This window comes from Thunnus maccoyii, chromosome 14 (assembly GCF_910596095.1).
Source record: "Thunnus maccoyii chromosome 14, fThuMac1.1, whole genome shotgun sequence".
NCBI lineage: Eukaryota > Metazoa > Chordata > Actinopteri > Scombriformes > Scombridae > Thunnus > Thunnus maccoyii.
This window is the reverse complement of record NC_056546.1, coordinates 30,491,904-30,620,924: the sequence shown is the minus strand read 5'-3', so window position 1 is coordinate 30,620,924 and position 129,021 is coordinate 30,491,904. Positions and strand designations below refer to the sequence as shown.

The following is a 129,021-nucleotide window of genomic DNA, read 5'->3' as shown; positions in this document are numbered from 1 at the left end:
AGAAGGCTGTAAAGTGTGTAGGCCTCCAGTGCACATACACTGAGAATAGACTTTTCAGTGAAGTAAGAGACACCTTGTGTCCAGCAGTTAAACATTTGAAATGAAAAATATTTGCATATTCATAGATTCTGGATTGTTCCATGAGGGAGAAGGAGATTTAATTGTAATAATTAATAACATCATAATCATACTTTTTTGTGGAAAAAAACATGCTAAACACAAATTATTATTCAAGACAGAGTATTTGTATATGTCTCATAACATGTCTGGACGGGAGATTTAAGGGGCAATTTAAGGCAGTTCCAGGGGCTAAATCTTATCCTTGTGTTTTGTAGCTGCAGTCAGGGAACCATGCATCGAGGCAGGCCTTGTAAAGGTGCTGGTACCTCATCTAAACAGCAGTAACCAGGAGATGCTGCTGAACACCGGCAGGGCCATTGGACGCATCTGCTTTGACAACTGTGAGTTGGTGTGACAATGCTGGTTCAGTCAGCAGGGCTTACTGATGATGAACAGTGTGCTGATGAGGCAGAGACTGTGTTCTTTTGAAGAGTACAGAGAGTGACAGACGGCAGGTCAGTGTTCAGTTTTAATTAACAAATACTGTATTTATGATTCTCAGATGTAAAATGATCATTTGTGGTATAAATGATCATTTTACAATTGAATATTATTAATTATACAATATTACCATTGTATTACAGTAAACCAATGAGACCATGGTGAAGATGACTGGTCCTCTAGCCTCTTTCTTATGCCAGAGGTTTAGTGCCACAGCTGCGTCCCATGTGTGATTCACCCCCTTGGATGGGTACAGCCTATGAGGGTTTGTCCCTCTGAGGACTGAGTAGCTGAACCTGCTGTTCCTCCCCAAATCTGCAGTTTCTGCCCCTAGCGCCACAAAGCCCATTGATGCATTTCAATAGTGGTTCAAAAAACCCTTTTTCACTTCCTCTCAGAGAATCCCCATCACCATCATGAGATCAACCCTCAAAGGGCCATGGGAGTGAGTGAACATGTAGACTCACTACATAGCATACACTGTTGCATTTTTTTTTTGTTTTAAACCACTTCAAATTCAGAACTACAGAAACATGTAATGTAAATGCACTTTATTTTATATTATTATTGAAGACACTGATGACCTCACCTGATTTTCACATATTACATTCACTGAAAACGATTCCTCCTCTCACTTTAGGTTAATGGATATGTGAGACACAGTGACTGCAATTAACAGACAGTTAGGCAAATGACTGTTTGACAAATCATCATTGAATAGATTTTGCAAATTGTGCAATTGAGGGCAAGTGTTCCATTATAAATCTTCCACTCCCCTCAGACTCCACCCACCCACTTGTTAGGTGGCTCTCGCATGGTGTACAGGTATGGTGCTACGTAATATCAAGGGTTGAGCGGTAGTGAAGGAAGGAGTGGCACAATTATTGAAACACACCTAGTGACAGAGAAACGGTTCTCCACAGATTCAGATTTTGCCTTATTTGTGCTTCCAAACAGTTATAGTTCAATTGATATAATAACTTGATATTCTTTGGTGTCACAGTTCCCAGATATTTGACTCTATCCTCGTACCATCTCCATAGATATTCCTTTTTCAATTCTTTGCTGACAGGTGCTCCTAAAACCATTGCTTCACACTTCTGCATGTTTAACTTGTACCCTGATACTAAACCATAGTTATTAATGATTTTCATAAGTGTTGGTAATGATTTTTCTAAGTTTGTGATATATAGAACCACATCATCTGCATATAAAGCCAGTTTGTGATATTCCTCTGCTATTTTCACACCTTCACTTTCATTGGTTGCTCTGATGTATGCTGCCAGGGGTTCAGTAAAAATCTCAAAAATTAAAGGTGAGAGTGGATCCCCTTCTCTCTTTCCCCTATCTAATTCAAAGCTATCTGACAGGGTCCTGTTAGCCCTGACCTGTGCTCTTGATGTATTATACATTGCTTGAATCCATTTGATAAAAGTGTCATGGAAACCGAACTTAACACAGGTTTCTAATATAAAAGACCATGACACCCTGTCAAAGGCTTTTTCAGCGTCCAAAGTGAGGATCAATGTTTGAGTATTTGTTTAGTAGTCTATTATATTCAGGGTTTGACTTACATTATCAGATAAATGTCTATTTGGGATAAAGCCTGTTTGGTCTGGGTTTATAATATGCGGAATCATTTTTGACAATCTATCCGCTAGGATACTGCTTAACAATTTTTGATCTACATTCAATAAAGTTATAGGTCTATAGGATCCACAGTCAGTAGGATCCTTGCTTTCTTTGTGTATGACTGTAATTATGGAGCTGCAGTATTTGCCCATTGGCTATGGTCTAACGCTCAGTTAAATGTTCTCTCTAAAATCAGCAGTAATTCTTTATCAAATTCCTTATAAAATTCGCCTGTAAACCCATCGCTCCATGGGCATTTACCCTTTTTTGATTTCTTTATTGCTGCTTTGATCTCCTCTGACGTAACCGGCAAAATTAGGTTTGCATTTTGTTTATCTGTCATCTGTGGTAGTTTTATTCCGGATAGATATTCTTTAATTTTATTTTGAGGGAGCAGATTATTGTCAGAGCTATATAATTGTTTATAGTATTTTGCAAATTCTTGTGCTATTTCTTGTTTACCTTTTACACTTATATTCCTGGTTTGGTCTTTGATAGAAATGATATTTGATTTTTTTTCTGTTGTTTTTTCAATTTATAGGCCAGGTTTTTCATTGCTTTTGTTCCACTATCAAAGTATTGCTGTTTAGTAAATATCAATGATTTCTCTACCTTTTCAGTTAGCAATCAGTCAAATTCTTTCCTTAGCTTATTTAAAGGATGCAAGTCAACACGGTTTCCTTTTGCCTTATGCTCCAGTTCCAATATCCTTATTGATTGTTCTATTTCCTTGACTCTTTTGTTCCTCTCTTTCTTCTTATATGAAGCCAATGATATAATTTCCCCTCTCAATACTGCTTTTGCTCCCTCCCACAGCATAACTGCTTCGACATCCTCTGTATCATTTATTTCTCGGTAATTTTTAATAGTTGATCTTATTTTAATCTTGAAGTCTTCCATTTGTAACAAGGGGTTATTTAGTCTCCAAAGAGTATGACCCACTTCCAGATCAAAGTTCAATTTCATAGTTATCAAAGCACGGTCAGACAAAGTGATTTGATTTATATTGCATTCTATTACCCTTGATTCGTGATTCTTAAACATAAAGAAATAGTCTAGTCTCGAATATCTACAGTAAGATTTTGAAAAGAAGGTATAATCTCTTTCTTTCGGGTGGAGAGTTCTCCTCACATCTGTCAGCCCTTTTTCCTTGGCTGCTCCTCTCATTATTTTAGCAGCTTGATCTGAGCTATGTTGTCTATCACTTTGTGTATCCATCTTTGGGTCTATGATTAGATTTAGGTCACCTGAAATAATTGCTATCCCTTGGCTTTCTGAAACTATTACTTCAACTATCTTTTCGATTAGGTCTGGACCCTCTTCAGTGGGGTTGTAGATATTCATAAATGAAACCATTACATATCTAGTCCTTGTCTGATATCAGCTTTTCCAGCGTAAAAGCTATTTGTGGCATTATTAAAATAGCAACTCCTCTTTTTGAGGACTTATAGGATGAGTAATATACCTGAGCATTTGTAAGTTTTTCATGTTCTAGTTTCACTAAATGCATTTCCTGCAAAAAGATTATATCTCCTGTTTCTTTTTTGAGCTGTTGCAGTAACTTCTTACTCTTAATTGGATTATTAATACCATTCACATTATATGAGATTATTTTAAGTGTTTTCATTTCATGGAGGGGGTTAAAATATGAAATAGTTTACCCTTCAGATCATTATGGCTGACAGCCGTGAAGATAGTGAACAACATAAAAACAACATATCAACAAAACAATGACTTCCAAAGGTAGCAGTCACTATAAGACCACCAAGTGGATAAGGATTCCTTAATAATAGGTAGGAATCTGGGGCTTCTGTCCCAAACTGCCTCATTTGGAAAAAAAAACCCAAAAACAAGCTGCATCATACATCGCTGTGAGCTATACCCCCCCCCCCCCCATTCAGATTTATTTATTACAACCAAACACTGAACAAGACTTTTAGGCGGCCAAAATGTTACAATTAACTTCAGTGAACTGAAAACACACTGTGAAATAGCACCAGCCTATATGCAATGGTTACGTTACATGAGCAATGTTATCGTCATGGTAGTGACTTGTCAATCACAACGTAGCCACACCCTAAAGAGTACCCTGCTTTGTCGTCAAATTTAAATTAAATGGGACCATAATTTACAAAATGAAAACCATGCTGTATTGAAGAAGACTTGAAACTAGCGATTGAGACCATAAACTCATTAGGAAACAGTTTACTGAGGTAATAATTCAAGAGAAAAGTAGGGTCATTTTCTCATAGACTTCCACACAATCGGACTTCTTTTTGCAGCCAGTGGAGTTGCCCCCTGCTGACCATTAGAGGGAATGCAGGTTTTTAGCACTTCCTTATTGGCTTCATTTTTCAGCCCTGGAGGTTGCCGCTTGTCTGGTATGTATGTATTTATGTATGTATGTCCTTTGCGTATCTCAAGAACTGTTCATCCGATCTACTTCACACTTGGTGAGTGCATTGCTGGGGACCCAACAAAGTGCAGTGTCAAATGTGGTGCAATATGGACATGTGATATGTTCAATATTAATAAGCTTTGAGTAAACAAGAGAACGGCGAGCTGCCACTCTGCAGCAGTGGGGTGGTATGTATAACTCTGCCATGAGAGAGACGAGGGGAGGACATCTGTCTTCGTTTGATAACATTAAAAGTTAGGCTTTGTTGTCGGCTTCCCAATTCATTTTAAAAAGACAAGAGAAACAGAGAGAGAGAGGGCAAGCGAGCTGAGAGCACGAGCGAGTGGCAGAGACAATACTGGTGAGGAGAGACAGGCTGGAAAGCTTTCTCTGCATTTCAGAATTCAAGATCTAAAAAGAGAAAAGTAGACAGCAAAGTCAGATCAGGAATGGATGGATTCTTAGGCTACTTCCCGCGGGCAGTTCAAAACCAGTATGTCTCATAAAGCACAAATCTTTTGAGCATATATACCCAACGAACTGAAGCCACAGAAAATGAATGATCTAAGAGCCTAATACGATATATCCACTTTACTTAAGGATGCACATTTTTTCAAAAGCTCTCTGAGTCACTATTACAGTACTTAACATCTGTGTTTAATAGAATGCTAGTTTATTTCATGTTGTTGGTACTCTTTCACACCTCACATCAACAGCATTCATTTTTATATGCATTGAAGCAGCAATACCAGAGGCCAATCAGGCCAGCAGTTCCAAACAGGCACATTTTTAATGGGCACTGCACTAGTTCAGACAAAAGATGGACACATTGCACATGCACACCTAGCTGTATGGAGGCAGCTTTGGAATGAACATACAGTGCTTTGAAAGAGGCAGCCTCAAGATGGGAATGCCTCCCTCTCACTGAGAGGACAGAGTTTAACCATAGACTGTAAAAAATATGGACGTAGTCACCGTGACATCACCCATTGGCTTGTGAACTGCCGTTTTGAAGGCTCGAGCATAGCGATTTGATCATCGCCATCTTGGATTTGACCGTAATCGTGTTTGATTTTTGGAGCCAGAAGTGACTATATTTGGATGAGAGGGTTGAGCTGACCATAGCGTTAGCTGCTAGCATGGTTAGCATGGTGCATTTACAATCTATGATTAACAATGATAATGCTAATACTAACGCTAATTTCCGCAAGCGAAAAACAGGCCTTAAACCCTTACAACAAAATGTACTCATCGGAAAAACTGAACATCCGCCTCCTTAGAGGGTTTTTTATCACAACTAAACGCTGAACAAGACTTTTTTAGGTGATGAGAATGTTACAATTAACTTTCATGAACTGAAAACACACTGTGAAATAGCAGCTACGCCTATACTCTGGGGTTATGGTTACGTTACGTGATCAACGTTGTCGCTGTGGTAGCGACTTGTCAATCACACGCCCTAAAGCATACTCTGCTTTGTCATCTATTTTACTCTGAATGAGACCATAATTTACAAAATGAACATCATGCTGTATTGAAGAAGACTTGAAACTAGCGATTTAGACGATAAACTCTTTAGGAAAGTGTTTACTGAGGTAATAAATCAAGTGAGAAGTAGGGTGATTTTCTCATAGACTTCCATATAATCGGATTTCTTTCTGCAGCCAGTGGAGTTGCCCCCTGCTGGCCATTAGAAAGAATGCAGGTTTAAGGCACTTCCGCATTGGTTTCACTTTTGAGGCTGGGAGCTACCCGCTTGAGTTTAACCTTTAACAAATGTGCTTTCATGTATCTCTGGTCAGTCTGTATCTGTTACTGTATATTTGATCACCATACTTTCTCACTGCCCTCCACCCAGCATACCAACAGGACCAGTTGGTCCAGAGTGGTGTAATACCCAGACTGGTGTCCATCATGAGGGAGTATCCAGAGAATGACCCCCTGGTCAACGTCTGCCTGCTGGCCCTCTGTAACCTGGCTGACATAGGTAATTATTGGGTAATCATAATTATTAGAGTGATAATTATTATTCAATTATGATTTCCCCAGGGCATCACGTTGTCTCAGTATTTAGACATGTCACCAATGACATTCTTGGTCATTTCTGTGTTGTGTTTGCATGTTTTCCATGTGTTCTCCTTGATTTCCCTCTTCAGTCATATAAAGCATAAACTCTACATTGCTCAAAGGTATGAAGGTACAGTAAATGTTGACACACACCTGGCATCACTCACTAGTGTGATACCCCCACATTTTAAAACAGTTTATATGGAAAGCTAAGAAGAAGCAGTGGGAAGAACAAACAAGCAAACAAAATACAGATCTGACTTTAGTCATTGTTCAGTGGTTCCCTAACAAATTTCATCATCAAGAATGTGAAACAATCATTGAGAGTTAGAGCTTACACAGAAATGTCACAATAATGGAGAAGAACCAAACCAAAGATTTTAATTTGAAGCAGTAAAGCAGGAAATGTTGTGTTTTTATCGGCAGTAAGATTACACAACTCTGATATGTAAAGCTGGCCAAACAGAACAGAGTGACTCTCACTGGGGAGGGGGCCTTAAAGAGACAGGACTGTAAACGGACTGTAAAGAGACAAAGGCTATACTGAGGGGCTGCATAAAGGGCCAGCAAATATAAAGAACTATGAACTTTGAACTGTGAATCATGCAAAGCTACTCTAGTGGAACCCAAAAATGAAAATTTAGAGCTGGAAAAGAGCATAATAGGTCCTCTTTAGACCCTTATCAAGAAGACTGTAAAATTCACCATTTCAAAAAGCTGCTGTCTTAAATAAGCTGTAGATGTCAGCTGTATGATCACTTAAACTGGTAGTCAGGATAATTAGTTACCTCCTACACTGTCTATAGTTATAGACCCCTATTTTTGCAGACTCTGCGAGGGAGGCCCTGGCAGAGCTGGACGTGGCAGATGTACTGACCTTTCAGCTGAAACGGGCTCCTGATGCTGAACGCCGACATGTCATCCTGGAAATACTGGGCTCACTGGGCGAGAGTGGTAAGACCTGCTCCAGGAAAGAGGCTGAGAAAGGGAAGATGTATTAATGGAAGTCTGGCTTCATCAAGCATGACTTGATATTTCAGCTGAGATCAGCTTTCAAACCTCTCAAGTCAGGATGAATGAAGTCAGGCTTGTGCTAAGAGATGGACAAATAGAGTTAGGGTTTGGCAACATTGATATACATTTGTCAACTATCAGAAATTTTTCCATAGTGTTTATTGACTACCTGGTTTTATGACCTGGCTCAGGGGGAAGTAACATGCATGTATCCACCCATTTTATATCTCTGGTTGTATTAGGCCATTGTTTGTAATATTGTAAATCAATGAGCAGGGGTCTCATATATAGAACAGTGCGTAGGATCCATATTACAAGTGTACTTGTGCACAAAAGCCCAAAACAACCATACACAACTTCAGTAAACATTGCAGTGGATCGTAAAGTCAGACATCTCTGGTTAAATTCTTGCCGGATATGCTGCAGCGGGCCAGTTGCTAGTTAACCAGTTTTAAGTAGTTTTTACATCACACACTCAATATATAAAATTTGTGTGGCATACGCCTCTTTCAGGCCCCGATTTGTGCGTACGCAATAGTTATAAACAGACCCCAGGACTGTTTTGTCACAAAATTGTCACAGTATTATGATTTTTGCATGTGTGTTATTTTGTGACCAATTATTTATTACATTTTTGAAGAAGAACATACAGGTCAAGAAATCATGTACAGTTATTTTAAAACATCCCAAAATAAACAATCTCAATCTTATGGAGGTGAATAAGACATACCTCAGTACTGATACAAATCCTCCCTAAAACAAGGATAACGCCCCTCAGTACAAAAAAGACAAGCACACAAGAAAGCAAAAAAGGTGAAGAAGAGGAGAAGGACGAAACAAGATACAGTACAGGAATTCTAAACCTGTTTGGGAGAGATTTGTTAAGATTTTGAACAATTAATAAAATATCATCAGCATAGGGTGACATGTAATGCATATTGTTAAAGGAAAATGGGATATTGATTGAGTAGATCAATAGGTGCCTTGAGCTAAGGCCTCTCTGGACAAAAGAACTGGAGACAGGGAGCAGTCATTGTTGAAGGAAAATATTGAGAAATTGTTTATTTTTTACACCAATTAAATGATTATGTACTTGTCAGATATTTCATTTGCTGGATTAGCCAAAGTTATTTCTTTTTGGTTATTTTATCTATAAACTGTTTCTCAATTGAATTTTCTGTATCATAACATAAATCAATATCAAGATTTTCATTCATATTGTTGATGCCTAAATAGAAGTATGTACAGCTCAAATAATTAAGGATCAAAGATGCACATTATTGTCTTAAAGGACAACTGTCCTGTTGCTTCATTCACAAAGAAAATGATTCAGTCCACTGCAGACTGCAGCCTGCATTTGAAGTTTGATTGATTATATATTTTTTCTGGGCAACTCCATCTGCTGATGAGCACAAGTTAAGACTGAAAGCTCCAGAACAACTCTAAGATGAACTTTGAATCTAAAATTTAAAAATCCTTTAGCATTACGATTCTCATTTGAAAGAATTTGTTTCTCATCAGTTGACAGACAGCACTAATCCTTTTCATTTATACATAATACAATAGACTAGAACCACATTCACTGCTGGTGTAATGTCAGATGTTCCAACATGGAATAATGTTCAATACCATGTATTACATAAAAATCAAAACCTTAGTTCTTCCATTTTGCTTTCTAATGATGTTGTACATTTATTGAAAGAAAGTGTTGGTTATTAATAATGGTAAAAAAAAAAAAAAAAAAGCTAATGAAGTTTGCCTGGTTCTGTTGTACCACCAGATACATTGAAGCTGCAGTTTGCAGAGTCAGGAGTACCAGAGGCATTATCAGAGATGATTCGGGGTCTGCAAGGAGGTTCTGACCCCCACGACCTCTGCAGCATCAAGATTGCCTCCAACCTCATAGTATCATTGCTTTTAGGAGGTGAGTGATGCAAGTGGGACTTTGTTTGACATCTCTGAATGTGCATACAGCAACAACTCTGCCTTAGTTTGGATATTAACTTCCTCATTTGCCTTTCCTTAAACAATGCCACCTATGCACTATCTACTTAATGGATCTGTACTGCATGGTTGTGAGAGTGATGAAGGCTGGCAGAAAATGTTGTGTCTTCTTGTCCTTCTGTTCTTTTCACTGAGTGCGGCCCTCTCCTGTCATCATCAGTCAACATAATCAGGACAACAGACCAATCTTTCTGAGTGTGGTTGAAACTGTACATTTAAATATCTAACATTACTCAACATGATAAGATTGGCATTGTGTTCAGGTATCTTTGCTGGAAACAGAGGCATCCCAGTCTCCATGTAGTTTGATGTAGGTGCTTTCCATTCTGCAGGCTCATGAAAAAATTAGGGGAGTATCACCAGCTGGTTCAGAAGTTGCAGCTATCGACTGCTGATCCTGCATGTATATTTGCAGAGAAATTAAACATTTTCAACTGACACTCCATTTTTCCCTCTTTGGATCTCTTCTAGGATGATAATAACTGCTGGCCTCTCATCATCGTGTCCATATTTCTGAATGCACCATAAACATGGTGGTGTTGCCTTATTAACATGTGTGCATGTGTGTGTGTCAGATGAGTCTATGCAGAAGTGTTTTGGTGAGGGGTCAGGCCTGGTGTACCAAGATGTTCTGTCCTGGCTGCAGAGCTCCAACACTCAGCTGCAGCTGTCTGGAGCCCTGGCCATTGCCAACTTTGCCAGGAATGGTGAGATATTTGTCAGAAAGGACCACAGACTGTGAAAAGACTTCTGTGACAGCAGGTATGCTGTCTATGTGGAGCTTATGTGAGAAAAACAAGCAGCCATCACTAGAGCTGAATGACAGTATTTCTCTTTGAGATTCAATATCTCCTCAGTGAAGTACTTCTCACAATCACCAGTGAGACAAACATCATATCACATTCATATCCCCCTGTTAATTTTAATATAGTTTTCTTGGAGGTAAGGCTGGATCAACTGGGCAAAGCAGGCAACTGCTCCAGGGGCCCCAAAAGTGGCTGTTCATCGTTTGGTTTCCTCATTGAATTGATGTTACTTGATCATGAGTCTTATAGAGGACCAAGTTGCAAAAGACCATTGTGCTTATATTGCTTATTCCTTAATTAATCTGTGTAGATCAAATGAACACTGGGACCAGGTCATATTACAGTGTGTACACACTACACAGAGAGTGGGAAGAAAAGGAGTGAACAGGGGCCCTTATTTTTGTGCAGGGGACCCCTGACAGTTTAATCTGGTCATGCCAGCATCTTGTGGCCACCAGAGGAACTGCAATTTACCACATTTCAAAACTAAAATGTTGTCTTCAACACTCAGCTGTAGTTGGCTGTAACTGGGGGCATGAATGATAAAAATGATAAATAAAAGTTTCCTAAGGTTAACAGATATACTGTAGACTATACAGTCTTTGCAGACAGTGTTGGCAGACAAATTTCAAGGGGAAAAAGACAAGAAAAAGACGGTTGAGTGCAAGTATGGATACAAATATCACTTCTCTAACTGTTATGATAATATTGTTTGTAAACGGTAAGCATTGGGTTTGTCTTAAGTGATGAAATATTGCAGCTACAGTTTTAAGAAGCATAGGGTTTTGAAAGTGACTTTGCCAGCCTGTAATAGCACTGTCCTGCTGTATTTCTGTCAGACAGCAACTGTGTGAAGATGCTGGACCTCGGTGTGGTTCCTCACATCCTGACCTTGTTGGAGCAGCATGTGGATGAAGGAGACGTGTCTGTGCAACATGCTGGACTGAGCGCACTCAGAAACCTGGCAATTCCTGGTACTGATCAAAGCACACAGTAGAGATATGATTCCATTAACCAAAGTAATTATGCCACATGAAACTTACCTTGTGAAGGACAGCTGCATAAAAATGATCACACCAAGACACAGATACACAACATCTACAGAAACCTACAGTAAAGAAACAGAAACTCATAAAAAAAAGAGTTGTACAGTTAAGTCTTAAAAACAGCAAAAATAAATAAATAAATAAAATTTTATTATTTAAAATTTACTTAAAATTATGTGGATGCTAAATGCAAATTATGTCTTTGTCTTCTAGCCTCCAACAAGGTACGGATGCTGGAGGATGGGGTGACTGAGAGGATAAAGACCCTGCTGCGCTCTGACATGCCGCCAGTTCAATTCAAACTGCTGGGTACACTGCGCATGATGGTGGATGGACAAGGTGAGCATGTGTTGTTGTGTTGTGTTGTGTTGTTGTCGAATGTTGGTGCAGTTGAAACTCTAAACCTATGGCATGATATATTAATAAATTGCAGTGAGTTTACCCACCAGTATCCTGATTGTACTCTCTCAGACTTTAGCTACTTACACCATTTTATTTAAATACATTTAATTCCTATGCTTTTTTAAATCTTATGTTTGTTCTTTGAACTTGAATCTCTCACAGTTTAGTGAAGGCAAAATGCTGCTTGCAGATGCATTATGGTTATAGTACTATAATCTGCTGAATAATATTTAATTAAATGAATAATACTTTGTTGAAGATGGGATTTGGTTTGGATTTCCACATGAGTTTCAAGTGTTAGAATAGTGTAAGATCATTGAAGACATTGCTGCTATGTGATGTGTGTGCAGAGAGGAAGATTCTTCTGTAACAGTAGATAAAGATCAGGCAAAATCTCTCATTTGTATACAAGACATATCAAAATCTAATGAGGAGATTGTTGTAATTGTCATGCTTCCCAGAGGATGAACCCTTTCATTTTAAAACAGTCCATGACTCTCCTTGTCCAAGCACCACCCTAAGTCAAAATGTAAACCTTTGTCTTTTCAGTATGATGTTCATTCCTGTGAGGAAGCCTGACTAGAGTAGCAAGGAAGGTGGTAGGAGGCAGTCAGACTCTTGTTGAATGAGTGAAAAAAAGAGATTTATTCTGTCCAGTGTAACAAAAAACAACTGTCTCAAAAATAGAAATGAAAACAAACAAATCAAACTAAGGCATGATCATGTGCACACAACCACACTGTCATCCTCTAATTTCTGCTCTTGTCTAAATCCACATCTCTCCCTCTAAATAGGCCCTTCAATCTACTAGGCAGAACCACATTTCTTGCAGGGGTGTCCTTTCTCTTATACCAACTGGCATATAACAATGCTACTTGTATCAGTCAACAATGTTTACAACAAAACACATCACCCACAACATAACCCTCATTACTAGCCAAAATAAGTACACATCATATAGATACTAAACCAAACATTTAACCAAGTAAAATAAATCTCCCCATACTTGGTCTAACCAATGACATCACTGGTGATGTAAGTGAGAGTTTAAAAGCAGGAAGTCAATGGGTGACTCCCCCTTTGTCTCCTAGAAAGCATCGTGAGTATGGTAAGAAACACAAGATAATCTACAGCTCAAGAAACTCAGGACTTAAATTAATAAACAATAAGTGAACTTAAACATGTGTCTGTCTTGATCAAACTGTAAATGCAGGTGTAAATGTAACAATGCTAAACACAAACAAAACCCGGAATAATATGTGAAAGCAATTCTACATATACTGGCTAAACAAGCAAATGACAAGTATGGAAAGAAACTAGGGATGGGTATCAGTACTCAATACCTTTAAGGAATCGAATGAAATAACCCAGTACCAAGTAGTGTCGAAACTTCTCCAGTCAAACAATACCTGCAATAGATCTTTTTTTTACCCAGATCTAGAAAAAAATGAGAAAAATGAGAACCCTCCCCCAGAACTTTTATAAGTGCATTTCCCACAATTCCATGATATTTATATATGAAAATTTGTACATTTAGAGCATAGTTTTGAGGACAACAATGACCATTTGAATTCACATTTAAAGGAATAGTCTATGATTTCTCTGGTAGTGGCTGCCCCTCTACTTCGTTTTGTTTTGGTCAGTTGTTTACTGTTTACTGACTTCAAACACAACAACAAATTAGAATTATGCCTTTTTCAGTAGTAGTGAATAGGATAGCTTCCAATGGGGAAAAAATACATATCCAAAGCATGTTTGTGTAAATATTGTGATTAGAACGACATCTAATGCTGTACTTGAACAAAAGACAGATTATCCCTTTAACAAAAAATATGCTATGGACTTTAAAGGTTCTGTATGTCGGTATCAGAAATTCCTTCTCATTAGCGACACCGCAGGCCGTTAGGTGAGCTGCAGTCAACATCCTGTTGCTCGCACGCTCGCGACACAAGACTATTGCAGGTGATGTCTTTTTCCTGGCTTATACTTCTCATAATTACAAGATTTCTAACATTGTGTTTGTGTTTTTCACCGTCTTTCAGCAAAGCATTTCTCACTCCCACTCAGTCAGCAGAAGTTAATTGGAATTAATTTGTATTACTTACTGTCCGACAAAAAACTTAACATGTCCATCTGCCAGTCTTGATTTCTCAGCTTTTTAGGTAACATTACTTCCTCCATTTCTTCACCTCCACTTACTGACCAAAACACCTTTCAGACTACCATCACAGCACAGAACGCTGTGAGGTTGATTAGAACATTAGGAGATCTGATTCTGAGTTTCTTTAGTGAACATTAATAGCAACAACAACATGCTAAATCAGACAACCAAGTTGTGTGTTCTAGCTAACCGTCAGCGCAACTAAGTGTAAGTGTCCTCATAAAATAAGGACATGTTTAACATATTTTCTACTGTTATTACTGTATTTTCTCAGTATTGGGGGGGACATAACCCTCCCAAAAAAACGTGTGATTATGCCCATGCTCAGCTATTCTCTGTGTGTCAGAGGAGGCAGCCCTGGTGCTGGGGAGAGATGCCATGCTGCTGGCTCGGGTCATGGAATGGTGTGAAGCCAAAGATCACGCAGGAGTCCGGGGAGAAGCCAGTCGCCTATTGGCTGCACTCATCCGACACAGCCGGAGCACTGTGAGTCACTTCATTCTGTTCTGAAAGTTAACATTAGACTTTAAATGTACTGAATGTACACAAACAAACACACACACACTGAACATATGTAATGGGTTTACTTTCTCTCTCTGACAGGAAGTTGTCCACGCTGTAGCAAAAGCAGATGGGATTCGGCACCTTATTTCCATGGCAACAAGTGAGCATGTCATCATGCAGAATGAGGCTCTGGTTGCCCTGGCGATAGCATCTGCCATTGACATTGGTACAGCAGTTTCAGATACTATCTTAAGTCGAATGTTCTGGGCACTTATTTATCAAGCATGTCAGAATCACTCTCAACCTTGACAAGGACTAAAATGACTCCTGCCTCAGAGTAAGACCTGAGAATGTTTTTATGACGCTTTATACTCCGAAACTCAACAAGGGGAAGTATGCTCATTTGCCTTTCAATGTCTTCCTACTAGGAAGTCTGAACAGGTCTCTCTGCAGCTCTTCTAAATCCTGGACGGCATAAGTTAAGAAAGTGGAAAAATATTTTCACTCCAAAGCCTAAAAGTGGGACCAAATATATGTTCTCAAGTTAGGACTGATTTTCTGCTCTTAGACACTTGATAAATACGAGCCCTGAAGTCACTGAAGTCTGTCTGTCAGTCTAACCATTAATGTGTTAACAAAGCATCTAATGGGCCAGATTTGTTTTCTCTTGCAATACTACTGGTCCATCAGCTGTTATAAATGTCACCAATAACTGTTACTTTACTTAGATTATGTATGTATATATACATATATATACACACACACACACACACACACACACACACACACACACACATATATATATATATATATACATACATACACATAAACATATACATATATACATGTGTGTGTGTGTCTGTGTGTATGTATGTATACATATCAGCCAATGGGGCACTCACAAGTAGATGGGCTGGGTATATGGTTGTGTAGTTTCAGGCCAATCCCACACTGGCAGAGAGGAAAGGGGTGTGCTCAATAACGGACATGGGAGACATCATATTACGTCCAAAATACAGGAGCATCTATGAGGAGATACCCAAGCTTGTATAGAGGGGTTCTTTACCCAAAAGGTGCCTATTTAGTTTTGGCATAAAAAACTTTTCTTTTCAATGTAAAAGCTAAGACAAAATACAATTAAAAGAGAAAGAGCGATGACATACATTACAAAAACATGAAAAATGGATTTGGAACATTTTTAAGAACTCTAAAACACAATAAAAACTCATTCATGAAATAAAGAAATAAATAAAAAGTTGTTCTTGGAGCTGGAATTTCGACCCCTTCTGGTCATTAAGTTCTGAGCAAACATATAGTTTATGTTTGTGGTAAATTTGAAAATATATTGTGTTTTAGCCAGAAAAAGAATTCAGAGTTGGATGTAAGTCGTTTGTTTGCAGTTCACTGTTGTAATTGATGATGTGAAGAGAGAGAAACACCCTACACAAAGCAACAGAAGCAAAGTATTTGCTTGTATAGTATAAACACAAAAACATTGCAAGGGAACATTTCTTGGGCATATGACAACTTCAAATGTATGAAAATGTAAATTTAGAAAATGTATTTACATGTGTGTTTACCTGTGTGTTTGTGTGTGTGTTTGTGGGTGTGTGTGAACACTGCAGAGTCGATGAAGGATCCATTTAGGGAGGCAGAGCTGTTGCCCATGCTGAAGAAGATGTTGGAGGATCCTACAGGCGCGGTTGAAGTCAAGTTCAGTGCTTTAGGTCTTACCTGCAGCCTGGCTAACTCCAGTATGTGTTTTGATTTTACATTACACAGTTGGAGGCATTCTGAATTGATTGGGTCACTGAACAGGGAAATTTGATCCAGACCCAAAAGATCAGCAGCACATGTGCAAAGAAATCCAACTGAAAGTTTTGTAGTGGCACATTAAGTTGTTGTATTTTTCAGCTTCCATAAAAAAAATCATGAATAAGCAAAGTGTATGTGTATCATATTCCCCAGAACAATGTCAGGAAATATATGTGTGGTCATACAGCAGGTAGGGGACATAAATTATCAAGAAAAGTGACCTAACCAGGATGAGGCTTTACAGACCTATAATACATGTCAAAAGCTTGGACAAGTAGTCTCTGTTGCCTTGACTATTAGTCTTTATTTTAGAAACAATGGTAAGAACATTTGAGTATTCTTATCCTAAACCTCTGAAACCTTTTCTCATCAGGTTCCAAGTCAGATTCAGTAAACCCTCTTAACTGTACAAGCGTTTTGTAAATTGCTTGTTTGGACGTGCTGAATGTCATTTGCCTCACAGAGTATGCTTTCACGAGCTTTGATTATTAGGGACACTCTTTTCCATTTTCCAAAATGACCACTAGTGACTGGAAATCTGTGTAAAAGCAATGAGTTTTCTGCAAAATAAATCCACAGAAGCTCAATTCCAAAGGTTAACTATGAAAAAGTGAAAAGTTACAGGTAAACAAGATCCACACTGTCTTATCTCGACACAGTCAGACACTGTTTTACTCCAAAGACTAATTAAAGCAAATCTCTAATTTTGACGTGTACAAAAGTTGTTTTCTCATAAAAACAAAAGTTAGATTTCTAAACAAAGAAAAATCTACCACACCCACCCTAACCTCTGAAAGTACCGTAAAATTGGTGTCCTGAAGAACAAAATTTCTTCTTGGTGCTTCCACAGATAGTGTCTCCTTGCTGAGCTGCAGTGGAGGGACAATAAAACAAAGACGAAATTTTGCACCAAAAAGACTTGATGTGTCTATCTTAGACTGCTAAGTGTTAGCTTCAGCTAAGCATTAGAGTGTCTCCTATCACTTACATTTTTTAATGGCCAGTATGGACAGGAGGAACAACTACAATGACCAAAACTCTTTCAAAGTACATGCAAGCAAGTGAATATTGTTGAAAGAATGTGGACATATCCTTAAATATCGTGGAAATGAAGCTATGATGTTTAAAATGGTCACAAAGACACCTTTAGAAGAAAGATTAAGAATTGAGATCCTAACATCTCTCTTCTTGTACATCTCTCTTACTTGGTAGAATAGAAGGTTTTTTGAGGCCAGCATCTAGTGGCCATTAAAAGGACTGCAGTTTAAGACATTTGAACAGTGACAGCTGTCAGCTGTGATGTTGCCACTTTAGGTCCAGTGGATATAGACGTGCTACTATGGTTTTGAGACACTGCTTCTATCTATATCATGTTGAACTAATGCACTGCATAATGATCTTCACTCCTGACTGATGTGTGTGTCTGTTTCTTCTCTTGTGCTCTTAAGGAAAAATATTATTCATATGCACACAGATGTTCAGAGAATTCTCTAGGACAGGATACATTTTATCTGCTTCCACCACTGATTACAATCCATCTCACACTTCTTTCTCTTCCTCTTCCCATTCCTGTCTGCTCTAGGTGTGATGAAGCAGGAGTTGGACTCTGTGAATATGAAGGAAAGCCTTGCTAAACTGACAGATCATACCAGCAGTAAACTTGCATCACAGGCCAGCTCCATACTGGCCATTCTTGGTGAAACCAGCTAAACCAGCATACTGCAGCAACATCACAGGCTGAGCAAAGGATCTCATCTGCTGTATGAATTTATCCATCTTATTCAATTACGTACTTTAACTCAAATGATCTTACTGCACAGATACTGCTAAGTAATTGGGTTCAATTTTAAAATGTTACTTGTTTTGTTGCAATAATTATTCATTACATTAAACAAAGATGATTTCCATACTGGTAGCTCCTAGAAGCTGCAACATACACAAAAAGCACAAACGATATAATGACAATTTTCAGTTCTTAAAGCTTTTCAGTAGTGTGGCTGAAAATGTAAATTGTGGGCTTAGAGGAGAGGCCATGGGGTCATTAAAATCAGACGGGTTCATTCAATTTGGAGCACTAAATGTACTGAACAATTTTCATGGCAATAATCTATGAGATATGTACAAAGTTAACATTCTGGATTGAGGGTGATGCGAGTGAAGGTTTGTGGGGTCTTGAAAATGGAAAGCGTTCATCCTCTGAGGAGCACTAATGTACTCAGTAAATCTACTGACAACCAGCCCATTAGATGTTGACATTTCTTTGTACAAATGGAAATGTTGAGTTGATGGTGAGAGTAAGGATTCAAGGATTTAAATGTTTATTATTCAAATACACAAACAGAATGTGTAGTGAAATGCAATCTAGTGTATGTTCTTAGGCTATGATAAAAACTAGTGTGAAAAAGAAGAATTAGAAAAAACAAAATATAAAGGCTAAAAATTCAAGATAAAAAATTATAAATATATGTAAAATGTATAAATGTCACAATGTTAAAGAGTGACTTAACATCTGTCTGAGCAGCAGTATTTCACTGTCCTCTCAAGCCTGTTTCACTTCTGACCACAACCAGCATGACTGATGGGTTTTATTGGATGGGGTCAAAAGTGTGCTCTGTTACACCTGTAACCACACATGATGTCACAGCATCCTGGAGTACACCCATCACTGCAGCAAGGTGAGAAGTTAAACTACTGGAGGTCATAAAAACAAGATTTTCAGGGATTTCAGGTTAATCTATGAGACAAACTATAAAAAAATAAAAATAAAATTTTGTGCAGAATTTTTGCAAAGGATTCACAGAGGTCAACGTGGTAGCCAATGACATACAGAAGACACCATCCACCATCCAGATGGCCAAGTAAAGTAGGGGAGACACCTGATGGATGATGATGTAGATGATGGAGTGGATGATGTAGCCTTGCTAAAGTGTCTACTTGTATTGTAGAAGAAGGGAAACTGAAGAGAAAAGAGAAAAGAAAATATTGAATGGCAATGGCACTAAAAGGCAAGGTCCAGCAGGCCACCAAAATAATTAGGAATCATTTGGAGACCGTAAAATATCCGCACAACATTTGATGGAAATCTGGCCAGTAGTTGTGTTCTTATCTTGCTCTGGACCAAAGTGTTGGGTGGATGGACAGATCACCAACCATGGGCCCTGCTAGCGAAGGGGCAAAAATGTTGGGGCAGTTGGTAGAGAATGAGGTTTTGATATGCACTTGTTTTATATGTCAAATCTACTGTCAATGCTGATATCTAATTCAATATTGTATAAAGTTCAGGAGTCACAGAAAATTCTGAAATTTACTGAAATGCACCCAGAATATCAAAAAATACACTGACAGCAAAGACATTTTCTTTTTCCAAACCAAATAAGTGAAAAATAATTGACCAAAAAAATCTTCTAAAGATGATGACTGTAACACTTTAAAAACTCTTTATAGATTCTGATGGTGTAGAAAACTGAATGTACAGTGCTTCGGGCATGCTTTCTCAGCATCCCTCCATAAAGTCTGTTATCTCTATTGCAAATCAATGGGGTGAGCAGTACTTTAAGGTATATTTGACAGGCTGAAACCTGGTCTAGATGACCAAAGACTTCATCATCCGGATCTTAACTACATAACCAGCTCATTGACCGCTATCAAAGCACTTTAGTCCAGACTGTCCAGTCTCTAAATCACCATTGTCATTCCGAATTTCAGAATCAAACAAAACTAATAGTGGGGCCACATTAGTGAGCAATAAATCAGCATGGCCACTGCATAACCTACAACCTTTATGGTGTATTGGATGTTGTCTCTCTGGAATTCCTCCAGTAAGACATGTATTGTACACACAGTGTGTAGGTTGGGAGTGTCTACACAAATATTTGTTTAATCTCAGTGTACTGGCAGAAATAAAATTTTATACATAACTTAAGGCAGGTGTAACAATCATCTTAATTGGTAGCCCTATCCAAAGGTGCATCTGCACAAGCTTTAATGTAATGATCACCTCATAAGGGATAGATAGTAGACATTAAAGAGATTCTTATGTTTAAGATTTGTTAGTGTTCTCATCACAGGACAACTCAAGAGGGTTGTATGATCACAGAGTTGGTCATGTGAGGATTAAAGGTGAAAGGTTCAAGCTTACAGGGCATCAACAATATAACACCATATCCGTTGAATATGGGTTTAGTTACCTTGAATGATGAACTGGCTGATGTAAGACATTCATAGTGGTTTGGGTTTTTTTGGGGTCAGTATTATTAAGTAAGAAGTCGGCTATATAAGACTAGAAGGCGAAGTTGCAGGATAAAAGCTTTATCACACCATAATGTATGGCCAAATTTAATTTGTTTGCATAGAGGCATTGCAATTAGTGGATATACTCACCTGGCCATCCCATAATTTTCCCTTTGATATAACCTACTGTGTAAAACTGATTTAATGTGTAAATCTGAAAGGGGTACAATGAATGAGTTATCCTAAGACCATTAATATTTAAAGAACTCAAAAGTCCTTCAAGAGACCTTCATGCCAGCCAGTCTAACAAGTCCTCCAAACTTTACAACAATATAAGCATTTTCTGATCTGGTCTGTAGCACAAAATTGTCAGTGTCTTCCAAAAGCGTTGCAAATTAGTCAGAAAACATTTATAATAGCGTTTTCTTATCTTGGTTTGGTTTAGGAACAGAAAAAGCACTTGGTTAGTGGTGTGACATTATGATTTGGGTTTTTTTTAAAAAAAACAAAACATTGTCATCACGTGGTTAAAGAAACAACTACTCAAACCTGCAACCTGCATATTAATGAAAATCTTAACTACATCAAAGATGATTGACAGATGCCTCGACTTCCTCACTGCAACTGTGCTTCCATCAATGGTTAAAGAGTACACTGTAAGTACTTATGAAATGATGAAGGTGGAAAATCAAAAATAGAAAACATTTTTTAAAAACTCACCTTGCTCTAATTATTTTGTTACTTTATAGTCTACCCAACTGACCATTTGGCAAATGTTTTGCACCTGTGACTACCACCTAATAGCAATACCCTTGGGTAACACTCTTCTCTAAAGGAAGCATAATGTGAAAAAGCCACATGTTCAATGTGTTGAACTGCTAACATTTGTATATACAGTACCTACAGTATATAATCATTCTAGTACAGTAAGTGTACTACAGTGCTCTGAGCAATTCAGTGTGTATTTTAGTTGGATAAAGGGTAGTTTGGGAAAGCATGTGTGTACAACATAAAGTGAATAATCTGTCAATGAACATCAAGCAACAGTTTTGCTGTAATGTTTATGTCATATCTGTATTGAAATATATTCTGTATACATAACTAGATATCACTTAACATTTGTGAACAAATTGTATATATTTCATGGAGGGCATTTTTGACATTCTCAAAATTTAGTTCTAGAGAGAGCATAATAAAGTTACGTGATGTCTTCCCCCAAATGTTGTCTGCAATGCATTTTCTTCATTTCTTAAATCTTAGGTTAGGATTAAAAAATATTTTTGTATTTCTTAGCTGATCGAACTTGAAAATGTCTCAGTCAGCTGCTTTTAAATATGGACAATCACCAAGTCCTACATCAGTGAGATCATTATTCAGAATATCACAGTGATTGATGGCTTGGTGGTTGTCAATAAACAGCTAACTGTATTATTATAAAAATGTCTCCAAGTGCAGGCAGTATTTACTGGGACCACTGATTTAATTCAAAACGTGAGGGACACAGACAACATACCAATAAACAAACAAACAAATCAATTGTTAACACAAAAGCCAGTACAATGATGTCTTGGTTAGTCCCCAGGAGAAACAACCCACTAGGGGTACATGTTTTTATAAACTGATCCCAGTTGTTGTTGTTGTTTTTTCTATTAGGATGAGCCTCTGTAAGGCTCTTGCCTTACAGAGTGGATGAGAGATGATTGTTGAAGTAATCAATTTACTCGTTTTTGTCAAAACGGCATCATTAAGCAAAAATTAAAAGAAACAGTTAATGAATAAACTAGGTGTGTAACAAAACCTACGCTTGCATTCCTCTGATTTCATGTGTTTTTTAAGCACCATCTTAAATCCTTGTTAATGTAGTGTTTCTTTGTAAATTTAGGCATACCAGCACACCCAATATGCCTGGCTGAACACCCACGTGCCAGTCCACAGGATGTACATGGATGTGAAACGAGGCATGAGGAATGACTTTGGGGTGTCAAGGCAGGCTCTCAATGGTCTTCTAAATATTTTGAACCAGGAGACGGATCATGGCTGGGGACATCATTTAGAGATCCTTATTTCTGTTTTTTGGCTGGCCCATGGGTTGTCTTATGGGGTGATGGCACAGGCTTTTGATGTGCCAAACTACAAACAGTTTCACTCCATTCAACTTAAAGGAATCTATGACTCCTCTGGGAGATTTTTCACCAACATTTTTGTTGGTTATGGAGGTTCAGTACATGACACACAGATTTTGAGAAACAGCCCTGTTTATTTCAATTTCCTGTACCCAGTGCCACTGCCACATACACGCACATCACACACTGTGCATAGAGCACCGAATGTTGGAGGGGGCACCAAACAGCACCTCATTAAAGTTGGAAATATATTCACAGATTCAAACTCGGATCAATAACTCATAAGCGAAATGTTGTTAAAACACAAACAACGCCTCTTTCCTTCTGTAGTAAGGTAGACAACGAACTATCTCATTTTTACCCAAACAAGCCATCCTCTGAGCTGCACAAGTAACATTGGTCTCTACACACAGCCGGCTATGAGATGAGTGTGCAGGGACCATCTAAAAAGCACAACACTGAAAAGAGATACTACAAAAATATTCAGTTACATTGATGATGAAAATATATTTCTTTGGTTTATTTTGTTGGAGACGATTGCTTTTTCAAATACGTGTGTGTGGGGGGTTTTTTTTGTTTGTTTTTTTGCCTGTTCTTTTTGTTATATAGTGTAATATATACTGGGGGGGCACCACAAAGCAATTTTGCTTAGGGGCACCCAATGGTCAGCAGCGGTTTCTTTCCTGCTGGTTGTACTACGACTGAAGGCTTGTTAAGGCTTGTTAATAAGGTAAATACAACAACTAACCATGTAGTCATATTTAAAAAGTCACACATCTTAACATACTATATTTCTAAAAAATACAACTAACATAATTGTCATCATTATTGAAATTAAACATAACTATCACAGCCAAATCATCTATCTTTAGTTCATACAGTCTATGCTTTAGCTAGGTTAGCACATGCATTCAATATGTTAGCAACTGGTAGTTAGCAATGCAACACACCTCTGCTTTTCTCATGTAGAGTCAATATATTGAATGGATAGTTAGTCATTGTTTTATTTTTGTTATCCTCATGTAAGACAAAACAAGGCTGCCATCAACCAGTTTGACATCCTCCACAGAGGCCAAGAGCAAGTATAAATATCATGGAAATATCTGGAAATCAGACATGGAAATCAAATCTTCCTATGTCTCTCCTATTGTGATTTCAGCGTAACGTAATTTTTAATTTTAGAATGATATAAACTAACTTAAGTTTTTAACATTAAGTTACATCCATTATACACTCATAGAGCACACTATAGCCTGGTAAAATATGAAATAATAAAATAACAATTAAAATTAACCACCGCACAATAAAAACTTTACTGTGATTAAGTCACAGTAAAGTAATTTCAGTGTGCGGTGGTTAATTTTAATTTTCACCTAAGATGTTCCTGCAACCAACCAGCGCCTGATTGAAAATACTGGATGTGCATGAGGAGTTCTGTCCAGTGAAATAAAATAACAATATTAAATGAAATACATTAAATTTAATAACACACCAGTACAAGGTTTCATAGAAAGGTATTGTTTTCTTTTCATTTTACAATCAACAGGACCCAAAATCTACCGACAGATACATTCACCATGGGGAAAAATGAGCGAGGGTGACAATCGGGACCAACCGTGGTCATGGTTTGGAGAAACCACCTCCCTTTCTTTCATTGGTGCCTTGGAGGAAGAGCTGTGCTAGATGTCCTGTTGATCCACTGTGGCAGAAATGATCTCAGGAACATCCAGAGGAAGCTTGAAGCTTGTCACAGGGATCAAGCAGGACTTGCAAGATCTCCACTGACAATTCCCTCAGATGAAACTCATATTCTCTGCCATCACCCAGGTTTGCCCACCCCAAGCAGATGGACAAAGCCTGGCACTTTATTAACAGTGTGATGGCTACCTTTGTTTTGTCTATTGGTGGAAGCATTGTACCCACCAAAGTTTTAGCAGCAAAAAAGAGGCCTTGATTTTTGTACATTATGTGATGTTTGATGTACACTTTTTTTTTTTTTTTACATATAAGGGTAGCCATCACACATCAGCTGATGGCTGTCACTTCTGTCACAGCTCTTCCTCTCCCTTCCTCTTCCACATTCTCCAAACCCTTTGATTAACCCCAGTCTTTCCATCTGATGGACCTCAATTTTTTCCCCGCATTGAATGTAGCCAGGGGTTTGTAGGGCCAGCCAAAAGTCCTATTTTCTTGTTCCTGTTTTTGTGCAAATAAATATTTTTTATTTAACTCTGGTATGCATGCCTTTGATTAACTGATGTAACTTACCTTACATCACCTTAAGTTTCATTTAACGCTGTCAAAGAAAACCTACATTACATAACAAAACAAATGCATTTCTGATATACTCCTGGGACAGTTGACAACAGTCAGTGTTGAAAACAGAAGCTGTGCTTCACTGAGAACAACTGCTTTTGAAGTTATTGTTAAACACCAAACTGAGTGACAGTTTATGCCAGTAAGGGCAGAATGTAAAGAAAGGTGAGAGGACTAGTAGGATAAGGATACATAATATAAGCCAATTACATTTTCATTTTTATTGAATCATTACTGACTTGTCCATCTCCAAGTGTAACTTATTACTTTCTCACTAAAACAATTGTCGGTTTCAATGACAATACATTGTGCAGCATTTTAGACTCATTACTTTTTACATCAGTCATTCATTTACAAATTACTTCAGAAATATACTCCAATATTAAGACAAAGCATCAGTCTTAATCACAAGTACAATATGTCCAAATATTTGGACAGTACACAATAACAGTAAATTGAGCTTTAACACAACGTTAAGATTGATATATATTAATTATGTATATATACAGTATATCCTATGCATGTATTTGTGTGTGTGTGCTGATGAAGAGTTTATGTTTAGGGAAGGATATATTGATATATTGAAATGAATCCCCAGATCCCAGTTAACTGTTATGTTAAGGATCATATGTAGGAGTTCAAGCAACTCAAAGTTCACTCATCTTTCTCTTACGTGTCTCTGGCTGCAGTCCAAAAGTACGCCCTATCGTCTTTTCCTAACCACTGTTCCTTGACCTCGATGGAAAACGTCATGAGGTCAAGGAAACATGTGAAGTAGAATTTTTGGTTTCATTTCTATGCCAATTGCCGATTTGAAGACGGAAACGGGAAAAGCACGTGAATTTCTGTTTTTTTAATTCACATGAAAAAACAAAATAATGAATTGTATATTTGTTTATCCTGTTATCAAGCAAGTTGAACTCAGCTTTGGACAAAGGGTTCACGGACCCACAGCCTATATCAACCATAACAACTTCAGAGCACAATCAAGTCAACATTTCAAGGCGTTTACTGAGTTGTGTGGTGGTTCTTATATGCAAAGGCTGATAACAGATTTTAAAACATAACACAGAAGAACACAGTCTTTCAAGAAAAAAGGATATGAGACGTTTTTAGTCAGACGATGTTTTTATTTCAACTTGTTTGACACTTAAGATTGATGATACAGTAGTAGATTTGTAGACCTAACATGTTATGCCTATCTTGCATATATTTAACATTTATTTTCGTACAATGATTGGGATTCAGGAGAGTGAGCGTGAGCAAGCATTATCAGTGTGACAATTTCGTTTCAGTTTTGTGACTGGTAGCCTATATACCTTTTTTAAATTCAATTTCGACCTTGGTAATGAAGTAATATTTTTCAACGTGTTGTCCACGTTTATATAACCTGCATGAAACAACATGGTAAGGGGTCCGGGTATCATCGGATAGACGATATCCAATGATAGTCCTTATGAATTCTCCTTCACATCTTTCCTTGACTTCATGACGTTTTCCATAGAAATCAAGAGACAGTGGTTAGGAAAAGACGACAGGAGATACTTTTCGACTACAGCCTTGGTTCTGCTTGTAGTTTGTCCAAATGGTGTTGCCGTACTTTGCTATCCAAGATGGTGTACGCGCTGGCTTGCGCAACCTGTACTCTTGTCAGGCAGCAACTCAGATCGGGCAGCGACAGTGTATATCCATGGTGTAAACATTGTCGAGGTGCACAGTCTTCTGACTTGATAAAGTGTTGTGAGGTGAGACAGTGGGCTAAAATGAACCACAGTGTTTTTAGCTATTGATGCAGCTAGCTAAAGCGTTGTCATAGTAGTTTATTGCAATACTGTAACAGTTAAATGTTAAAACATGTTTTAGACTTTTCTTTTACTCTTCCTGCTAGGATATTTTAGTATAATGTTAGTGGACGTGCCTGTAAATATACTGTAAATACCCAGACATATCAGTCTATAAGTTAAAAGGTACGTTAAGTTCTAGTATGAATGTATACAAGTTGGGATCAGAATAACCAATAACCCTGTTGGCTGCAGATGGAAGATTTGCTGAAGGATGTGATTGATTTGAGTGAGACCAACATTTAACTATGATATGAAGGTGATGTCCTGTCTTATACCGCCCTGTCTTGTTGGCTACAGGGTTCAAGATGACTCAGGTAAGCCATCAGCAGTGGGGAGAGGTGTCTAGCCTGGGCAGTGTGGACCTTTGGATCCTCCAGTCTTCCCAGGTGCGGGTGGAGGTCCTCACCCTGGGTGCAATTATCAGGTCTGTGTGCAGCAGAGGGAAGCACGGGCAGATGGAAGATGTGGTCTTGGGCTATGATGACCTGGAAGGTAAGAGGTAACATAATGAGTGATTTTCGATATGCAGTATTCTTAAATATTTGCGTATAAATATTAAAATAGTAACCTCGGAATGAGATTATTACAGAAAATTGTGTTTGCTGTTGAGTTTGAGCTGTGCCTATTACAGATACTAGAGTATATCTCAGGCCAGGCAAATCATAACAATACTTTATTTAAGGTTTTATGGTATTTAAGCTATTGCTCTGTTAAAATGAAATCAGATGTTTGGCATACAATAGGCCTGTTTTTTTGGTAGAAGAGTTTCAGAATTGACCTGCTACATATCATGCCAGATAACAGTTTGGATTTGTTTTGAATTTCAATCCCAACAAAATAGGCAGCCCTTAAACAGGCTAAGGAACACCTTGGACCACATAAATCCTGGTCCATATAGTCTTTATAGTACTACTATATGAACTTGAATTTGACAGAACAATAGTAGAAGATGCGCCAAAAAGAGCTGAGAGAGAGTAAGTAAAGTGAATGTAAGCCAGGCACTACTCTAGTGAAGCTGAATAAGATGGAATTGCTTGTGTTGTGTGTGTATTTTCAGGTTATGTGTCAGATAAGAGGTATCTTGGAGCTGTGGTGGGCCGTGTGGCCAACAGGATCGCACGTGGACACTTTGTAGTGGAGGGAAAAGACTACCAACTAGATATCAACAATGGACCTAATGCACTGCATGGAGGGCTCCGAGGCTTCAATAAGGTAAGACTAACTGAGTATCAGGACTGTGCGATATGACGAAATATATTATGTGAGGAGAGAAAAACGTCTATCATTTCATATTATGCTCTATCATTGATTTTGTTTCGTTTCGTCAAATGGGCTGTTGTAATGTCAGATACAGGTAGGTACTGCGGTTCTCTTTCAGACCAGTTATTAGTGGATATTTGTTTACATTTTGCAAATTATCTCCATTAAAAGTCTGCTGAATCAGCTGTTAGCAGCTCCCATTTGCAGTGTAGCCATGGATGTACAGACAACTGTCACTGGATTACTTTGATACTGAAGAAAATTTAAAAATGTGATGATTCTCAGGCAAGTTCTGCAGCCTCTTTTTTCTCTGGTTTTTAAGTGGATTTATGGAGGTTTTTGAGATAATGATATCCTCGGGAAGTGTAAGGCACAGTGAATGATATCAATATATATATTTCATGTCTGTGTGTCCTTCTTGGAGTTATGACACCAAGAGGGACAACGATTTTTGACTCTTCTTCACCTCACGCAGCATCTTTACCTCACTTTCAACTCTCCAGAAAAGGCCGTATCATCTGCTTGTCATTGGCGTGCAGGATATAAGATAGGAGATAAAACACTGCCCTGAGGAGCTCCTGTGCCAACATGGTTCTTATATCCCTGGTATAAAAACTAGTGGACCAACAGGCAAAAATCTAAAACATTTCAAATCGTTGAATTCAATTGCCAGTTACTGCCATCGTACATGAATTCTACATACATCATAATGAAATATTCAGCAGGTGTCTGATATCTGTTTGCAGCAGACAGGTTAAATGGTTAAAATAAATTACACCAATGAGCCTGAGTGTGTATTGGTTTGTTTTTCAAAGCAACAGTGTGTTCATTGGGCCTGAGGGCTAAACTATACTCAGCATTGCTAATTACTAATAATTCAGTTAGCTGTGCCACTGACTACTGCACACACACACACACACACACACACACACAAAGACACAAAGACACTACACTGAGATTATGAGGACTGTGTGTGTGCCAGTGTGTCTAGTTGTGCATGTTTGTTCGAGTGGTAGAAGTCCAGTGGCTTCTATTTATTGATCTAATTTAGATCAAGCTGTCTCATGAGGCTAAAACACATATACTTTTATTACTGCACTGCCTGAGGTGATGTCGAGGACATCAAATATGATGTTTTAATTAGATGTTGTAAGAAGGAAAAGAGACAGATTGTGCCAGCGTCCCCATCAGAAACTGACAGCAGGTATCAAGTTGTTTCCATGCTGCTGGTGGGTTGGTTTTGATTTTATTTGTTTTTTATCATGGAAATTGCAGCAGTTGATGCTGTTTGACAAGACCACCAACACAATTAACACACATTAAGTTACAAATTCACAACTTTTAGTCTCATGTTCTTTTAAAGTTAGCCAGCATCCAGTTTCCCCTTTTATTTCTTCTTAAGTAGCTTTTAAGTTGCTAAAGTTTTCTTATATTATTATTATTCATGTTATTCCACTCAAACATTATGAATCATTCATAATTTTAGACACATTTCCCCAAAATTAAGTCTGACAGATTCAGTATCTTTGAAAATGTTGGGACCTCCACCACTATTTTAAATAAAGCCCTAAGGGTTTAAATAACGTTAGGTTAGTTAGCACAGCACAGTGAACACACTGGTGGTTCAGTGGGTCAGTGTTACAGATGAGTGCACATGCAGCTCTTATGTTGTAAGTTCTCAGTATTGTTAAAAAATTGTAAAATGGGATCATAAATAGGACATTTATAGAACACATTTATTTAATTAGAAAAAAAAAAAAGTTGTACATCCCCTGAATGATGCTGGCTGTTTCCAAAATGGCGGCCACATCACAAACTTTATCGAATTACAAATTACAGCTAAACAGCCCACTAAAATATGTTTATGAAAACATCTGAGGTGAGAAATACACTAACAGAATCTTGATCCATATTTGATCAGTACTGCCTAGTTTGACAGTTTGATCTGAGTTTCGTGAGTTGTCAGCTTTCCTTTTTTTTCCCCCCAACTTCATTGAGTAGACAATACGTTTGTTATGGTTTGAGATGTTGGTGTATTAGTGCAACACCTAGTAGTGAATGTCATGTGTTGCAACTTTAAAGTGAAACTATGTAACTTTGAAATGTACAGAAAGTACATTCTTTCTCATAAAAACAAAAGTTTGATTTCTAAGCAGTAAAAATAATGCACCAGTGACTCTTACGTTCGGTAAATCCTACTTTTTGTAAATTGGTTGGTCAATCACTTTCTGGATGTGCTGGCTGAGAAAACAAACAAAACAAACAAAAAAATCTATGTTCCCAAGCAACAAGGTGTAAACAAAGGTTCTGATGTAAAAACAAAGACACTAATGACAAATCTCTCCTTTTTGTGGTTTACTGCACTCGACAGGAGAATCAGCACCAATACACTCAACCATTTATATTCACAAAACAGGAGTGGATTGAAACACACATTCATTGGTATCTTTTTAATCTATTTTCTGAAATTATTTTGTCAAAATTTGTGCTATATTTGGATGGAAAACTTACTTCTGAGATGCCACCTGCTTTACTCATCAGTAACCTAACTTTCAACATCGGCTTCTGCTTTGCATTTGTTACCATGTTGTAGTGTCAGTTTGGTGTGTGGTTACATTTTTCTGTTATCACTGTTTGCTGTGATTTAGTATCCTAACGCTAATGTAGGGTGACTGCTACAAAGTTACACAAACTACCTCATTACAGGGTTTATTTTTTTTTAACACTAATAGCCTCTGCACTTATTGCCAGATGCATCCTGTATTTATCAGCCCTTCTGGGGATTGCTATCAGTCATTATCTCGTTATCTCGCCAATATGTACTATACCATGTATACTTACACTGTTACCAACAGAACTAAGATACACACTGGCTGCCATCAGACTGTAGTGTGGGAAGATGATGTGGGACAATATGTCCCACTAATGTTACGATCCACATGTTGGTAACTCACTGTTGCCATGGCTTGAGTTGTAACCCCTGCTGAGGTGAGACCCTTTCCTTATTCACTCAGTCAGAGTAGCGCTAACTGTTTGCAATTACTGTACATGTTAGCACACAGCTGCTGTAGGTTCAGATGATGATGGTCTCAGTAATGACATCAGCCATAACACACAGCGAGGGATGTCACAAACATGCAAACAAAAGTAAGGCCATTTCACCTCATCTGAAGACATTTTTTATTTCCTCTCTGTCACACTCTCGTGTCAAAGTCTGTTCTCCTTCAGATAGTATTTCCTTCCAATTAGACAGTGCAGTACCCTCGCTGCCACAGAATTGAATGGACCAGCATCCTGTAATTACCACTTTTGGCAGCAGAGGCTGCTGTTGCTGCTGCTCAGCAAAAGTTAAATAGTCTTGCTTTAAATTGACTGCACCATCAAAAGTGAAGCCAAAAAATCTCGATTGCCCCCTGGTGGTTGGCTGCAGTATAGGCCATAAATCCCGCCCCCTCCGTGTTAGCAGATTAGACATGAGCCAAACTAAAAAATCAAAGTACATGTCAAATACATATTTCTCAAAGATGGTTTCTGTCATATTAGGTAGTTAGTTAGGTAGATATTTGATGATATAAAAAGGGGCTGTGACATCACGCTGTGACCGCCGCTCTCAAACCTCCATCAGGCAGCGGAACGGGAGAGGGGGTGTGTCCCATAAGCCGACATCCCACTACCCGACTCCATTGTGCAGACTCAGGCTCCAAATTACGTCACACAAGGAAAATGGCAGCTCCTGGAAAGGAGATATTTTGGCGGTAGGAAGTGGAGACGCGTCGACCATATTTACATACAATCAATGCTTTAAAGCTACTGAGAGCTGCAGCCATCTTTGGTAAGGCCAAGGGTGCCATGGGTTGCTGTGGCACAGGTGAATGAATTATAGACCAGGCAGTGTTGACAGTAACCATTAGCTGCAGACACATCAGATGGTTTGACTGTTGATGGGCTGTAATAGGCAGGAGTCTGCTTTCCTTTACTTCCTGTGGGCCCATTAACATCTTGTCAGAGGCTTTCTCAAACAAGTTGGCGCTTGTTTTCACATTCTCTGCTCAGTTTCAAGCATAGTATGTGGCCGTAATCACAAAGGACAATTTACTTTATTGATCTGCCAGATATTCAGACTGTCAGCTGACAGCTGCAGGTGTTTCTGTAAGAATCCTCTATTTGTAGGCTACTGAATGTATTCATCCTCTCTGCCTGATAAAAGCTGCCATCAACCCCACAACATTCAAGTGGTCAAGTCGGACCCAAATCTGACCGGCTGCATTGTGCGGTGATCAATTCTGCGCAGGCCTGGCTTATCTCGAACAAGCCTAGTGAATAAGATCATTCATGAGCTATGAGGTCATCCATAGCAACAGGGTCAACCCCGCCCCATCTCTTAGCTTAGAAGTTCTCTCAGTTCATTACTAAGAGTTACTCTCAGCAGCTTTGTGAATTGGTCTCAATAGGAAACTCTTAGCTAGGAACTTTTAATGGTATTTAGGACGACTCCTAGTGGGTAAGACAAAATACTTTGTGAATACGGCCCAGATTTTGGAACATGGCTGTCGGGAGGCAGAACCTACAATGTAGCTAAGATGTCATCATCAATGAAAAAAGAAGTGGATTATAATTCAGGGACTGCGTAACACAATTTTTCAAATTTTATTTATTTTTAATGTATATAAAGGATTAACATTTCTATTTAAAGAATCATGTTATATATATCAGCTGAACATAGGTGGACATTCTCCCTACACCATTGCACAATTTTGAAATTACTCTCAGCATAGCACAATAACACAATAAGAAGTGCAGCTACCTTCAAGATTCAAGAAGTTTATTATCATACACACAGTAAACACAGGCAGATACACCATACAATGAAATTCTTACTTTGCTAGTCCACCCTTCATGAAAAAAAGAGTTAAATTAAATAAAAAATTAGATTTTAAAAATTAAAATCACAAAGTTTATAAGTTACATATAAGTTCATGTATTGCACAGCACAATACACAGTACACAATGTACAGTGTTGCACAGCATAGTATTGTGCAAAAAAAAAACAGCGATCCTGACTTGACCGAGCAACACGTCATAAAGTATACTACATCATTGTTGCAAATATTTCAAATAATAGTGTGGGTACTGGTCATAAGATGCACTGTGCACTATTGCAAATAATGCAAATAACAGTTTGTTGAAAAATGCAGATGACTTCAACGTCAGAGTGATAGGAGGAGAGCTGTGTGGAAGGGAATTATTCACAAGCCCGATGGCCTGTGGATAGAAGCTGTTTGTCAGTCTTGTTGTTCTGGTGCTATGCTGTTTTGGGGGTGTGTACTGTCCTTAATGATGTTGCATGCCCTCCTGATGACCCTAGTGTTGTAAATGTCCTGAACTGAGGGGAAAGCTCCTCCTGAGATGTACTGTGCAGTTTTGATCACACACTGGAGAGCCTTCCTGTCCTGGGCAGTGCAGTTTCCATACCAGACTGTGATGGAACTGGTAGGGACACTCAACCGTACACCTGTAGAAGTTTCTGAGAATTTTGGTTGGCATGCCAAATATCGTCAGTCTTCTTAGAAAGTACAGTCACTGGTGGGATTTCTTGATGTTTTGTCGTTGTGTTGTGAGACCAGGTGAGATCCTTGCTGATGTGGGTGCCAAAGAATTTGAAGGTTTTCAACCACTCTGCCTCTGTCTCACCTATGTATAGTGGTGTGTGCAGCTCCCGCTTCCTCCTTGGATCAATAATCATCTCCTTGGTCTTGTCAACGTTTAGGGAGAGATTGTTGTTATGACACCAGGCCACCAGGTCTGCCACCTCTCTTCTGTACACCAGTCCAATGACTGTTGTGTCATCTGCAAATTTGACGATACTGGTTTTGTTCTGGGAGGCCACACAGTCATACATGAAGAGTGTGTACAGCAGGGGACTCAGCACATAGCCCTGGGGGGTCCCCGTGCTTACGATTCTTGTGCCTGATGTGTCATTGCCTACTCTGACTGACTGGGGTCTGTCTGTGTTGAAAGTTACAAAGAGAGGGTGTCAGTCCGAGGGTGAGAAGCGTTTCCGTGTTGAATGCTGAGCTGTAGTCGATAAATAGCATTCTAACATATGTGTCCTTGCCCTCTAAGTGTGTGAGGGTTGTGTGGATGAGGGTCTTGAAGCGAGCGTAGTAGTCATTCAGCTCATTAGGCAGTGTGGCTTGGCTGGCTGTAGTCCCCCTGCTCCTCTGCTGGTCATCTGTGATGTGTTGAAGGCCTTGCCACATGCGCCAGGAATCTGTGGTGGAGTAGAAGCATATTCCTCTAAATCAACAGTAGAATCTTCCCTCATAGCAGCAGTTTAAAGACCTCCCAGTTTCTACTCTCAAAGCAGTCCTGAAGCAGCAGTCCAATGTCTTCATTCCACACTTTAACAGATGTGCTATCTAAAAATACAGTATTTTATTTTGCATAAACTGTTTAATGATTAATGGCATCCATCAATGGCTACTTCTGCTTTTTGAATCCTTTATGTATTTACTTTATAATATGTATGTGTTTGTCTCTTTAGGCTATCTGGCTTGCTACAGCAGTGGAAAGTGGTGTACAGTTGAGTCTTACCAGTCCAGATGGAGACCAGGGTTATCCTGGAGAGGTGCAGGTCTCGGTCACCTACACTCTACAGGTAAACCTAAAATAATTCCACAGTTTTAAAGCCCAGCCCAGTTTGATTGATTTTGCATAGAAAGAGATCAACCACTGCCAGTTTAGCATCCAGTAAGATTTGAGTTGTGTGTTCAGGGGGAAACTCTGACTGCTGAATACCAAGCCCGGTCCACTAAAACCACCCCTATTAACCTCACCAACCACTCATACTTCAACCTGGCAGGACAGGTAAGGACACATAATAAACTACAGTCTTTAATCATCCAATTTGTCATTACTTAAGGAAGGGTGTGAGGAAAGGGGGATGTGAAAGAGGGATACTGTTTTAATCAGTCATTATGATAATCTTGTCTGTAGAATGAAGGATTTAAGCTGAGTGCAGGGAATATATGGGAGAAAGTTGGTTGAGCTCATTTTTGTTTTGTACTGTTTTTTCTGTTTCTGTCTCTCTTTCATCTTCTCATCGTCTGAAGCAAAACTGACATGATTTGTGAAGAGGCATGTGAACCTGTAAACAGACTAATGGGTAAACTTGAGTCATGACTTTATCACAGTACTGATGGGATGTGGAGAACAAATCAATCCCATCTTCCTGCTGGCTGCTCGCAACAATGTTATCCATATAAAATGGTCCATGGTCCAACTAAGGTTTGGAGCCCCTGAATTACAATGCTGAATACAGCACTGCCTTGACTGAGAAACTTCCAAACATCCTACTAATCACCAGCAGCAGTATCCATGTCAACTGGTAAAGACAAAACTAAATTAAATAGTGTCATCTATGTACCTACACATAAATCTTTAATGCCAATTAATTAATTGAAAATTTTCCAGATTGATGATTCCATCATTTATATTCACAAAAATAAAATGTGAAGAAATTAAATTAGTTCAATAGAAGTTAAAGTGTGTAAAAAGTGTTAAGACACAGCTATGTTAATTGTGTTGTGTCCAAAATGGATGTATGGAATGTATTGAGTAAATTTCATGGCAATCTGCCCATCAGATTCTTTATAAGCACAAATCTGGGATTAAGTTGGCACCACAGGAGAAGTCAGGGAGTCATCAAAACAATAGGAATCATCTCTCAGGGTCACAATTGTCAATGCAGAATTTAATTGTAATAAGCAGTTGTGAAGCTATCTTGCTCAGGACCTCAGTGTGTGTGTGTGTGTGTGTGTGTGTGTGTGTGTGTGTGTGTGCGCGCGCACCTACATGTATAGGGTGCAGCAGACATCTATGACCATGAAGTGTCCATCAGTGCTCAGTCTTACCTGCCAGTGGATGACACATCGATTCCTACAGGTAAAAGATATCCAACACAGTTAAATTTAGTTAAATGAAATTTAAAGCTGAATGTAATAACCCATCAGAGTAGTAGTACCTTACCCCTGCTACAGAGGGTCACAATCAAAAGCAGCCACAGTCTATTCCAGACAGTTATATAGCATGCTACTATCTGGTACCTGCAGATCACAGTGGATGATGGAACATTTATCATTTGTACATTATAAACAAAACAATATATCACTGCCTGTGCAGCACTTTAACTTTGTGCCAGTGTACATCATATAGTAGTGATGCTAGAGTTGCTGGATTAATCAAATTTTATTTTCAATTACGATTTTGGCTTCCAACAATTATGAAAAGAAGATAATCGAGGTGAGACGATTATTGTGCTGAATTTTGTTCTGCAATGATGCTCTGGTTTTGTTTTGTATTATAAATCCAGAGGATCATATGTCGGTGCAGCCGGACAGCACAGTGACAGACAGACAGACAGCCAGAGCTCTTCACAACCAGAACGTGTCTGAATTTAACAGTCAAACGTTAAGCGGTGGAAACTGACTTATTTAGACATCTACAGCTACTTTGTTTTAGTTTCAGTCAGACTTCGGAGGCTATTTCTGTAGATACACGGATGCTTCGCTCTGTGTAATGATCTCTCCTTTCATCCAGCTGCTCGGAGCTGCGCTTTCTCTGCAGTCTGTTATTGTGCATATGCTTACTTGTATAGAGCTGATTAGAAACCTGGTTACACGTACACATGACTGAGAAATCTGTGTTCTCCAGGGAGTAAAATCTACCTGTGGAAGCCAGGTTTCTCTAATCCCATACTCCGATTACAGAAAGCAGGTTTCTTGTTCACATGACAGTTAAGAAATCAGCTTTCTGGAGAAAACCAACTGTAACCTGGTTACTCAAGCACATGTACACACACTGCATGCAACATTAGCAGGGAGTCTAGCGGAGGCTAGCTGGCTGTGCTTCCCTCCGGCCATGCTGCAGCTAACGCTCTGCTAGCCTCTCAGCTAACATTAGCCCTGGCTCTCCATGTAGATCCAACTTGAGCACCGAGCCCTGGTTTGTTATTCAGGTTAAAGTGGGAAGAAGCAGCGGGTCTGTCAGGCAGCTGAGTGAAGTGGAGCCTGCAGAGACAGTCCGCCGAGGAGCTGCTATGTTTGGCTGCACAGATAGGAAACACCTTAGCTGACAGGATGTACCCATGGATGTATTATAAGAGCTGGATACCGGACTAAAAATGGCGCCTATTCAGTTCTATAGCTAACTCCATGGATCAAATTTTCATAATAAAAAGAGTCATAATTGACATTGTTTGCAGTTCAACATGTCCTCTCAACAGTTTTACAGACGTCTCTTTTACAATGATGGTCTATGGGGAAAATGCTTTTTGGGCCACAGGGGGATTTTTCATTGCGATACCGTGAATGACCACTGGGAAAAATTGGCTGCAAGGCTGAGCAGCGGCTCCCTATCCAGCTCTTATTATTCATCCATGCGCATACGCCAAAAAAAGTTTCTAGCTTCTTGCTTCTGCATTGTGCGGCCCACTGAATATGTGCAGTACTGTTTCCCCCGCTGGCCCCGCCCACGAGTTCCGGCTTGGCCCATAGACTTTACATTGTGATGACGTCACGGATTTTTATGTCGCTTTTCTCGGCTCAAGTGAGTAGCCACTGGGAAAAATTGGCTGCAAGGCTGCCCTATCCAGCTCTTGTAATACATCCGTGAATGTACCACTCTGTTTGGAAAAAAAAAATCTTCTTTTTGATTTATAACAGCAGTTGCCAACCAGCGTATTAGGTGCAATACTGCCACCTTCTGCTCTGGAGTGTGGACCAGAGATTAAATCCTACACATTGATCCTGTCTGTCTAATAAACTCAAAGAAAACTCTACTGCTCCACCCACTTGGGAGGTTCATTAAAGTTTTAACATTGAGCTCCTGAACTCCAGTCTTCCTAAGTTCTTCCTTCATATATTGTCTTTCTTTAGCATACTTAGTACAATCTATGCTTGCATGCATAATAGTCTCCTCAGCCAGCTGGAAAAAAATATGTGCTTATATCGGTATCAGCATCGGCAATCGGCCACAATGAGTTGGAAATATTGGCATATTGGATATCGGCGAAAAATCCTATATCGTGCAACCCCATATGTAACATTTTAACATTTATTTTTTATTTGTTATTCAGTTGATTTATATATAATGTTCAAGGAAATCCACTGTTCAGAGGCCAGTTTTTTTAAGTTCAATAAATGCATGATGTTTCCAAAGTCAGTGAGTAATCGTGTTAAATAATCGTGATCTCAAAATTGACTAAAATAACTGGGATTATGAATTTTTCCAAAATTGAGCAGCCCTAAGTGATGCTCTCAAAAAGCATCAATTAGAGACTTGTAAAAATTAGAAGTTAATGTTTTGCTATGAAAACAGTTAAAGCTTCAATTTCACGTGATGACTTTGGACCCATTGATTAAAAACAGTTTTTACAACTGGCTGAAATGTCATCATGGTTTTTTTTTTTTACCAAAATAAAAAAGTAGTGACAAGTGACAAGTAGGATCCCATTAGCTGCCAATTTAATGACCGCTAGTCTTCCTGGGGTCCTCACAAGAAAATGATTACAACAGAAAACAATACAGAGTATTATTGATAATGAATTAAAATAAGAAAAGAAGTTATTAACAATAATGATAAACTAAATGAAAGAATGAGAAGAGTCTTAAATTCATGCTCACTTTGAGGACTTTGAGCACAATATTAAATTTACAGTTTACCCATTCATGGAGATAAAGAAAAGTTAGTAGTTAGTTAGTTAGCTAGTAGTTAGTAGTAGCTAGTTAAGTCACATTCCATACTGTATAACTGCAATGTCCTCGGCTTTATTCCAGCTGGGAGCCTTTGTTGCATGTCTTACCCCTCTCTGTCTCCCTCTGTTCTCCATCTGTCTATCCTGCAACCAACCAATAAAAAAGGCAAAAAGTACTAATAAAATCTTTGAAAATCACAAACTAATACAGTGCTTGCAAATTTCAGGCTCAGATGCATTCTGAATACAGTTATCATGTATCTCTTGTAATTAATATACATTCATATACAATTATATCCTTACCTGTGTTTGAAATATTTCATACCATGCCCAGAATAATTTAAAATTCATTATAATCTTGGGTCCATGGGAGAATCGTTAGTTGTTGATGAATTTGGTATCTTAAATAAAAGTGATTGAAGATTGAAGCACATTTTCATCTTGAGAAGAGTCATATCAGTAAGTCGACATAAAACTGTACAGCCTCCTCTATAAGATGTGCTGATCAGAAAATGTCCATTTCAGTACATGAAGACAGGTTTAGTTCACCAGATATGTGCTCTATCAAAAACATTATGCTGACAGCTGCTCACCAGCTTTACAGCAAACACATTAGTGACACATACAGTACAGCTGGCAGCTGGTGACCACAATCAAGTCAAGTGCATTCTTAAAACACATTATACACACATCTCTGTTTTTAATATTTTTTGAATACACAATACAATAGAAGCCAATAGAAAAATAATTGCAGAGAGTGGAGAAAGATTTTATAGATTTCACGTTTCCTCTCTGTCTCTCCTTTTGTCCTTGAATAGCAATCTCTTGTCTCTCAACTCCACAGCTGTGTGTACTTCACTCCCTCCCCTCTCTGCTACACTCCCTCTGACTCTGTCTCTGTTTCCACAGGTCAGTTCTGTTGTCTGTGTTGCTGTTGGAGATAACTGATAGTTTATGCACTTGATGTGTATATTGTATCACTCTCTATTGTGTGGTTTGTTCAGTATAAGCTTGAATTAGTACACATGTTTACCATCATGCCACTGTTAATACAGAAGTGTGGAAGCATGGACACTTGTACTTTTGTGTGGGTGCATGTTCCTTCATGCTCTGTCAGACAAACATACTCATTACTCTGCAATTAGCTTTGGTTTCCCCTGGAGACAGAACAGCTAATGACTGTTTATTTATATCACAGAATCTGTGTTAGAATAGAAATCCTCCTCAAGGGCTGAATATTTGAACAAGACTCAGAATATGGAATCTACTCTGTGTCACAGTTACAATTAGAGGACTATATTCAAGTCTTAACAAGCTCTTCCTGCTTATTTTCCCAGTCTGTGTGCTTTCTGATGTGAACATGGCCTAAAAGACAATCAAGTCAAATAATGCTTTTTAGTGTTGAGTTTAGTCAAACCTGACTCGATCCTAACCCAGGGCCTTATTTATCAAAGCATGTGTAAAACACATTCTGTATCCTTGTGGAAGAACTAAAAGTGTGGTATTTTCCAGCCCTGCATATGCACAGCTTTACACAAAGAGCAGTGATAAATCCCACCCATATCCATCTCGTCATGCACGTACAGAGTCAGAGAGACATAGTGTTTTTTAATATTGTCATATTGTCTCTTGCTCCAGTATGCTGTGTGCCAAACATAGACTGTCAAAAATATGGATGTAGCCACCGTGACGTCACCCATTGGTTTCTGAAGAGCAGTTTTGAGGCTCAAAGTGGGCGACTCCAGCCATTGCCATCTTGGCAGTGCCTGACTTCCGGCTAATCCAAACTGGACAAAGAGGTAGAGCTGAGGCGGGCTGAATGAAGCCTAGTTGCTGAAATAAGCCACCTAGCGGCTAGCGACCTGTCACTCAAAGCAGCCACATCTTTAATTATGCATAACTTTATGGCTTAATAACATATAAACAGGTGAATTATAAAAAAAAAAATCATCCCCCGTACAGGTGTCTTGAAAGGCTGTTTACAGCCCGGTACAAAACCATTTTTTGTACCGGGCTGTAAACATGTTTATTTCGGCTGTGAAGTTGGGCATTTTAACTTGGGGGTCTGTTGGGATTGACTCACTTTTGGAGCCAGCCTCAAGTGGCCATTCAAGGAACTGCACTTTTTTTCGGCACTTCTGCAGTGGCTTCATTTCCCAGCCCCGTAGGTTGCTGCTTGGTGCCAAACCATTCATTGGTGTCCTTTGTCCACTGAAATACAATATGTCCGTAGCCTTTTTATTTTAAAAAAACTTAACTGCATTAATGAATTAATATGAAAGCATCTGACAGTCTCCTGCCTGTATGAGAATAACAAAATGAGGGGGAGGTGCAGTGCTCCGCTGTGTTGTTATTAACATTATGTTTCCAGCAGTGGAGAGCATTCTCTCTGCTGCACCATTAGCTCCGAGGGAAACCATCGCTATACAAGACACTGAGTGGACGCAGAGTTTTTGAGGTGAAACAGACTAAGCACCAAGTTATTTTCTTCACCTCAGAGATGGTTTTACTTGTATAATGCTGTTTGTGTTGGTCAGCTCGTTTGATACTACTGGAGTTCACCATTCCGCTAACGTTAGTCTCTGAGTGATGGCATAGAAAGTTCACAGTATACTTCATGTTCGTCACGCAAAAGTACGGAAGCCCTAAAAATCAACTGAGGAAAAGAATATTTCTGGAGATCCAATTTCTAAGTCTGATCTAAATTCTTTTCTCTCCTGTGTTTATGACTTAAGAACAGGTGAAAAAAAAAGGGTTTTACCAGCATAATCTTTTTAAGTTACTTTTTTTCCATCTGTGAAACAGGAAGGGAAAAAAAGTTTTGCCAGGATAATTTTTATAAGTTTTGTTTTTTTTTCATGTGTGAAAATGGGTGAGGAAAAAAAAAAGTTTTGCCAGGTGAAAAAAAAGTTTTGACAGGATCATATTTTTTTGGTAGGTGTTTGTTGTTGTAATACTTATTTCGGCCACAAGAGGGCACAAGTGCACTACTACCCCGTGTTCTAAATAGGACTGAAAGCATTTGTGTTTTCTTCCAGGTGAGTTTTAACTTCTCCATGCACTCTAAACACAAGGTACATATATTGTGTGTTAGCAAGTTATGTAATATTACTGTCATGTCTTCCTTTTGGCTAGAATTGTTAAAATCAGCTTTAATCTGCCGTTAGCATTAGCTATACTGTCGTTAGCACGCTAGCTAGATACTTGGCCACCAATGTAACCTTCAGGTGTGCTTGCAGGTGTGTTAGCAAGGTATATAACATTACTGTCATATCTTTCTTTTGGCTAGAAATGTTTTAATCAGCACTAATCTGTCGGTAGTGTTAGCTATACTGCTGTTAGTGCGCTAGCTAGTGGCCTAACATATTGTTCATGGCTAACAGCTGCCCTTTAAAGAGTGCCTATACTTAAATGCTGCAAACTTTTCATGTCCTCATCTGATCAGGTTCAGGTACTTGGCCACCAATGGAACCTTCAGGTGTGCTTGGACCCCTGAGTTGTGCACACTGCATTTTTCCTATAGAATTTCTCAAGAGAAAGAATGATTCATTCAAATGAAATGACTCTACTCCAATCTGCAATAATCTTATATTGTATATCATGGCAAACAAAGAGAAGGGGAAAATCCACTACTGAAAGTGAGAAGCATAATTATAATTTATTGAGACAGTGAGCTGACATAGGGTCTTTTTAATGCACTGCACGTTGAACAATCATAACTAATCAGACTGTCAACTGAAGGACAGATTAAGAATAAGCATTGCACTATAATTGCAATATTCAACAAACAGCATCCAATTCTATGTCATAAATATGAATAATAATCATATTAATTTAAATTGCCAAAATCAAAATGTATTCTGTTGTGTATAGCTATCATTAAATGTACAAAGTTATTCTATTCCCTAAGCAAGTGTCCAAATGTCCCACTCATATGTTTGTTTGTTTTTTTAATCTTTATTTGTAAAACATCCCACTCATAAGGGCTGAAGTGTCCCCATTACCATGACTAACGTTACAGTTACAGCAACGTTACAGTTAGTTATGCAGTCGACTTAACCTAGGTTGTAGCTGTTAGCCATGAACAGTATGTTAACCCACTAGCTAGTGTGCTAACAGCTGTTAGCAGCTAACATCAGTATAGCTAACGCTAAGGGCATATTAGCGCTGATTAAAATACATTTTCGGCCAAAAGAAACACATGACAGTAATGTTGCATAACTTGCTAACACACAATATGTGTACCTTGTGTTTAGAGTACATGAAGATATTAAAACTCACCTGGAATAATTATGCTTCTCACTTTCAGTATCTAGCTAGTGTGCTAACGACAGTATAGCTAATGCTAACGGCAGATTAAAGCTGATTTTAACAATTCTAGCCGAAAGGAAGACATGACAGTAATATTACATAACTTGCTAACACACAATATATGTACCTTGTGTTTAGAGTGCATGGATAAATTAAAACTCACCTGGAAGAAAACACAAATGCTTTCAGTCCTATTAGGAACATGGGGTAGTGGTGCACTTGTGCCCTCTTGTGGCCGAAATGAGCACTACAACAACAAACACTTTTTAAAAAAATCCTGACCAAAAAAATGTTTTTTTCACTTGCCAAGACTTTTTTTTTACCCATTTTCACAGATGGAAAGAAAAAACACAGAAAAATGATCCTGGCAAAACTTTTTTTTCCACCTGTTTCACAGATGAAGAAAATTAGAAAAAAACCTAGAAAGACTATGCTGGTAAAACCTTTTTTCACAAGTTCTTAAATCATAAACAGAGGAGAAAAAAGAATTTAGATCAGATTTAGAAATTGGATCTCCAGTTTTGCGTTTTCATTTCTTCAACTTGACATTATTAACTAACATGTAGAAAATTGATTTTGGACATTTGTGAATCGATTCAGAATCTTCCAATCTTCGTCAGGATGCATCTAGAATCGATTTTTCCCCCAACCCCTAGTGGATGGGGTGTTTATTCATCAAATTTAAATTTGAACTTGACCATCAATGAACTGTAAAATCACTACAGGTTGCACCTATACTTTTCTTTCTTTTGTTAAGACACTTAAGTGAGCATTTGCCTCAGTATTAATATCCATATCAACCCCATCTCCACCTCCACCTGCTCACCTCTGACCTGTTGCTCCACCTGTCTCTCTCACACTGGTGTTTATCTTGTGTGTCTTTGATTTGTCTCCTAATGTATCAATAATTATTAAAGTACTAAAGATTACATTAATATTTTGAGTAATGGCCTAAATGCGTCCAAAGTGAATGTTTTCTATCAAGAACCCCATGTTATTATTATTATTCTTTTCTCAGCTTAGAGGTCCCACCTCTGAGCTGCGCCTGTGAGCTCTCCTTCACTTGCAGAATGCATCTGCAGAACTCTCCCTGGATCAGTCAAAGGTGACTGTATGATGAGCTGCTGTCTTAGTAAATCAGACGCTGAACCGGCAGAGATTGTGGTCACAATGCACATTTGCACAGAACCATTTTCTCAGCAAAACTGTCCCTGAAAGTGCTACTCCAACCGCAGCACAGGCTAGATCACCATTAGGTAACAAGCAAATTTTCATGTACAAGAAGGAATTTGATAAATCTGATTCTATGCATGGAAATGGGTGTAAGCATGATTTATGCCACAAAACTGTGTGTATACATAGTTTCTAAATGAGGCTCCAGGTCTTAAACTTCCCAATTTTTGTCAGCCAGTCCATAACAATAAAGTGTTCGTTTGAAGCATGAGGAAAACGTTATGTAACTAGTAAGGATATGTCAAAATTACTTGTCAGTATCACAGTAAGAATATTTTTGCAATACCAATATGTATCACAATATTAATGTTTAATGCAATAAACTTTGTTCCACTTGTTATTCATTATATTAGATAAGTCATCACACATATACAAACCCATTTTAATAGGTTTTAATTACGGTAATTTGCTAGGAAACATTAATTTGACAACAAATTTGAAAACAATAACATGAAATGATCACTTCATCACAATACAGTAAATAATTCTATAGAATTATTAACGCTTTTGGTTGGTGTTGTGCTGCCACCCATATAAAGGGCAGGAGATGTTGTTTGGCAAAACATTTAGGGGGATGTTGAAGAATCAGGTCAGTAGGCGGGAGCACATGCAAAAAACGTGGAATTTATTGACAAAAGTATAAATGAAACAGAGACAAAAAAAAAACCTACTTAAAATTGAAGAAAAAAAAACAACAGCCAACACCCTTCAGCCTCACAGCCATCTGCCACCCACTCTCCCTCTTATGAATATAGACCATTGGCTGGCATTTTACCTGCTCAGCCTCACCTGTCACTGCTGACAAACATAATATATTTATGGACACACACAGACACACACCAACACAAGTGCGCCAAATTTAAATCATTTATTACAGAACAGTTTTACCTTTCTTTCCTCAGCCTGACAGAGAGAAGTGACTCATTGCTAACGATGCTAACCTGTTTTCAAGAAGCAGATGATCTGCCCACTATCACAAAATACACTTTATCACAACAGGACTGAAGCCCTTTGACTAAACATAAACTTATGAAACAAACTACTCAACTGCATCTTGTATTCTGTTGTTGTGTAACATGTCTGATGAATTAGGAGATTAACTGAAACATTGGACTGAATAATAATTTAACTCACAAAAACATTTGTACCTCGTCATTTGAACCAGGGCCAAGTGGAAAGGGAGAGGAGCAATCTTTTCACAGTGGGGGACCCAGTGATGTGTGTTGCTGCAGATACCATTCAAAGCTATAAATATTAAGTAGCCTGTTGAGGCTGCAGTTCAGCACAGGTGGTGCCTCTGTGTTATCTCCTAGACTAACACAATATCCATTATATTTGGGTTTCATCACCATGAACAATGTCTTTGGCTAGTGTGGCTGATACATTTTAAAATGCTTTCAGATTATGAAGTGCCAAGTCGGATACATCGGCACCTTTGTTTCCCGGTCATAATTACGACTTGGAAGTTGGCGTGAATACTATTTTCAAGTCAGAATCTGGTAATTACTGTAACTCCAATATGACATGAACGCTGCTTAACAACAGCCTAAATGCCTCAACTGAATAGATCAACATTACAGACAGCATCACATGAGTAAGACTGTCATGATGGTTATTTAGTAACTGCGCACATGCAGTATTGAAAAGTAGAAACGCAATCTATGGAGCCCCTGGGGGACTATATGGAAAAAAAATATTGAAATCTGTGCCAGTGGATTCCTGAACTGACAGACTGGTTTAATAAACTGAGCAGACTGATTGCTGTACTGTAACTACAAAACGTTTTTGGAGGGGCACTCTGTCAAGTTTATAAAGTTTAGTGAAAGTGTTATGGTAATATCAGTTATTTATACCCAGTGAATGTACTCTGTGCTCTGTACAATCCAGTGAGTACAACACTACCACTAACTACTTCTCCAGTTCACTCTCCAATGTTGCTCCCTTTCCCCATTTCTGAGAACTGATCGTCTATATAGTCATTATCTAACCTTCATACACAATCACCTATCAATGATCTAACCATCCTATCTACAGGAGAGATCAGAGCAGTGGAAGGATCACCCTTTGACCTAAGAAAGCCTGTTCTGATAGGCTCTCGGCTAAAGGTAATTCCAGGTCCGGGATTTGACCACAACTTTTGTCTGTCATCACCTGGAGACCCCTGGACAAGGAAACATGCTGCCAGGTTAGCAAAACACACAACAGACACATCTATGTCTTTATTAGTCACATCAGCACCTCCACCATGTATCATCACCATCTCACGATGTTGTCGTCATCTCAGGGTGTGTCACCCAGCCAGTGGGCGTGTCCTGGAGGTTTCAACTAGCCAACCAGGGGTCCAGTTCTACACAGCCAACTTCCTGGATGGCTCCATAACAGGAAAGGGCGGGGCTAGGTACAGGAAGCACAGCTCCTTCTGTCTGGAGACCCAGAATTGGCCTGATGCTGTCAACCAGGTATGACGACGATTGATGAGAACACTTAGTAATCTGTTGTTGCATCCAACTATTACTGAGATTCATAACATTGTTGAGAATGGTTTAACTTAACTCAGTATAATAATACTCCAATAATTCTACAAGCAACCGTTAATTAAAGGCAAATTTCTTTCAGACTAACTTCACTTTCATGACTGAAACACATTTCGTGCCTGAACAATAAGTTTGATGTTTATAAGTTTAGCTTTATTAAGGGTCAGTAAATCATTTACCATCAAAATTTTCACTGACAAAAATCAATACTGAGTCAAAGGAAGATTAAATTTGTTTGAAGATGTATCAGAACATGTCAGAAAATGTAACTTGTAATCAGATGACAGACAGCATTTAGTTACCTGTAGTACTGAGGAGAAAGCACCATACCATTAACTATTGGGTGAATGTGATTCGTAGTGTAAAAAGCGATTTGAATGGTCGGAAGACTAGAAAGGCGCTATACAAGTACAGTCCATTTACCATTTAACTATTAGGCCATGTTTTCATTTTACATTTGAAAATGAATATTGATTGTTTGTCCCAGTATGTATATGTAATACCAGTTTTATGTCAGTCTTAGAAACCTGCTGTAACCCATCTGTATTTCAGACAACCCCACATAAGTTTTGCCCTTAAGGTTGAGAAACTCTGGTCTTACTCAACCTGATGAAGTGTTCTACAACTCTGTATAGCTAGAAAAACAAAATTACAGATACTAGGAAAATAACATATTTACTGTTGTGTGTGCATGTGTGTTTTCAGGCTTCATTTCCTGACTGTCTTCTGCGTCCTGGTGAGGAATACCGACACATCACTTGCTTCATCTTCACCACTGTCTGATCTTAAGGACACAACTCTGTCTACCATCTGTGTCACTGGGAAGAAAATAACTAGTTTATGCCATACTTTATTAACTGAACAAAAATGGATGCTTATTAATTAGATTAATTGAGAAAAAGCTTCTCACTTGAGCTGTCAATCAATTTTATAAAAAGTTTATGGCATCAGATTGGTCCCTCTCCTTTGACTGATTGTGGTCTGTCTGTCCTTCTTATGCAATATTAAGAATAAGAGAACTGTCAGAGGCTCTACACATGATGTTATGTAACATTACGCTTTGTGTGAGTCTTCACCCATGTGTGTTCAGCATCTTTACAAAAGCTTAACTATTCCTAGAACAGGAGGTGAGGAGGCGGATTTGGGTGAGAGGGCATCTTCCTATTCTGCCAAGAGACCTGTTGTGTTGCCATGGCAACCTCATATCCATCACACAGCGAAGACATGACAGAATTTGTGAGCATCACTGCCCCAGAGCTAGAGATAAGGGGAAACTTCCCTAACTGTGTGACCTCCTGAGGTTCCTGGTTTGACAGCAGGGTTTGAAACAGTCAGTATGAAACTGCAGCTGCATTTCAAGCAGGGAGGAGTGAGGCCTCTGTTTCACACTGTTAAGTTTCACAGACACAGAAAACGGAACAGTGACAACACCAAACTCACAGGTAGATCACTTTCAGTTGGTTTATTTCTTACCATAAACTGACTCTTCTCGTGGTACTTCTGTTTCTTGTTAGTTTGTTACCACAGTCTTGCCAGTTTTGATTCTTTAATTAAAATGACTCAAAACACAATTTACTTTAGTTTAAAATGTTATCATTAGTTCTAGTAATAATTCCATGTAGCACCATGTCACCACCTACTGGTATTGGACATTATCTCTGTCCATTATAACCATATTTATGTTGTGCTATTTCTAATTATTTAAACTGCAATAATTAATACTTGTAAATACTAATTAATAAAATGTAGTAATTAGTTCATTTTTTTCTGTCATGAAAGACTTTTCTGCTACATCTCCTGGCCTCTGCACTCTGACGGAGCCTGTAAAGTGCTCCAATTACAGGAATTAGAGAGTTGTCACTGCATCAGAACGGATAACGACACATTTTATATTGTGTGTTATACTGAGTATAGTTAGTGCATGTTACTTACACATTAATCTGGATATGGGCTGATAACAATTTGGTTATTGCACTTCCACAAAAAAAAAAAAAAGTAAGAGTGATGAAACATGGGACAGATGAAATATAGAGGATATGTTAATAATGTCCTGGAGACACCTGATTGGTTTACTGGACCTGAGGTGGCTGGATGCTGACAGAAGATAAAGGGGCCCTACAGCACAGTAGTTTAGTTTCACAATTCCATAAACTTGGGTGACTCACAGGAGACAGTTTAAAAAGACTGTATGACCCGCTAGACTGGAGGATAAGGCACTAAGGGCTACTAAGTCACACCTTAACCCAGGTCCACCCAAGACTAGCTTCTACGTACAGGTAAGCTCACAGGTAAGTGTAAAGGAAATTAGACAGGGACGTGGTTTTAACTGCAATTGTACAGAATTGGGTTGGTAAAGGCAGCCAACTGCTGAAGGGCTAGGAGGAGGTGGGTGGGTGTGGCCGATAGCTTGGAGTCCGGCAGGTGAGCCAGAGGAGCCAGGGAAACAGGAGGCTGCTGAAGCTCAACCACAGGAGACTGCTGTAATTTAGGAATATTGTTGCAGCTCAGGAACAGCAGATTGCTGTGGCTCAGCAGGAATAGGAGGTTGCTGCAGATCAGCAGGGACAGGAGGCTGGGACTGCTGCAGCATGGTCTCAGAATGCTGGTAGCTAGGCTGCTGGGGCCAGTGCTTGGGCTGGAAGCTGGATACCAGGGGACTTGGAGGGGCACAATGAGGCAGGCTAGCCGACTCAGGGGCAGAGGTAGACTGGAGGCTAGCAGTCCCAGGTGCAGGCCGAAGGTTAACTGACTGAAAAGCGGGCTGGCGGGGTGTCCATTGGGCTTAATCATCAGGTGGGGTCAACACCAGCATGTTGAGGACTGGAGCTTGGGCTGGCCTGGATGGAGATGGCACCAGCAGCCCACGGGCTGAGACTTGAGATTGACGAGAGCCAGCTGGACGCGCTCTGGATCTGGTGGGTACAGTGGCAACATAGCCCAGGGAAAAGCAGTGTTGCTCACCAACAGGGTTGAAGGCTCATCTGGCAAATTGAGGTCACCCCAGTGCCAGACAGTTTCCCAGGAAAGGGTTTGTCTCTGCTGGGTCCATGACTGGTAGGATCCTTTTGTTAGGTGGAGTGGAGACAGTGGATCCAAATACAGAAGACTGTAGACAGAGCAAGGCTGAAGAATGACCTCTTTATTTTACACTTGTGCAGGCAAACACAAAGCTCAGAGTGAAACAGAATAGAGAACAAAAGATCTGAGCTGAAAACCAGGAATTAAATACAAACTAAACTGACAAGCTGGTGAGTTGCAGGTGGAATAGGAGAACACGAAGGAACTGATAGGCTGGGGAGTCACAGGATGCAGGGAGGGGGTAACGAGTCTTGACGCAGGGCAGGTGTGGAGCACAGGAACACAGAGGGGAAACACAGCAAACAGAAAACCAAAAAACCCAGAAAACACAATATAATCAAGCACAAACCGTGCCAGAACTCACATGAACAACTTAAATAAGTGCACAAGTCACATCGGGCACACACAGCACAAAAAAACTTGAGCATAGATTGCTGTTGACAAACACATGAATTAATCAGTCTGTCAAGCAGAGTGGCTTGCATATTAAGGCTGCATGTAACAACATAAATTGAACTAAAAGACAACTGCAGCTCAACATAACATAGTTATTGTTTCAGTTCACTTTAGCACTTAGTTCCTAAGAGAGTCAATGTAGCAAGCAGAAGTGGTCCAATTGTCCAGCGCCCCCAACAGTGAAGCCCAAATTGTCAACACTAAATAAGGGAGCGCAGAGACAGTATTAAAACATTTTAAAGGATCAAGAGGGCACAGTAGGTTTGTCTCACAAGACACAAACAAAAAAACAGAAAAGGACAATGGGACAAAATTTGTTGTTTGGTTTTGGTTTCATTTCTATTCCAAATGCTGATTTGAAGAGGAGAACAGGTTAGTGTTATCAAACAATGTGTCTTGGGTGCGTTCACACCTGTATTTAGAGCTGTCCACTTGTGATCGGATCACCCGAGACACATGTTAATGCCAGGTGTAAACAGGGCCAAATATGGCGCAGCTCAATCAGCACCTCACTGGTCACCTGGTCAGTATCACAAAAATGTTAAGGAATTACAAATCCTAGGACAGAACTCCCCATGCACAGCCAGTATTTTCAGTCAGGTGCTGGTCGGTCGCAGGAACATATAAGGTGAAAATCAAAATTAACCACCGCACACTGTAATGACTTTACTGTGACTTTATTAAGAGCAAACAACGCGTTTCGTCTGTAGCTTCTTCAGGTTCGCTCAGTACTCACAGGTGTGATAAATAAATCTGAGTCACATGACTAATTATTATAGTTATTATAGTGAACATTTTACAAAGGGTAAGAAAATGAAAATATACATATTACAAAAAGCATGACGTGATTAATGTTACACAAAGTTACAAGAATTGCACCATTTTATATAATTAAACTTCATTACTTCCCGTAAACAACTGACTGAATAGGATGAGTAAAATTCCCTAAGCAGAATGGACTACAGGTCCTACAGCTGTCCCTCTACATCACTAAATGGGAAGGGTGAGTGCCAGGGGACCTAGTGGCTCATCTCTCCCTAAGAGTCCAAATAGCCTGTGGAGAGAAATACAAGTTAATATTTACATATCTCAGATAAAAACTCAAATCCTGTGTTTCATAAAGTTAATATACTCATATCACAGAAAAGAGCTCAAATACTATGTATCATATGATTAACATTTTCATATCACAGAAAAGAAATCCTGTGTTTCATTAAGTCCATAAGGTTCAATAGTATTCAATTCATAAATCCAAAACGCCTCCCTTCTTAAGAACTGGTTAATCAAATTACCACCTCTCGGATTGGGTCGCACCCTTTCAATGCCGACAAATTTGAGGGAAGTAGCTGACCCATGGTTTTTCTCCTTGTACTGTCTAGCAATGGCATAATCCATATTACCATTTCTAATGGCAGCCTTATGTTCAGCAACGCCTAGTTTGAGATGGGGCTTTGTTTGGCCTACATACATTAAGCCACATGGGCATTTCAAGATGTAAATGACATGTGTAGAGAGACGGTTAATGAATTCTTTTATGTCATATTTCTTTCCTGTATGAGGGTGATTAAATGTCTTGGTATCAAGTGTGTTTGAACAGTGTGCACATTTTCCACATCTATAATTTCCATACACTTGTTGAGAAAGCCAATTTGTTTGTGTAGGTTCCTTATACATAGAATTGACAACATTGACATTGACAATATCTCTGACATTTCTGCCTCTTTTGAAGCAGAAACGAGGTCTAGAGGATGACAAATGATTCAAACTTGGGTCACATTCTAGGATTTTTTGTTTGTTTATAATCTCTTTGACTTGGATAGATGCCGTACAATATTCAGACGCAAAAGTTACCCTGTTTTCAATGTGCTTAGGGGGAGGATATAATAATACTTCCCTATCCACACAGTTAGCTTTATCAGCAGCTTGATCAATGAGTGTCTGGTCATATCCCCTTTGTCTAAAACATAGAGACATTTCTGTAGTCTTAGTTTGATAATCCTCTTCTTTACTACATATTCTTCTCAACCTCACAAACTGGCCATATGGGATGTTGCTAATCATATGGTGAGGGTGGAAACTTGTAGAGTGTAGAATGGTGTTTCTGTCAGTTTCTTTACATCACAAATCCTGTCCATTTAATACAATTTTATTTTATTTTATTAATTTAAAAAAGAAAAACTGAATGTTTGACTAATTAAGCTAAAATGAAAGGTCCATTTTTAAACCTGCAGTGCAGAACTTCATCTGTTACATTCAAGCCCTTGCCAAACGAGTTCACACAATGCTGATTAAGCCTATCACCACCAGATAAATCTTTCAGTATTTCACAGTATACCAGAATTTTTAATATGGTGTTGGGATGAATGCATATTGCCCATGCTCTGCCCATATAGCATGCGCAGTATGCATTCATCAGCACTAGAGAATTTTGCCGGCTGAGCAGCTAACTCCCAGTTAGCCCTCTGCTAACTTAAATGGGGATAAAATAATTTAATCATGTGGCTCTTCTAGACTTTCCAAATGTTATCAAGGATATGATCAAATCCTGATGGTGACACAAGTCATTTCTCGGGGGTTGTGTGACACTCAAAACAATTTATCCACCGTTTTACAGCCGCAACAGTAGAGACAGAGGAGGCTACGGCAGAGCCTGTGATGTAAGCACGTGTCAACAATGTTTTTGTAATTACTCTCACTGCCAGAAGGGGGAGACAAAAGTCCCACACTCCAGCTTTAAGAATGAACTGCAACAAAAGTCAGTACAGCCTTCATTAGTGAGACTCCATTCTTTTATTTTTCAATATTTGGTATTCCCGCCTTTATTTTTGATGACAGATTCGATCCTCCAGGGCATGGATGATAATAGTCTTGCACAGATCTGTGGAAAAATGTTCTGTTATTCTTCACAGATGAATCTTTTGCTGGAGGGATCTTTTTGCTCTACTTTATGCTTTAAAATACTCCAAAGATGTTCAATTGGATTCATGTCAGGGGACATACTTGACCAGGTCGTAGTTTTCACTTTTTTCTTCTTTAAAAACTCTTGTGTGATTTTTGCAGTGTGTTTTCTTGAGACTGGGAGTCATCTTTTCATTCAGTATTTGGGTATACAAACTTTCATTCATAATGCCATCTATAAATGTCATCTCCCCTTCACTTTTCGCACTCAGCTGCCCCATATCCTCACACTCCCACCTCTACGTTTCATGGTCAGCACTATGCAGTCACTGTGGTAGTCCTGGTGCCAAATGATCCAAACAAATTTATTTTGGTTTTAACTGAACAAAGAATGTTCTGCCAGTATTCAGCAGGCTTCTTTTCATGTTCTTTGGCAAAGTTTAATCTTGCAATTTTGTTTGTTTTGTGAGCAATGGTTTTCTTTTTGGATGTTGTCCGTAGAGGTTGACTTCATGCAACTTTTATTGCACTGAGGTTTAATTTGCAGCCTTTATTTTCAATTTAGTCTATCTAGGCTGTTTGTTTTTAATTACAAATGCACTCCACCCTAAATATACTACAATTATTGTAAGATAGAAGATACAATGTTGAATCATTTAACATTTTAGTGATAATGCACAGGGGTGTACTCAGTTTTGTTATATACTGTATATCATAAAGACACTTGTAACTTTTGGTTAAAAAAAAAAATCAATAGAGGAATAGCGTGGGCAACGAAAAAGCTAACAGGTAGCATCTCCCTAGCATCCTGTAAGGCTAAACGCTCAGTTCTGGAGTTATCTGTACCTGGCATCTACAAGTGGTGACATTAATACCAAGTAGGGTTGCAGAGGTATCACAGTATAGGCTACTATGGGGTGAAGAGTGACGGTTATCATACCATGTACATTTGCTTATTACCAGTTTTGTAAAACAAACCAAAAAGAATGCAACGGAGCGGAGAATCTCACCTGCATGTGCATCTCCTTTCCTCCTCGACAGCCTGTCAGACTCAGGCCTCGGCAACACACATATGCAGCAAAGAAATGGCAAAGAGGAGCGAAACTGATGCCACCAATCCCATCCCCCAAAAAGAAGTTGAAATCAGCAGTGTAAGAATATTTTGGATATCGCAAAAAAAATGAACATGGAGTTGTCATTGAGGACAGATATCCAATTTGTAAAAAATGTGGACACAAAGTGGCTGCCAGGAGGGAACACTACCCTCTGTGCAGATCAAAGTAAATGTTCTATTTATAACTGTAATCCTTAACGAAAAACGTGCACATTTGAACATCGGTCATAAAATGTGCTATTGAAATAATTTTCCACATCACAGCTCCCGAATACATCTGCATTATCTGTCCATTCAGTAACCTCTGACTTACAAACAGACACACGCTGACCCTGATCTGACCCCATAAAGAAACATATACAAACTTTCCTGGCTTGGGAGGCTGACATAAGTGAATGTGTGAGAGAGTCAGTATTAAAATCCGCTGGCCAAGTAAGCCAAATATTTGATCATTTTCAGGCAGAAATCAAAATAATGGAGGGTTTGTGTGTGTGAGCATCTGGGCTAACTCAGCTGATACATGAACCAACACATGTTACCTGTTCCACTGAAACCATTATTGATTTGATTTGATTTGATAAATACCACTGTTGGGACTCAATCAGGAGCAGGTTTGGTTATTAGCAATAAAGTAGTCCCACTACATAAAAAAGGAAGCAAATACAACCCAAGCAACTACAGACAAGTATCCATTTCAAGTGCTCTTTTAAAAGATAATTGAAATAATTGTACAGGAACAGATGAATGAATACATTTCAAACAGTAGGCTAACATGCTGGCTGTATCTAACAGACCTTATTAGAAGAGAAGTAGATGAAAGGAAGTTTTGTGGTATAGTCATGCTGCATTTGCAGAAAGTATTTGATACAGCAGATCACAGCATTTTGTTAATGAAATTAAGAGCCATGGGTTTCAGAGGGCTGTCCCTAAATTGGGGCCAGTAATACCCAACAAATTGTACCTAAATGGTTGATGTTAATGGGATCCTTTCAGATTCAAGAATCATGGGATGTGGGGTGCCACAAGGTGGTATCCTGGGTCCTCTATACATTTTGTTATATATAAATGACTTAAAAGCAGCCGCCTCATGCAATCTTTTTTTGTATATATATATATTTGTGTATGTATATGCTGATGATTCTGTTGTATTGGTGGCACTGGTCTTTTTGGTCCTAAAATAAAATTAGCAAGGTCACCAGGTTTTAAGGTCAAAGTTGGAGAGTTCCATATAACTGCTTGGCTGTTATATGGAACAGGTTTTTATCAGGTGAAAATATAGCCTTAAAATCCCTCACCAAAAAAATCAAAGAATTAAATTTTTAGCCAGGCAAGCTATCTTTCTTGACAGCTCAATTCTTCAAACACTAGGTGGAGCTCTAGTTCAAAGTCATTTTGATGACGCTGCCATCTCTTGGTACACTGGATTATCACTACACCTCAAAAACAAATTACAAAAGGCTCAAAATAAATTGATAAGGGTTATATTAAAAGTCCATCGACATACACATCTTGATCCTGCACATTTTAAAAAGCTTAACCGATTGACAGTGGGAAAAAAGAACCATTCATATTAAGACATTGCTCATCTACAACATTGTTAAAAAAATGGCACTCAAGTACTTAATTATTTCTCACTACTAAGAGACAATAATGGCTACTTTACAAGAGGTAGCATAACAGATTTAATACCTTTTCGATTTAATAGCCTGATGGGCAAAAACAGATTTCTGTACAGTGCAGCAGTCCAGTGAAATAATCTGCCCACAAATCTGAAGAGAAGAGAAAGGGAAAAAGGGAGAAAGTGACATAAAGTGGCAGTGACCAGCCAGGTAAAAGAGGGAGTGACATAGGAATAACCTTGCTACAAATGGTTAAAATTGAAGCAGCAGACATTGATATACTGACTTTTAGTCCCTACAATGTGTTAAGCTCCAAAAATACTGGATCCTACCATTCCTATAATGCAACATTGGACCCTGACTGGTAGGTAACCATCAATGTCTTTCAAACTCCACACACAGATGCTTTCTGTCACTACTTTGTCATCTCCAAGTCCAAGTCCAAAACCTGATGACATCACTATATGACATCATCAGGATTATTTTGTCAGACTTGAGAAAGCTTCCTCAGAGCTGCAGCAGACATCATACAGCTATTTTCACAGACTGAGTAGTACTAACCATGACTAGTAAACTGACCTTTATATATAAAACTGGTGGACTACCCCTTCAAGAAAAGACAGGACAGTTAAATTCAACACACCCCTGACATTCTTGACTGCAGTCTTAGGTAAAGGCGATATGAATCCTGCCCACACACCAGGCAGACTGCATTCTTGGCCCGAAACACAAGTGGAGGAATGGTCTGTTTCTGCCAATCAGATGTTATTTCCTGATGGTTTTGATAAATGACTTCACAAAACAAGCCTGGAAAACACAGCTGTTCTTAAAATGAAATTAAAAACTGCCATTTCCATTACATGCACCTTTGATGGAAGTTAAAATCATAATTTAAATTGAATTCAAATGCAAATTTAAAATTCACTTCATCTTTTTAAATCATCAAATTATCTGTCAGTAGATCTTTTATTTTCATATAAGCAGTAGTGATTGATTTTCAAATGTAAAGATGAAACGTACATTTTTTGTGATTTCACGTGTACAGCCCCAAACATCCATATGAAAGGTTTACAGGCTACGGTGTATATTTTTGAAGAACTGTGGGGAGATAAATTGAAATACTTGGGAATAGACTGAATATGCACTATCTCTCTCTATAATTTCTCTATATAAAGCAAGGAATCTCTGTTGTCTGTTTGTCTGCCTGTATGTATGTTTGTCCTTCGCATATTTAAAAAAAAAAACGTTTATCCCATCTGCCTCATACCTGGGAGATGTATTGCTGGGGACCCAAGGAAGTGAAGTGTTGAGTGTGAAGTTCTTTGGATGAGCAGTTCTCAAGAAATATATATAAAAAATACCTCATAAACAACATTGATTTGCTTCTTCTGCCCATGGAGTCAACAAGTGGAAATATGGACAGTGCCACTCTGCCATTGCAACCCACCTTGTGGTTGGAGGTGGGATTATGTCTGTAGTTATAATGACTTGAAAAAGTTTAAGAGACTCAAGCTCTACTATTGAACTGTGTACTGTGAACGAAACTTGGTATGTACATTCAAGACTTACGGCAGGATGTGTCAGACACGTTTTGAATGGGCACTTCAGTTCATCTTACTAAAAAGCAAGGAATCTCTGTCTGACTGTCTGTCTGTATGTATGTGTGTCCTTCGCATATCTCGAGAACAGTTCATCTGATCAACTTCACACTTGGCGAGTGTATTGCTGGTGATCTGAGGACGTGCAGTGTCAAATTTGGTGCAATTTGGACACGCAATATGTTTAATAAACTTAGAATAAACGAGCAAACAAGCCATTTACCTCCGTGTCTGAGTGCAGTGGGGGCTGTTTGATATAAACAGTCACATCACAGCAGGACAGGACTCCTGGGCTCTGACTCAACTTCACACTTGGTGGGTGTATTGCTGAGGACCCAAGGAAGTGCAGTGTTGATGGTAAATGGACTGTATTTGTAATGCGCCTTTCTAGTCTTCCGACCACTCAAAGCGCTTTTTACACTACGAATCACATTCACCCATTCATAAGCGGAATGGGTACCATGCAAGGTCTCAACCTGCCCATCAGAGGAAACTAATAATTCACACTCATTCTCACACTGATGGCACAGCCATTAGGAGCAATTAGGGGTTAAATATCTTGCCCAAGGACACAGCGACATGCATACTGGAGGAGCTGGGAATCGAACCACCAATCTTCCAATTAGTGGACAACCTGCTCTACTTCCTGAGCCACAGCCGCCCCAAAGAGTGTGAAGTTGTTTTGGACACGCGACACGTTTAATTAACGGAATAAACAAGTGAATAGCTAGCCACTCAGCTCAGTGTCTGAGTGCAGTAGGGACTGTTTGATATAAACATCATATCACAGCAGGGTGGGGCTTCTGGGCTCTGACTTGCTGAGCAGGACAAAGGCTTGCACTCAGTTAAAGTGCCTGAGCGAGAAGAACAAGCATACACAGAAGAAAAAACAGAGGTGGAGGCAGTTAAACCAGCCAATAGGAGTACACATGTTTGAATGGCAGCAGAATCAACCAATGGAAGGCTGTGAACTGCTTCTATGGTTCAACCTCTGTTAAGTCTCACTGGTGAAGTTTCTGTCTGGATTCAACCATTTAATTTATTAATTCATTATCATTTTAATTGCTATGTTTTTTGTCAGTTGTTACATACATATGCGGTTCTCCAGAAATAATAAGCAATCGGCCCATTCCGAACAGGCACATTTTGAACGGGTACTGCACTAGTATACTGTAATTACCAATATCAAATTCCAAATGTAACTGGTATGCCATCTGTCAAATATAATTGAGGAAACAATATGGATCTTGATCACAGTTCAGGTCCTATACATAGTCAGAACAGGACAACACTGGAATCTAAGTGACGAAAGCCTTTTTATTAATATGACTAGGTTAAAACCTAGTATATGGCTAGATTGTGTATGAAATAGAGGTGTAAGGGTATGCAAAAGTTATTTCAGAGTAGAATAAATATAAGATGTGACATCCTGTGCTTTGCCAAAAGGTTCCCCTCAGGTGTGTAGGCTGGCTTTCACAACATGAAATCAAAAGAAACAAAATGAGTGCAATCCGAGTTCTCATTCAACTTTGTTATTATTTTTATTTTCAGCAGCAGGAGTAAAACCCTAAGAAAAAATAAGGGCCTTGACATTGATGAAGCAGTCATATGCTAGATTGTATGTTGCCACTGCTTTCAGTTTTGAAAATTGACCAACCTTGGTCTCGTAGCTTCTGCTTCTACTTTGTGACAAGGGTTCCTTTGGAACTGTGACAAATTTGAACTGTGATAAACTATGTTAACTCTGTCTTATCTGTCTATCTGATACTGTCTTCTTGCTCCCTCCCCCTGTCCTCTTCTCCTTTCTCCTGTCCTGGTCATGAAAAGGATGCAATCAGCACATGCCAACCAAAATCTAACCAAATCTCTCATTTTTTGATGTGATGATTATATCATAAACACATATTTATCAGTTATTTTATACATAGACTTGACCAATTATTTGAACACACCAACCAATATCAGATTATACAAAAACAAACCATTAATGCACTATTCCATCACAGTGATTACAGGTTAGCTCTTTGCATTTTGATATATGATATAATTCCTTTTGGAAGATAAATGTTGCTTTAATAGATGAAATATTGCAATTGCAGCTGCCACTTTAGTTTGTCTAAATGTAAAGTGAAGCTTCATGTTTTTACTGAACATAACAACAGCGCTGCCTCTGGGGCTCTATATGTACAGATATCACCAAATTTCTATAAATATAAATGTATTAAAATGAGCAGATCAGTCTACATTAAATTTCGTTTTATTTTATTAACAGTTTGGATTTTTATTAAAGCTACATTACTGACTGAATAACATAATTTACTGCATCTCTCTGTCAATGAGGTCATTTTTGAGCTTTGAGTTGAGATTATTTTGTCACATATACTATACATATCCATATACCATGTAGTTGGAATGCACTACATACTCAATTTGACATCATACTTTGTATGAATAGTAGGGGAGACCAGGGACAGTTGTAACACTTTTTGCAATTTTCCTGATAAATCAAAAAATATTTACACTGGAATAGTCCATTTGCTTTCTCTGGGAGTTTCAAATGTGGCTCCTTTTTTGTAAGCAAGAAGACACTCTAAGTGAGCCTGTGCAGAGTGAGTGTAATCACTGTAGCTTGTTTCTGATTGGAGGAATTCAAGATGTTACAACCGTCCCATGTTACAACTGTCCCTGGTCTCCCCTACGTTACTAGGCGGTTCCGAACAGAGCCAGTCAGTCAGTCAGTCATCCAGTCACGGACAATTATAGGGCTGGCCCGCTGTTGTGGTCCAGCCAAAAAACACACTTGTAGGGAAGTTGCTGTGCAAAACAGTCATGAGGAAGTGTGCAACCATTCTCAAACTGTGTGTGTGTGTGTGTTGTATTGTTCCCTGTCATGAAGCCACAACGTTAAGCAGAGACCAATTGCAGCCAGGGGGAAGTGGAATCCTACATGATGTCAGACCATGCAGTGTGTGTATGAGTGAGAGGAATAGTAAGCTAAAACAGAAATGACGGAGATGGATAGAGAGTATACAGAGGAAAATGTTGCTATACTGTCTGTATTCTTCATTCTGAGATTCTAACTCATTTTGAATTCCCTTTCTTCCCTTTGTGACTATATTAATGTTATACTTAAATAATAATAAAGTCCCTGTAATAATGTTCACCTGTTTTAACTCATTATCCCCACTATCTGCCCCTTACTGTATGACTGTTATACCGTTGTTGCTCTAGAATAATGTGATCTATACCAGTCAGTGCCAAACGTGTAGGTGTAAATCTGCCCAAAGAACAACGTGTCTCTTAAAAAAATAATGTTGAAAAGAAGGAATGATGTGAAGGGATAGAGAGCCTGCAGCATGAGTGGGAGAAAGACTGTGGTTTTTAGCTGGACTCCATAACAGTAAGAGGAGAGTGGGACTGTGCATGAATCATGTGGAACTGCTCTGGAAGCAAACTGCATTGCAAGCAAGATTTTAGTTTTAAAATTCACCTGTTTTTATTTATTAAATGTCAAAGTAGTGCTCAGAGAATCTCCAATGAACGGACATCACACTTGACTAAAATTAATGTTACCCACTGATGACTTCTTAATTTCAGCTGTATTCTATTTTAATTATATATGCTCTCCCAGTAGGTGATGTCATTCATAGGTATGGCATTGTCTACCATTTTTATGCTGATCATACACACTATATGTCCCGGTAAAGCCTGAAAACCCCACTAGCTGCATACAGAATGCAGCAGCCAGACTACAAACACAAAAACCAAGAAAAGATATTACTCCCCTCTTAATATCTCTACATTGGTTACCAGTTTATTAAACAGTGATATGTGGTGGCAGCGTGCAGGGTTGGGCAACACAGTTGAAACCAGTGTCACAATATTAATAGGGATACATGTTCTTTTAATCTTGCAAACCAACTTCTTCTATTGTTTCTTTACTACTAAACCATAACCCACAGGCAGTCCATAATGTTACCAGAAATGAATCTCATTATCAGTTCCTTCATTACATTAAAACTATTATCAAGTATTCATGTTATATATTTAGAGAAATGCCAAGGTCAGTATTACACAGCAAGGAGACTAGAAGTGAAGTGGTGTCCAGAACAGTAGCTCGGATTTAAATATGGACTTCCTGCCAGTGTATGAAAACTCACTCTCAAAGTGTGTTGTATGTTTTCATGCTCCTTTAATTACTCACATTACCCTTTCCACTCCCCACCCATGATTAATGTGCATGTGTGTCTGTGTGTGTGTGTGTGTGTGTGTGTGTGTCACACCCTTTAGAAAGTCTTAAGTGAAAGGATAATTTGAACAATCTCATCTTTCATCTGCACTCTTGTCCAACAGGCCAAGCTGCCTGAAAGCTGATCTGAATCACAGCATTGGCGTGAAAACAGGCGGCGTGGGAAAGACCAGACACAGAGGAGATTAAACATGTCTGCAGTGTTAGACAGGGAGGAACAGGAAGTGACTCTACTATATTGCTTTATCCCATCACTGCCAGACCCCACAAACACACATACATAAACATATACAGTACAGGTAGAAAAACATACACACATTTATACTGACATAACAGACTTGTTCAAAGGCTGGGACTTTGACAGTGACTGCCTTAAATGTTAAAATATTTCATCTCTGACACTGTAATTTTGCAAGACTTCTGCAAGGGTTGTGTCATAAAGGAAGTGGACAGTATATAAACATGAACAAGGATTTTTTTTAAAGGAGCAGTTCTGCATTTCTGCAGTTTTCATTATTGGTACCATTCTGGTACTAACGAGCCTACGTGAAATAATGAACAGGCTTTTCATATTATATTGCATGTTGGTTAGTAGTTTTAAAAAGTTAAAGCCTGATTCATACTACATGCAAGTGCTGTTGTGAGCATTTATACTAGCATGGTGATGTGTCTGCGTCGCTCTGCAATTACACTGCCAAAACGCTAGTTGGCGGTGGGGTTTGTATGCGACTGTATTGATTTTCTTTGTGTACTTCAAACAATGGCAACTGCAACTTAGCAGATCATGTTGGAGTTGGAGTTAATAAATGTTGAACAACAGTTACTTTTACTGAAATTAATGCAATGCATTATGGTGTGTGCGACCATTGAACATATTGAGAAAAACTGTGAACTGTTGAAATATCACTGATGGAAACAACAGGGGAATAGCTAATTCAATAATAGCTAGCCACAAGAGCACAGATAAAACATTTATAGTTGAAAGAGGAAACTAGTATGAGAGATAAGCAGAATGTCTTAATATAGGAGTGCAGATCGTGCAGATTTATGCAATGTCGAGTGCAGATCGTGCAGATTTATAGTGCTGCAGAATTGCAGCACTATATATCTATTGAGCTAAATAATGTCAGCATGCCACTGTAACAATGCAAACATGCTTTTTAGCAAGTAGTGTTCACCATGTTTGTGATCTCAGTTTAGAGTGTTAGTATACTTTTTAATTAGCACTAAACTCAAAGTACAGCTGAGGCTGATGGGAATGTCATTCATTTTGCATGTATTTGGTCATACTGAAATTGTGACCTGATGATGGTGCTGGATGAAAAGTCAGAGGATCATCAAAGTGATTACAATTCATCCGGAAGAGATATCTGAACCAAGTTTCATGGCGATCCACCCACTGGTTGTTGAGATATTTAACTAAAAACCACAAATGAGGTGGTGCTGAAATGTCAGAGATTACAATTTATGAATGTACCAACTCAGCAAACATAGAGACGAGAGAGTATGACCATTGTCTGGCTGCTGTCTGAACCTTTGAGGCGCAGCAGTAACTCCTGGAAATTCTTGTCTGAGGTGAAACAGAGGTTTGAAATAACAGAATTTCATCAGCATTGCTGTAACAGAACATACACGCTAACATAGAAGCAAACTCTTACAATAAATAGTGATTTTTATGATTTCACTTTTCTGTGCATGTCGTGGCTATTTGACTAGAATCATTTTTGGCCACGTACATAATGTCACTGTCCCATGAATATTTGCTGGGAAATTTCATGGCAATCTATGGAATATTTAGTGGGAATGGATATCACCAACATTGGCATCCCTAGAGCCACACCACTAACGTAGCAACATCAACAGAACTTGATGAGCATAAAACCTGTGGGCAATGAAAAAAATATCTTCTGATGAGTCTTTGAGCATTTTCCACCTGACATTGTAGGCTTATGTACCCTGTGGTATGTCTAATTTGGTCTTTGGGGTAATGGCCACACAGCAGGTCAGAAGGTGTAAAGCCAATGGAGGCCTTAGGGACTTCCTGGACCACCAGCTGTCTGACTATAGGTGGTACATTTATGTATGCAGCTTTTTTAATTTACCAGCTCATCAACCAGCTACTGTATGAAAGGATACCTTCATCTGTCAGCATGTCCCTGGGAATACTGACATGGGAGAAGAGAAAGATGAGCTCCCATGTGTCTGCTCCGGAGGTGTCCTTAAATAGAAGGACATCCTCTGGATGTCACAGTGTAATCAGGTGTAAATGGGATGGATCCAGCTGGAGCTCAGCTCTGGCTTCTGGCTTTAACAGGGAGTTAACCTCTCTCTAGAGACAGTCTCTCTCACAGGAGATGGGAGAGCAAACAATATAGTGTTCCTTGTTGTGTTACTCTGTTAATCAGCTCCTGACTCACTCCCCAATGTCACATTCATTTTAAGAATAAACTTGAAAATGAAATGACCATTCTATTCAGTTGTTCATTAAGCTGTTTCACACATTCTCTGCAGGTCAGTGACAATACAACAAACACTGGGCAGTGTGTTCCAATTCCAATAAAATCATACAGGATCAAATGAATTGTGGGCACATATAAAGACTAATATAATTAATAACAAGAGAAAGTTGTGGTGCTTGACATACAGAATATATTATTTGATTTAGGAAGAAGGATATGGACATATGTGTGTTATTATATATGTAGTCTGTGTGTTGAATGTTATATTCTGTTGTACTCTATTCTGTTGCATCATGTTATATAAAATAAATTGTAAAATGGTGGTTAGACAGCAGCAGAAAGACCCTACAAAAGAAAAAGTCTTTCATCTTCGAAGAGGCAATTTGCATTTTGGGTCTAACAAAAAGATGCTATTGGTTTGCATTATGGGAAATGAAGGATCCAGCGTTTTTTGAGATTGATCCACATAGAAAGTAAAAGACACGCTATCTCAGCCTCTGCTGCTCAATTTTCACTTCTTAAAAATCTGTCCCTCTCAAGTCCCACAAATTTAAGGACTTTCAATAGAAAATGGCTGAAGTACTGTACCCCCTTTAAAAAATGTTCCTGCGACAAAAGAGAAAAAACAATTATTGTTCTCTATACATTTGCCTTGACCTGTTTGGGGGGATGTTCTAGCCTAGTTACAGCAATGTCCAAAGAGCTGTCAGCAAGGACAGTGCCTTTAGTAAAGCCTAAAGATTTCTGGTGAGAAATTAAGACAGACATGATGGATGATAGAGAAAATAGGCACAGATGCAGCAAAACACGCTCATACAGACACTGTCTCTCTATCTCTCTCTGTCTTCTTTCCTTCTCTGTAGAGCAGAACAATTTTGAAAAAATATCTAATTGCGATTATTTTGACTGATTCAGCAATTGTGATATAATTTGCAAAATTAGAGGGAATAATAATTTTATTCCAATTTTCATTGAAAAACATTAAAATGATTATTGAGTGATTTTTTTTTGCGGGGATCTGTACCAAACAGAGATGTTTTCTTAAGTCTATAGAACATGATGTGTAGGCCAGAATATCTTTGCAGCAAAGTACCTAATTTAAAATGTTTTTGTGACACACATTTCGCCTTTCACAAATATTGCGCCTCCTACGATTTGAAAATTGCAGTAGGCCATATTGCGATTTCGATAAAATTTCGATTAACTGTTCAGCTCTACTTCTCTGCAATTTTCTGTCTGTCTCTGTTTTTATCTTGCCCACCATTCCCTGCTCTGCGCACTCCTCTGCAGAGCGTGGAGAGTTGTCTGTTGACGCATCAACGCTGGCCAATCACATGCCGTGTCTCCAATGTGCAGGATCAGACTGACCAATAAGAAAACATCACGGGGCGGGATGCGTTCAGTCCACTCACACCTCCACACGGAGAAAATCACTGGTGTTGGAGAGCGATCGAGAGCCAGGCAAAACCCGAAAGTGGAGCCGCCTAACGGGGACAGATAGCCTGCACACACCGGGAGACACAGACCGAGACAGGGAGGGTGCTTTTTGAAGAGAGAACTGCTACCATGGACATGTCAGTGTGAGCAGCTCCAGACACAGTCCCGCTCTCCAACAGGCTCACCGCGGCCGCGAGCATGTCGACGGTAGAAGGAGCCGGCCAGAGAGAGGAAGGGGAGTACGGAAGGGCGGCAAAGCGGCTGAAAACGGAGGAGAGGGAGACAGAGGCGGAGGAGAAAGAGGAGGGGGAAGAGGAGCTGGAGGAGGGGGAAGATTCGGACTCCAGCTCGCTCCCCGGTAATGGAGAGTCAGCGGCGGACAACCGGGCCCGGTGGAGCGCCAGCCAGTACGGAGCAGGACGGAGGGTAAGGATAAAAATATTATCTAACGTTACCCTGCAGGACAGCATCACAGACGTCCGCGTGCGTGGGCGCGCGCCCGTGTGTTTGCTGCTGCTGTCACTGAGTGAGCATCTCCAACCTGTCACACTACAGCTTACTGCATATCATTACTGCTCACTCACACAGGATGGCTACCCTGAAGATCTAGCTTACATATGAGTTTCTACATTAAAACTATGAATTACCCGACATGCCATTTAAACATTGCTACACAACAATTCCACTATAAAGTATAAAGTTTACAGTATACCTGCACAATGTGGAGAGAAAGGCTGTATATTACATCATAGCCTATGAAATTGTGTTGTATTATTTTCTAATAATTATGTTCTTTTTATAAAATTTCTGTTTTCACCCAAATATAGAGATGCTTCTCTTCTGTTTTGGCTCAGTTATTTGGGGTTAAAGATGTTCTCCCTGATTTTGTTACACTGTAGGTAGGTTGCCAAATGTCTTCCCAGTTAACTGTTGATGGTGTGAAACTCAGCTGTGAACTGTGTTGAGGTCCAAAACGCTATGGTTGGGTTACTGAATGCGGACAGACGTGATCCTCTTAACAAAGAGCCTCTTTGGAGTCGCTGTTAGTCAAAAATGTTTTCTTTTGTTTCTTTTCTGCCTAAGGGATGTCTTGGTCAGGTTTTCTTTCCTGATCCCAAACCCAGGCCTTTAATATTGGATATCTATCATTCTGCCCATTCTAGGTCCAATCTTACATTATTTTAATGATATTTTTATGACATGATGCACCTGCACAGTGCATACTCACGCTACAGTAAAGAGGTTTGCATTGTGTCCATGCCAATCCACACACTGTCTCCTATGTGCATGCTGACCGCAACAACTAATGTGCAGTAGGGCTGCAAGTAACAATTATTTTCATTATCAAATAATCTGTTCATTATTTTCTTGTTTAATTTACTAGTTCTTTGGTCCATAAAAATGTCAGAAAATGGTTAAAAAGGTTGATCACTGTTTCCCAAAGTCCAAGGTGACATCCTCACATGTCTTGTTTTTTCCAAACCAACAGTCCAGAACCCAAAGATATTCAATTTACTGTCATAGAGGACTAAAGAAACAGAAAATCACATTTGATAAGCTGTTATCAGAGAATTAAATTTCTAATTAAAAATGACTCAAAATGATTAAGTGATTAATGCAGTTCTACAAACGCTCTCATCACATGAGTTACCATTGCTCTCTGACACAGGTGAGTGTTGTGGACAAATCTACAGCTAGCACATTGCTAGTCTGGACTGGTTAAATGGATAATACACTGGTGCACAATCATATAACTGGTCTGCACAGGAAGTGACATTTTCTTATGTAAAATAAACAAATTATAAAAAAATATTTTGCTCTGTGTGTATTTCAGTGAACAGCACACTAGTCATCAAAACTGCAATAGACTGCAGTTGTGATTTTTGACCTTCTATTCAGGGTGATGCTATTTATAACAGAGCTTTACAATAAAAATGGACACGCAGAGCCTTCTTTACAGTCAGGGGCTCAAACAATAGAATCTGTAGTGCTTACATACTGTGGGTGGGAGGACAGCCTTATAGATGGTACAGTACATAGGCTGTTTTGGATTTGACACAGATGTAATGCACTTTTTGTTTGGTCTCTTCATTAGCTGGAAGACCTCTCCTTTTTAAAATTCTGAAACATGTTCTGGCTTTGTTATGGAGGGCGTGAGAGTACATTTAATAGCGCATCTATAAATGTTAATTGGTGCGGTCGCTGAGCAAATCAACAACAAATGATTTACTATCATGCATACATTTTCTAGATGCACCACTCCCTCCACAGTTTTGGTACCACATACACATAGGATACATGAAAACGTGGGGCTCATAGAGGAGGCTCGATGCTTATCTTTTTGCTGTGGTAAAGCATATGCTACAACCACTTTGATATTCTTACACACTTAACCACAGCCCCAGATACATACAGCTCTCTATCTTTGTAAAGTCATACTTCTGCTGTTACCACTACTAACACTAACAGTAGTACCCCTTTAACTACAACAAAAACATAGTACGTTCTAGCACCCTGTAAGTACAGTACTCCGTAGCAGCACACAGAGTCACTATAAAAACTAATACATCCTACTAAATCCCTAGCAACTGCCCAGAATGCTTTATTTCTTTCTGTATAATGCGTTCAGGGTTGGTAGAGTGATCACTCACAGTGCATATGCTGCAGGCCACATGTAAGTTAAATGCCCTCTATATTACCTGTTGTCTTTATGTAATGCATGATGAAGATGCTTTCTCTCAGACTGCCCCATATATCTTTCATTTTTAAAAGTAGTCTTGTAAGTATTGTATTTAGCTTTGTTGCCAGAGGTGTGATCGTGACCAGTACTTGTGTAACAGGCTAACTCACCTGCATTGTTAACACATGACAGCTGTAAAGCAGCTCACCTGTCTTGTTGAACATGGTGGAGCAACAGTAACCCTGTAAAAGACACAACTGATCTGTACAGATCGCCCCCACAGTTCAGCACGCATGTGAACTGCGGATTAATTGCAAAATTGAATGTCTCAGTGGAGACAAAGTAAGCAAACTACTGTAGCTACAAGTCATGGACAGACAGCGTGTCACTAACATTTGAATTTAGAAGAGCAACGACCAAACCAGCATCTAATGGGTCTGAAGTGACATTTGCAGGTATGTTTAACGTGCTGCAGCTGAGCAGCTCGTTAGCTATCTAGCTGCATACTGACGTTAGCGGTGCACTTTTTCCCTGGTGAATTGTTTGGTGGCTCGTTTAACAAGCTAAACTGCAGGACAAGACGTGTCTTCATGTTTGTAGTTCGTTTTGATGATGTGGACACAGGCTATTTTTTCATTCACTACCATGTTTAAAGGAAGAAGGTATTATGCCTCATATTGCACTTTAATTTAACAATTGAGTATTGAATATTTTATATATTTTAAGATTTTATTTAAACATTGCACATCTTGAATGTTGTTTTCATTTAAGACCATGGGCAAAAGTTCCTTGCTTGAAGTGTTTTATAGAATAAATAGAAAGCAAAGTTATTTTTGTCTCCCACCTTTTTCTTTTTTGCTGATCTGAAAAATGATCCGAAACTGTGAAACTGTGATACGATCTGAACCGTGAGTTTTGTGGTATGTTGCACCTCTAGTGAAATGTGTTTATCTCACTGGCCCAGCAGTATAACCTGAGCTGGTCCACTGATCACTGACAGGCAGCAGTTGGAAGGTAAGGATATCACTCATATCAGCACTTACTGACGGCAGGAAGTGCCAGATATTCTGATTGTAAGCTGTTGGACTGGTCAGCATGACCTGCTCTGCATAATCTAAAGTAAAGTCAGTTTACAGCCTCCCTCTCACCGTCTCCACTGTCAGCAGCATTATGAAGCACTATCCAATTTGTTTGAGACAATTCTGTTACATGAAATAGAACATTTGTATTTGTCAATACAGTTAATAGGGCCTACTGTGATGGAGTGATTCAGAGGAGTTTTCTCTTTCTTACTTACAGTTTACAGAGGGCCATGTTTATGTGTGGAAAGTGTCATCATGTACAGACATGTGCTCTAAAACCCAGAGCATACACCATGCCAATTTACAGTAAAAAACTTCTTTACTCTGCATCTTGTCAAAATGACTTGTAGAGGTCTGTAGGTTACATCTTTTCACTGTGTGCTTTAAAACGTATTTATTTTTCATGTGTTTTCTAAAAGTGTGTGAAAATCCATCTATAACTGTTGAGTGTCAGTATCACTGATCTGAGGTCAGGGTTAGAAATAGGCCAGTGTAGATAGAACCGGCAAATGTGGTAAAAAAGGAAGTCACAGTTATTGACATGAATTGAAAACTTGAGTGATGTATCTTAAGAGATTTGATAAGTGATGATGAGTAAGTTCAGTGATGATTTGATTAAATTAGATTTTCATCATCTGTCACCACTTTCATCAATCATTTTAACATCCCCTGTATCAGTCAAGGTGAGCCCTATTAAAGCTAGAAGTAACGTAAATAAGCTGAGGAGATGAAAAGAGAAGTGAAACCCTGATGAAATTACTTGTGAACTTCAAGATAAATATTGTAGAATGACATGGTATGCTGAAAGCTGATTAAGTGAAAGATGTGGTTTGATTTGTCATGTAGCAAGTGCAGTGTTTCTCATGTACCCCGCTGGCCTGCGCTCACCTTGCCCAAGCACGTCATCATGATGCAACTTTTTGTGTTGAAGAAAAGCGCTCTCGCACAGCAGAATGGAGTCTGTCTTCATGATTGTACTCACTTTGTGGCTTATTTGGAGTTGTTTTTGGCGCGGTGATACATGGCGCTCTCACATGCCTTATAGATTGATCGATTATACAATACAGTGATTTTCAGTGTCATAAAAATAATTTAGCTACACAACAGAGTAAATCCAAATGCCTCTGAATTTGTCAGCTGTAAGGTAATAGTCTATGCATCATTTAACTTACAGTTAATTTTACTTCTCCATTCTGCCTCAGGAGCATCTGGATTCAGCAGAGAATGTGGTGGGAGCATGTTGTCACCAGCTGGACAGATTATGAATGCAAGATAAATTTTAGGGTGAGAAATACCACATTCTTGCAACAACCTCTGGCCACACCTTCAAAGAGAGACAACCACATTCAGGAAACTGGTGCCTGTGGTGCAATATGTGGTGATATGTGTCTGAAGACTGGCCGCAAATGTTGAGTTCAGAACCATCTCCCATTTATTTGGGATTGGCCAGTCCACTGCAGTCACTACAGCCAATCATGTAGTCTCTGTAATTGTGAAGAATTTACTTTCCCTCAGAACACCCTCTGAACATGAAATCAAGGTTATTATTCAAGGTTTCCGAGACCGGTGGGGTTTCCCGCAATGTAGTGGGGCTATAGATGGGAATCATATTGGGATTTTAGCTCCACCTGACACCCCTGCAGACTACTATAACTGTAAAGGTTTCTATTCTATCGTCCTGCAAAATGTGGTAGACCATTGATTTCGGTTCTGGGACATCAATGTGGGTTGGCCGGGCAAAGTCCATGACACCATGCTGAGTGTTCGGCAATTCATCCTTGTACGAGAGGGGTCAGAGTGGTACACTGTTCCCTAATATCACAGAGAGGTTTGCAGGGGTAGATGTGGCAGTGGTGATGTTGGGGGATGCCACATATCCATTACTGCCATGGTTGATGAAACCATACCCTGAAAACCAACAAACAACACTTGCACAGATCACCTTTAACAGCCGATGACTGTGGAGAGGGCATTTGTGTCTAAAGTCTGCGTAAAGCAACAATAAATATGTCTTTTGAAGGATGAAGAGAGGGAGGATGACTCAACACAGTTCCACAATAATGTAGGGTGTTATCGTTCTTGCACAGTGTGCGAGTGGAAATCATTAGTAGCCCATTGATATTCACGTGTGAAATTTTAGCAGCGGCACTCATAATTTTGACACACATACTTAAGTCATATGCATGACATAATATGCAAGTGTAATGGTAGCACTCTGGAGCCCTGTTACTACACAATATTGTAAAACACACACTCCAATATGACTTTTTAATATTGCCACAAAAACGAATACCCAGTCTCCATGGTCTAATCGTGAGTTGAATGCGTTGTATGTTATTTCCTACACAATACTGATAACGTGATTACTATACAATTAACCCGCAGAGCATCCCTAGGTATGAGGATGCCACATTTTTCGGCATAAATCGCAGAATCAGACTCCTCCAAGGCAGATGTTTGGAAGAGAGGGCTCAGCTTTTTCACATCACCAAGAACACGCTTGTTCATTAGAATCTTCTCCAGCTTGTAGGTGGCCTTTGTCGTTAGAGAACAAATACACAAAAGATGAAGAGTGCATAGCAGTTAGAAGTATATTACAGGATTCTAATTAAATGTTGAGAAGAGATGTCCACTTTGCCACTGTTTCCTCTCCATTGGATGAACCAGATGCTGATCAGTAGAGGTGATTTGTGATGCTCTTTTGCCACTGTTTTAACTCCTTGCAGTTCTTCTCCTTGGAGATTGCATCCATCTTCTAGTTGAGTGCTGAGAACAGTATTAAAAGATTAAATATATTTTTTTACAAATGGGGTGTTAATGTTGCACAGGATTAGCCGTGCTACAAATAATCAATAAACGACATTTTCCAAATGATCCTACCTTTACATAAATGCCACATATCATAAAAGTGGTCAATATCTGGTTTCTGTTCCCGGATAAACTTTTGAACCTGGGTGTATGGGTCCGCTACCAGGGAAACCACTTTGACACCAGAACTTTGAAGAAATTCCAGACTCTGGATCAGCCCTTTCTTTTCCATGCAGACACTGTTTCCCACGTCATTGCTCTGTGGATCATAAACAGACATAAAATGTCTTTTAAGTACAGACTTCAAAACTCAAAAATTCAATTGCTCCAAATGTCACAACAGTTTCCCTGTTGCAAGGTTTTTTATTGTAATAAATGATAAATAGTTGGACACAACCTGGTCCTCAGCGACATAATTGCACTGACACAATTAAGAAAGTCGGTTATTGTAACAATTTTGTTTGTGCTGAGATCCATCATGGAGTATGAGCCATATTTCACACAGTGTTCTGGACTATCAGCTCTCGTATCACCACCAAGAGATGCAGTTTCTCTCTGTTTCAGTCCCTCAAGCAGGTCGGCCTGGTGTTGTTGCCATTTATGCAGCACGGAAGGCTAATTATGCATATGATTTAGATGTGTCATTCTGGTGATGGTTCTTACGTGCATTGCAATAACATGAGAAAGTACGTCTGTAACAGTGTTTATAGCATGCTCTACATCCCACTGTAGCACTGTGGGATGCACTGGACCTAGAAATGAAAATGCGAGTAAAGTAAGATTTTATGCTGTGGGAGAAGACACACTTTTTTAGATTATGTCATTATATTTACAAACCTTGTTAGTCTGGACGAAAGAAGAGCCTGTGTAATAGACAGCGGCTGATAGTTGCAGATTCCCTGCTGGAGAGCTGCCCAGAAGTGGTTGACTCTTCCATTCTCTGGTGTATAAGCAACTCTGGTGCAGGCACTTCTGGGTCACAGAAAGGAATGTCCCTTTTACAAATGTGTCTACCTTGCAGACTCTTGAGCAGGTGGGGCAGATTTTAAAAAGTTCAAGTAGGCAGTCATCATAGACCAAGTACTTTGCCATGTCCTGCAGTGTCTTGGTCATTCTCACATTAGAATGTAAATGCATCAAAACAAATAATATTGAGAAATAGATTGTTCCTATGATCTCTGATTAACAAATATCTACAACAAGCAAAGTTAACTTACTGCTCACTGGAGGTGTCATGCTGGGGAGATAGGTGGAGTCATCAGGATCTGCATAGATGGAATGTGTTTCAGGTTCCTGAAAAGAGAGAAACTCCAAGAGAGAAGGCTTTGCTGGTGGGCCATCAGGTGGAACAGTTTTCCGCTTATGTGGAGTTGAAGAACAGAGTGGAAGAAGCTAGGATGTGGTGTTGCCCATAGCAACACTCCTAGTGGCTACTGTAGCTTGAGAACCTTGAAAACATATGTGCAAAAAGTATAGCAAGCAAGTTCCTTATTTTCAGCATTAATATGTGTAAGACAGATGGAGCTATGTAAGTAGAACGGACTTGTTAAAAATTACTTAAATTTGCAGGATTTCGTACACCACCCATGACATTCTCTAGTCTAAAATGAACCCATAACCTGTGTAACTTACTGTCTGTTCAGTGACTAATGAATAGGTTCTAGGTTCTCACCACAGCAGTAACATCAGCGTGAGGTTCAATGAGTGTAACAGGAGTGTTTTCTTTCAACAATGATATTGTGCATACTTAGAATATGGCTGTTAACATCATAGACATTCACAAAGACAAACTAAGAAGTTGACATGTCAACATACTTGTGGTTTTTCTGTTGCTTAATGTTCTTTCGGACAGTTGTGTAGCCACAGTTCTTTTTCCCACAAAGCGGTCCGTCTGACAACCAACTTCTCTCATGACTTTCTGCATGTCGTCACATTGGCATGTTGTCTCTCTTGTGGTTGGAAGGGACTGCTTTGTGAAAACAGATAACAGTTGAAACCATGGCACCTGATGTCGGTGGGATGGGAGGATGAAGCCCAGGGAGGGAAACTAGATTGAGATTTCATAAAATTCTACCCAGTGTCATTTACAGGAATAACATTAAATTGTTTTATGTTATTGTTATTTTTTTTCTAATTGTCTAAAGATATGGTTCTAGTCACAACTGCAGAAGATAAATGCTTTGCTAGTCAAACGCTACTCACTGACCACTGTTCTTCATGTTGTACTACCTGCCCTAATGTTAGACACTAACCTTTGGTGTCAAGCAGCAGTGGAGGCAGAAATGTAAAAAATTATCATTATTATTTTGAGGCCACAGCAGATTTATAATCAGGCTGAACTATGGAATCATACATGAACGTGACAGTCTGATTATATATCACTATGACTTTATCATGAGCAGTCTGAGTCTGTAGACTGCAACAATGAAATGGCCATCAGGAGTACTGGGACGTTTGGTGGGCCACTACACAAATTTGGCTAATTTCCATTCAACTGGGCAAAAAATTTAAAAGATCATCAGAGAGAGAGAGCATCCCACTATGGTACGTCTGTTTTCTTCCTCACGTCTGTCTCCCTCTCAGTCTTTACTGATTCTGTGGGGGTATCTTTTAACATTGTTTAATCACTCACCCAGCTAGCAGAAGACTATTGCTGATTTGTTTTACATGAATAACAAAGCTAAAAACATAAGGCAGGGCTGAAAAGCTCAGAGAAGTATAGATCCTGCAAAATAGAAGTCTTGGATACTATCCAAATGCTTGAAATAGTGCTGTTTTTACAGCAGTGGCCCTGTAGACTACCGCCAGAGAGGAGGAGCAGAGCATGCAGGGTGGATTCAGGACCACAGCTCAGTCCAGTGAAAACACCAGTCAAACTTCCACAGACAACAAGGGTAATATAATTTAGGGTAAGTCAGCAGGATCATGTATTTTAGCTTTCTGCTCTGGTTTCATCAGAAACTCTAATATGGTAGCTAACCAAAGTCTGCTCTATTCAGAACCTCGTTACAGAGGGGTTATATCAATTCTCTTCAGTTTGATTTCTAATCTGCACGCTAAAACTTATAGTAAGAGAGAGAGCGAAACATGAAAAATACAAACACCTTATGTAATGGTACAAAAATACAAATGTATGACTTTCACCAGAAAACATGCACATTCTGTCCAAAAAGCAGACAAGCAGACAAAAAATAATCCTCAGCATCTCTAGAGTCTGCTCTGTTTGTAAATTCATGTGTTTTTCATGTAACTTTTTGACACCTATTGTACACTGCCACTTTGGCCATGTCTTCATTGTAAAAGAGATAATGTATCTTAAGAGACTACCTGGTTAAATAAAAGGTTACATTTAAAAAAAGTATAATAAATCTGAACTTTGTTACTGTACAGTAGATAACCAGAATCTGATCTGACAGTGTAAATAACAATCATAAAATTATTCACTTGTATAAATGTATTGTTTTAATTGCTATCATTATCAAATTGTCACTGTACAGGTCTTTCTATGTTATGTTCAAATCACAAATTATGACCAAATATATATATATATATTTTAAAAATGGTGTCCCTAAGAATTGTAGGAGAAAATTGCGATTTCACCAGAATTGTGCAGCCCTACTCTCTATTAGACTTTCCAGATAAAGTATTACAACTTTTCAGCATGCGTTATGAAGAACTGAACTCCTTAGACTAAACACTTCACGTCTGCACCACCTGAAACCTTTACACCAGATGTTGTTAAAGAGATATATGCTCTGCTGTGTGTGTGTGTGTTTTTAGGGGGTCTGTATGTGTGTTTGGGGGGAACAGAGATAAATGTGTGTTGCACTTGCAGCTCTGTGCACAGATAAATAAACCAACAGTGTAAATAGAGAAGTGAGGAGTTTTTTGGCTCCAGCAGAGAGATGTAACATATACACGTGGCTATCACTGTCAACCACAGTGCTAGTTCACTGTGTTTCCTTTCTCACTGTCTCACCATTACAGGATTCAGGAGTACTAGAATAGCACATTAATTCTCTCTCTTTCTCTCTCTCTCTCTCTCCCTCTCTCTCTCTCTCACACACACACACACACACACACACAAGGTCCTGAGTGAAGGTGATATCACCTTGCCGTGTAATCAGCATTACATACATGTATTCTAGTTTCCACACACTCAGTCATGCATGCACATACACAGTTACACACACGTCATCTGATCATTAGAGGGTGATTAAGAAGACAGATGGGCTACTTAGAGATGTTCATTCATTCAAACATTATTTACAGTCGGAAAGATACACTGAGGCTAGGCTCTTCTCTTTTACAAGTGTGACGAGTTTACAATTTAAACACAAGATCACAAAAAACCCCCCCCCGAACAAACAGAGCAAAAGAAATTGAACTAAATGGGTATGAGAAAAACATACATCAAGTATCTAATGATGTTTTTAACAGTTACTGGATACTTACATCAGAGAGCCCTACAGCTGAGGCCTGTCATAGAGGGCTTGTCAGGTTTGTTGAAGCAGGGATTCCTGCATTAAAGCAGTGCAGGGGGCTGTGTTGGTGCTACAGTGGAAACCGCTTATGTCTGTCTGGGTCAAATTGATCACTATAAGCAGATGATTATTATAACCGATTTTTTTTCTTTTTCTTTCTTTTCTTTCATTTATTTCTCATGCAGATTACCATCTACTTGACATTTGTATATTTATTATGTGAATATAAAGTCCCAGACAGTGATCTTTGTTGCATGTCGTACCCATCTCTCTCCCCTTGTTTCTCTTTGCCACTTCACAATCCTCTATCCATTAAAGGCAAAAATGACAAGAAAATAATAGTAAGAAGCAGTTTTGTTTTTAAGAAAGCAATGACACCTATAGGTGAAAGGTTGGCAAAAAGAAAAAAAGGAGCAAATGGCTTGTGCTGCCCTGGTGAATTAGTAGAATCAGGTGCAGGCAGTAGCTCGAAGATGCCGTCGAGCAATAGTTCTCAACCACAAGCCACTGCAACAAACTATAACTATAGTGGAATATAAAAGAAACAAATGTAAAAAAAGGAGTGTTTAAAGACAAGAATCTTTTATTTGAGTTTTGCTCCTTTTTGATTTGATTTTGCTTGTAAAGGCCTGTTTTATTTATGAATGTATTTGAGTTTTTTTGTTTGTTTGGAACGAGCCACTACAAGACACTACAAAAAGAAGATTAACAAATGTGAGTGCCTGCGTGTTGGAACTTTTACAGCATATAGTGACTAATTGTAGAAATAGAAGTCACAACAATAATCTTAAAAAAAAAAAAAAAAGAAGGTGTTCTGTCACTGGTGGTTGTGAGAGAACACAAATAGAGATCTGCCAATCATGGAAAGATTGTTACTATTGCAGATTTTTGTCTCAAAAAATGTGTTATTTTAACTCTACTTCCAGTAGAGTAACCTTTCCTGGCTGTCAGTATCAGGTCTACGTGGAGAGGTTTGCATGTTTTCTGCAGAGTGGCATATGTTTTTGACAGACAGAGATGGAGAGAGGGAGAGAAAGAGACATGAGATGGTGGAAAACTCTTTCAGCAGTGCTAAAATAGACTTTTAGTCACTGAAATAGTCACTGATGTTGAGTCACTATGACTCTACAGCATGAGATAATGTATAAAAATAATCCTATATAGAGAAATTACACAAATATCTGTAGAAAGCCTAATTAAGTCTAATTTGCACAATTCCACTGGCAGCCAGGTAAGATTGGCTTAAGCATTGACTGGAATTATCTTGTGTGTTTTTACTTTGAAGTAAAATATTTGGATGACTACGGCAGTGTATACATGCCATCATGACAAAAAAGATTTGCTCAGTTTCTCTATATAACAAGAAAACTTTCTGGTTATAATAAAAAGTATCATTTTATAACGAGAAAACATTTTTGTTTAAACAAGAAAATGTGTTATAACGATAACGTTTTGTCATAATAGCAGCCTTTACTGTGACAAACCAACCAAAGCAAAACAGACCAACCACAGGATTTTAGAATTCAAAATCTAAACTACTAATAAATCCACCTTCTGGACATGAACTGTCAAAGAAGTGATCTGTATAAACAGCGTATATAGTATGTAGCAATAGTAACATGGCATCAGCAAATAAATTACATGGGTTTTCCCCAAACAAAGGGAAAAGCAGTTTAAACAGAACTTTGCAGTGCTCGTGTCAGTCTGTGCATTTTATCAGTTCCAGTTGTAGTTTTGACTAATAATAATGACTCATTTCTCATGAGTTCCTTTTGAATACCAGAGAAGAAGTCAGCAGCACATAAAGAGCAGCGATGTACTGCATGACTTGAATAATATAACAAGTTGTTTTTCTTGTTAAATGAGAAAAATGATCTCATTTTAATGAGAGAGTATCACATTATAACTAACAAGATTAAGTTTTCTTGTTATAACAAAATGCTTTTCTAGTAATAATGAGAAACTGAAATATTTTTTTGTTGTGGTGGCAGCCAGTGTGAAGTTGACATGGAGCAAATAAAGTATAGTGTTGACTGAGGGCTTTGCAATTACTGAAGTCTAAATGCACGTGAACATCATCTGAAGTGTAAAGACACTAAGTAGATCCATTCATGCATAATACATCCCTATAGAACAAGTCAAATGAAAATAAGCCTGGTTTTCTGAAATAAAACCTCAGTTTCAGTTGAAAGGCAGGGCAAATAGTCAGCGATTCAAATTTCATGATATTTGTATGAAGAGGCAAACTTTTTTTCATGAGGGATAACAATAGACAGGGAGGGGCTTCAGTAACTTCTTGAGTGGTCATGAGGCAGTATGAGAGGGACACTGTTAATGAAATCAGTGTGAGAGTGGTGTGTTTGGTGCACATGGTGCCTGAGGATTTGTATCTAGTTGTGTGTTTGTCAGATCACCAGTGTGTGCTGGCATCTTTAAAATCACAATGAAGAGCTCAAAACTGCAATTACATGTCAAAACAAGATGACAAATTCCCATGCTACAAATTTTAACCACCAAGTTCTTACTTAGCTAGTAATGAATTTGTCAAAAGTGAGTGTTGCTGCTCACTGTGATGCATAAATGTATTCATAAATGTATATTAACTATGTCAGTACTGAAATTGCAGCATCCACACATTTTTCCGTTCTGTCTAATGTTTGCAGGTTAGGCTAACCCATTGTTGCTAATTTTGGAGCTAACCCCTTTCAATTTTCCAGCAGTTGGGGAAACAACAGATGTGACTTTTCTTGGTCTTGAGAAGCTGCAGCATTTATTAACTGACACATTGTGGTCTATACTGTACATTTACTGTCAGACTCGCTCTCTCACTCAACTACTCACTCACTCGATATGCACATATTACGCACTGCCCTATTCCTTAAAAGGAGCTACTCTACCAAGAGTTCCTAGGCAATGACATAGAGGTTGACTCACGTTTCCAAACAGCACTGCACAGAGGCTCCCAAATGAATGGATATTTGTCCTTAATTTTGGCATTAAAAAATATTTTTTTGGCCTGGCGGGGGTTCTTGTTGGCCTGGTGGCCCGCCAGGCCTGTATAATTATAGGGGAAAAACTGAAATGTCTTAAAATTTATCTGGAGTTGTTGTAAAAGTTCTTATCCCATGTATGAACTCATTTGCAAATGCAAATGATGAAAACTGTTGCTATAATCATGATTTGACATGAAAACCTGAACTTCAAGAGTTAAATACCTGGTACACAAGAAACATGCCATATGTCATGTCAAGTTTCTAACAGTTATCAAACTTATGCAACCACAAATTCTTTAATACCATTATAATGGGAATATGAAATGAACTTGCACTTGCAGATTATATAAATTAATTCTAAATTGGAGTTAATGTAATTCTGTGTAAATTAAACTAAATCACAGATTGACTGTTGATCTCACTTTACTGAAAATGAAAATTGACTGTGCAATTAAATCTTCTCACATTAGCAAGAACCTGACCAGTAGTGCACACAACATAACTGGCAGTGTAACTGTATTCACTCATAATAACCACTCGTATAAATAATGGAGGATAAAATAATAAATAATGTATAAATAGTGTGGAAACAGTGGTGCAAAACACAATAACAAAGAATAAAATGTTTATTACTCTAGTACTCTAGTACATGTGTTGAGGTCCCCCTTCACACCTACATCATATAAGTGCAATCATGTGATAAGCACTCAGCCAATTATAGTGCTGATGACTTATAGTTTCAACTCTCAGATGTTGGCTTTATTTCAAAATACGTAAATAAATAAGTGCACTGTTGTTGAAGATAAATCAGTCCTCACACTGCTTTCAAAGAAGCCAGTTAGCTGGATGAGAGTTAAGGCTTGTGAGCCTGGATTAGCTAAGCTACATTTGAAGAACATTCTTTTATTATAAATCGAAAGATTGAGAAATTTGTATCTGAAAATGAGTTATTGATGTGAAAGAGAATGATATTGCATGGACTAATGTATGGAAAAGCTATAGTGAAAGTACCCTTTCCTTTGAAATCAAATCATTTAACACAATTAAAAATTGTTATGAGAGTTAAGTCAGCAGCCACACATTTCTCTGTTCTCTATTTCTCTGTTTAACATCTTGAGATTAGGCTAACCCATTGTTGCTAACTTTGGAGCTAACCTCTTCACTTTTCCAGCACTTGGGGAAATAGCAGACGTGACTTTTCTTGGTCTTGAGAAGCTGCATCATTTATTAACTGTTACACTTTAGTCTGTACTGTACATTTACTGCCAGACTGACAACTTACTGCTAACCTTTTCCTCTGCTCTGCTCATGTTCACCGTCACTTTTCTGCCACTTGCTCTTTCCCACCAGCTACATACACGTATTACGCAATGCCGTATTCCTTAACGGAGCTACGCTACCAATAGTTTCCTAGGCAACGACACTCGCATATCAGAACAGCGCTGCACAGAGGCTCCCAAACGTGGTTGATTTCTGGCACTATTTTTGGCATTAAAAATTATTTTTTTGGCCTGGCGGGGGTTCTCGTTGTTATAATTATAGGAGAAGCACTGATTCAGTGATCGTTCAGTAAACGTTCAGTAAACGTTGAGTACCATTAGGTTGGGCGAGTTCAAAGTTGTGAAGACATACCCCCGTTTTCACAGGTAATTTGTTAGTCTGTTCCTCCCGCCGCAGGAAATAATGGATTAATCCTGGAAGGCTATTTATGTAGCACTTTTCTCCTTATGAAAGTAACACGGCGATTATTGGACCAATGAGAATTTGGTCGGATGAGATCATATTGACCAACTAATCGACCAGTTGACCAGGAGACTACAGCCCTACCCTATACAAAATGTGCAATCCTTTTTCCTTTAGCACTTCCTTCGCTTTATAAAGGAAAGCAATTGATTTAGATATTTTTGTTTTTACAAAATGTATATGTGATTTCCAACACAGATTATTGTCAATAATAACCCCGTTCTATTTCTGTTTTATCAATTAATATTCAACATCAGTGTTCCCCTTTCAGCTTTCAAAAATAATTAACTTAGTCTTTAGAAGATTCAGTGATAATTTATTCACATCAAAACATTTTTTTTCCACAATTTATTTTGTTTTCAACAAGGTTCAAAACATTTTGCCCTGAGCAAGATAGATTGGTGTCATCTGCAAGTAATGCACACTTAAACAAATTTGACACCATACCAAGGTCATTAATATACAAAACAAACAACTTTGGTCCTAAAATTGAGCCCTGTGGAACTCTGCACTGCACTTGTAATAATTTTTAATAAGTCAGTGTTGTTTAAATGAACAATGTTAGGGCTGGGACATTCACAATTCAATTTGATTCCCATTCCGATTCTTGGTGTCACGATTTGTATCAGAATAGATTCTTGATTCAAAACTGATTCTCGATCAAATGATAGAAAATCAGGCCCTATTTTCACTCCAGTACACAGTGTGCCAAACTATCCGCTGGTGTCCTCAGTCTACTGAAATGCAATATGAAACATAACTAGCAGTTAAGATAAATGATCTTGATGAAGTTCACTGTCAGAGAGAGAAAAGTGTGTGAGAATATGCAGTTTTTTGATTTTAAAAAGGTTAACTGCATTCATTTGGAAGCATCTCATAGTCTTCTGCCTGTATGAGAATAATGAAATGAAAGTGTAATTTACTGACCAACATCACTGGCTAAATGTCTCGAACAGGGCCATGTTCTTCATGTGGTGTAACTAATTCAGGCTCACATGCTGTTATCAGACTAAAATAATCCCTGCAAAATGAGTAGAGAGTTGAAACCATGATCACTATTCATACAATTGGCTGGGTGCTGATCATGTGATTGCTGTTACATGAGGTAGGTGTGTTCGGAACCCTCCCAGCATACACTGGGACATTAGATTCATGGACATTCAAGTCTCATTTTATGTGTGTTCCTGCATTGTTACTGCTCATGTTACCAGTGAATGTGGTTAGACTGCCAGTGATGTTGCTACGAAAATTAAAACCTTATAAAGCATCTTAAAAAACTGTTTTAATTGAATAAACATGTTTTAGTAAAGTGAGTCCAAGCAAGTTTTAGTGTTCAAATGATCCCCATTGAAATGTCATATTAAAAGGACACATGTCCTGGCTCCATTGATCTTCTAGTAAAAATAAAGTATTTTAGTTGCGTTTATGTCAATAACCTTCATGTTCCTATCTAAAATCATAATTATATCAACATTCTTTCGTTATAAATCTGGGAAAGACTTTTGTATCTGAAAATGAGTTCAAGTTTGGGCCACCCACTGTCAATAAGCTGCACTTTAGCAGGTTTGAGCTTAAGGACTTGTTGCTATGACAACAGTTCCAGATGAATTGTAAGACAGCTTCAAAGAACCAAAAAATCCAGAATCATGTCAAATCGTCAACATTCTGATCTGAATAACATAGTTAAGCAGGTATTAAGAACAGGACCCAGATCATGGTAGACTATTTCCAGAAGTGAAGAACTGAAGAAGCCTTTTCGATGAGAGACGTCCAGTTGCCTTTGACTCTCTTGAAAAAGGTGAAAAATCAAAGATTGTTTGAGTCAAATCAAACTATTAGTTAGAAGAAGACCCAGTCTATAAATACATTAACCCACAGTTAATGTACTTTTTAGGCATCATTATTTAACCCTCTTTCTGGTTAAAGGGACTGTTCTGTAACCCTTCTCAAAGGTAAATTTGACCATAAGTCAACACTTAATGGTGTGATATTGTTTTGGTTTCAAGCTCTAATAATACCAAGTACAACATCAAATATTGCACAACAACTCTGCCTTTTGGTTTGTTCTGAATGAGAAACCAGACTGTCTGTTAAATGGTAAATAAATTGCGCTTATATAGTGCCTTCCTAGTCTTCTGACCACTCAAAGCACTTTACACTGCATGCCAACATTCACCCATTCGAACACACATTCATACACTGATGGCACTGATGGCTACTATGCAAGGTGCCAACCTGCTCATCAGCATTCACACATACCCACACAAATGGCACAGCGGGAGCAATCTGGAGCAATTTGGTGTTCAATTTGTTGTTCTGTATCTTGCCCAAGGACACTGAGGAGCCAGGAATCAAACCACTGATCTTCCGATTAGTGGATGACCTGCTCTACCTCCTGAGCCACAGCTGCCCCTTAGCCACAGTCACCTCTTAACTCAATTCAAACCAGGGACACTTTAATTCCTGTAGCCAGGGGAATGAAAGTGTTGTCTATTTGTGTTATTAGTGTGTGAGCTGATGACTAAGAGCATGACTACATGTCAAACTGAGAATAGTGAGAAGATGGCGGCTGTTCAATGGGTGTTCTGCAGGCTCAAGTGCAGCACAAGGAGAGAGAGATGTATTTTCAGATTGCACCTCTGGCTTTGAACATGACACTGAAGTATTTTAGAGGAAAGAAGAAGTTGGAGAAAAAGACGTTATATTACTCAGTTGCACAACTTACGGATAAAGACACTAGCATTGAAAACACATGAACAACTTAGTCACTTTAGTAAAAACAATATTAAAAAGGCACAGAGGTGAAAAAAATAATATACCCTTGTGTGATCATTGCAATTTCTTATAAAATGCACAGAAAGGTGTTGTGAAATTAGTGATATTTAACTGGAGTTGCTGGAAGAAATAATTCCTCAAAACAAATGATTGCTACATGCTCAATATTTAATAGCAGGCAGTGCAATAGACTCTTCCACTCAACAGGACCATTGCTGATCTACTATCCTAAATCTATGCAACAAGCTTGTTGCAGTTTCACATCAATGCTAGGAGTGTGTACTAGCTACGCTCCAAAAAAGATGTGGCAACATTGTCTTGATACAAGGGAAGTATACTCCATGGCGCAACAAACTGTCGTTGAAAGTCCCCTGAAAGTGTTTTACTGTAGTGTCAGAAGTACATTTCTACATCACTGCAGCAGAGAAATTAAACCATTCGAGGTCAGTAAAAACAAGTTTTTCAAGGGGTGTTAAGTTACTCTTTAAATGCAAATGCAGCCCTTCTTGTATGACATGTGCAGACAGGTGACAAATTAAAGGAAAAAACTGGTCCAGGTCTGAATGCTTGACCCCTACAGTGAGGGGATCTGGTGGCTCTGTTATGCTGTGGGCAGTATTTTGCTGGCATGGTTTGGGTCCACTCATCCCCTTAGAGGGAAGGGTCACTGCAAATCAATACAAAGTTGTTCTGAGTCATCACCTTTATCCTGTGATGAAACATTTCTATCCTGATGGGAGTGGACTCTTCTAGGATGACAACGCCCAAATTCACAGGGCATGAGGGGTCACTGAATGGTTTGATGAGTAATTAAAATGATGTGAATCATATGCTATGGCCTTCGCAGTCACCAGATCTAAACCCAGTTGAACACCTATGGGAGATTTTGGACTGACGTGTTGGACAGCGCTCTCCACCATCACCATCAAAACACCAAATGAGGGAATATCTTTGGAAGAATGGTGTTCATACCTCCAGAAGAGTTCCAGACACTTGTAGAATCAATGCCAAGGCACACTGAAGCTGTTCTGGCTGTACGTGGTGGTCTAACACCTAAGACACTTTATATTGGTTTTCCCTTTAATTTGTCACCTGTCTGTATGTGGTACCTGTACGTATGGTATGTCTCATTGGTACATTGGTTTGAAGCAACAAGCATGTTGCAGTTCCTTAACTCTGTAAAATATCAGGGGTGGCCAAAAGTCTGCTGGTGTAAAGTCTATGGTATGAACCATGAGATACTAAATATAATAATATTCTAACCAATTTAATATCTGAATCCAATTCAAAATATTAAGTTGTCAAAAGTTGTTGAAAGTTGTTAAAAGCATACATATTTAATATAGCTTACCGATTTCCAGGAATGTTTTCTCTTGTTGTGATTATGACATGTTTTAACTGTTCCCTATTCAGGTTACAAAAATCTGTATCCAGAAGGTGGTTTCACCAGTGTATCAGGGTATTCCATTCACAGCTGTGTATAATGGACTAAACACAGTGAGTTATAAATGTAAATGCTGTGTTCCACTTTTTAAAAGCCTGCACACTGGACACGCCATGTGTGCACATGAATAATGTTTACATGTTTCAAATGGAGACGCCAGCAGGTTGGTCAATAGAAGGAAAAGTTGGTCTCATGTCCTGTCCTCTCCAAACATTTAGATGAGCCATCTGCCTCTATAAATAGAATAAGAGGAATGTCAATGAGAGAGAGAAGGACAAAAAGAGGAAAGATGGAAAGGATGGATAATAGAAAGAGAATGAGATAAGCAGAAGAGATTAAAGTTTAAAAGAGACAGGATATTTGAGGAGGATAATCAAGATAAAAAGAAAAGATTTGAGAGAAGTGTGTGATTTGACTTGAGTTCCCCTTTCACATGTGTAAAACCCTAACCCCTAACCAGATGTCCTGATTCTGAGTCCCCAGGAGTGCTCCATATTCATAGTTTTTTCTTTTTTTAAAGATTTTTTTTTTAAATTTTTGCCTTCATTGGGTAGCAAAGTGGCAGACAGGAAACAAGGGGAGAGAGATGGTGTAGTGTAGTCCAATGAAGAAGCAATCCTTATTTCAACTGGCTTTATTGTCCATCTCTCATTCCTGTACACTTTCTTCTCTGTCATTCTCCCACTCACCCTCTAAATCAGGTAATCCAGTTATTTGATTTGATTTATTAATAGGGACAGTGTGCAGTTTTAAACATTAAAGATGCACTGCACCGGAGTTAGCTCGAAGCTAAATTGCATCCGTAGTGCCCCACAATCATACAACATACAACAGCACAACAACAAACAGTACAAAGCAAAAAAACAAAAAAACAAAAAAACCCAAACAAAAGCAAACCAAAAACCAAACCAAAACAAAAAACAAAAAAAAACAAAACAAAAAACACACAGAACACACCATACAAAACACAAAATACAAAGCTACACACAACAGCACATCACATACACCCACAATGTTAATCAGAAACTAACAATGCAAACTAGACTCAGTTATTTTAAGTTTGAATGTATTGATAGAACTACAGTTCTTCATATCATCAGGTAGGGCATTCCACTGACTTGTGGCTTTCACAGAGAAAGCTGATTGCCCAAATGTAGTGTGATGAAATGGTATGGTACAATCTTGTATAAAGGATATTCTGGAGGATCTAATAGAACTTACTGAGCGAGTGTACACAAAGTCACATAGTGGAGGAGGAGCCAAACCATTTAAAATTTTATAAACTAGGCACAAATTTGAGAATAATCTAAAATTGTCAAAGCTCAGTAAACTGTATTTCTCCAATACCCTACAGTGATGGAAATGCACTTTTAGAGTTTGTCCATAGTTTTTAGAGTTTGTTTGTATAAGGACTCAAGAGGTTTTGTGGCTGTTTCCCCAGCCTGCCCCCAACATGTGATGCAATAAGACATATGGGAAAGAATCACAGCATGCATAAATATCTTGGCTGCGTCTAAAGAGAAACAGTTTCTAATATGTCTAAAATTTTCCAAGTTGTACTTTATGGTTTTAACCGTTTTTTTAACATGTTTCTTAAAGTTCAAATTTGGATCCAGAGTCACACCAAGATATTTAAAATCAGTAACTATGTCAATTTTTTCACCGTTGATGAAAATATCAGCATTAGGAGGTTGTACCGTGGTTTTAGAGAAAAACATACCTTTTGTCTTGTTTACATTTAGACTCAGACATGATTGATCAAGTTAATATGTGATCCTTTCCAATGCAATTGTTAGCTTAGCAGCAGCTAACTCTGCTGCTTTTGCATGTGTGTACACAACGGTGTCATCTGCATACATTTGTAGTTCTACATCATGACACTGTTTAGGGAGATCATTAATATATAGGCTAAAGAATAGGGGACCTAACACTGACCCTTGTGGAACACCCATTGTGCACTTTGTGTTACTGGACAGTGTGTCACCAACTTTAACACATTGTATCCTATTGGATAAATATAAAGACATCCATGCCAGTGCTCTAGATGAGAAGTTAAATTTAGAGGGTTTCAATATTAAAACATCACGATTGACTACATTGAATGCTTTATGCAGATCTAAAAATACAGCACCAACTACTCCTCCTTTGTCAAGTCTCGATTTAATTTGCTCTATTAAGTGCAAGGTAGCAGTTTCAGTGGAATGATTTGCTCTAAAACCAAATTGCATACAGTGTAGACCAAAATTGCTTGTTTTAAGAAATGTTGTCAGTTGTTTAATGACAACTTTCTCAGCAACCTTTGAGAGTACTGGCAGTATACTTATTGGTCTGTAGTTACTGGCTTCAAGGCGGTCTCCAGATTTAAAAATAATGATAAAAATGATAAAAACAAGATTTAGCTTTTCTTAGCTCCTGGATAACTTTGTTCCTTAAACCTTTATAAATCAGCATGTCAGTGTCTCTTCTAGTTTTAATTGCCTTCCTTAGTGCAGCATCTCTAGATTTCATTAGTTTCCACAAATTTTCATTAAACCACAGTAAATTGTTTTTATTTTTAGATTTTATCTGTATCCTCACATTAAATCTTTCCCTCACAGAGTTGATTTTGTGAGTAAAAGTATCACAGCCATAGTCCAGATCATCAGAGGATAGTACATCATCCCAGTTCAAGCTGTTAATTTCATTGATAAATTCTTCTTGCTTAGCTCCGGGTATGCATTGAAGGATCATTGTCTTAGTTGCTGTGGTCTTAAATCAACTTTTAGTCAGTTTTCTCGCTCATAGGGTTAGGTTATGATCTGATAAGCCAGTGATTAAATTATAACTTTTAGTTATTCTCTCTGCTTTGTTAGTACATATCAGATCAGTTTGTGTACTGGAGCATTTTGCAATCCTAGTTAGACCTTTTACTAGTTGTTCTAGTTGGAATTTCTCTGTGATCATTTTTAGTTTTTTCCTCTTAGTTTTATCCTCCCAGTTCACATTAAAATCATCCATAATTAATAATTCTTTGTTGAGATTGCACTCTTTCAAGACTTCTGTGAGTTAATCATAGACAGTGTCATCTGCAGAAGGAGGTCTATGGATACCTATGATGTTAAAAGACATTCGTTGGGATAACATTATTTTTATCCCAACATATGATAAAGTGTTACCTGCATTGTAAACCACACGTTCACATTTGATGTTGTCTCACATAAAAAAGCACCTCTATCTCCTCTTCCATCAGGTCTATCTCTTCTAAAACATTGGTATCCGGGCACTGTGAACACACTCACAGGAGTTGTTTGTTTCAACCATGTTTCAGTCAGACAGAGAAAGTCCAGATTTGAGTCAGACACAAGATGAGTTGGCTGATTGCTCTTTGTAGTAATGCTTCTGATGTTAAAATGTCCACTGAATAGCCCCCTCGGTTTCAGCTTCGGGTTCCATAAGACTTTTGCATGATTGACAGTCTGGAAGGTTTTGATTAACCTCTGCCTCCTCACTGCAGGGTTTCGACACACAGTGGTGTCAGCAGCAGGTTTTGTGAGAGAGACACTGGACCTATCAAGGTTTCCACAGCCTGGTAGTGAAAAGTTATTCATTGGGACATCATGCCTCATGTTAACAAAGTTTAGTCTGTTAAAGGAGAAGCCTGGCTCAGGAAGTTGCTGCTCGTTCATCACTGGCACCAGAGGAGTCCCAGACACACTTGGGCACAAATCAGCATTGCAGCACTCCAGGGGTCATTGGTCCAGGATTTAGCTGAACATCTCCGGAGAGCAGGATCAGCATGAAGAGGAGACCTGCTATTCTCCAAAATGGGGTGGCAGATGACCAGTCCACTGGATCGGTGATTCACTCTAGTACCTGGGCTTGTCCGTGCTGCAGGACAGAGGAATAGATTGCAAAATATCCCACTAAATTATGATGAAAACTCACTGTAGGGGCGTCAACTGGCCATGAGCCAGCATTTGTCCCAAGCTCAATCACTTGGTGTCCCAGTTGTTTTCCATCAGTGTTGATTGCTCTGGCCAGACAGACATGTACAGGCAATACAGCAATGAGTACCAACAGTAGTCCAAAAAGCACTCCATGAAACACAGCCCAGGTGTTTTTGCTGATGTAACACTGATTTGAACTTGACGCAGTTTTTGACAGGCATGCTCTGTGGTACAATAAACGGCCTCGGGTGACAGTCCTATGTAGAAATCCCATCCATTTCCCCTTGTTAGAATTAAAGTTATCATTACTTAAACATCAGTTCAACATAAATCTTTCAACCTTATGACAAATGAAATGTCTTGTTTTGGTTCTTTTTCACATTCTCAAACAAACATCTTTGAATATTTCTCTTAAACTTAATTTGAATATTCTTAAACCAACTTATGTCAAACCTGTTTCAAAATCAATCTGTAATATCAATCTTGTAATATCCACCACTTCTTGGTGGGTCTCATGCACAACTTTCAGTACTTGTTTCACTTCCTGCTTTGGTAACACAATCCTGTGTCCTCTTAGTATCAGTCCATCATATGTCGTATCGGAACAGCACAGAGACTCCCAAACGCTATTGATATCCGAATGAATGGATATTTGGCGTTATTTTTGGCATTAAAAATTTTTTTTTTGGCCTCGCAGGGGTTCTTGTTGTTATAATTATAGGAGAAACACTGGTCCAGTATACATTCAGTAAACGTTGAGTACAGTTAGACCATAGACTGTATAAAAATATGGACGTAGTCACTCTGACGTCACCCATTGGATTCTGAAGAGCGGTTTTGAAACTCAAAGTGAGCCGCTGCGGCTGTCGCCATCTTGGCAGTGCGTGACTCTGCCTAACTCCCGGCCCATCCAAAATGGGCAAAGAGGCAGGTCGAATGGCTGAAACAAGCCACCTAGCGGGTGGCAGACCTGTCACTCCGAGTAGCCATGTCCTTCATTATGCATAACTTTACGGCTTAATAAAATTTAAACAGGTGAGTTATAAAAAAAATTCACCCCCCGTACAGTTGTCATAAAAGGGGAAATTAGCTATAGAGAGCAAAACCGTTTTTTGTACCAGGCTGTAAGCATGTTTATTTCTGCTGTTAAGTTGGGCATTTTAACATGGGGGTCTATGGGGATTGACTTGCTTTTGGAGCCTCAAGAGGCCATTTGAGGAACTGCAGTTCTTGGCACTTCCGCATTGGCTTCATTTTTCAGCCTCGGAGGTTGCCGCTTGAGTTAGACCCAGCAGTCTCCATTAGGTTGGGCAAGTTCAAAATTGTAAAAACAATGGGGGTGGGGGGCTACCCCCGTTTTCACAGGTAATTTGTTAGTCTGTTCCTCCCGCCGCAGGAAATAATGGATTAATCCTGGAAGGCTATTGATGTAGCACTTTTCTCCTTATGAAAGTAACACAGAGATTATTCGACCAATGAGAATTTGGTCGGACGAGAGCATAATGACCAGCTAATTGACCAGTCGACCAGGAGACTACAGCCCTAGTTCCATCAGTGTATGAATGTGTGTGAATGATTAGTTTCCTCTGATGGGTCGGTTGGGACCTTGTATGGTAGCCACTGTACCCATTCAGCATATGAATGTGTGTGAATGTGGCACGTAGTGTGAAAGCGCTTTGAGTTGTCGGAAGACTAGAAAGGCGCTATACAAGTACAGTCCATTTACCATGTACCATTTACCATTTACCTGCAGAACAGTCGCTCTACACTGATATAACAGCTTCTAGGGGTGGGGGAAAAATTTGAATCTAAGATGCATCCCGATACGGATGTGGACAATTCTGCATTGATTCACAAACGTCAAAAAACGATGTTTTAAATGTTACTTAATAACATGGTATTGACAGAATGAAAAGGCGAAACTCAACTGTGAGGGCAGTGCAGCACCTGGAGAGTCTACAGCACACACACGCTAGAGTTCATCTTCACAAAAGACAGCAGTTGCAACAAGCACTTTATGATTTAATGAGTAAATAATTACCTTTGTGAGACGAACATGAAGTATATTGTGAACTTTCTATGCTGTCACTCAAAGACTAACGTTAGTGGAGCGGTGAACAGCTATGAACCTGAACCTGTGACAGCTAACGGTGCAGCAGAGAGGAAGCTCTCCACTGCTGGATCTATAACGCTAATAACACAGCAGAACACTCCACCTCCCCCTTAGTTTGTTATTCTCATACAGGCAGAGGACTATAAGATGCTTTCATATTAATTGATTAATTAATTAATGCAGCCAACTTTTTAAAATAAAAAGGCTGAGGACCATTTATCTTATCTGCCAGTTATGTTTCATATTGTATTTCAGTGGACTGCGGACACCAATGAATGGTTTGGCACACAGCATGCTGGAGCAAGAGAATTGAAATTGCACTTCATAAACTTGGGGGACTCACAAGAGACAGATTGAGCAAAAGAATGTTCAAAATCAAAGTAGCAGAAGCCAAGATATTCTAACTTTAGCTCAAGCTCCTCCACAGCCTCAGAAGACATACAACTGCTTTCACAGCCTGAGCAGTATTCATATTATGTCTCATGCAAGAACATTTTCATACTCTTTTCCAAAACTTATCACTTATTTCTGTGAGGTTTGTCTGAACAAGTGTTCTAATCGAATTCAACAAACTTTCATTTGAGATTTTATCATTAGTATAAACAACACCCCCTAACTGCTATATAAATCAGTGGATTGTCCATTTCATGATATCATGCTACTGGTGACAATAGTGGGTGTTCAGACCACGGATTTGTTGCTGCCACTCAGCCTTGCTGACAGTTTTTCCCAGTGGCCACTCGTGGTAGTGCAGCAAAAAAATCACCTGCAGCCCAAAAAGCATTTTCACCACTGACCACCATTATAAAAGAGGCGTGTGTAAAACAGTTGACAGGACACCTCCAACTGCAAACAAGATCAGTTGTTACTCTTTCTTTATGGTGTTTTAGTCCATGAAGGTTTTATATTTATAAAACTATCCTAGAGCCTAGAAAAGCAATTTTAAAGTTTGTGATGTCATCCCAATATAAAGTCTATGGGCTGAGTGGGAACTCAGGAGAAACTCTACTCCGCATATTCAGTGGGCCACACAACGATGAAGCAAACCCAAAAGCTAGAAGACTTTTTTGGCTTATGGACCAGGTGAGGCAACTGTGCAGTGTCAACACAGTGGTCTGATTTGAAGTGAATGAGGAGTTTTTGATGCAGGGCTGATGTCTGTCTGAACACATCTAAAGTGTGTAACTATGTGGTTGATGTGTGTGTTTGTGTGTTGCAGGATAATGGGGAGGACTCTCATCGTATCTCTCCCAGTCCTGTGGTCCATGTAAGGGGTCTGTGTGAGGCTGTGGTGGAAGCAGACCTGATAGATGCCCTGGAGAAGTTTGGACCCATATGGTGAGACAGCACCCGCCGTTTAAGAGTCACCAGTTCACCCTACCTGGGTTATAGCTAAGCCAGTCATCAGTTATTACCTAAGATGTGTTACATGTTACGACGTGTCAGAAAGTCTTTCAGCTGCAGACTATGTAACGCTATATGTACATAGCCATGACCCAAGGCGGATTTTTACGCTTCAAGTCTGTCATTTTACACACATAACTACAATGATTGTGTATTGGGCCCTGAGCACTTCCAAAACATGGGTGAATGACACTTAACACTGTGCCTGTATAGACACACAGGCAAATGCTAGCTGCCGCTGCTGCTCTGCTAACATGCTGCTTTTATTATGACTTCTGTGTAGACATGCCATATCGGCTTTATCAGGCCATACAGACCAGGGACGTGCAGAGGATGTTGGGCAGAGGCCCAAATTCATAAAAGGCGATTTTTGCAAATAACTAAATAAATATATGACTGGAATGACTACTTTTGCAGCACTGTTAAAGGGATATTAAAATGTATGTATTTAAAACAAACCCATGACTGAGGTCGGTTCAAACACTGCTACATGACATTCATCCATTCGTGATACATGCAAAGAAATGAAGTGTATTTTAGTAAATTCTCCTCACATGTTAACCAGCCCAACTCTCACCTATCCCTCTGACTGACATCCTCACTTGCAGAAGCTCAGCTTAATACTGCTGACAAAGATGCACTTCCTCTGGCTGCATGGCTGCCTCTCTCGCCTCCATAATTGTCTCTTACCACCTCTCCATAGAAGGCATGATTGCTTCAATAATAACGGGCAATAAGAAGATGCTGATATTGTATGGCTAAGACACTATCACTATGTGCCAACAAATTAGTTTAATATAATTCACATATCACATCATGAGGCTTGGAAGACATCATGCATTAAGCCATAATTCTAAGAAGTAAAAATCCTTCAAAGCTTTACATAAGGTGTATTAGACACTGGTTATAAAAGATTTTAACAGTTAATATTCCTTCACCCCTTCCTTCCCTCCCTCCAAAAGTACTGAAAAAAGTGCTTGAACTTAATTATTTGCCTAAATATATAATGACATGTAGTAAACAGTTAACATTCAACTTTAATGTAATAATTATTAATTAATTATTATTGTAATAATTAATAACACAAACACAATGACAACATCATTGCTGACTATAGTTAATTCAGATCAATTAGACACTAGAAACTCAGATTAATTTAGCTGACATTGAATGCACCTCATTGGCTGCTTGTTGCAGAAAGGAGGAAATGTCCTTAATTACGTCATGTCTCTTAAGCGTATCAGATCATCGTTATTTTGTAGCTTGTGGGGATGAAGATGCATACCTTTTTCACAACTTTATAACTAACTCAAACAACTTGGGAGAAACCTGTCGCAATAGTTATGACAGTATCCATACCCGTTTTGCATTGGATGTGCAATGACAATAGTCCCCCCAAACCTTATAGATATAAGCAGAGTTTATGCTAGACTTTTTTTGACGGCCATTAATATGCCAGAATTCCAGCCATGTAGAACAACTACCGGACATATGTTTAAATAGCCATATAATAGCCTATATTTAAACAGCAAAAAAACACAAACACGATGATGACATGATCCAACTAATGTATTTTATTAAAGGTAGTCAGCAGAATGAACTCTTCACAAACTTTGCCAACTGAGCATATAGGCTACAAACAATAAAATAAATAACAAATAGCCTCGCTACTGTTAATCAAATGCAGCCTTGTGGGCAGCCTGCTGCTGCAGCTGCGCCACCACCTCCACCTGCTGCAGTCTCCCCGACCGCCTCTCACTGGGGCCTCCTAATGATCAATAACATATTATTTAATTGTGGAGCTCCGGACTGGTCTGTTTGTTTCACTGTGCCAGTGGATGTAACGTTACCTGAGAGAAAATGGTAAGACTTTTAGGAAGCGCAGGACTGTTGCTGAAGAGTGCACCAGCTTTTGACTGTCGTGCCACGCACTCAGTGAATCTTTTAATGTCTTCACAGCGGAGGCAAAACAAACTTTTGCATATTATAAGTTTATATTTAAGTTGTCTTGGCAACATATTTTATAGGTCACCCAATATTAGACTATTTAATATGCTATTAATTCAATTCATTTATTTGACATATATCCCACTGGACATTTTGTCCCCACGTGATACCGGCAAAAAGCCGGCATATACCAGCTAACGTAAACCCTGCATATGAGGTACTGAGCATATTGTTGTGTCACGGTGGATGTAGCAGGAATAACAGGAATTAATTCATTTATTTATTTATTTAAAAAACACCCAAGAAAATGGGCACTTCATCTCTAAGAGGCCAAACAGGCAGGTGCTCAAGCCCCCTTTGAGGTCTATCTATGCACCATGCCTCCCAAGTTCTGTCTGCAGGCCACTATAACAGCATCTCTTGATACACATGCAGAGACAAGCTAAGTCAAGGTAGTTAGCCCAGTATCACAGACAAAGTCTCAGTGAGTGAGAAGGATACTCACAGAGCCTAGTATCTCTTACTTACCTATATCATCAATAAAATCACCAATCCTCAACCAAAAAGCTAAAATTGGAGTGTGGAACTTTTGTCTCCCCCCTCTGGCCGTGAGAGTAAAGAGGGGGGCTCAGCTGTGATTGCCCGAGTACAAAGATGTTACTAGGACGAGGGGAGGACATTTCTCTTCATTTGATAATGTTAAAAGTAAAGTAAGACTTTTCTGTTGGCTTCCCCACTCATTTTTAAAAAGAGAGAGAGAGAGTGAGAGAGCTGAGAGCACCAGCAAGTGAGAAAGAGCAGCTGTGGTCAAGCGAGCTAGGGAGTGAATGAAGAGAGGGACTGGTGGTAGCAAGAAAGCCGGTGAATCACATCAATAAAATGTTATTTTCTAATTGTTTCACAGCAGTTATGTTCTAAAGCACAAATAAACCCCCCCCCCCCCACCCTGCACCCACACCTCTCTGCTCAACCCTGCTGCGGTATACTGCAACACCTGAATACCTCCTGACACAGGCATGCAGCGCACTCTCATGCGCACTCTGAATGACAGGCACACAGAAAGGGCAAGTAAATACGGATATGTTTTGACGGTCTACAGGCCCAAAGATGTACTTTTTTGACGTCCCACCGGGATTAGTCCCAGTATGCCGGATACAACATACTGTTGTGGCTGATAAATTGTTTTGAGTATCACACAAACCTGCAAAATGACTCGTTTCATCATCAGAATTTGATCCATTCGATTCAATGACATTTGGAAAGTCTAGAAGAGCCGCACGATAAATGGCCAAACAGCCAGCGCGGGAATGAGATTTACAATCTCCATATACTGTGAAATACAGAGAGATTTATCTGGTGGTGATAGGCTCCATCAGCATTGTGTGTTTATATGTGAAAGCTCCACACTGCAAGTTTAATTATAAAAAGGATACATACAAATTATAAGTTGAATGATACATTTCTGAGTTTCCCATAAGCCCCTCATTCCCTCATTAGCATAATCAATAGTTTAACTTTTTTCATACTGTACATGTGGTATCTTTTTAAGAGTTAACAGCAAACACTCTAACATGTTGAATTGTACAAATGAAGTAAAGAGAAAACTACATGCAGCCACAGATACTAAGGGATTTAGTGTAATAAGGCACAGTAGCTTTAGTGTAAAGATAGTTACAGATGCTGAATAATTCAAGGAAACATTTTGTGATAGCCAGTTTCCACTCTAAACAACTCCTTCTCTATTATTTACACTCCCTACATGGTGCAGTATTCATTAACTCATTCACCTGAACAGAGCTACAGGAAACAGCATACTGTTGAAGACACACACACACACACACACACACACACACACACACACAAAGACTCGTTTTATCTCATTTCACTGATATGGCAGTTTCTTTAAAGGCCTTCCTGTTCACATTGTTTTTTATTTTAATACTTTTGTCTCTAATGAACATAAGGTAGTAAACCTCTTTAGTTCCTTATCAGGCTTGGGAAGTCCTTGGTTCAAAGTAGACAACAGCACACAAACTACCCATTTCTGTTCTGCTGTTTTGAGAATTAAGTAGTGAGGATGAAATGTTGTTGACAAAGAGTGGAGGATCTGCAATATGGCTGGCTGGTTGATGTGTCCAGTGAAAGGAATTTTGTATGAACAGCATGTGTATGTCCTGTGTTTATGTTTGTGTGTCTGCAGTTATGTGATGATGATGCCATTCAAACGTCAAGCCCTGGTGGAGTTCTCTGCAGTGGAGAGTGCTGACCGCTGTGTGTCCTGTGGAGCCAAGGAGCCTGTATACATTGCAGGTTTGAGTCCTGATGAGATTGATTTAAAGAATAACACAGGCTTGTATGTAGCATATGTGTTAATATTGTTAACCATCTGTTCATCAGGCCAACAGGCGTATTTTAATTATTCCACATCTAAGAGAATCACCAGGCCGACCAATGCTGACAACCCCAACAGTGGCAACAAGGTCCTCCTGTTGTCCATACAGAACCCTCTCTACCCTATAACCACGGTGAACACACACACACATGCACACACACACACACACACACACACACACACACACACACATAAAACCATGTGCACGTAACCAAGCCATTTCTATCATTGGTGGAAATTGTTTATATGAGACCACTTATTAAAGGGGACCTATTATGCTCATTTCGAGCTCTATATTTTATTCTGTGACCACTAGAGTAGCTTTGCATTATTCACGCATTGTGTATTAGTAGGCACATCAGAGACCCAAATATATATACACAAGCACTGAAAAAGTGGGTTTTTCATAATATGGCCCTTTTTCAAAAACATTTAAAAAGTATGCAGCATGTATATCATAGTTTTGGTCTTTTTGCATATTCAGCTAAGTCACAAAGAATCTATGATGATATGATCACTTAATCTGAAACAGTGACCCTTTTGAAAGAATATTGTATCGTTTGGTCCCAGCAGTATCCTACTAAAAACATAAACAGTACTTTGTGTTGGAACCTCTCATGAAGTATGTTTGCATTGTCTGGGATAGAGTGAATCACAGATTTACTGAATGTCTAACAGTTATTTGAATGTGTAGTCTAGGAAAGAATCTATCAGATGCCAAAAAAGACCCCTGAAGATCAATCAACACTGAGTTCTAATTCTCTCTCACCAGCTACAGTACCTACATGTATACAGTATTCATGAAATGCATAATGGCCTGAGGCTTGCACATCATGCAGGTTAAGACACACTGCAGCTTTAGAAAGTTTTGGATTGTGTCTAATGTTGATTTTTTTTTTTTCATTCCAGGATGTTTTGTACACAGTGTGTAACCCCATTGGCAGTGTGTTGAGGATCGTCATCTTTAAGCGAAATGGAATCCAGGCCATGGTGGAGTATCCTTATTGCATGTGTGAGCGTATGTCTTTACATGCTTTGTGTATTTGTGTGTTGGAATGTACAGTGTCCTCTCCTTAACCTGCCTCCTCCAGGTTTGAGTCAGTTCAGTGTGCCCAGAAGGCCAAGGCTGCACTGAACGGAGCTGACATCTATGCTGGTTGCTGCACTCTCAAGATTGAATATGCCAGAGTAAGAGACACAAAACACACCAGAAATCACAAACCTGCCTTCATTCTGTAATGTTGATGTTGGCACTGATGTGCTGCAATTGCAGGGTTTCCTCTAGGAAATTGTATAAATAAATCGAATTCTAGATTTTTGAACAGGAATAACCTGTGAACAGTGCATTACAGAAATTGAGACGAGTGTAAACAGCACCTAAGTTTTCAGTTGAAATGCTAGAGAAATGGTGTGACCTTGGCAATGTTCTCTAAGTGGTAAAAAGAACACTTTGTTCACATTCAGGTTTTGTGCTTCCAAAATTATAAGTCCCATATTGTAGAAAGGGAGATTTCCATTTCTTTTCTGATTATAAAGCAGGTCTGGGTGTTATATAAATACTGTGAAAGTATCAAAACGCTCAGTCCAGGGAGAAGTGCACATAGTCCGTATTCAGAAACTTCCATAAGGTTGTGATGTTGTGACTCAGCGTTTGCCTTGGAGGGGCGGCCTGCCCCTCCAAAGGGATCCCATCCCTCCTGAAAGAAACAAAATAAGTTTATTTATTGACCTAATTTATATTGCTTCATTCCAGCTCAGTGTAAGAGTCTCTATTGCGTTTTGCTGTCATTTATGTTGGCGCTAGTTTCTCTCCTCTCCTCTGCTCTTTGCTCCCGAGGGTAGGGCTCAGCCCCACCACACACGCACAAAGCGAAGCAGAGGAGAGGGAGACAGCGGAGAAAACACTGTGCAGTTGTTGGATGTCATATAGCAAATTTGTTATTGCACAGCCTTCTAAAGGTTGGATAACACTATCTTCAACGATAGCTATCGGTTAGTCTTTCCCAGAGCCCTGGTTTTACCTAGCTACAAGCCAGGCTGCAATCCGTTACCTGTGGTTGACCTGGGCATGCGGGACCTTGGGACCTTTAAATAACTGTCTAAGATCCCCAGATTCTTAGCCAGTTGTAGTGTGGACAGAATGCGCAGTAAGATGTGAAATGAGGTTTTTTTCTGGTTTGGCCTGTTCCATGATAATCTAAACATCAGTTTTGTCCTTATTTTACCGAAGACAGTTTTAAGCCATCTACTCAGCATTTTCTGAAATGCAAGTTACAAGATTGTGGGCAGGGTTCAGATCATCAGGTGAAGCAGAGATGTAGCGCTCTGTGTCATCTGCATAAGACACACAGCTGCTTGTAGATGATAGAGCCTAGCAGCATGTACGGACAGATATTAATGGGGCCCAACACTGAATCTTGGGGTACACCACAATAAATATGTAGTGTCACAAAGAGAGCAGAGCAGGTGGACCCAAATGCAGAAGACAGCAGGCTGATGGGATCAAATGTAGAATATTTATTGAAAAAACTCAAGGAACATGGGCACAAGCTTAACTGATCAGATGACTCGACAAAGGCTTAACTGAAAACTAGCCTTAAATACACAAGGAATGATTGCAAACAGAACACAGGTGAGTGAAATGAGACATAGGTAAAACACATAAGGTAATCAACAAAGGTGGGAAAATACAGGAAGTAAAGGTCACAAAACACAAGGAGAAAACATTTCAAAATAAAACAGGAACTAAACTAAAAATCCAAACTCAAACAGAAAGTCCTGGCAGGATGTGACACCTTGGGGGAGACCCCTAGAGATTTTTACTGGTACCCAGTTGTTGGGTCTTGGCTGCAGGTTTGGCTATCAGCAATAATTAATGATTGTCAATGATAATTATTAATTATTACAATCAATAGAAATTATTTGGTAGAATTAATAATAACAGGGCACGTGTAAGATTTGATGCCAGGTTAAGAGAGATATTAGTCAGTTTGCAGCCAAAATATGTTAGTTGCTGGATATAGCTAACTCCCATACTATGAGTGCATGTGTGAAACATAAGCTTCACACAACTATTCAATAGCTTAACAATGGAAATGCATCACAACAATAAACCTCAGTGGACATTAAACCTAAATCAGTACGTATACATCAACAAAATACAGTCTATGCTTAGCCGTGCTATGCTATGCTATATACCTAGTATGTTACCGAGTCAATGGAGTGAGAGAGATGCTTTGTGGCATGCTGCTTTTTAGTTGCTGAATCTGTGGGTGAATCAGGCCGAAAAGAGTTTTGCTCCAAGGCTGAATGATGGCTTAGTCAGTGCTCCAGTCCTGCAGGTCAGAGGGCCCAGGTCACTGAGGAGGCCGCCCTTCATTTTCAGAGTTAGCAGCTCAATGCTAAAAACTATTGACAGGACAGAGGAAACTATCCAAGGGGAAACAGAATTAAACATTTAGCTTCTGAAATATTTTTTAGACAGATAAGCAAAAAACAAGTTATTTTCTGGTTTTGGTTTAATTTCTATTCCAGTTGTCAGTTTGACAAGGAAAATGGATTAGGGGAACGGGAAAAACAGGAAAAAAACAGGAAGTGGAATACATTTTTTTAACTCACATGAAAAAACAAAATAATGCATTTCTTTATCCTGTTATCAAACAAGTTGAACACAGCTTTGGCCGGAGGGTTCACAGACCAGAATGCAATTCCTGTGCCTAATCTGTCAGAAAACAGAGGACATCAGTTGAATAGGCGTCCTTCAATGTGGCCCAGGACACACTGCATTTACACTGCTAAATGAATGTGGCCACATGCGGCCCAGACAAACTCCGAATGTGGTCTGAGTGATCGGATCTCAATGCGTCCTCAATGCGTCTTGGGTGCGTTCACACCTGTACTTAGAGCTGTCCACTTGTGATCAGGTCACCTGAGATGCATGTTAATGCCTGGTGTAAACAGGGCCTTAGAGTCTTGAGACATGTGGTCAGCCGATGAGACCCAACACATTTCAGACTGGCAGACTTGCACTCTGCATATTGACAATTTATGTGAATGGGTCAACATACTTCACCGTCCCTTGCAATTGATCAGTGTTGGACACATGACAGACAAGTAAGTGAGTGCGTGTGTGTGTGTGTGTGTGTGTGTGTGTGTGTGTGTGTGTGTGTGTGTGTGTGTGTGTGTGAGAGAGACAGAGAGAATGTGTGGATGAGTGAGAGAGTGTGTGGATGAGTGAGTGTGTGGGTGAGTGAGTGAGAGAGTGAGGTCTGAACATTACACAATACACACCCATTATAAAATCACTATAAAATCTGAAAGTGTCCAAAAATGTCATAAAATGTAACTTGTGATTTCATAAAAACCATAGTGGCTATCAAAAAGTGTCTTTAGTCCAACAGAGTTCCAAGTCTTGTGACCCATTTAAACTTTTAATCATGTTTGTGCGACTAAGTGGTGTGGCTCTAAAGAGGGGTGGGTTTGATCAGTTTTTTTCGAAGTTTTTCTTTATGATTTCTCATTTATTTCAATGGGCCCAAAAACGTTTTCACATAAAGTCCAGAATTCTAAAGAGGGAAGACATGTATTACATGAGCTCCTAGATTTGCATGTATTTTTGTCATTTTAAATCGAGAAGAACAAAGTAAAACTTTGGACAACTTAAAGACAAGATGAACGACAACAGGAAAGCAAGCTAGCAGGAGTTAGCAGGAGCTTGTTGCAAGGAGAGAAGAAACAGTAGGAAAATCTACAAACAACAGATACTCAAAAGGTAGTGAGTAGGCCTACATATAACTAACAGAAGAAACAACACCCCTGGACTGTTGAAAGCCTTAAATTATAGTTGTTTGTTCAAGTGTTACAAATAGACTACTAAGAATAATTTTAACTTTTATGTTTTATGAGGCCCAAAGTGTTGGGCCTCATACTCCATGTGCATGAGACAAAGGCAGGCCTGCAGTCACAATGCCTGATAACAAGGAAGGGTGCCAAGTCAAACAAAAAGAGTCCAAAACGGACTCCATCTCCCAACATGCTTTGCTCAGTTCACACCTTGGTGTGAAATCGTCTCTCATTGGCAGTGGCGCGCCAACACCTCTGGGAGTGATGGCAATGCAGCCGTGATGTCACCGCAGCTCCGCCTTTCCATTGTAACTGCACCAGAGGAAGCTTTGCTTTCTCTGTGAGCCAGTTCACTAAAGGAGGTAACCCCGTGCACATGTACCTTTTTCCCCACCAACTAGAAGATTCTCCCCTCACTGGACAAGCTGAGACTTCGCCCGTTTTCATCCAAACACAATCACCAGATCCGAGACAGACCGCTGCTGCAACCCAGTACTTTCAGTTTGCCTGCAGAAGGGTGAAAGGATTTCTCGACAGAGATGAAGAACTACCTCGTTTTTAGCTGAGTCGAGTTTTCTCTGCATCGCCCACTGAGGATCAGCTGCCATCAAACCCACCGACAGAGCGTGAAGATGGCCCCGTCAGTGTCTGAGCTGTGGAACCAAGCCAGACCCAAAAGACTGACTGAAACATACACGCTACTCGCTCTCTGAAGTGACCAAGTAAGTGGCGTCTGGGCAGAGACAGTGTTATATTGTGTGTTGTTAGCTTTAGCTTTTTAAGCTTTATTGCTTGTGTTGTTGTTTGTTGTGAATTGATGGACTGCCGAGTCCATTTGTTCTGCTATACTCGAGGAGTATTTGAAGTTTGCTGTCTGTTTAGTTGTGTTCACCACGCTAGACTGTCTTGTGTTTGTCCCACTCAGGACTGCTGGGTTTGTGCCACTGCAAGTGAAAAGTAAGGAGCTTTGTCAGTAAACAAACCAGACAACATGCGTACAGACTACCGTCCGTACATGCGCTCTCTGTGAATAGAGTAATTGCTTATCTCCCATCATGGTCGTGGGGCTCTCCTCCTCCTCTTTCTTCCCTCTCTTGGTACTAACCCACACACACACACACACACACACATATACACAACACACACACCTCTCTTACATATCTGACGGTCAGATACTGTGGGACACAGCGCCACTCTGCCCCTCGTCACCTACCATCAGACACGTGTGTTTGATACATTGAATTGGGTGAGTGCAGAGACGTCGACTCCTAGGTGGCACCATCTTGCTATTGTTTAAGCGAAACACCGCAGTCACATACGCCATTTGGTTCTCACGTGACATGACTTCCTCCCATAGTCACGTCCGCCATCTAAACTCTTTCTCTCTCACTCACACACACACACACACACCTACCCATCAACGCTCCTATATACACACACGCGCGCTCATGCTTGCATGTGTTTTCTTAGATAGAATTAGATTTTAGGATAGTAATTTATTGATCAAATCATATGCTTACTTTTCTATTCTTCAATAAACACTGTTTTCTTTAAAAAGAAGTCATTTGTCATTATTGTGTCTATATATTGTGAAAAATGGCTTATTGAGAGAGTCAATAAGCCTGAGCTTGAACTCAAACCTTCGTTCACCTGTGAATGTTGACTACCTCACTGGTTATTGGTCCCAGTTTCCGTGTGGTGCCCCATTATTATTAATTCACATTAATAATTTTTTAATTTTAATAATTGATAATTATCTCCGATAATGACTAATCATTGCTAATAACCAGCCATGCTCCTCCTAGAGCCAACAAAAGAAACCTGACCAATGAGCCATTCAGAACAACAGCCAATCCTCCTTCACTGCCAAGAGCAGAGCGTGAGTGACCTCATCAACATACACTACCCACTAGACAGTAAAAATGAACACAGGGAGAAGCAAATTCAAAAAGGAGCTTCTTAACGGACAGCCAGAAACCCTTTTTGCTGATCTTTTTAAAAGTGGAGAGAGGCCCAGAGCCGTTATTGACCATCACCCCTCTGTGGCAAAAAAGGGCAACATGGAGTATTGGCAGTTAAAGATCAGGGACCCAGAGCATATTGACAACTTTCAATGTTTATAGATGTGGTAACGTTATGGTACAGGGGTATCTCAAGCCTTTCCAGGATAGTTTCCAGGCACTTACATTTCTGGTGGAGAGAGAAAACACTTTACCTATGGAACTCCAGCCTCCAGCCCCCTGTGACACAGACCCTACAACTGTCTCCAGCATCCCAACTGAGGAGGAGCATCATGATGACACAGAGCAGACCCTGACCCTTCCTCATCAGACCTCCTTTACAGACCTGAAGGAGCACTTCGCCTAGTTAGAAGTAGAGCTGGTGCAGCTAAGGGGAAATGGTCTTGAATCAGACAGACAGAAACTCAGCACAGCTCTCACAACAACAAATGGAACAGATGAGAAAAGAGCAAGAATGCATACAGACAACCCATCAAAAACAGTTACTCAAAGACAGAGAAAGCCACACGAAAGACCTATTCACTCTGACCAAACAAGTGACAGAGCTACAGCAAGAGAAATAGAGCCAGAGGAGAGAGCTTGTTGCACTGTCAGAACAGGTGATAGAGCTAAACCACGAGACAGAGTCACAGGAGAGCTTGCTGCTCTAAAAGAACTTCTGGGAGAAATGCAGCTGGAGAGAGAGTGCCATAAGATTCAACTTGTTGCTCTGACAGAGGAATCCAGGGAGAGGGACAGAGCACTGGATGGATTCAAGGAACACGTGACCTCCCTCACTGAGCCTGAGCCACTGATGACAGTCAACACACAGCAGTGAGTTCCTCCCAGATCACCCAGCAGGATGATCCCCTCTCTCAACCAGAAAAGGCAGAGTCCAGCAGCCATATCACACACTCAGATGGTCCCATTAGACCAGATAGTCCCACTGCAAAAGCAGATATTGTGTTACTGAAAGACTCAAATGGAAATTTCATTAATGAGAAAAGACTTTTCCCAAGGCTTAAGATGGCAAAACTTTGGCGTCCAAACACAGAGGCAGCCATGGGTATTCTCTCTGAGTTTCACCTTGGCTTCCCAAGCCACATCCTAATCCACACAGGTACCAATGACCTGAGGGCACAATAGGAGAGACTGGCCCTGTCTCCTAGAGCTGCCACTGAGAAGTCATGTCGCACCTTCCCTAACTCTAAGATAGTGATGTCCACTCTCAACTTATTTACCAAAAAATGTTACAACAAACAGTCCATTCAAAATGAAGATATATGGGAAAATCATTTTGGAGATCTCTATAGAAAACCTCCAAAGAATCAAGCTCAAGAGCAGATTTAAGAAAAAACTGAAAGATCTTGAAAGTGTTATTAAGAATTATCAGACCCCACTGGATTACCTTATCACAGAATTAGAATTGGAAGACAAACTGAAGGTTCTGCATCCCCAAAAAAGCAGTAGTCTATAGCAGTATTCTAAATTAGAGAATTATAGACTTCCTCATTGTGCACAGTGTCTTAAGCAAAAGTCAGATTGGGTTCCTTCTAAATTATAGAACAGCTGACCACATTTTCACCCTATACACACTAACTGATAAATATGTAAATAAATATAAAAATAAAATGTAAAATAAAGACACAATTCATGCATGCTTTGTTGATTTAAAAAAAGCTTTTGATTTATTCTGGCATGAGGGATTATTTATTGAACTAATAGAAAGTGGTATGGAGGGGAAGTCTTTGTAATTAAATCAATATATGAAAATAACAAATTGGCTGTCAAAATTGGAGATAAACACACAGACTTCTTCCCACAGGGTGGAGGGGTAAAGCATAGCTGCAACCTTACCCTCTTCAATATTTATATTAATGAACTGGCATTGTCATTAGAACAATCACCAGCACCTGGTCTCACTCTTAAAGAGACAGAAATCAAGTGTCTGTTTTATGCAGATGACATGATCATACTGTTTCCTACTAAAGAAGGCCATCAGCAGAGCCTGGACCTTCTCCATCAGTACTGTCAGACCCAGGCCCTGACAGTTAACATGAAGACCAAAATTATCACCTTCCAAAAAAGATCAAGGTTTCAGAGAAATCACCCAACATTTAAAATAGGTGGGACCCAAATAAAACAAATACCTATACCTAACTAGGTTTACAAATTAGTACCACAGGAAACTTCTGCTCTGCTGTAAAGGAACTCAAAGAGAAGGCTAAAGGGGCTTTCTATGCCATCAAGTATTCTGTTCATATCCAAATTCCAATAAGGACATGGTGCAAAATATTTAAATTAGTTATGGAGTCGATTGCATTGTTTGGCAGTGAGGTATGGGGCCCCTTACTACAAAATGTGGCTCGGCAAAGTGGGACAAAAATCCAGTGGAAACCCTGCATGCAGAGTTCTGCAGACGTACTCTCCGGATACAAAGAAAAACCCCAAACTCTGCATGCAGGGCTGAATTAGGCCAATACCCTTTGTATTAAAAAAAGATCTATCAAATTCTGGAGCCATATTCAAAAGCGCAACCCTACCTGTTACCATTAACTGCCTGTTACCATTGGGGCAGCTGTGGCTCAGGAGGTAGAGCAGGCCACTAACTGGAAGATCGGAGGGTCGATCCCCAGCTCCTCGAATCTACATGTCGAAGTGTACTTGGGCAATATACTGAACCCCAAATTGCTCCCATGCTGTGACATCAGTATGTGAGAGTGTGTGTGATGAGTAGATTGGCACCTTGCATGGTAGCCCCTTACATCAGCGTATGAATGTGTGTGTGAATGGGTGAATGTTTGCATGCAGTGTAAAGTGCTTTGAGTGGTAGACTAGAAAGGCGCTGTATAAGTGCAGTCCATTTACCATTTACCATTAGAAAGCCCTTGCCTGCCAAGAGTTGAACATAGAAAGGAGTCTCCTCAGCCAACTGATCCAGAGGCTGGCTGACCTTTCACCTTCTGATATCACAAAGCCCAGCCAGCCACAATGCAGTTACACTATAACTCAGAAGACTAGACCTAACCAAATTATGACTACAAATATAAAAAATAATAATAACTAAAAAAAAGAGAGAAAAATACATCCCTTATTGGAATGATATTACATGCTCACAACACAAACTAACAGAAATATGTGGCCCTAAACAGTATACTGTGGCAGTAGACATTGACAATGTACAGACTGAGTGACCATAGTGTGGCGATAGAAAAGGGCAGACACAGCAGTGTTGGCTGCTAAATATGTCACTTCCTGCCACAACAAAAGAGACAACCAGTAGGACATAGACATACAGACAGACAGACATTTATAAATATACTTGGACTTACCATACCATACCATACCATACCTACTTTTTTTGTTATCCCTACTATTAACATCACTTTGTTTTGTTTGTCTTGCATTGTTAAAGTCACATTGAAATTGCACCAATACTAACTTTATTGTGTGGTGTATGACTGAGCCAGTGTGTGGGTGACTGAGTGTGTGGGTAATTGAGTGAGAGGATTTGGGAGTGTGGGTGAGTGAGAGAGAGTGTGCATGGACAGATGTTGAGAAGTGAAACTTAACTTTTACGTGGTTGTGATGTCATGTAATTGAATTGTCAGTGAAGTTTTTGGATCTAACAGCAAAAAGCCTGGTTTTCCTTTTTTTGACCTGTGAGAGTGAATGTTCGATGTGACAGATTGATCACTGCCCTGTAATGGTCAAATGCAGTTACTTCATGTCTTTGATACTTTCAACTGCATCCTGAACACCTCCTTCATCTTTGTGTCTACAGCCAACACGTCTGAACGTGATAAAGAACGACAATGAAAGCTGGGACTACACTAAGCCATACCTGGTCAGACGAGGTAAGAGATATACTGTCTCTCTCTTTCTCCTTCGTTCCTTTATTTGATACTTACATTAAAGTCATCCCATGGCCATTACACGTTTGGAGTGACTCTACTTTGTCACAATACGGGAGATCCTGTGATGTGGAAGGTAGGACTCTGCTTTCAATCTTCTCTGTCCACTATGACCATCCTTGAGTCATTTACAACAATAGATGAAGATAATGTTAGTTTTCAAAGTCTTCAGTCATTATGGGTCAGTTTACCAGCTGGATTAAGAGTGTAGTCATAAACACTCTGGACCGTAGACCTCTATCACACCAAGACTCTTCCGCCTCCCGTCTCCATCTCCAATCAAAACACTCTCACACCAGCCAATAACCGGCCTCTCACAAGCCTGCACCTCCACCACCCTGGAGAGCAAGAGAAACATAGAGGGAGAGAGAGAGAAAGAACAGAGAAAAAGGGATGGACGTCAGGCTGACCATGCACAGCAGCTTTCTTTCATCTTCACCTCCTCCAACCCAGAGAAACAGAAAGAGAGGGAGAAAAAGAGATGGATCTCACTCCTCCTGACCACCATGCAGCTGCTGCTTCAACATGCCCAGGAGGCCTCAGCCCCACCTCTGTCTGCAGGACTCCAGTAGCACTACCTTCTATCTATCTACACCATCCTGTGTCTTTAATCTCCTCCTTTTTCTGGAGAAGTAGTCTTGCAGGGCCGGGGAATCTAAGACCTGATGTCTGGTCCACACAGTCTGTGTAGCTCCTCAGAACATCTAGACTCTAGATTTCACTCTCAGTGGTTCTTTAATGATGATCATGTGGGATGCTGCCTGAGGAAGAGCTCCAAGCTTGAAACACGTTGCAGTCCAGAGTAGCTGCTGATTCAAGCCTTTTCTGTGTTCTTCATGCCATTTAGTGCCTGTATGCGTGCACATATTGAGCATATTAAATTATCTCAAAGTTTTGCATTTGAAGGCTCCCTTCCTTTTTTCAAAGTATTTACCCATTTGAGAAGCCATTTCCCACTGTTTTCCTGTGGTCTTCTAGCAAACAAATGAAGATTTATTGTTTACCCTTAACTTATTTCGTCTGTTCTGGTTACAGACTCAACATTGTGGACCAGACTTAACAAGTTGATGGTCAAAAGTTTGACTAAGCGAGACTACAGTTGTAGAGACTGGCCTAATCTGTGCTCTCTGTCACTTTACTCCACCTGAATTAGGGCTGTCACGATAGCAAAAAATATCATGATAATGGAAACATCTCAATATCATGAATAACATCAAGATCATTACAACATGACTGAAAATTAGTATTTAATTAGTTGTTTGTAGTGTTTTTAGCATTTAGTTAGCAAATTCAAAATGACCTACTCTTTTGTGCAAAGGCTTAACAAAACAAATCCAGTTTAAAGATAGAGAGATAGATATATCAGTATCTGTTTTGACCAAATCGATAGATGTGTAAATTAACGTGAGAGACAGAGAGGGTGGAGGCAGTGTGTGTGTGTGCGTGTCTGTGTGTGTGTGTGTGTGTGTGTGTAACACAGTTGATGACAAAGTAACTGTAGCTTTGCTATGACGTTATGTTCTGATAAACTCATGTAAAACAGGTGGAGGCAGTATTGCTACAGCTTACTCTCAGTTGGAGTGTAGCAGGATGGTGGCTGCAGAGGTCAGCTGTACGATCAGATGTTTTCCTCTGACCATCACTGTGGCTGTTCAGTCATAATGGAGCTTTGACATGACAAAAGTCGAGCGATGCATTTAACATCCAGTCAGACGTACATGAGATGAACTGAACTAACTCTGTCCTCTTTATGAAATCCAAATTATTCCAACAATATTAAGTGAAACTGTTTCCTATTCAGAATATTATTTATTTGACCAGAATGTTGTGTGTGTGTGTGTGTGTGTGTGTGTGTGTGTGTGTGTGTGTGTGTGTGTGTGTGTGTGTGTGTGTATGTGTGTGTGTGTTTGTGAGTGAGTGAGCAGGTGAGCAATGGGAAATGAAGGAAGAACAGGAGAGATCTATTTTTGAGAAAAATCAAATGAAATTTAACCATGTTTGAAAAGTAAGACACATTTACTGTTTGACAAAATGATAATAATAATATTAACAATAATTTTGCTCTTTTTACTTTTTTAAATATTGCAAAAATTGTGAAAACCAGTATATCGTGACACCCTTAATCTACAATATAATAACTGCACAGCTAGGTGTGTGCATGGATCTCTATTCACATACAGTAGCTTTCAGAGAATGATGATTGAGATATTTTTGATATTAAGGTTTAGTGAAAACAGGCCAAACAAAGGTCCTACTGTAATATGACCAATCATAATCTTTGTTATCTATGCATGGTCCTGTGTACAATGAACTACTACAAATGCTGCATTCTTTGTACCGTGTTTGTAGCTGAGTATTCTTTCTGAAATGTCTTATATTGTGTGATGTTATTAAGGTTGGGGTCAGTTCGTTCTTAATTCAGTCAGTTCAGGAAATGACATGAACGAACACATCTGTGACATCTAAAGCATTTTTATAGTCAAATTATTTCAAAAATGATTTAGAACAACAGAGCTAATGACTGCTAATGATGGTCAGTCTGTCTGTCAAGCAGCATAACTACTGGCCAGACTGCCATGGCACTTGCTGTGGATTGCTATGGCATTTAGAGTATGATTCACTGTATTTTTGGTGACCCCTCTAGCCCTACTGTCTTATTAGTCCAACTACTGCCAAGAATGTAAGAATGGGGAAAAACACATGTTGTTTATTCTGTTCAACACTCTCCTATTGTGCGTGTAATGAACATTGCAGCCTCTAGTGGTTGCTAATGACACTCTGACAGTCTTTTTTCAAAAGAATTCATGGTTCATGACTGATAGCAAGGTGAACTGATCCCAACTCTGTTATAGATGACATATTTACTAAATAAATATACATATCTACAGTGTTATATGTTTTCAACGGAGGCACATTGCAAAGACAATGGAAAGATATGGACAAATCATAACAGATTTATCATCTGAATATCTGAGTAGCGTCGGGAATTACTGGGGCATACAGTCTTCGATAAGAAGACAGTATTCTATTAACCTGAAGTTCAGTACAGACAGAAAGGAGGGGGAGAGAGAGGTGTGGATTGTATGCAACAATTGGTATTATCAGCTTTTGAGTCCAGATTGTTACAAAATACATGATACATGTACATCTGAGCCAAATGACATATTTACTTAGATACTGCAAATTACAGTCAGGGCACAAAATTTTGCATCATCATGATTATTCAATTTAGCATTGTGTTCACTAACTTTCATCACTGATTTTTGGTAAAACCTTTCAAATTTGACTGGAATATTGTTGTGGTGGCGCTATAACCACCACAAGCAGTGCTCCAACAGTTGAGGTAGTAAACAGCCAGCTGTTTGTGTTATGCTGAATTATGTGTTAGGCCCAAAGTCACTCAGCTGGTAATTTAATGATTCTATCACAAGAACAAACTAATCACTTGGAGGAATGTGCAACAATATGGAATAATTCTGAAGAATATCAATATATTTTAACAACACTCTCCAACCAGTAGATGCATTTAAATTAGCATAAAAATATAAGTTGAATAAGATTATAGCAGGAACATTGAATAAATCATTCTATACTGATCTATAAATACTGATCTATATATATGTCCACCTACTATCTTTGGTTCATATATATGTGCAACAGCTCAAAGTACAAAAGAGCACAGTGAACCATGACAACAGTGACTCAACCAAAGGAGAAAATGATGTTGTTGTATTCGCCATCCTTCACCTCACTTCCTCACAACTCCTTGTCATTCTTCTGTTCTTTCATTTCTTGTCACCCTCTCTTTTATTCTTCTCTTCTCCCTTCATTTTTTCTCTCTCTCCTGTGTTTCCTTCTCTTGTCATTGACATTAGCTTTTAAGCCCACATTATCCAAACTGTGTGTGTGTGTGTTGTTGCATTGCATGGCTCATATTGCTGTAGATCAGCTTGCCGTGCACAAGTTCACAGCCCAGCACAGAGAGGAAGCCCACTGTCCTGACACAGTCAGATAAACACTTAGTCCTCAGGTACAGCAGGTCCCTGTGGATCTACTGGAGTTGCTAAGTGACTGTAGGTTGATGTAGATTATAATTTGGTTCTCGTCTGATGTGCTAGTAGTAATCACCTCCATGGAGCAGCTGCTAATCAAACCTCCAGGAGATGTGGTCTGAGAGGGCTGTGCTTCGATTTGTTTTTTGTGGTTCATTAAACACTTGTGGGAGGTCACATGATTCTCAAACTATAATAACTATAAATGTGACAGTTATCAATACACAGTAAAAATGGTTACATTTATAGTTAGCATACTAAAAAGAGGATGATGAATTTATAATGTTTTTGGTCGAAATGGAATAGCCAAATGCTTTTGAACACCACACAGTAAAGAAAGCTTGTTGCCGTAATGCTCACCACATGGCTACAAGAGAGACTCCCAGTTCTCCCAGTTCCATACTATATACTGATACTGTTAAAGTTACACTATGTACCAATGTTGGCAATGAGGATACAAGAAATTGATTTATGTACTTCACCAAGAATGTGCTAACAAGAAGTGATACATGCTGATACATGTGTAAAGCAGATGTCAATCAAACTGTGACATTAAACACTGCTGCAAATTTCATCTTTGACATTACAAATTATGAGCCAGGGTTTATTATTGTAGTTTTTTATTACTTTTATTTTATTTAAATTTATTACTATTATTTTTTTTACTGATACTGTTGCACCACTGTCCACACTCACCACACTCACTGATTTTCATTTGCATGCTCTACTGGCAATCTGAAGTTTACTTTTGTCTGCACAGAATTTTCCCATTGTGAAATTACATTACATTACAGACTTAAAACATGGTTAGAATTAGTACACTGCAACTGCAACAGTAAGATAAAGGTGAAACCAGCCCTTGTTTGGCAAACAAAGCAATGGTGATCATCAGTGATAATGCATCAGACCTCTCCTTATTACTTTTCAGGAAACAGGAATGCTTTAATAACCAGCAGGCTGAGAGTGCAACACTTTGTGCAAACCAGTGGCTGCACACATGCATTGAAAAACCAAGTAAATATTTAGCTTGTCTTCATGAAGTTAAGACTAATCTTTAAGTGATTATTTCAGCTCTAGCTTTTGAAACTAGACAGTGCTGGCTCTAGCCTAGGTGGCGTCTTAAGACAGATCTTTGATGGAGCTGAGCACTCATACTGAAGACACCAGCTATACTCCAGATGTATACTGTACACTATATACATTTGGACTCAGTGTGGCTCACCAGTGTAAAGAGAAGGTTGATTACTGTTAGATCCATGCAGTGTCGGAAGATTTGAATAATTAATTAGGCACCCACACTTTGCTAGCTGTGTTTTTGCAGATGTAATGCTTCTGACTACAAGTATTTATCGACAGAAAATAAAGTAATTTATACACTCTACAGACACTTCAGTAAGATCAGTCATTAATTTTACAAAGTACAGACTTTGGCAGTAATAGTTGTGTGCATATAAATGTGCATAAGATGAATACTGATAACAAAGTGAAAGAAGTAAAAGTCAACACAAGTGAAAGGGGTCTATTTTGAGACTTTTGGAGAGGTTAAAGTGTGCGCCTCTGCACAAAAACAGCTCTTTGTGTTTGTAGTGGCAATAAGATGTTGACTGAAGTTCTAGCATTTGCCTAAGCTGTCTATGCCAATGAAACTCTTATATTCAGTTATTTGTGTCAGCTCAGTCTTTGGGAAAAAGCTCATACAAAAGTCTTTTCTGCATAGTTAAGATTCCTGATAATCTCTGACACTCAAGGACTTGTGTCGAATGTCTCCATATTCAGGGAGGAGCAAAGTCTCATGGTCTAGATTCTGAATTCTATAATGTTCAGAGCCAGCTCAAATATCCTTTCCTTCTTAAATGCAGTACTAGTATGGATGATATTTACAAAGCTTGTTACAAATTACAATCACAATTATTTGTAACATCAGGGGTAACATCAAGGCTTTAGCGAGGTGGTTACCAAAACTATAGATGCAAACGAGCCCAGGCACAGTTAATCTGATTTTCATTAAGCGCCACTAAGTAAGATGCTGTGCTGGTAAGACACATGTTGTGGATGACTGGAAGCAACGGGACAAAAATAATATTTTTGTGTCTGGTTTGCTTCTCCAGTTGAGGAAAGAGGACATAATGGTCAGCTTGGTTTCCCCACAGTTACAATGGACCCAAACAGCGGATCAAAAGTATCAATACCATACCGATACCAGTAGCATATAAACTTTTCAAACCCATACGGCAGCATAGTGCACTTCTCTTCTATCCATTCCCACACTCAGTATGTTCTAAACCATTCTAGCCAATAAAGAGCTTCTGTTTGCACTCCTGTGGTTTACCTGTTTACTTCTGTTGCTATCAACCAATATGAGCCTGCTCTCTCCACCTGTAGTCTTATCAAACTTTATGACAATACAGTTGAGGAGTGGAAACATTTGATGACAGCGTTTTGTCTCAGTTGGTCCTGTTTATCATTCAGTGAAGTTCAAACCGTCACATTAGAAGAAATATCTGAAGAAGCTAACCAGGTTCACTGCACACACCAGTGAAACATACACACTAATTGCATGCTGATAATCCATGGTGTGAAGGTCAGTGTAAACGCCCATCCTGCTGTCTGGATTATCTCCAGGCCTTCTCACTTTTCACATCTCTCCTCCCTCTGAGTGGAAGTGTGTGTGTGAGCAACCTCCAGTTCTCCTCTTTTTTCCTCTCATCCCTACATTTATGAAGCAGATTCATAAAGCCCTGGGATAGGCTTATATTTTCTGCTCAAGTTGAAATATTTATTCAGATTTTGCTGCCTCAGGAAAATTGTGTCTAATTGTCTTTCGTGTGCATGTAGGGGGGCAGGAGGGATACCTCTCTCTTCCTATCAGCTGACTGGGGAAAAAAAAACGTCAGTGTCATTTCAATGTGCCTCTAATGTACTGTATAGCTTGAACTTAATATATACTGTATACTACAATATGTAATGCTTTCAATTTGTGACAGCTAGTGATGATGGTGATGTTTTTATCATTATGATGATAATGTAATGCAGGTTGATGTTCTTTCGTGCTGAGGGAGAAAAAAGAGAAAGATTGCTGTCTGATGCTTCACAGGTACTGTCTCTTTCATTTCTCTGTTCACATGACCTCTGTATCAAACCTGCCCTTTCTAAATAAAACCACATTCAAGCTGTTTATTTCTTTTTTACTCACCTCTGTCATTACCATGAAGGGTATAGATCTTTCTGCAGTACGGAATCTTTATTCATTAGTGTGGTTTATAGAAGTGAATGTATTTTGAAATCATATACCTTCAACATGACTTCCTTTTCTCACACTTATGTGGAGCATAACTTTGTGTCTATTTTGATTTGTTTTTGTAATTGCAATATATGAATAATAGATGTGGCGGTATGGCAATGTGTGACATGTGTGGGGTCTTTTTTTTGGGGGGGAAATTTGAAAATCCAAATGTATAACTAAATGTCAGTATTATAGTGATACTTAATAATTGCAGGATTAAATGTGAACCCCTGTGTTTGTAGTTTGCTCCACCATGGAGAATGCAGACTGTCATCAGCTTGGATTAACAGCTGTTATAATTAATTCTGTTTTGTCAAATTCTGTAATCATCCATAGAAACTTTTCAAACCAGTCCTGCAGCATAATCCTCTGCTGTTCATTCCCTATTCCTGTATACATGGATAATATTTGAAATGGATAAGAATCAGTGAAATCCACAGCTCTATTTTTGGGATGTTGTATGAGAGATTTTTTTTTTTTTCCACAAAAGGAGCATGTTATTGTGGACTGGATTGTTGGTGTCTGTTGGGTACTGCAGTAACTCATCATTAATTTGACTATGTGTTAGTGGGACAAGATGTATTTTAGGGTTAGTCTGCAAAAATCAATGTAATTTCAGTGTCACACAGCATGCAAAGCACATTCATGCAGTGTCATATACTATGTCTTAGAGTACGTAGAGAGAGAGAGAGAGAGAAATTCCTTTTAAATAAAACATGGTCTCATTTTCCTAGTTCTCGCCATTGTTTCTATCAGTTATGAAGCAATTGTTGAGATCTGGAAATACAGTAACATCATTACAAACTACAATATCAGACAGGTTAGGAGAAACAAGCAGTCAGATGACCAGCCAAACTTTATGCAGACGATGTAGTTTCTGGAGATGAAGCACTTTATTTGGAGGTCAAACTCAAATTGAATGCACATGAAATATTTCTAATAACATTGTTCAGGAAAACTGTGAGCTACAGTAACAACAGTAAGTACAATAGAAGCAGGAAGTGGGTCTTTAAACTGATGGATGTTTACCACAGACACTTTGGATAATAACTTTACAGCTCGTCTTTGTTTTTTCTTCCCAGTGAGTTTGACTAACCCTGGGGTTTTTCTACAACCTGTCTAATTGTCTGACTGCTCATGTTTCTTGTCTCATCAGACTCCTTTTTTACCGTGTTCCCAGATCTCAGCTATTATTTTGGTGAGAACAACACTGACAGTGGGTCTTGGGTTCTGGCAGGGTTGTGCGTCACCTGTTTTGTTTGGGATTCACAAGGGCACAATGCGGGGCCTCAGGATTGCTTTTTCCGGATAATGTGGTTCTGTTGTATTCATTGACCTGTTGTTACCCCAGATGTAGTATCTCTGGGGTCTTGTTCACAAATAATGAGTGAGGGAGATCAATAGGTGGATTGGTGTGGCCTCAGCAGTAGTGTGGGTGACTGAAGGGATAGTAACGACGACAGCACCATTTAAATATGTTTTATGAAACGTTTTATGCACCTTGTAGAGGTCTGTAGAGGTCTGACCCATGATGATGTCTAGCACCTTTTACCTCTGGCCACAAGTGCTTTGACAGACTTCTAATAACATTCGCACAATAAGTTAACTGTGGTTAATAAGATGGTTATATGGGTTGCTTATACAGTAGGAATGGTCCATTAAAATTCTCATTTCCATGCTATGGAGCTTAACTAATGACTGACAACTTCCCCTCCACATTATCCTCCACAACATCACAGCTTCCCTTCAAGATCAGACATGCTCTTTGTGGCATGAAGCTGCTGTGGTTTAACTTTGTGGTTGTCTAATAGGTTAGGATTTTTTTTTTTTTTTACAACTGGGGTCTTTTTTTGTAGTTTTATCTATCGTTATAATATTGTTCTCACCAAGTTAATCGCTGAGATCTGGGGACACATCAACCTCGCTAAAGATAGGTTCAACAGGTCAGGAAACAAGCAGTCAGACAAACTTGAACTTGTAAAACTTCATTTCAGATATGCTCACTTTCAGTGTGACCTTCGAATAAAGTGCTTTAGATCATCTGGATTGTTTACAACCTATCTGATTATCTGGCTGCTCGTGTTTCCAGACCCGTTTGTTGCCATTACTGCTGTAACAGCATCATGATTGCAGTGTTGCATGCAAACTTTGCCTGTGATTCATGAAAATTGAGCTCCCTATAAGTTAATTTTAGCCTTGTCTGGGACTAATAACCCTCTGAAGAGACAGTATCATATTGTAGACAGTGATGTGGCCTTGTTCTGGATTAAATACCTTTTCCAATTATATTGTGGAGTTCTCTGAAGTAGTAAATGCAAAGTCTGTATCTGTGAAAGAAGACCATTGTTTTTCAGTAAATTACTCTGGGCCCTGCACACAATCTAATAATGTGTGTGTGTGTGTTTGTGTGTGTGTATGTATGTATGTGTGTGTGTGCGTGTGTGCGTGTGTGTGCCTGTGTTTGTTTGTGTGTTTCAGATCGTGGAAAGGGCAGGCAGAGACAGGCCATTTTAGGAGAACACCCATCATCCTACAGCGATAACGGCTATGGTAAGACTAAAGGCCCACTGCATGTTTCCTGCACTGGGTTCCACAAATGAGATTCCCTGCAAGTGCCTCTCAAAATTTGAAATAGCGGCCACTGATTACTTCATCATACTTCATTCCAAAACAGACCGCTAATCAGATATACCTAGAGACCAGAAGAACAAAACAGGACATAGAAAACATCATATGTGCTGTACAATGGCGACATACAGCATGGATGTCAGTGGTGGCAGAGGGCCATTTTTGGTATTTATTCCATCTCCATTCCTACTGGTCTTAATTTTGGATCTAGTGCTATAAGTGGTTGCAGCACTGATATTGCTCATATTTGGTTACTTGATTGTGATTAAAGGGCTACTTCTACATACTAGGCCTTATGCTTGTTTGGTGGGGGGGCTTGTTTATCTAGATGTGGAGGTAATGTTCCTACTGTGGTGGTCCACCTCTCCTGAGTGAATGTAGAGGAAACAGTGAATGTATAATCAGTACTAGATACAGCGTTGGAGACAAGGCTCTGTTCCTTCCTATGAAAGTTGGTCTGTGGCGCATGAAGCCAGAAAAGTTACTTCCTGCTGTAAAGAAATTACCCAGATTAATGCATACTGCACATGCTCTCTGGGCCCCTGCACCCATAGAGCGTGTGCACCAGAGACTTCTGCTGGCTAACTTCGGGTTTAGCCCTCTGCTATCTGGAATGAGGAAAAAAATAATTCAATCATTCGGCTCTTCTAGACTTTCCAAATGTTATCGGACTGAATGGATCAAATTCTGAAACAAGTCATTCCCCAGTGGTTCTCAAAAAAAATGTATCCACTGTTTTACAGCTGCTCCTTTTCACATAAATGTGTGTGGGGAAAAATGCTTTTTGAGCTACTGTCAGACCCAGAAGTTGTAATCACAAGGTTTAGCCACTATGTCAAATTGGCTTCACAGCCTGGTGCACTTCCTGGGGGCTTGAAATACAGCCACCATAAAACTTTTCCTGCTTTCTTCTTCTACAGCAGCCTTCCTGTGTGCCTGTGATTGTGTGCCTGTGATTAATCAACAGTGCCACCTGTTGGAGAGCAATGGCAACTCCAGCACAGAAGACACTGCAGCTTGCACTAGAATGTACACATTAATTATTACACATTAAGGTGATGGTGCACGGGTCTCTGTATGGAGCATGCTGAGAGCTTAAAACACACACACAACACACTAAGGATTGTGTCATTTTTGAGCCTGATTATGCTCAATAATCGCATAAGGAACAACTTACAGCTGCTCCTAATGATCACACTCTAAGTGAAACACCGGTCACCATAAAGAGGGGGAGAAGCAATAATCGTTAAAGTACAGGGATAATAGCAAACATTTTCAGACAGTCTCAACTGGAAGGCAGTCATAGTATCATACACAACAAAAGTGACCGAAACAGTTGATGGAAAAAAGAGCAAGAAAGAGAGGTTGAAACCCTGCAAACTTTCTCTCACACTTGGCCGATCACTGCGTGAAGTGGGTGTGAATGTCAGATTGTCGGTTTCAGAAAGCTAAAGGAACTGTCAGACACAGCCTCCCACACCCCCTTCGTGAGGGTGTGGGAGAGGTGGATTTCTGAAGCTGCTCAGCCATCCGACAGACACTTTGATCAAGTATACTGGCAGCTTAAAACTGGTAACTGTATCTGCTGCCAGTCCCCATACCTCAGAGGTGAAACTCAACACTCTCCCACACATACACACATTCACCCATCTGTAGGTGTAGATTGCCAGTCATGTGTAATGGTCAGAGGTGCAGCAGTAGGTATACCTTCACCTGCATTTGGAAACTGATCCCTGCCAATTTCACTCTGTCTTTAATTTAAGCTGTCTCTCAATGCACACATTTGTATTACTGTACTTGCAAGAACCCTCAGTAAATGCATTTCCTATGCATTAAACGTAACCTTAAATGATAGGTTTGCAAAATGTGCAAGTCGATCTTAATATAACTCACACGTCCATGTATACATTGAAAGTTAGTGGTTGCTGTAAATCTTTTTGACACAAAATTCCTCTTCTGCAGCTCAACAAAGAAACAGTCCAGATAAACACTGTGTCAAAATGTGTCCATCTTCATAAAACAACACTTTCAGCATTAACCTCAGTGACATATATGGCTACATTTCCATTAACTTGCATCTTAATCACTGCAATCACAAGTGAGGTATCGCTTATTGTGAAGCAGATTTTACATCACCATACTACTTCCTGAATACTCCTCTCTATTGAACAATGAACAATAATAATGGAACAGATAGTGTTGTTACCATGACCTTCATGTCAGTACATTTGAAAGAGAAACTCAGCTCATATTGTGTCTTCCTCTGCAGGTCCACCCTGCCCCCTGCTGCCTCTGCCTGGCAACAGCAGGTATAAGCTTACCTCAGTGGATGTTCCAGACATGGTGTCCTACCCTCTGCCCCAGTCATCTTCCTCTTACTCTGGCCATGCCCCTAGCTCTGTTGCCATGGTGAGTGGCCTCCATCCATCCAAGATGAACTGCACCCGCATCTTCAACCTCTTCTGCCTGTATGGCAACATTGAAAAGGTAGGTGTGTGTGTGTGTGTGTGTGTGTGTGTGTGTGTGTGTGTGTGTGTGTGTGTGTGTGTGTGTGTGTGCGGGTCTTTGAAACGGGTGTTGCTGTCTGCTGTTTGAATGATTGGAGTGCAAAATGTTTTATTGATGACAAAAAAAAAAGATGCTTCTTTTTGCTTCTAACACCTTTAGGACCCATATATCACTCAGTCCCACCCTGATAATGGATGAAATACTTAAAGCTGCCAAATCAACAAATAATGTTGCATCCCTGGCAAAGATGGAAAATCAGTAGAACTTTATTTAACCTATTAGGACATCCTCGGTTCAATATAGTTAACCTGCTATATGAACTACACCATAGAACACTGTCATTTTCATAAAAACCTCAATACAGCTCTTATTACTGTTAAATCCAGCAGGGATTTAAATGCAAATGGCTGGTAGTTTGTGTTACAATGTGCAAAAGGGCATCCCATTTCACTGATTAATGCAGATTTAAAAATACTCTCCTAAGTATTAGCAAGTATCAGCAACTTGAAACCACCTCACTAAGGGAGAGGTATTAAAGAATTTAATTTTGGTAAGAAATGTATTAATATTATACAGGTGTTATATTTAAATGTATGAGCCGAGTATGAGTGGGAGACGGGCTCTATTTATTTAATATCAACTACAGAACAACAGGGCCCGCTTTCCCCATTCATCATCAACATATCTATTGAACCATTTGTAGTTATCCACAAATTAACCAACAAGAAAATTCCAGCACATAACTCCCCCTAAAACCATGAATTGATCTTTATTCTGCAGGAATTAAACAAACAGGATATGAGGTGTTAATCAGTGAGCTTTGAGGTGTTAACAGGTGTGTGCATGTATGTCAGCAATTTGTTGACAAAGACTGTAGTGTCTGGTTTTGTCAGCACCGTCACAGCCATAAATACCAGGGACTGAAGCCACTGAGAACATTCAGCATTAACAAACCTGTTTATTAATGGTGAAAACATCTCCACTGTAATGTATTTTATTTTTATAAAACAGCTGTTAACTGGTAGTGTGTGTGGTTGTAGGTGAAGTTTATGAAGAGTGTTCCTGGTACAGCACTGGTTGAGATGGGAGATGAGTATGCTGTGGATAGAGCCATTACACACCTCAACAGCATCAAGGTGTTTGGCAAGAGACTCAACGTTTGGTGAGAAGGACATGACACACATACATCCACCACTCTGTTAGTTCTTAAAGTTAATATCTTCGTATGGAGAGAAAAGATCGTGTAACACATCACCATTACTGAGACAAATTTCTCTCCATATCTTCCACCATGTTTGATGCTATGAAAGCTCTCAGTGCAAATATGAAGAAAAAAAAAACGTAATATTGCAAAATTCTAGATCCAAAATGTGCCACATGATTGTTAAAGGCAGAGAAAAGCTTATTGATTATCTACTGTAACAAACTGAAGAGGCTAGTTCACAGAAACCACCACAAGTCTAGTGTATGCAAGGAGGAGCTGTGCTTTTATAGATTTGTTAATCTGTTTATTATGTTTTCAGTTAATCATTTCACCTATAAAATATAAAAAAAATCCTACAAGTACCCAGTACAGTACAGTCCAAAACCCCAAAACATTTCATTTACTCTCTTATAAAACAGAGAAAAGCAGTAAATTCTTAACATTGGAGAAGCTGGAAGCAGAGAATGTTTTGCTTTTTTGCTTGATAAATTACTTTAACAATAACTGGTCATTTGTGTTCTTACTATCACATGTTAACATTTGGGTTCCTTGGGTTTTATAAATGAATAAAGATATTGATTATCAAAATTGTTGTAGATCAATTTTATTTTGATAAGATTACATATAATTTAATCAACAAATCATTTTTGATAATGTGTGTGTTGTGTGCAGTGTGTCGAAGCAGCATGCTGTGATCCCCAGCCAGGTGTTTGAGTTAGAGGATGGCAGCAGCAGCTACAAGGACTTTGCCATGACCAGGAACAACCGCTTCAGCAGCGCTGGACAGGCCTCCAAAAACATCATCCAGCCTCCTTCTGCAGTGCTGCACTACTACAATGTTCCTCCATGCATATCACAGGACCATTTACTGAGGGTATTATATTTTTGTCTGATGAATGAAGAATTTTTTTTTTTTTTTACATGAAGTTTCAAATACAATAATGATACTTCCCTCTAAGGTGCCTATCCCCCTCCCTCTGTCTTCTTGAACTTAAACCTAGGCTTTACAGTGTTCGGTTGTCCATTGCACTCTTCACATTATGGAATAATTGCTGTTGATTTATTTGCTAATCCAGGCTTGTTCATGACATCTCTCTTAAGCAAAGTTATAAGAGTCCCCAATTCTCCAAAAACGTAAGAAGTTTTAACTCTATCCATACAAAAATCTGATATGGATGGATATTTAAATTACATATATACTGTTCGTCAATGTGTGCCTCTCATCAATATCCAAAATATATAAATCACATGTGTGTACATATAGAGTACTTCTATTTCTAAGTATAGCAAAGATGGACATTTTCATATATATCCAACATAGCTTTACAAATATACACATTTTTAAATAGAGAGCACAAATAACTAAATCCTAATCCCACGCACTAATTATGAATTTGAGAGCATTTATTATGAAATTGTGTGTACACTGGGTGGAACACACCTCCAGATCAGGCCTTCTGATGACTGTAGTTTTACATCAAAATCTTGCCTCTAGCAGCTTTACTCATCTGCTGTGTGTTTTGCAGCTGTGTACGGAGCATGACGTGCCTGGCTTTGTCAAATTCAAGATGTTTGATGCCAAACGTAAGTAGAACTGCAATGTTTGACTTTCTGTTGGTCTGGACATGTTATTCTTTTGTAGTCAGTCTGTGAAAAAGACTAACTGACATCTCTGTGTGAAGCAATGAATTATAAAGTGATATAAATGAATTTGTTCATCTCACTTCCTTCTCCTACTCTTTGTCTTTCCTTCTCTTCTGTGATTTTTTCCTCAACCATCAGCCTCCTCTAAGACCATCTCTGGCTTGTTAGAGTTTGACAGTAAGACCGAGGCTGTGGAGGTTCTTACTGTTCTCAACCACTACCAGATCAGGATACCCAGTGAGTCTGTCTGAAATACACCTGCTGTCCTGCAAGCATTCATTTACTCTCTGTCAAGATACAGCGCTACTATATTTACACATGGAAGTCAAATCTGTGTATATTCAATATACAGTACACTTTAAAATGCACTTCTTCATTCTCTTTCATAACACAGATTGACATGTCTCACTTCCTAGAAGTTTTTATTTCTTCAAAATGACAATAAACATTTTTCTCATTTGTTATCCAACACTATTTTTATAACCCCTTTGTGATCATGAGTTTTTTGTTCTGCTATGTTGCCAGTGGTACACAAGCAATTTGTTAGTTTGTTGTAAAATACATTCAATAATATAAGTAAATGTAGAAGGGAAGAAGAAAGCCAGCAGACACTTATACAACTGTCTCCTCAAGAAAACATCTGCATCTTTTCTAATGAAACAAACATGCAGAGTGTATCATCTTTCACTTTACTCACACTTATTGTGTATGAACCTCCTGGTTGGACTGGTGCACTAACTGGTGTTCCACCGGTAGGTATCAGTATATAATGTATGTTCAGTTCATTTTGCACAGTTCAAGTGCAAGTGTTAGTTTGCTGATATGATACTTATATATTTTTCAATATTACACATAAACACATAACACATAACTGTTTATCATCTCAGATTTATAGCTTATTTCATTCACCCTTTTGAGATTTATTGAAAAAAAGAAAAAGACAAATTTCAGGTTGCATGAAAAGATGACTTTTGTGCACTGTGAGTGATAAATGAGTGCTGTGGCCATGCAGAGCACAACAATCTAAACTCTGTGTCAGGGATTTATTTCCCATCAACATTAGATTGTAGGACCAGCGTGTCAGGTTGGAGAAACAGAAGAGATGTAGATTGTCGTAGTGACTAGTGAATAAACGTTCTCTCTCCAGAGCTGTTAGTTAGTCGCTGACCTACAGCAGTTCCTACCTTCACTTTATGCTGCATCATAAAAGAAAACAAAACTACAATAAAGTTCAAGTTATCCTATAATATAATTCAAGTTCAGCATCACATGTTGCCAACTGGTTCTGTAATTTAAATGAAAAATGCATTTAGTATGTTTGTTGCATGGTGCATATACTGTACATACATTATTTTGAGGTTTTGGAGGGAGGATATTGCAATTTTCAGTTGAAGGGTCAAAGAAAAATATTAATGAAGCAAGGCTCAGGTCCTAATTTCTTATAAAAATAAAATATTTTATACATTTAAAGATTTAGCCCCACTCCCCAGCCCTGTCATTTATGTACCTTCCCTAAAATGACATTTTACTGCTAAAAATAAACTTGTCACAAATATTACACTAACTACTAACAAATCTTAGTGTAAACTTCACTGGATAAGTGTCAATAACAACTATTAACAACAACACAAGTACAAGAAAAATATAGTTGATATGAGAAAAATAAGACAAATATAATAAAATGGAGCCTATAAAATGTATTACTATAATAAACTATACTGACCTATGATAAACATCAAATAAAGTAAGGCAAACCTGTATCATGAATGTCTGTGTAAACAGTCTAATTCATCTAGATGTATTGATTTATTTGATTTATGCTTTTTTTTAGCTGTACTCTTTTGGCTTTTCTGTAAACTACATATAAACACTGATAAGGCCCAGCTAATGTCTCAGTCAGGCTCTAATACGAAGCATGTTTGTGTGTATGTTTTCAGATGGCTCCAACCCATACACCCTGAAACTGTGTTTCTCCACTTCATCTCACCTCTAAAAACCTGCAAAGCAGGAGAAGAGGCTGCTGAGCGTGGTGATGACTGACCTCTGACCTGAGAGAGGGAGGACCAGTACAGAGAGGCAGACAGACAAGTTGAGAAGAGAGATGAACATACAGAAAATGAAAGAAGAGAATGAAGTAAAGACAGAGAGATGGCCTTTAAAGACGACAAAGAAGGTGGACAGAAAAGTGAAGACAGTCACTGTATACAAACTGAACATCAAACATACAAACATCATCCCTCCTTCCAATCACAACTCAACAAGCTGACAGACATGTGACTATCTGAGATACTACTAATAATATTCTAATATCTAAAATCAACAAAGGAAAGTGCTTAAACACAAGTTCTTATTTAGGGTTCATTAGTCCTACATTAACTCTCTAGTCCTGGCAGCAGCGAGGTTGAAGGACAGAGGTATCGCTCCACTATGTTGTCTGTAACTTCAGCCCAGAGTGAGATATATCAAATACGGACCCAGTCATGAAGTTTGCTGTGGATATTCCTGGTCCCCAGAGGAAGACTCTTAATGATTTTGGTGACCCCTGTGATCTTTCTCCTGATGCCAGCATAAGGTTAAAAATTTCTGCCAACCAACATATTGGTCTATGACATGGTATCTGGAAAATTAATGGCAGGATTTTCATGAAATGTATTCATATTTATCAATTCCACCATCACCTGATATACAAAAGAAATATCAAACTCTAATTGGCAAATTGTCATGAAATTTACTGGACACATTCATGCTTCTCAGAAGATGACTGCTTTTCAGTTTCAGTTTTCAGTGATCTTCCCTTTAGCACTGCCCTCAGGCCAAAATATCAACTTTGCATACATAATATCTATCAACTTTGCATACATAATATCTAATAATGTAACTGGAAAGTTGCCGTTAATGTTGCCTAATCACATAATCACATTCATGCTCCCAAGTAGATGAACCCCTTTGATTTTCATGCTTCTCAGACCTTTTCTGCAGCACCACCCTTTAAGACAAATGTTCCATTTTTAAGTCCCACAATTGGTGAGTGTCTAAAAATAGCAAAATCATCGGTGTGTTATTTATTCTGTCTTTAGAAATGTGGGATGTAATGAAATTATAGCCTCAACGGCTTATTAGCAGGGCTTTAGACTTTTGGGTTGACAGCAGTGGCACTGGATGTTATTGTTAATACAAAAGTTTCTTGACAAAGAGCAACTGTGTCTAGAAAGCCAGAGTTAACAGATTGAGAGGGTGAAGCTAATTAAAAATAATGAGCAGGGTCAGTAGTCCATGTACCACTGGTTTTAAAGTTTCATCAGCCACAAAACTAATCACACTTACCTGAGTATTTCATTATTACAGCTTCCATTATTGCCTGAATAATGGAGTGCTGTTACATATAAAATACTGTCAAGTGGTATAGTGTATCTGGTAGGGTTTGTAGACTTTACTGTGACTTCTGCTAATTTAAAATACTTTTTTTTTATCTCATCTGTGTTTTCACTATAATATTTTGAAATATTGCTAAAGGCTGAAAACTCATGATATATCTCTGTTACTCAGTATTGTGTATATACAATGTTATCTTTTATTTTATTTGTGTGGCAGTGGGTGCAAGGTATTTATGATACCAGTATAATATTATAGAGACTGTTTGTTTTTATTGATTTTTTGCCAACTCAGTCTGTAGATTATGTCTGTAGATTATTATATTATTTCCATCTGGCTGTTACAAAGTAAGGATATTCATAACACGCCCATCAGGATGGCCACACCAAACACAATGACATATAGCACTAACTTCAGTGCTGCAGGGCTGATTTCACCAGTTTACTCCTGTTATAGACTAGCAGCCTTTTTAATTTTGAGGATGGAAAGCAAAGTATTTGGGGGACAAGAGTAGAATTACAGTGGATCTGTTGATTCCTCTCTACACTCCTGCTCTCTGTGTTGTACTGTACATACCTGATGTAACATTTGTTACTACATATAACACAGATAAATTACAACAATGCCATACAGTTATTTACTCTCCTCTAGGTTATTGTTGCGATAGTGTTTATGCTGGTGCTTGAATTATTACAAATCATTACTGTGTAGATACAGCTGGTGGACTTTTGGACAGAAAGTGAAAATCATAGTTTAAAGCAGCAAGATGTGTTCACAGTGAAGCAGTGACTTTGAGTTGGTGCATTTAGTGACACTCTAAAATCCACCATCTTGGATTCAATGAGATTCATTGTATTTTTCAAAACATCCATGTTTGATTATTGTTTGACAAATTTTAGAGGTACAAACATCCTTGAATGCAGAACCGAGGAAAGATTTCGAAATGGTCCCTTCTCAGAACAGCATTATCACATGATGAACTTAATAAAGATAAAAGGATTAGCAGTATAATGTAGTACTATATATGTATACACTCACCGGCCACTTCATGAGGTACATCTGTATAATCTAATGCAATCCAATATAACAGCTCTGCCATAAATTCTACTTTTACAAAGCTTATACATTTTCAGTTTTTGTTGATATTGTCAGAAAGGTGATAATTCTACTTTGTGTTTATTACTGAGGTTGTAGTGGGTGATGGTGTACTGGAGTGCACTATATTGAAGTGTTCCTAATATTTTGCTTCCCTCATGTATGTTAATGGGGTGGACAAAATATTAGGAACACCACTCAATGTAAGCTTCATAAAAGTGGAATTTATGACAGAGTTGTTGTATGGGATTGCATTAGATTATACAGGTGTACCTAATGAAGGTGGCCAGTGAGTATATACATATGTGTGTATACATATATGTGTATGTATATGTATGTGTGTGTGTGTATATATATATATATATATATATACACATAAAAGGTCAGAGTACAATCTAGAGGTGGCACTGGTGAATCAAAGGGACCTTTATTACAGACAGTTGAGGTTAATATTTTTAGGATTCGCCTTCATTAAAAATAGACTTCGCTTAACTCCAAACTCTGTATGTATCAGTTCTGTCTTTGTTGTACCCTTAGATCAGTGTCATGTCTGTGCAGAAAATGTTTACGCTCATTTCAAAGACATATATACCTATTTGCACTACGCATGGAAACTACTGGAATGATATATTAAAGGATAAGATTTTGCTTTGTCATATTAAACAGCATATTAATTTTTTCTCGCCATATTTCAGTTTGATAATCTAATGCTAATACAAGACTATTTGTGGATTTTGCATAAAATATGTGAATAAATAGGCTGTCT

At 39.1% G+C, this 129,021-nt stretch overlaps 3 protein-coding genes across 4 annotated transcripts in view; all 3 read left to right on the top strand.

The window, feature by feature from the left end:
• The window catches only part of si:dkey-191g9.5 (rap1 GTPase-GDP dissociation stimulator 1), a 26,181-nt gene extending 4,342 nt beyond the window's left edge, over positions 1-21,839 (top strand). Inside the window, exons 4-14 of the mRNA XM_042433675.1 lie at positions 336-461; positions 6,450-6,578; positions 7,487-7,612; positions 9,453-9,596; positions 10,252-10,383; positions 11,322-11,456; positions 11,742-11,867; positions 14,438-14,577; positions 14,695-14,821; positions 16,221-16,349; positions 17,993-21,839. Of these exons, the coding sequence (XP_042289609.1) occupies positions 336-461; positions 6,450-6,578; positions 7,487-7,612; positions 9,453-9,596; positions 10,252-10,383; positions 11,322-11,456; positions 11,742-11,867; positions 14,438-14,577; positions 14,695-14,821; positions 16,221-16,349; positions 17,993-18,120 (1,442 nt within the window). The 3' untranslated portion in view covers positions 18,121-21,839. The remainder of the gene's footprint in view (positions 1-335; positions 462-6,449; positions 6,579-7,486; positions 7,613-9,452; positions 9,597-10,251; positions 10,384-11,321; positions 11,457-11,741; positions 11,868-14,437; positions 14,578-14,694; positions 14,822-16,220; positions 16,350-17,992) is intronic.
• A 4,826-nt stretch (positions 21,840-26,665) lies between these two features.
• galm (galactose mutarotase) lies at positions 26,666-47,966 on the top strand. The gene is made up of 9 exons (XM_042433661.1): positions 26,666-26,824; positions 27,221-27,415; positions 27,981-28,135; positions 34,728-34,841; positions 34,958-35,050; positions 36,046-36,127; positions 46,515-46,665; positions 46,765-46,939; positions 47,720-47,966. Exons 2-9 carry the CDS (start codon positions 27,229-27,231, stop codon positions 47,795-47,797), a joined length of 1,035 nt encoding a protein of 344 aa, XP_042289595.1. The 5' UTR covers positions 26,666-26,824; positions 27,221-27,228; the 3' UTR covers positions 47,798-47,966.
• Positions 47,967-65,790: 17,824 nt separating this feature from the next.
• LOC121911792 (heterogeneous nuclear ribonucleoprotein L-like) lies at positions 65,791-128,223 on the top strand. Of its 2 annotated transcripts, XM_042433645.1 has the most exons (15): positions 65,791-66,348; positions 93,190-93,308; positions 97,522-97,631; positions 97,719-97,846; positions 98,623-98,708; positions 98,805-98,901; positions 108,340-108,412; positions 118,283-118,354; positions 120,702-120,741; positions 120,829-120,919; positions 121,981-122,102; positions 122,817-123,018; positions 123,671-123,728; positions 123,927-124,025; positions 125,726-128,223. In XM_042433645.1, the coding sequence occupies exons 1-15, from the start codon at positions 66,121-66,123 to the stop codon at positions 125,779-125,781; spliced, it is 1,581 nt and encodes a 526-aa protein (XP_042289579.1). In that variant the 5' UTR covers positions 65,791-66,120; the 3' UTR covers positions 125,782-128,223. The 2 variants fall into 2 exon arrangements, with proteins under 2 accessions (XP_042289579.1, XP_042289578.1); XM_042433644.1 differs by having other exon boundaries at positions 120,702-120,919.
• Positions 128,224-129,021: the final 798 nt, after the last annotated feature.

Excerpts from the sequence above, each read along its gene's own strand:
- LOC121911792 (XM_042433644.1), top strand. The coding sequence starts at position 66,121 with ATGTCGACGGTAGAAGGAGCCGGCCAGAGAGAGGAAGGGGAGTACGGA. Across the intron at positions 120,920-121,980 it reads TGTATGGCAACATTGAAAAG|GTGAAGTTTATGAAGAGTGT; the intron begins GTAGGTGTGTGT and ends GTGTGGTTGTAG. Across the intron at positions 123,729-123,926 it reads CAAGATGTTTGATGCCAAAC|CCTCCTCTAAGACCATCTCT; the intron begins GTAAGTAGAACT and ends CTCAACCATCAG.
- galm (XM_042433661.1), top strand. The coding sequence starts at position 27,229 with ATGACTCAGGTAAGCCATCAGCAGTGGGGAGAGGTGTCTAGCCTGGGC. Across the intron at positions 27,416-27,980 it reads GGGCTATGATGACCTGGAAG|GTTATGTGTCAGATAAGAGG; the intron begins GTAAGAGGTAAC and ends GTGTATTTTCAG. Across the intron at positions 34,842-34,957 it reads CGGTCACCTACACTCTACAG|GGGGAAACTCTGACTGCTGA; the intron begins GTAAACCTAAAA and ends TTGTGTGTTCAG.